Source organism: Passer domesticus, chromosome 3 (assembly GCF_036417665.1).
Source record: "Passer domesticus isolate bPasDom1 chromosome 3, bPasDom1.hap1, whole genome shotgun sequence".
Taxonomy (NCBI): Eukaryota; Metazoa; Chordata; class Aves; order Passeriformes; family Passeridae; genus Passer; species Passer domesticus.
This window is the reverse complement of record NC_087476.1, coordinates 56,439,073-56,583,251: the sequence shown is the minus strand read 5'-3', so window position 1 is coordinate 56,583,251 and position 144,179 is coordinate 56,439,073. Positions and strand designations below refer to the sequence as shown.

At 41.3% G+C, this 144,179-nt stretch overlaps 1 protein-coding gene and 1 long non-coding RNA gene across 4 annotated transcripts; both read left to right on the top strand.

Moving 5' to 3' along the window:
- Positions 1–31,698: 31,698 nt before the first annotated feature.
- On the top strand, positions 31,699–33,132 carry LOC135298105 (uncharacterized). Its single transcript, XR_010360079.1, has 2 exons — positions 31,699–31,975; positions 32,195–33,132. It is a non-coding gene; the product is annotated as an uncharacterized LOC135298105 (long non-coding RNA).
- Positions 33,133–50,261: 17,129 nt separating this feature from the next.
- On the top strand, positions 50,262–120,376 carry SGK1 (serum/glucocorticoid regulated kinase 1). Of its 3 annotated transcripts, XM_064413244.1 has the most exons (14): positions 50,262–50,801; positions 73,293–73,508; positions 95,590–95,665; positions 114,903–114,978; positions 115,413–115,488; positions 115,904–116,008; positions 116,452–116,535; positions 116,643–116,774; positions 117,060–117,172; positions 117,368–117,491; positions 117,863–117,958; positions 118,072–118,227; positions 118,337–118,426; positions 119,150–120,376. In XM_064413244.1, exons 1-14 carry the CDS (start codon positions 50,733–50,735, stop codon positions 119,315–119,317), a joined length of 1,581 nt encoding a protein of 526 aa, XP_064269314.1. In that variant the 5' UTR covers positions 50,262–50,732; the 3' UTR covers positions 119,318–120,376. The 3 variants fall into 3 exon arrangements, with proteins under 3 accessions (XP_064269314.1, XP_064269315.1, XP_064269316.1); XM_064413245.1 differs by lacking the exons at positions 50,262–50,801; positions 73,293–73,508; positions 95,590–95,665 and adding an exon at positions 112,018–112,336; XM_064413246.1 differs by lacking the exons at positions 50,262–50,801; positions 73,293–73,508; positions 95,590–95,665 and adding an exon at positions 114,643–114,802.
- Positions 120,377–144,179: the final 23,803 nt, after the last annotated feature.

Genomic DNA, 144,179 nt, shown 5'->3' with positions numbered 1-144,179 from the left:
ACCCCTTTCCCTTTCCTTTCCTTTCCTTTCTCCTCTTCCTTTCCTTTCCTTTCCTTTCCTTTCCTTTCCTTTCCTTTCCTTTCCTTTCCTTTCCTTTCCTTTCCTTTCCTTTCCTTTCCTTTCTTCCTTCCTTTCCCTTTCCTTCCTTTCCCTTCCTTTCCTTTCCTTTCCTTTCCTTTCCTTTCCTTTCCTTTCCTTTCCTTTCCTTTCCTTTCCTTTCCTTTCCTTTCCTTTCCTTTCCTTTCCTTTCCTTTCCTTTCCTTTCCTTTCCTTTCTTTCCTTCCTTTCCTTTCCTTTCCTTTCCTTTCCTTTCCTTTCCTTTCCTTTCCTTTCCTTCCTTTCCCTTCTTCCCTTCCTTTCCCTTCCTTTCCCTTTCCTTTCCTTCCTTTCCTTTCCTTTCCTTTCCTTTCCTTTCCTTTTCCTTTCTTTCCTTTTCCTTTCCTTTCCTTTCCTTTCCTTTCCTTTCCTTTCTTTCCTTTCCTTTCCTTTCCTCTTCCTTTCCTTTCCTTTCTTTCCTTTCCTTTCCTCCTTTCCTTTCCTTTTCCTTTCCTTTCCTTTTCCTTTCCTTTCCTTTCCTTTCCTTTCCTTTCCTTTCCTTTCCTTTTCCTTTCCTTTCCTTTCTTTCCTTTCCTTTCCTTTCCTTTTCCTTTCCTTTCCTTTCCTTTCCTTTCCTTTCCTTTCCTTTCCTTTCCTTTCCTTTTCCTTTCCTTTCCTTTCCTTTCCTTTCCTTTCCTTTCCTTTCCTTTCCTTTCCTTTCCTTTCCTTTCCTTTCCTTTCCTTTCCTTTCCTTTTCCTTTCCTTTCCTTTCCTTTCCTTTCCTTTCCTTTCCTTTCCTTATCTGCCTCCCTGGCGTCACTGCCGTTCCTTCAGCATCCAACATGCTTTATATCTGAGGTCACACAGCAGGAGAGGAGATTTCCCCTGCTGCAATTTAACACCAAAAGCACCCCTCAACCATGCCTTGATTTGTGACTGGGATTCACCTGACCTTTGACCAGGTGGACACTCATTCCTGCTTTGTGTTCAGAGGGACACTGCTGGGAATTCAAGGGATATCCCTGTACTCCCATTCTTGCCTCTGTCTCCTGAGGGAGTCATCCTGACCTGCTTGCTCAGAGAACATTGAATACAGCACAGACCTGACCGTTTGCTGACCTCCACCCAGGTGGAGATTAATCCTCTCTGAACCAAAAGATACATAATCAGAGCATAGCTCATAATCTTCAGTTAGCTCCTTTAAAAAAGCAGTTCAGAGGAAGGTCCTGCCCTGCCTGTTGAAAGCAGGATGCTGTGCAGCCACAGCACTCTGGAGGCAGCCACCTTCAGCCCCCAGCTGCACCTCAAAGAGGCAGGGGGTGAAAATTCTCCTTCTGGCATGATGCAGACCCCACCATTCTCTGGTCTGGCAAAAAGGGAATGAGATGGAAGGGCAGTCAGGGAAAGAAGTTGGGAACATTGAGATACACCCTGACTTCCATAGTCCCAAATTCCCACCTTGCATCCCTTCCCTTCTGCACCTTTTTTCCTGAGTTACTTGACCTTCTCCATACAGAGAGTCTGAGTACCTAAACAAGGACTTCGAACCCCTGCTAAACACTTTGGTGCTTGTGATACCAAAATCTTGTTGAGTAACTGGCATCAATTTTGGTGCACTTTTCTGCCAATGACAGCCATTACCAGGCTCCTGCACAACCTAGTCACACCACCTTGCTGTCCACTGGCAGAAGGATGAAGTGCAAAATTCATCATGGACAGTAAGACAGCAAGTGCTTGAGTATGCTTGGATATCTCCCTGTCCCAGCAATGAGAATTTTCTTAAAGCCTTGCACTGATCTGGTCTTCAAACCCACTGATCTGGTCTCCAAATCATGGACATCTCGTTGCTTTTTATTTCTTCCTGCTGTGTAGTCCATCCAGAAGCAGCATTTACTAATGATACTGCAATGAATACAACATGGAAGTAGACAAGCATGAAACTCAGAGGCAGAAATAAAGAGGAGAGATTTTTTTTCCTGCCACAACTGGAGCAGATGCTTTTTTGTTTTCCAAAAGATTTTGGTCTTCAAGACCCTAAATGAGTCTTTATTGACATATTATACAGCTGAAAGAAGACTGCTAGGTAATAACAGGTAAATTTAAAACCTGTATACAAAACCTGAATTTCTCTTTTAAAAAACATCATTGAAAGATAAAAAAGGACTTTGTTTGTATACCAGTCAAAAGTGCTTTATCTCATTAACTCCATTATCAACCTTGCTTTCTTCTCCTGGCTGGACTCCTCCAGGATGCTCAGATTCCTCCAGGCAACATCCATAGTGACACATTTTCCCCAACAGCTGCCTCACTTCGGTGATCTGACCACACTAGGGCTTACAGACCCCATGAAACACCTAAAAGCACCTGCCAGGAACAGCAGGATCATGGGGTGAGGCCTCTCCTCTGCAGTTTAATAAGGGAGGAAATTAGCAAGTCACAGCTTATTTACAGATGAACTGGAAAGTGTGAGTATGAGGTGCAATTGTCTTCCCCTCATGAGCTGCTGAGGTTCCCAGAGTGTAGTTATGATAGAATAACTTTGTGTACATATGCTGTTGAGTAGGGCTTGGATACACAGCTAGCTACTTAGGCATGCTATGTCAGATGCAAAATTTAAGTCACATTCTTGCCAAAAGCAGCACTTTTACTTAATAATTTGTAAACAGGGAGTTGTAGCCATCCAAATCTTACTGTATCTGAAGAAAGTGCCTTACACAGCTCACAAGCTGTGTGACATGGCCTGCACTGCTCCTGCTTCTGAAACTGGTGGATTGGAATGGCAGTCTGCCATGTCTCAGTGCTCAGCAATCAAAAGAGTACATAAAACTTCCCCAGATGTCTGACACTAGACTGCTTTCAAGAGAGTAGACAAACAATTGATTTTGTGATGTTACTCCATCTCAGATTCTGATGTTCTAAAAAATTACACCATGTCTAGCTTCAGAACAATTTTTAAAAATCTTACATAGTATTCAGGCGCTGCTCCTATCACCTTCCATGAAATTTAGGATTTTGCCCTTCTCTTGCATGTCTTGTATTCCAAGAGGAAAGATACATTTCTGGACAGTTATCTTCAATACCCTATCTGTGGTGTAGGAGAATGTTTTTATTTTTGTAAGAGAAAGAAATAGAAGGAAAGGTAGAAAGGAGAGCATTAATCTAGGATTTACTGTCACAACAAGTAAGCAGTGTTATTTTAGGAAGCTCTTCAGAAACAGGATTCCCTTAGCCTGTTAAGTCATCGAAAATAAAGCATTAGCCAAGTCTTCTCTCGGTGTGGTGGTCACACTGGGCAATCCTCTTTTCTGCACACACATGGGAGCAGTGACCCTGACCTGCAATGAAAGCCATCCCAATGTTTGGGGGCATAACTGGGTATAAATGACTCACTAATCCTTTAATATTTCCGTTCACAATGAGGATCAAGTCTAAATGACAATGACATGATCCTTTTTCGAAATAAAAGGGATGAGTCTTTCTTGTCTGTGCCTCACTGACCTTGTTACTGGTCTTATATTCTAAATAAGATCGTGACTGTGGTTAAGCACAGCAGGGAATAGTAACTCTTCAATTTGTTCCAGATGTGTCTGATGAGACAAGTCGTCTCACCACATGATCCTGCATCTGTAATAACTAATGTCGGCATATTGATCAGCTGAGGTGGCTGAAGTAAAATCATATTTCCACCACACATGGAAAATGTGACCATGAGGTTTACAGAGGAACGGGGCTGGGCCCTGCAGGGCATAGTCAGAGCTGAGTTATCTCTGGAAAAGCAGCACTGTCCCCTCATCCCAAGCAGGGGGTGTGTGGCTGACATCCGCTGGCTGTGGGAGAATGGAAACATGCTAGCTTGGCTGCATTGCTGAGAAAAATAAAACAGATGAAGCTGTGGCATAGGTCCTGTCAATAACAATGCTGTGAGAGTCTTAGTCTGCCGGAGCTTCCTGACCTCAGTCCCACATAAATAACAGATGAGTGTGAGGGGAAAAGAGACCCTGGTCATCTAATAAAGATGACCACACAGATGAAATCAAACAGACCCAGACTGGGATTTAACCACGTTACCAAAGCAACCTGCAGCCTGTAAACAAATATACACAGGGTTCATGCTGACTTCTGCCAATCTGTCAAGAAACCCTGGAGGAGAGCCTGCCTGGAGGAGACCTGCAGGGTGGCAGGCACCATCTTCCCTGGCAACAATCCACAGGGCAGGGCTCTTTCAGGACTGCCAAAGGATGTGCTGATTCAGGGACACCCCTCAGCCCCACCATCCCGCCCATTGGTGGGGTGCTGTGGGGCAGAAGTCTCAGAAAAGATCTAACAAAACCATGGTACTATTTCTGTAAGCAGGGACTATGCCTTGACTGCATGAAGGTGAGATTAGCTCTATCTCTCTGCCCTGCTATTAGTGTCTGAAGCATTCTGTAGCAATGTGTTAAGACTCCATAAGTACTTCACTGAGTGACTCAAACATAGCTGGTGTATATTCAGCGCATTTGAGAAGAGGGGCTCATCCCTTTGGAGGTTTATCAGTTGCCATTTTTAGTTTATGGTGTAGTAATTCAAGGGCAGTCTGTCATCAGATCATGAAGACAATCTCCTTACACTTTATAGGTAAAGAGAGGCTGAGGTTTTTCTTTTTAAATGTAATTGGTTTTATTACCAATTAGCATGTTCCTGTTTGTCAGACTTTTGATTGAAGTTCTAGGATATGTTTACACAAAGTCATGCTACCACCCCTAATTTAATGGCCTATTATATACTACTAATAATACTATTATTTTGCCAATACAATATGACTCTACAGGGCTTAGTACTTGGAAGTACTTCAGCAGTTCTACCTTTAGTCATGTCAACACTGCTTGAAAGATCTGAAATACTTAGATTTAGATCAAAGCTCACAGTTGAGATCTTGCTGGATATCACTGAGTTTAGTTAGTGTTCAGAGCCAGAATTAAGAGATATTTTACATTACAAAATATTTCAAAGTACACATTCCTAATAGGAGTAATTAAACATATAATAATAAAGTCAAAAAAGGATAATACATTTCCATTGAAATCTATATTTATACAGCAACATTTAATCTAAAGACTAGCCCTAGAATGCAGAGTGCTATGACTTAACAATTAGGAATTGCTCTTCCCACAACCTCAGCATAATCACCTGTGCAGTGGAGAAACATAATTTTAACAGCATGCTAGAGTGCTCTGTTTGAATGCAAACTACAGTGTCTCTAAAAATATGGAGGAATACAAAGACAAAAGGAAACTAATAACAAATAGAGTTGGGCCAGGAAATTATGCTGACTCGCTCATCCAAAAATTATAGTCTTCTTCTACCTTTTCCTGCAAAAGATTAAAATCTAGTATCTTAGAAGATATTGTCTACTTTTAATTGTCGTGATATGCCTTTATTGATCAGGGACGTTGACATTTGAAAGGACTGTCCAACACAGGGCAAAATAAAAAAATCAAAACCAATCCCTGACATATCCATTTCTGTTGTGTCCATGCCTTCTGTTTCAAGATTCTACTCCCATTTGATGCAATGGCAAAACCAACTCTGATGACAATCCTGTGATGTTGTGCACCAAGGTTTCACTTCCCATAGTATTCTGCTGTTGGGAGAAGGTGCTGCTGGAGTACATCAGGGATGTGCACAAACTACAGGTGACAAAGGCAAAGACCAAGGTAACAGCGTCACAATTCTTCTTTCAAAAGCCATGAACTGCCTGGAAATATACCTTATACAAATTTCAAAGCTGTTTTCAATACAGCACTCTGTTTCCGTGCACCTGTGCACTTTGGCTTAAATCTTCTGAGCACTGTCATTGCAAGGTGATCTTTATGAACAGTAATTCAATAGCTGGATGGCTAATACAGCATTTTGATCTCTGACAGAGTCCATGCCAATCCTGAAAATAGCAACCTGAAAACACTTTGTCTTGATGCCTGTCTCTGAATCAATGAAGTGATCCAATTCATTCGTTTCAAGCAGCTTGGCCACTGAGCTGTGAAGCTCTGGCTCTAACATCTGACACATATGAGATGTTTTAAAGGGAAATCCTTTTAATGTGCCAGCCCTTATGCAAGAGAATTCACCTTGCAATATATTAATTTTTAATTTGAAATAATTGTGTGCAAGTAGAAGGAATTGTTTCATTGAACAAATGAAGAAATCCTAGCAGTTTATACAGTGTTTCCTTTAAGATGATGAACAGAATAATTGAAATTCAATTATTTGGATTTGTATTCTCAGGTAGATTCTTATTTTAACATAGAAGATTTTATAGACAGAGACAGTAAGATCATTTAAGGCAGGAAGACTGCTAATCTTAGATTTAGTACCCCATTTAGATTACCAGAGAGGAAATGGCTCATCCTTGTTTGTGAGGCTCTAGAAATAGCCCAGATCTGATGTAACTGGTGCTTAAAAATAAAGGTGTTTGCATTGAGAGCAGACAAATCAAGGTATTGCAAAGAAAGTGGGAACCCCCGAGGCACATGCTGTAGCTGGCATGACAGAGGCATTCCCTACACACAGGCTGAAAAGGAGACCTATGGGGTGCAGCTTGACTGCTGAAAAACAGCAAGCAATTTAAGAGTAAGAACTAGCTAAATAAAAGTTGCATCAACAATAGGAGACTAGTTCTGTGAAGGATTTTAGGGGGAAATTATATTGAAATAGATGAGTTCTTTGCACACTCACTGCAGAGAGGCTGTTTGCTATTACACACCTCTCTCCCAAGACATCTTCCCCATTACCAGAAAAGTCAGGTATTCACATCATGTCCTCTCACGTCATTTTTAATCTATGATTTAGTTAAGCCAAATATTTAATTAGAGATTTCAATATAAAAGCAATTAGCAAGCTTCCTATGTATAAACCATAATTATGATGCAGCTTAGTAATAGAAGAATGACTAATAAACAACATTTTGTTGAAATTCTGTTTAGATAATTTTGTGATATGTTTTAAACTGCTGATTTATTTTTGACTCACCAGTCAGTCTTGGCTAAAAACAAATTAAATCCTCCCATATCTCTTTTTTTTTTGTGGTAATTTTTATTGCTTTGCAAATGCCAGTGTGTCACTTTGCTACGCTGTGACATCACAAGAGAGCAGCTTGTGGCAATGGCATTACATGCCTACACCATAACAATGCAAATAAAAGTCTTGTTAACAAGAAAAGAGTTTCCAGAGTATTAAAATATAATTGTAGGTTTCAGGACATGGACCCACCCCAGTAAAATCAGGCTGATCCTACGAAAGCTTATGTTTCAGCCAAGGCACTTATTTGTAGCAGGATCCTTCATAAACCAGAACAAGATAAACAGGAAACACTCTCTATGTCATCTAAATAATAAGCATCTTCACCAGACTTCTATTCATGTAGGGGTCATCTTGCAACTATTGATTTATGATTACGGGGTTCAGGTGAGAGGTAAGAACCACTTTGTTGACAACTGAGAGGTAAGAGTTTATGAAGTAAAATGAGGCAGGAGGGATTGAGCAGCCGGGGGATGGGAGAGAAGGAGGAAGAAGCAGGCGAGTGCCGAGGGAGTGGCAGCTGAGGTGCAGGACCGATGAGCTGTGCATGCCTGTGGCTTCTTGTGTCACCAAGATGGTGCAGTGAAGAAGCAGGCAAGGAATTCAGCTCTGCGTCATTTACTTAGTATCTGGTAACATCTCAGAAAACTCTCCCCTTGGAAGCAATTTCAAAAAATGCTTACAGCAATATCTTAAGGCAGTTACAAATACCAGCTTATGAAGGAGTTAGCATGCACACAATAATATTTCAAAAATCAGAGATAAGGAAACACTGGCTATCTTAATTTCTGCCTCCAGAAATCAGTTTCTCCAACCACTGCACATCTGTCCAGTCTGCTGCGTCCTACCCCCATTTCCATATTCACTTTTGCAAGGGATAGGAAAGACATGGATCAGCCATTTTGTTCCCTTCCCTTCCTAACAAACGAAAGTTTCACTTGATTCAGGAATTACTCAATGGCATCCATGTAAGCAGAAAGACTGGAAACTAATGGAAGCCAGATATTCCAAGCTTCTCACATGCTTCTGTCCTTCCACCCCTACCTCCCCCTCTCCCAAAACTCAGGCATCCCCAGCAGTGGGAGAAATGCTCTCCAACATGGTAATGAAGTACACAAGACCATCACTCTGCCTTTATCTTCACAGACTTCACCACCTATGGATATGTAGCCTGGTTAGGGTAGACCACGGTCATCTCTTCACGCCTAGTTTTCCACACGTAATACTCAGTCTTCTAGCTGCCATTATAATGTGGATTTTTAGAGGAGCTATGGACTAAGCCTGGCCTTATGTCTGGTACTGATGATGCAAAATAAGAAACTACCAGCTTCTTTCCTTCTCAGACGCATTTTTTATCACCTTCACAGAAGGGAGCTATTCAAAACTGGAGGTAAAATTAAGCAGGTGTGGTCAGAAGAGTCATTTGTACACCAAATGCCCTTGCATGTAAGGCTTCCTGCATTTGCATGGTGTTCTTGGATGGAGGCTCTGTCTGCTGCAGCAGAAAGCAGCCATTTATTTGGAAAAGGTATGCTTGAACAGAGCACTGAGTCATTTTATTGCCACAACATTATTTTCACTTCACTGCTTTGAATAATCTGTAAAACTGCTAGGAATTAAAAATAAATAACAAAAATTACCCTGCACAGAACTGGATACCTGGTAGTAGACTCAAATTAGCTTCATTTTGTTCGGAGGCAAGACCAAATATCCTGGAAAAGACAACCCATATTTGCTTTGTAGAACAGGGCTCCTTTCACAGTTTGAGCCAAATCTCACTGAAACCCCAGGAACTCTCACACTTGGTTTAATTAGGCTCTGTGTCAGGGAAAATGGGCATAATTTTCTAATAAAAGACATAGCTTGCTTAGGAATCCCTCCTAAGTTTACTGGGGAGAGGATAAGTCATAGAGTCTGGATGTGTCCTATAGAACAAATCAGCCTTTCCACCTTCAAAGCTGAATACAAGGTTGACTTCTCTCGATTTGCTGTTTCATAAAGAGTTCTAGAAATACAAACTAGAAACAAAGACTCCAAATAAGAAAAATAGGATTTGTTTTTGAAAACTCTTAGCTTGTATGAAAGCTAAATAAACTAGTGTATTAAGCAGTGGCAGACTGTTAGATAGCCAGGTAATCTGACAGGAAACATTTCCACTTTGGAAGTGTGTATCCAAATTCAAGTGAACGGGATATATGGGGACTAAGACTGAGTACTGTCAGCTGAGAGAGCACACTCAATTGAAAACTCCAGCAACTAGGAGAAGCTGCACACCTCAATGTTGTGTTTAATGAAGAGTGATCTACTTCTAACCACTAATTTTGGGAAAGCCCACAACCTCTTCAGGTAAACAAGAGTACTGATGTGTGGCCGCACACTGCTTCCACTGATATTAATGACAATATATTTAATTATTTCAGCATAAAATTAATCATTTCAGAGGAAAGGATCAGGCCCTTAGATGAAGGCGTGAAAATGTATCTACATGCAAATGAAGCAGCAGGAGAGAAGCCCTGTAGTGTGGAAACAGCTAATTGTCAATGCAAGTCCATAAGAGATTCCACATTTATGTTTGCAAGAAGACAGACAAGACATGAAAAACAAGCCTTTCAGCCAAGGAAAATGGATATTAATTCAGCTCCTCAGCTAGGGCACCTGTGCAAACAATACCATCCCCAGGCAATTACAACAGAGAACTCCACAGTTAATAGGGTAATGCTGATTAACACCTGACCACTTCACAGGGATAGAAGAATAGGTTTGGCAGATCTGTAAAATGAAATGATGTCACCTAAAAAGCCATTATTTCACCCTCAGTGCTTCTACAAGAACATTCCTGATTTGAATAACTTTGCTCAGAGAAAAGTGGAATATGTAACTATTTTTGTGAGGTTTGAAAAAAGTTTTGATTTGGTAAATCTAAATATTCCATGAATGCAATTTTTAAACAAACTTTATTTCTAACCATTTTATAAAGACCAAATATTTTTGTTGTAAACCAAGTTAATTTTTTAAACCAGAAAAATATTTTCACACTTGAGTAGTTTAAAAACATTCTTCTAATGCTTTTCCAAAGTAGAAGTTTAATTAAATCAACTGACACTCATGAGTAATTTTGATATCTACTTTTTTTAATGTTCAGTAAAAGATTTCTCATCAGAACATCCCTGCTCTAACAAATCCTATGACACTAAGTTTTGACACAGTTTTGAGAAAATCAGTTATATCACAGTCCTCACTGAGGCAGTTTACATCACCCAAAATCTTGCAGGTGGTTTTTGGCTCTTCTGTAAAAGTGGACCTTAGAAACATGTAGGAAAGACAGACAATGTTCTTTTCTCCCCTTCTCTCCTTCCTTTTTCTTTTTTTTTTTTCCTGTAAGGGCAGAAAATTTCCTTGTCCAGGAGTTTTCAATCTACAGCAAAATGCTTCATTTATGTTTGCATTCAGCTATGGTTGTTCCACTTTAGGAGGGAAAAGAACACCATGTGTTGATCACCAATACTAAAAAAAAAAAAAAAAAAAAAAAAAAAATCCAGGATCTAAAAAAATAGCCAAGAGGCCTATTCTTATCCTATTGCTCCTATTGCTAGGAAGACTAGAGATTTGTGGGACCAGAATACTTTCTATCTTATATTAAGGTCTGTAACTAGACTGACAGGAGTTAAAGTAATCAGAACCCTTTAGATACTTTTAGCATGAGGCGCATATATAATACCCACCTATCCTCAGACTAGACCTCAGTTTAAGGTGAACTTGAATTTTCTGACAAGTTGATTTAAAAGAAGAAACCAAACCCAAACCTACCCTGAGGTAGCTGCCAACAGCTGAGCAGGGCAGCAGCCTGCCACAGCCAGCCAGCTCAGGGCATTCCTCAAAGCAGCCTATTCACAGTCAGGCAAAACACAGACGGGTTTTATTTACAGCTTCCCAGCACCATCCAGACCAGCAACTAATTGAGAATGTACTATTTTCATGCTTGATCTTTGCTGAGCTATAAATGATGAGCACTGAAGAAGTATTTTCCCTCACACGCTTAAGCAGTGCGACTTGCACTCATGAAATTTCCGAGCAGTCACTGACAACTGCCAAAAGCTCATTAAAGATTACGGAGTCATCGTGAAATGATTTTTGAGTGACCTAAGAAAACATTTTATGTAAGAGACTTTGTGGATTGAGGAGGAAGGATGTAAGCAATCCTTTTAAGTGGAGGTTTGGAACTAGGTGTGGGATATTAGGCCTAAAGTTTGGAAACTGTCCTCCCTTCATTTTGTTCCAATCCCAGCTTTGCTGGCTGCGTCAGAGAAAGTCTGGCAAGCAGCTGCGTGAGAAACTACCTCACAGGAGATAAGGGAACACTGAATACCTCCATTACCTTGGTTTCCTCACTACTTAGAATGAAATTGCAGTGCAGGAGGCTACCCCAGCTTTTCCATGTGCTGACTACTTGCAGGACTCAGCTGCTAATTAGGTTTGCAGAGCAGGATAGAATAGAGAATTTATAGAAGGCTCTGGATATGGAGATTGAGGAATTTAAATCTGGTCTGCAGGAGAAAGGGGAGAAAAATATGAGTGAGAAATTATTTTGCTAGAAAGATTGCTATGCAGAGGCACGTAAGACTGACAGCTGAAGATAAAAAGACAAAACACACAAAGTAAAGTTGGCATGTAAGCAAATCAGTATAGGAAGAGAGAATTATTTTGCTTCATAATATGAGATTTTTTGGGGCAAGGATCATGGTTTTTACTGTTTCTATCCAGGTAGGTAAAATTCTGTTGTCGGCTGTATTTACATTGTAATTTTTCATGCTGTTAAGATTAAACTGGAAGTGGAGGTCTGCTGTCCTAGACATCATGTAGGTGAGGAGAAAAGGACAGTCTCACCCTGAATTGCTTACAGTCAAAACAGACAAGACAAACAGAAACTAGAACATGGTGACAAAACAGAGATCCACACCAGCAAACACAATGGTACCCGAGGTTTCACTGGGGCAGGGACAGGAGTGTGATAAGTGGAAGAAGACAAAGCATAGGAAGAAGAGAGAGCAGAACAGGCAGGACAGACAGTGGAATCATCAGAGGCAGGTCCAGGGGAGACTGGAGGTGAAGAGCCTTGGATAAGGCTTGTGCATCTCAGCAAGCAGCTGCTTGGCACCAGACAAGTCAAAGCTGTAGCAAATATTATCAGCGTCTGTGAGGCTCATCTCATGTTTTCTGTGGCTCTTGGCACAAATGACCAGCCATGTCCCTGAAGGCCACACTACTGGAAAGACAAGACTTCCCAGACCTACTGACAGATATAATTTTTCACTTGCGTGTTTCTAAATATGGAAAGAACTGGAAACATTTCAGTTTGTGTATCTTATTCTGCAAAAAAGGGGATGTTGGATCAGGAAAAACTGCATGGAAATCCCTAGCAAGTTCCTGAAATTGTTTCAGCGAGGGAAAAAAGTAAATGAATATGCTTATTTAAGTTTAATGTTTTACTTAGAAAATTTTCAACAAATATGACATGGATTTGTTTTGAAATTAGTTGGATTAAACTGTACCTTCATTTTATTGGGCTTTAAATGTGTTTTTTTAAATACTGACTAATCCAGAAAAGTCACTAAATAGTGTCTTAAATGCAACAGAGGCCTAGTGTTATTTGATATCAAATACTTTTTAGAATGCAATGCCAAGTTTGTGGCTGTACTAAGTAAAGCAGTCAGAATTTATCATTAATGCTATCATTAAAAAATGTTTTATATACTACACTGGTCTTCTCTTTCTTTCTTTTTTAGGGCAATCTAGATAAATGTACACCTGATTAGTTGATCCAGAAAATTCTGCTTGCTCTCTAATCAATCACCCTGCTCTCTAAACAAAACAGAGCTTACTTTCAGCTTTTCAGACACTAGACCTTTCCACTCAAACACTGGAGAAAACAGAACTGGCTACATGTTATTCTGCAGGTTAGCAGAAGGTGAAAGGAAAAGCTGCTCTGAGGTTCATCTCCATTTGTGGAAATTAACTTTCCAGAACAGTTTTTGCATAGAAAATGAGAGGTGCCTATGAAACTTCTCAGAGTCCTCCACTTCCATGGTCTCCCACAAGCAAGGAGCAGCCTTGAAGGAGCCATTTCCAGATTTGGTGTAAGTTTAATGCTGAAAGACAGCACCCTAATTTGCACCCAGGAATGAAATGGAAGCAGAGCTTAGCACAGAGTGCATCCTTTAAAAAAGCCTGGACAACAAGCCAGCAACAGCATGCCACCCCAGCTGTAAGCCATCCCAATCCACAGCCAAACTATGCAGGGCCTAAACTGTGCTCTGCACTTGGCACAGCAAATAAGCAATCTAACGGGCAAAGAATTTGCACACTAAATTTAGATGTGTTGCCACTGTGAGAACAACCATCATGGTCGTGATGGACTGAGAGAATATGAAAATCACAGCCTTCACCTCAAAAGGTGATTGCTTGGGTATGATGCAAGTAATGTTTTGTTGATGCTCCCATTCATTTTAAAGGTATTGTTGAATAAACTTGGGCTTCGTCACAATAGAAGCAAACCTTACTGACACGTGGAAAAGAGGGCACAACACCTCTGTGAGTAAGTCTTCAGGAGCCCTTCCATGACAGACAGCTTAGGGTAGAAGAAGTCACGCAGGCCCAGGTGAAGAATGTGACATAACATTGAACAAGCACAAGAGGCACTCACGGTTGCAGTCTGGAGAGCTACAGGAAGTCTTTCATGCCAGCAGAAAGAGTGTGAGTGTGATATGTAGTTCATTAGGAAACCAATGAAGGGTTTAAAGGGAAGAGAGGTTTGAATAAAAAATGGCTTTTTTTTTTTCTTTTTCTTTTTTTTGGCAAACCAAGAAGGAACAATGAAGAAGATCATAGTGGAAACCACTGCAGTAGTCATCCAACCACCCGTACATTCCTGAAGCACATCCAGCACGGGTTCCTTGCACAGTCTAATCAGGGAGGCTCCATGGCAAATGCTTCTTTTCAAATATGGGCCTGGAGAAGAGGCTTGGCTCTGGCTGTGCTTGCCACAGAAAGACGGCAAACAGAACTAAAAACTATTTTGATTTCTGCAGGAATTTTAACTCATTTTTTCCAATAATCTTTGCATGAGAGGAGTCCAATAAAGTGACAAAAAGAGATTGATGCTGCCCAAGCTCCACACTTCCCTCATGACCTTTCAGAATTGCTGCTTGAGGTGTATATATAACACTCTAACTTATCAGAGGTATGCACACACTTCTGCCCATCCACTTTCAGAATACTGAAGTTTTTAGTACAAAATGCACATGAAGGTGAAAAAGAGTTGGAGAAAATGAACAAATTATGTACAGATTCATTCAAGGTATCTACAAATGCTGTCTTCTGCATCTGGTTCTGCTGTTTTAACTGTACTTGGAACAATGGTGAGGAATAGGCAATGCCAAGACCTTCATCCATACCCAGATTTCTAAAAGAAGCCAGAAGCTTGTCCTTGAGAACATGAAAGGAAAGGGCTCCTGTCCTGCACTGACTGAAAAGGCAAAGACAGGGAGACCAGTCAAGAAACAAGAGAGGACACAATAGCTAAGACATTAGACACTTAAATTTTAAATAGAAGAGAGAGGCATGGTGTCTTGAAAAAAACCAGTTTCCTTCCATGTTTCAGAAGCAGTAATATTTTATCCCTGACACCGTGCTGCTTTTCTTTTTTCTCTTTTTTTTTTTTCTCTGTTGTATCTCTACAGTGTTAAAAATTAGGCTTCTTCCTTTTTCTCCAGGAGAAAAACTTTTAGTTTTTCAAAATAGAGATGAAAAGGTATTCAAAATGAAAAAATCTGGAATAAACAGAAGTTCTAATAATGTAACTGGGCTCATTAGAGGAATAACATGATCTAAAGAACATCTAATGACACTCAAAACCACATCTGCAGCTTTTTATTCAGATATCTGCTAGGCTGAGAGAGGAAACACAATTAGTGCAGAATCTGAGCCTCATGAAAAACAAAAGGAATTTTTTTCATTGTCTTTTGTGGAAATTGGATTAGATTCTTTGCGCTCATAACAAAACATCCAGTTTGTTAGAATATCAGCTAGGCAAAAACCCTGCTGTAGGAAGATATGTACATTTGCTAAAACTGAAAGGCCCTTCCCATTTCATTTCAGCCTTGGGGCCTTCACTATAAATAAACTTATCAACAAGGAATTATAATCCTCCAGGCAACCACCATGTTGCAAGCATTGGCCATGAACTAAAAGTCTTAGAGGACAGGAGAGAGGGGAAAAAAAGACAATCTGAGTGAATGACAGACATTCATTTATCAGGAATCAGAGGAAACATTTCTTGGAGCATCTACAGGTTGGACTTTGTGTCTGAGTAACCAATTATCTTAGTTCAGTTACTGTGTACAAGGTCATGACATTATTAAATAAGAAGTGCTATGGTACCACACCCAGGTGATATCCCTGGCATCTAAAGGTCTGGAAATAATCTGTTGCTTATCAGAGCTTTGAGCAGAGCAGGACACTGACCTGAAGGAGGGGGTGAGGACCTGCATGAAGTCTCCTCTGACCCCATGAGAGACACATTTGTTGCCCCAGGCAGTGCCACTTGGAGATGAGCCACCATTTCTGTTGTCTCTAAACCTTCCTGGTAAATCTACAATTTTTTTGCCATTCTAGTCAGGATAAAAATGATATTCTATTTTGATTTTCTCAAACCTGAGCTTTGCTACCCAGTGACAATGAGCATTTTTGCAAAACTCAGTTTGCAGACAAATAGGTTAGGCAGTATCATGACAATATGCATTTTCCCAGGTTATCTCAGCAAAGTATGAGGATGGTATCCCAAGGTATGGTATGCACTTCTTCAAAGCTAGAAATGTCTGGGTTGAACTTACAAAGTCTCTAAATCTGGAAGAGCATCTCTGTGATACACTGAAGTGCAACCCAAAAATCTGCAGTGTGATGGTGGTGATATGATACTTTCTAAACATTATTGAATGCAGTAATATTCTAGTAAAGTTCTCATTTCATATCTGAATTTTAAGATTTTGGAAAGGAATGTCCTACTCTATGGTTGCAGGCCTTTCCAAAAGGACATCTGCTTCCACTTATTCACAGTCTCTGCTTCCAACCTGAGTATTACAGAACAGTTATGGAAAGAGGGGAATCTCAGATCACAGTTCTTATCTGAATCCCTTTCAGGATATCATACAGAATTCTATATTAATTAAGACTGAATCAGGATTAATTTATATAGTGTTTTGTATGGCTTTGTGGCATTCATATGGATCATTTATTCTTATTTCCAGTCTGATAAGAAAAGTAGTTTTGTGAGATCGTGTCCTCAGATGGACCAAGTGTAGTCATGTACCTTTCATGGTTTGAATAATACATACCACTAAAGACATGGGGACAAGTTCTTAGTGTAATAATGATTTATATTGCTGAGCACTATTGCCTTGGCATGCTGAGATCTACAGCACAAAAAAATGTGAAGGCTCTGTCTTTCACATACTGATTATTAGTTAAAAACTCTGCAAGATAAGCAAGTGTGAGAAATCATAAGACTACTTTTTTGTCAGGTGAAAGACTTCCTTTTTTTTTCTAATTTGTTTTCCTGTATCTATCTCTGGAGCAGTATCTCTGCGAGTAAACACTTGATGGAGAAGTGAGGATTGTTTGAGAGAGTTCCAGAAGTTTTGGAGATTGTCTGCATATTTTTGCTGTTGAGAAGACTCAAATCTGCAGTTCTGAAGCACGTCAGGTTTACAGGAAGTTTGAAAGTCCATTTGTAGTAAATGTACTGTTTTCTGTCATGTATTTTCCCTTCCACTACTCTAAGAGGAGACACTGAATGCTTTGTGAGAATTTTCCTGAATTTCTGATACTCATATCCTTTATGATTTTTCCAGATTAAATAAAACTAGTGCTCATTTTGACCTTATGAGTGGATTTCCCAACACTGACAGAGTTGAATGTGCTCATCTCAATGCATCTCATTATGCAGAAATCACTGAAGTAATTTTAGTGGTACTCCTGTATGATGAGCAGATACTCTATTTGCAAGTGCACTTTCCAAGTTCATGCTGAAGCCCAGACCCCAAGAGCAATGATGCTTACCATCATGAAACTGAGGATTAGGGTCTAGGGGCTTATCCTGGCAAGCGTTTTAGCCATAAGCCAGAGAAGTGGATGAAAACAGAGAGCGACTTTCTTTTCCATGTTTAGAAATAAAATATAATAAACAAAATATTTGAGTTGAGGAGAGAAGCACACTGGAAGCTTCTAAGACATTCCTCTGCATAACTTAAGGATTTATTTCACTTTCATGCACTTCATTACGTTCTCAAGAAAGCATGACATTGGTTCTTGCCTTGTGCTCCTTGGGAGCCAATGGCTTCATTTTTTTCAAGCCCAGTGATCTGTCTATTTCTACCTGAGGCTTGTGATGTGCTTCTGATAAGCTACAATTACAGATGAACCAGTAAAACACGAATTCAAGGGCATTGTTGAAATGCTGGGCTCAGCATCCCTTATTATCACTACCTTTGTTTTTCTACATTAAGAACACAACAGCGGAGAAATAAAATTCACAGACCCATGCTATTCTCTGTCTACTTATCTGGAACTCATAAGCAAACCTGACATGTATATGAGAAAATAAATCCTGTCCACTCTCACATTCAATTTCTTGTTACCACATTTGTTCTCTTTTACTGCACCTGCCTGCATGCAGCATGCACTAAACCAGGTCCCACAGGTGATATGGACTAAAGCTTACTTGCAGAATCAGATAGGGAACCAATCTCCCCCTCCCCACTCCATCTTTCTATCTAGTTGGACATGGATCCATAGGGGTTTTCCTGGCATATAATGGGAGCTAGTAGTATGCAATCAAAGGGCAGAGGTGGATAGACAGGGAAGAATGATTCTTCAAGCTATCTGCCAATGTCAGGATCCTGGGAGGGTCCAGTCACAACTCCCACACCATGGGGCCTTGTTCCTGCTCACCAAACCTCTGCAATTCTTTTTCTCACAAAACCGAAACACTGCTTGGTTTCTGGATGTAGCTGTGTGTATATGCCTATGAATTGAATAAGCACTTATAAGAGACCCAGTATTTCAACAAGAAGACAAACATTTGTGACCTCTACCTGGTGAGAAGTTAATTCCAGTAGCTCAACAGGGTTGTTTGAAATACATTGCTGGAAAATGAGGGTCACTGCCAACTGCTTTGAAGGAGGGGCTTTCCCCAAGAAAGCTGGGGTCATTGTGATGCCGAACAGTACAGTGATGCAGATCTGTAACACAAACATGAGGGCTCTTGCCCTTTCCTGCCACCGCCCTCCCTGCTCCGCACACACATTCCCTGTCATATGATGCTGCAGTCTTGTGACTGCAGAGCCTTTCTTCTCCCCCACATCCACACTCAGGTTTCACCCGTCCCTGTAACCTCTATGAAGGCTGAAAAAAATGCAAGCGGAGCTACAGTGGTGGTCACAAACCAGCTCAATTATACAATAATATAAAACGGGAGCCCTGCAGAGCTCAGGTCAGTCTGTCTCTCAAGAGAATAGGGAGATCATCTGTCATTGTCAGCTTCAGTGACTTTTCATACAAGCTCGGGGTTTAGCTGATTTCTGCTAACTCCAGCTATAGTCCATGGGCAGGCAGTTCCTTCTGGGGATAGATACCAACATGATTGTGAAGGTCTGCCCGATGAACCTGGCTTCTCACAGCCTGAAAGCAAAGTGCACCTGCATGCAACAACAGGACTGAAAAAGTTCAGATGATGCTGGCTGATTGCTTTCAGCTAAGTGATCCCAAGCAGGTGTCCTGGCAGCACTTACTCTTGCCCTTCTAAGTCAGCAAAAGAAGACAGAAAGAGCCTGAAGTACTTAGACCTCTGAAATGTGTTTCTGCTACAGGCAGGAATTAGCAAGAGATCAAGTGTGCCCAAAGATACTAGTTCAGTGACATGAAATTCATGCAATATTCTTGCTGCTACTTTCTGGATAGGCTGACACACCACATGAACAGGCACACACCTCTTCAGACCTTATTGTTGATATACACACACATATGTATGTACATCTATCTAAACATCTATCTAAGGTCTGCAAACAGAGCACAGCAAATCACTTGCACTAAGTGCTTTTCAGTGAGTTTTATTGTCATCTTCTGTACACTGCTTACCTATTAATGCCTTTGCCATGTTTCCCAGATTCTTCAGTATTTCAACAAATGATGTGTAATCAACAACGAAATTGTGCTACTACCTTGGAGCTGCTTGGACAAGCTTTCCAATCATCCTCTGAATCAAAAAAAGAGGCAGACAAATTGCCAAGACTCCAGACAGTAAGGTTGCCTGCAGAAGGAGAAAATGCTTGAATGGGGAAGGCAGAGAATGGTTTAAACTGATGCTCATTGAAGCCATTTTCCTATGCAATCTTCTGTTTGCTTTCTCAAATCCAGAATTAGACAACAAAGACATCCTCTACCTTGAAACATGAGGAATCAAATAGCGACTCTCATTCCTTGTTGCCAGGTGGGCTGGAGGAAAACTGAAGTATGAGAAACTGACAATTGTAAGAAAGAGGAAATGTCATTTATTAATTTATAAAAAATCAAGCAATGACTACTTAAGAAAAAATGTGTATTGGTTCCTTAGGTCTGTTTTCAAGTGCAGTTTCTCCGACAGACTTGTTTACAGCACAAGCCGCTCCCTGTACCCTTTAAGAGCATTTAGGTCATTGCCTCATCTCAAGTGTAAGAGTTCCTTGAAGCACTTTCCACAACAATCTCATTCTCTGATCACTATGTCAGCTACATTTACAAAACTCAAAAGGCTGTAGAAACTACCTGCATGTACAGTGGGATTATGCATTATTAATCCATGCTACCGAAATGACCTAGGTCAGTTTGTAATATGTGCAGAATCTCACCTTGCAGAGAACAGAAAGAAAAATTTGCAGTGTTTATGGAAAGAGAAACAATACCCAGATGTTTGTCTACAGCTATCAGTGATAGCTGGGGAATTTTCTATACAGTCCTCAGTTTACTTCCCCAAAGCTTGCCATGGACTTTCATATTTGAGTAGCTCCACAGACTTTCATGCAACCTTACACCACCTTTCTCCCAACACCAGGCATAGTCCACAGCCCACCTCTGATGAATTCATCCCTTTTCCACACAGATCTGCAGCCCGTTTTGTCCCAGTTCCATGAACAATCCTACAGGTCAAGTCTCTTACCCATGGAATTCATCCTCAGCATATTTTCCCTTCAATGTGTGCTCAACTCTCTACAGAGCTCTGCTCCCCAAGTCCCACCTCCTACATAGCCCGCTTGCCAGTGGTGTCATTGCTGGAACAACAGCTAGGTGCTGGGTTCTTGGGATCTGTATACTGATGGCACATTTTTGAAAATCATGATTCCTAGGTGTTTGGTTTGTGTGTTGCCAATTAAACACATCTCCAGTGAGTGTTCTGGGGCTGCATGAACAAAGGATTGAGGAACTTGCCTGAGTTAGGAGAAGTGATGGCATTAAAGGCAACAGAGCTATTCACACTGTCATAAATAAACATTTGTGCCACTGCTTGGCCAGAATGGGGCTGATTTCATTCAAAAATCAGCCTTACAGATTAAGCCCTTGGTGTCTGAACTTTTCTCCTGCTGTTTTTAATAGAAAATGTCCTCATTTAGAAACAGATCTTTCCCATGCACACCACAGGGGAGAGTAATTATATGTGATAGAAGTCATGACATCTAAGAGGAGATATAAGGTATCTGAATTCCCTGCCTTCCTTATAGACTTATTCTTAGATAATTGCTGGTTTAATTAACTTTTAAAGTTTAATCATCCTGTGGACTATAGGTCTGATTAAATGATCTGATGAACAAAAACTAGCCTTTAGGTCAGCACAGAAAAACTATTTTTAATAAAAGAGGGAGAAATTGTTCAATTTAGCTACACATTTCTAAATCCCTGTAGTCTGCTTTCACCACCTGATTTCATTAAATGCCAAAGCTACTCCCAGTAAAACAGGCCACATACACAGGGTGAAGGGAGATTCATGACTCTTGATTCTTACTGCAGTACCTCTGTCATCATACTCAGTCCCTACATAGTCATGCTGGCAACAGCAACCAGGCTGACCATAAGACTTGGGAAGTAGATGACAGATGTCTTGCTTTTTCTCCCCCTTCCCCTCTCTTCCCTTCTCCCAAATGTCCAGTATCACAAACACCTGCAGAGCCACACCCTGCTGCTGAGATCTCTATCGCCAGTTGCAGCTGCTCAGTGGGGCACAGATCAGGTTGACCAGCTGCCTAAAGTTTAGGGAGCTGGGATGTGTAGGAGAGGCTTGAACACCTGGGAATTTGACATTGGTGTGACTGGCTTCAAATTTGGTATGCAGGGGGGCGTGCAAACCAGGACAGCTTGTGCCGTCATGGGCAGAGGGGTCAAGGAAAAAGAATATGGCAGGACAGAAAAGCAGGCTGCTCCATGCCCTTGAGCCTTCTGTTTGCCCTGTCCATCGTTCCTGATGACAGCTTCACAGATTAAGCATACACAAAGGGGTGGTGCTGTGTACTGTAAAGCCTGGCCCAGGGCCATGGCCATCATGCCCACCCAGAGCAGCTGTGCCTGTGGAGGTGACCTACACACAGGACAGTGTTTCCTGACACGATGCTGACAGTCAGGCAACTTCTTACAAGCCACCTGTTTCCAGGAGTGTTGCCCTTGGTCAAGACTTGATGAGTTAATTGGGAGCTGGGAGTGTTCCATACTAAAGCAAATCATTCCACTTTGGGAGTACCAGTTTTAAGGTTCTATAAATAATTTTTCTGGGAAGACTCAGCTAAGTGAACAGAGATGAAAATTAGAGCCTGGATCCCTGCAGCTTTGCTCTCTGGTCTTGCATGCTTCTGCATCCAAGATAGCCCTTCAGAGTTGTTGTAACTCATCTGTAAGGCCAAGAAAGAGGTGCTTCCAGGACGTGACCTCACTTGGCCCCAAGCAAAAGGCTGTAGTGGGATGAGGAGTTGACAGCAGCTGCTCAGGTATCCTATCCCACCCTTGCAGAGGCCCTGGCAGGGCAGCAGGAGCACATGAGTTCAGCCCCTTGAAATATTCTAGCCACTAACTGTATAATAGTAGCAGCAGAGACCAGGTTTTTAAGATGGGCACCAGTTCCCAAGCTGGTTCATGGGGCACAGCTCATTTGCCTCCCTGTTCTCTTCCCACCACCACCCATCACTGGCAGATCCCATACTCCCCCCTGTCCCTGCCATGGGGATACTGGGGGCACCAGAATGCTATCACCAGGGCAGCTGGCACTGGCACCGGAACAGACCTGACACCCAGCTGGGCTTCCCATGTGGAACGCAGCCCTGTGGCCTTTCTGAGAGCTCAGCAGAGCATCCCAGACCCCTTGGGAGGCAGGGGGCCCTAGCAGCCACAAGCCACTGCTCACGTCCCTCACCCAAACACTTCGTTTTAATAGCTGGTGAAGTGGGATTCTAGCTAAAATCGCAGTGGCCAGAGGCAGGGGCAAACTCAGGAGCAAGTGACCAAGTGACTGAGACCAGAAACACAGCTGGAGTGGCAGCACTCCAGGACAAGTCACCAGCAGCCCTACAAGGAGCTCTTTGTGCTTGGCCAGGCAGCACCGCCAACAGCCTTGCCATGTGCCACACTCTCTGAAAAACAAACCTCTGTCCAGGTGTCACAGCTTGGGGTTTTATTGGAGCATGCTGGTGCTGCCGTGGGGGTTTCCCTTCCTTTTCCCCTCCCATTTCTCTGGGTCCATCCCTCTCCAGCACCACAAACACCCGATCAGCACAGCAGCCCCAGGAGCCCCACCAGCCAGTCCAGCAGGAACCCACTGACTTCCCAGGCTGTTTGCAGCTGATCAGCAGCATGGCTCCTCACTTTTGATAATTTCCAGCCTTTCAGCATTGCAACATTATAAGCTGAGTCTGCCAGAGAGGCTGGTGATCAGTAAAAGGGACAGCTTTTATTGCATTTCTTTGTCCTTTACTCATAAAAACACTGCCTTTTCATCTTCTTGATGCACTGCTTGTCAAGTTGCTGGTCAGGGAGCAAAGGAAATGCCTGCTTAGATGTCAGAGAAGGTGACATGGCTGTCAAACATGCAGTCAATTCAACATCGCTGGGAACGCAGGCTGGTTGCAAAGACAGAGGGAAGTGTGGATACATTGTGCCAAAGGTAATATTTCATCAGTTTGGAGGGAAATATTAAATTTATTTAAATTATATTGAATTGTGAAGGTGCCGTACTGCCACTTATACTACCTTTCCTCATACTTGGTCCCAGTCCTTACCTCTTACTGCAGCACTGGGTGAGGTCAGTGACTTCCCAGAGAGGAATACAGCTTTGCAAAGCCTCTGTGCAGAGCCTGATCCATCTGCTGGGTTTGCTTACTTGCTCTGTATAGAATCATAGAATGGTTTGGGTTGGAAGGGAACTTAAAGATCACCTAGTCCCAACCCCCTTCCACTAGACCTGGTTGCTTTGAGGTCCATTTCTCCAGCCTGGCCTTCAACATTTCCAGGGATGGGCCTGCAACTTTGCTGGGAAACCGGTTCTGGTGCCACATCACCTTAACTGTAAAGTATTATTTCCTAATATCTAATGTAAACCTACTCTCTTTTAGTTTGAATCCACTTGCCCTCATCCTGTAACTACATGCTGCTCTTGTGAAAAGGTCCCTGCATCCTCCTTCATATCCAGATCAGCAGGTTATAATAATCACATAGCCCATGAAGTATGAAGGGATGCAGGGGAGAAATATGAGAAAACTGTACGTGGTTTAAGGCTCCTTTTCTCTTCTTTCACAGTGTATAAAGTCATTAGTGTGAACACAAACCAGGGCAGCAGAAATTTCCTCAGCAGAAGTCTAATAGAACACTTCAATCAGACACAGAGCTACTCCTGAGCAATGGCTTCATGCCTTAGCTGACATGTGGCACTGAGCTAATGCAAGGCATGCAATTACCCTCCAAATGATTGTCACTGAACTGAGGGATTGTACAGTGGTAGCTTTCATGGCTAATAACTGAAAATAGAATCAAACCTCACATGAGCTGTGTAAATGTGCACTGTTTAAAATTAACTTCTATTACATGGTGGGATGGGTTATATTTACACCAGAGAAGCAGACACCAAACATAATTATTCCTATAATTATTTAGATTTCATTGCCTAGAAAATGATGTTTTAATTCTTTCTTCTTCTATGTCTTTTTGAAATACATAAGGGCACAGAAAAAAATGCATAAAAAGAAGAATTTTGCGTTTTTAAATGAATGCACATTGACCATCATGAATGCTCAGTAAGATTCTTACCCTGTAATGTTGGACATGAAAGTTAGTTATCAATTTGCAGCCTCTTAAATATGTCTGTAATATTGAGACAGCCAGGATACAGTGATGTGTATGTATGACAGCACAGTGCAGATGATCCTCTCCCATGTCTTTCCACGTGTTAATCAAATGATCTTTGCTGTCCTGGAACTAGATTTCATCCACATCTTCCCTCCATCCTTACCCACTCCCTCCAAGAAAATCAACAGAGAGCTCTGCATGGCTATATTAACAGTGAGAAAGTGATGACTGGTTCCATGAGTCTGGACTTGCTCTGGCTCACAGCTGGCCAAACAAACCTCCCTGCATGCTGCAGCCCGCTCTTCTATTGATGAATCACAAGCAGAAGTTGAAGCACTTAAAACCAATAAACCAGTTTCTACTAGCCTGCATTTCAACCTGCAGTTTTAAGGGGAATATGTAGGAGTGGGTAAAGTAGCTTGAGCCCTCCTTCTCCTTTCATTTACCCTGGCTGGTATCAGGTGGTTTGTTCATGGCTTCAGGGCTGACAAGCTTTTCTATTTCTGCCTGAACTGCACCCTGAATATATTTTCCCCTTCAGTAGTCACAGAACTTGTTGGCTGATTTGAATGAAATTTGACAGCCTTTGGGTATATTGTTGCTGCGAAGTTCCTGCAAGGGTCACAAAACCAGACAGCCAGTGGAGGGGCCTATGAGTGAGGCTCAGACCTTCAAAAACTCTGAGTATTACCTGCAGAAGGAAGAGAAAGTCAGATAAAAGCAACGAGTACAGAACATAAAGTCAGTCTTCTTATAGAGATTATTCTCTTGGTTGATTTGACAGAATAATATTAAGATTTTCTGTCCCCTCTCCTTGTACTTTTTCACCTTTCAGTTCCCCTCTAGAATAATGTTCTACCAGTAAAAACCTTTGAGGGTTTCAGTCATATCTTGAATTCACTTCCAATCAAAGAGTAGGTTCAAAGGTAAGGAGAAACAGAGTATATGCATACAGCACAGATGTAAAAAAGCTAAAAATGTGATGGACAGAAACACGCCAGTAATTCTTTGATAACTCGCAAGGGTTTGGGTTGGCTTTTTTTCTTCTCACTGAATAATTTCATTTGCAATTTTGTCAGAACCTAGATATTTTTTCATGGGCAGCTTGTAGAAGTGACCATATACCAAACATAATTTTAGGTTTCTTCTTCTGGCATGTCCTTTCTGTTTCTGTCTTATCCAGCTGTAAATTTTTGAAAACTTTTGTGCAGGGCTACCGTGCACAAACTCATAGTTTGCTAGTCCTGGCATAGGCCCCTCACAGGGTGCAGTGGGGGGCCCTGCAAGCAGCAGTGGACAACAGCAGAAGGGAAGAGAAACGGATGGAGCGCTATCACAGCCAGGTCAGAACTCCTGTATTCCAAATCTACTTACAGACAGGTATCTGAGTACTTTCACTCAGTGTTCCCGGGCTTTAATTTACACTAGAAAGGCTGTGTCAGTGCTCTTCCTTCAAACACACTGAGTGGACATTAAACTTTTCTTTAGTTCCATGACTGATGTTGGCATTTATCTGGTTGTAAAATCTTCTTTTAACTAGTGCTCAGAGGAGTGCCTGAAGCAAAGATTTCTTCCTCTGAGGTTTAAATTCCCCCGGGCAAAGAAAGGACAGTTGAACCTGTGTCAACTGACCACAACTCAGTTGGTCATTTCAACCCTTTACAAGAAACATAAATATGTTTTTCTCATCCAGCTACGTTTTAAATTACATTTTGAATGCAGTGTGGTCACATTGGGATATTCTTGGAATTCCAGCTGGATTAAGTTGTTAAAGGGAGATGAGCAGAAAGAGTTCCATTTTCTTGATTCTGATAGGGAAGAGAAATGAGATGGGCTTCAAGTTGTTAATCTCTGCCAGGCGGCTAGCATGAGGAGTCTGGGCATTGTCAGGGTGGACTAATGGCTGAGAAGGACTTTGTATGTCTTTGTTTTAAAAGTTTACTTGGGTAGTGATGTTCCCTTAATAGCCAAAAGAATTGTTTGAATTCCTGCATGACCCAAAGATGTCACTTATACTAAGTGTTGGTTATAATAAGTGTTTCAGATTTTTGGAGAAAAAGCTCTGTACCAGGTACAAAAAAAACCCCCACCAAGTACTGAACCCTGAAGATCCCTGACAATGAGGAATTCCAACCTGCAAACTCCAATCTTTGCTGAAGATAAAGGAAAAAACAAAAAAAAAAAAAAAAAAAAAAAAAAAAACAAAAACAAAAAAAAAAAACCCCAAAAAACCCCAAACAAACAAACAAAAAAAACCAACAAAAAAAAAACCCACAAACAAACAAACAAAAAAACCACCTCAAGATCCTGTTTGACTGTCTTTAGGAGAAAAACTTTTCCCACCCCAAATCTGGTTATTGCTGTGATCCTGAGCGCCAGGGGAAGATACACAAAGCAGATTGCTGAGAGTGTTTAGCACCTTCTGCCAGTGGTCTACCCTGTCATTGTCCTGCTTCTAACTGGTGACTAGGTTCTGACACTTCAGAAAGTGGTAGATTGATAGGGAAATAATCAAAATATATCTTGGAGGCAGGGAGAAGGACCGCTTTCATAGCCTGAAGGCAATCATGAAGGTACTCACTACTGATTGCAGGCTGTGATTTGGAGTTTCTTCCACCAAAGGACATTTATCAGTGATTGGATCTTGTCACGTCTTTGTCAGTATAAGTTTAAAAGCTCTCTACTCTCAGATATTCATCCTGTGTGCTAACACTTGTACAAAACACCCAAACCACTTCACGTTTCTTTTTTTGGAATAAATTGCGGTCTTTATGTCTCCCCTCCTTACAGTCTGCTTGGCAGCCCACAATCCAGCTTTGTGGCTCCCCTTTGAAACCTCTGCCTCAGTCTTTCCTCAGCCTCCCATGGCAGCAGAGACCAGAAGGGCAACCCAGCACACAGCGGTGGCTAACTAATGCCATACTCCCCTGCTTCTGCTTCCTAAATAGCTGTTAAACACTTTTGACAGAGCACTTAAAGCACTTACTAAAGGTAGCAGCAATAGTGTTCCTGAAGGTAAAACTCCACTGCACTCCCAGTTACTCACTCAGAATTCAGGAGGGCTGAAACATTGTGTTTGGCACAGGCCCTTTGGGCAACCTTAAGAAATTAATTTGACCTTCCTGCGCTGCCGTCATTGTTACCTCATTCCCATTTCTGTAGGACATGTACAATTCTTGCAGTGCACCTTTCCCACGTGGCGTATCTGCAGGCACATCTGCTCAGGTAGCTCTGCCCTCCCTCTGAGTCAGACGAGTGAAAGCCTTCCCCAGGCTGGAAGCTGCTAGGACGTGTTACTGAGGGCTCTGCCCATGCTAGTTTTTCCTGCTTCCCCATGGAGAAAAGAGGCATGTCAAGGAATTGAATTGACTGCTGTAAATACAGAGTCCTGGTGCTGAAGCACTCTCAAGTCTCACATTTCTCCTGCCCAGCATCTGATTTTGTCCCAGCCACAGTGAAACACCAAAACTCTCATATGCCATCCCCTGCCCTGCAGTTGCAAGCTTTTAGCTTGCAGTGAGTTTAATCTGAAGTACTGTATAGACTGAGACTTTAAACTTACTGTTAATTGTATGATCCATTGGTAGTGTTGTGGATTCTTTAGAGGTGGGTAATAAAATTATTATCGCCAGATGGAAAATCCTAAAGCCTTTTTCTTTAATAAAAATAATAAATAATTTTATAGTGAGCTACAAGTCTCCTTTTTTCTTATCACCATTAATGGTGGAGCAGTGCTAAATTTATGTCTCCAACTTCACAAATGTTAAAATGAGAGCTAGCCCTCTTGACACATGTGATATAAATTAGCCATATGAGATTCACAATATTCTTTCAAAGTATGGGGCATAGCCAGGCACTTTTACTGCACAGAAACAGGAATCATGTAATGCTTCCTATGGCTTGCTGTGACTTCCCTACACTCTTGCTGTGTAGGTTTCTGTGGCAGCATTATAGCAGGGTTGCATCCCTACAGCAGAGGGGATGATAATTAAAATGGTAAACTGGTGAAGGAGTGTGTAAACTATTAAAATTCTAGGGTGAAGGTTTAGGTATTGTTCTTGAAGCAGGATCTAAGCTTGTTTATTCCTTTGTTTATCAATTTAGCTGTTTATTTTTTAAGGTTTAAGCCTGTGATTTTCTTGTTAAATTCCTCTGAACAGTCAGCCACCAAACAGTCTCTGTGATGCTTGTTCTTGCAAATATATGTCTAGACATAATTTAGATTAATTCTCCATAATGAAGCTGTCAGTTTGAATATATTACAATGCAAGTGCATAATGTGCAGTTGAAATGAGAACTCCAAACAAGCTTTGCTCTGGCTTACCTGGTGTGTCTTAATATACTGCAATTATTCTAGTATGACAAAAAACAGGGAACATGTCTCTTCCTTAGTTAAAAGGGGAAGTTTTACAAAGTTGTGTGGAATTTAATGAATTCAGATTACATATATTTAGAGTCTGATCCTACAGTGTTCCTACAGGCTTCCTCTTTAATGGCTACCCATCCTGTTTGAGCCTTCTTTTTGAAAGGGTTATGGAAATTTTAATGGATTTTTGATGCTTGCATCAAGCTTATTGTTACAGAACACGACAAGGTATTATAGTCTATTAAGTATGGGCAAGTTCCCCTCTGAAGACAATTTCTTTGCCATACAACTAGAGACTGTGTTCCTCCCTGCCACATGTGCAAGACACATTTATGGAAGAGACAATGACAGCCCTTTGTAGGAAGAGAAAATGGGACTGTCTAGAACTTCCTGCCCCAGGCAATTTATCACATGGCAAACACTGTCCACAACAAAGGTGTTGCACCTCTTGAAAGCTGTGAAAGAAGTAAAGAGATAGTAAGAAAAGCACAGTCACCTTCAACTGGGGTGGAAAGTCAGACCTTCTTATTGCAAGAGCTCTGGAAAAGCTATCCTGGAAATGGAGGGCAGGGGAAGGGCTGGCTGCTTTTTACTCCTGCTGTACTTAAGAGGATAAACTCCATATACCTTCTCTGACAGTGGCTGGGGTTGCAAAGGGAAACGGCTGATTTATATATCTGTTTGAACTCATAGCTAAAACATTCTGCCCTGATTTTATTTTGTAGAATCACAGAATGATTTGGGTTTATCAGGCTAATTGACTGATATCTGTGCATAGATATGTATATATGTATGTGTGCATGTGCATCTACACCGACTCTGCTCTATAGTATGATTTAATTCTCTGGGCTTTCATGGGAGATTTTCAGCTCTCTCTACTGGCACCTCAGTTACTGGAATATGTGGCTTGGCAGCTCCCAGGGCTGTGTCCATCTCAACTTACACCTTAGGTGCTGATAATTTGAAAGTGTGATAGAAGCAGAGATGAAGTGAAACTCCCAGCTACCTCTTGTCCATACTATATGTCATGTCCTAGAGTAAAAATAAGTTTTAATATCAGCTACATATTTGGGAGATGGACAAATTTCACAATTTCAGAGAAAATTAATTTAAGGCACATAAAAAACGAGATTATAAGCTCCAGGCCCCACAGGATGTCTGTACTGTTTACAAAGAATCTAGGACTTAGGAATCTGGTCTTTGACCAAAGTCCTTCAATGTCCTTATATCATCCTCCTCAGAGGCATACGGTTCAAAAGGTGTGAAGGTCAAAGAAAGAACAAGTCTAACCTGCACCAGGAGGGCTTCTCAAAAGTGATCTCTCTTGCAATAAGCAATGAATTCTGTTCCAAACTCATTCTGATGGCATGAGATCACTACCGGCTTTGCAGGTATGAATGTGAATAAGCAGTGCATGCCAGCCCTGCAGTACTGCAGACTTCTCACGTGCCTGCCTACCTAAAACCCTGCAGGTGCAAGAGCTACATTACCCAGAACATTTTGTAAACCATTAATCTAATTTATCCTTGCAAGAGAGGTTAGTCTTACAAATGCTCAACTTCCCCTCAACTTCCAACAATGAATAAATCGCCCTATTAAGTAGCTGCTTTCAGGTTTTCACAGACCCCTTAAACGCTTTAATTGAACATCTCAAAAATACTGCCTAGTGCTTGATCAGTTGTCTTCAACTTTTTGCTCCAACTATTCCAGCAGTTGTGGAACCACAGTAGCATGAGTGCATTAGGAATTCTACAGGAAATTAAAGAGCTGTGTAATATTACACATAAAGAGAAGGTCTAATCAGATTACCACAGAGACATTTAGTTACAAATTTTTTGCTCTGTTTTCTTTTTTTTGAGACATAGAGCATTATCACTGTCTAAATCATACAGAATACTCCCAAGCAGTCTAAATTCTAATCCTGTAGATCACCTCTGAAAAATTATTTTAGCTAAATACATTTTAACATTACATGTCATAAAAGCCTTCTCTGGTTCAAAATGAGAAATAGGGAATTTTTTAGGTGTGCTTACTGACATGAGGAGGTACAGGGATCCGTGGGGTCCAGGGATGGATCTGCAATCAACTAATGCATTATGTAAATGTGCAACCCCCTCTTATTAAATTCAAGTTTACAGAGTAAAAAAAAAAAAAAAAAGACATTAAGAGTTTTGGGATTTTTTTTTTTACTCTATTCTTTTTAAGTTCTCAGATACCTGGCAAACAGTATCAGAAATAAAATTTTTGCACATTTTTTTTCTAGTCATTTCCTTCACCAGGCCAGTTTTACACTCAAAATGAAATATGTCATATCAACTCTGGTCCTTTCTACAGCTCTGCAATTACTGAACAACAAGCTCACGATATTTGCAAGAACAACAGTCCTTGCCTGCTTTTCCACAGCTGTTTCTGCTCTTGCCTCCCATAAGACACTTGACAGAATAATTACCAAGCATGACAGTATATCAGCTTGATATTCAGACGTGACTTTTACATCTCTTGCATGCCAATCCAACAGAAGATGCAGTGGCAGCCAGAGCAGGAGCTCCCATGACAGAGTTTGTCCCAGGACACTCAAAGAGTTAAAAACCACACGGTGGTATTTCCATGCTATCGCAGGCAGTTAATCTCACTTGAAGGAACACATTTTGCCTGTAGACATCATAGCCCCGGGGTGTGAGCAGGAGAGGGGTGAGGGGGCAGAACAGGAGTGGCCGAAGGGCACAAGGGAAATGGCTGGGAGAGAGCTGCCAGCTGCTCCCCAGGGACCCAGCCCACGTGTGACCTCCTTATCCAGGTGAGGAAAGGAGCACCTGACTCTGATTTACCTCTCCCCCACCCCTGCACAATGCAAATGAAGCCATTCCCCGAGCTGGATTGCTGCGGGAGCAGCTGTCAGAATGCCCAGCGGCTTCAGTGAGACCTGCATTCACTAGTATTTCTCCAAGAGGAGAGATGTCATCTCTCCTGTTGATGCCTCCTGGCAACGTTCTAAAGCCCCCTCCCCCGGTTCTGCCCTGCAACCTTTCTTCTGCTGATACAAGAACCATGTATGCTTCGACGCCTTCAAAGCGCACAGGAGTGTCACAGAGAGATTTAATTCTCTAGAAGGTGATTGTGAAGTACTCGCTAATTATAGGAACTGCATTAACGTGTTCCCAAAGAATATATCAGCCTAAGGGCAGAAAGAACTATTCCCAAGAAATAACATATTAGGCTACTGGGCTTTTTTTTCTGCTTGCTGAACATTCTCCAGCAATATGCATTTACTTTAAAATTATTTATCCAAAGGCATTTGAATTGATTATTGTCACTATCCTTCTATTGCAGGGAATTATGCTGCATAATTGTAACTGAAGCTGTGCTGTCTGGTTGGAAGTGGTCACACAGGATGTAGATTTTATTCCCTAAGTGAAGAATGCAAGTATTTCCATAGCAAAGTATTCATGTTTAAAGTGAAGTCTCCTTGAGTGTGGGTGTTTATAATTCCAGATTCCTTCAGAGCAAATATTTGCGTCTATAAAATTCATTTGCAAAAGATTTGACAGGATGTGTGGATGTGTACAGAAAATAAAGGTCAAAACCATAAAAGTGTACTGAAAAGGATAAAAGTAAAGTCCTTAAAGTATGGTGTGTGAGTGTTGGTATGCATGTCCTACAGGTAAAAGCCATTTTAAACAAAATATCCATACCTGTGTAGATGTAAATGTGCAGTTAAAAAAATACATGCATTGTAGGTTGCTGTTTCTGTACCCCACAGAGAGAGATTGTGTGTGTGTGTGTGTGTGTGGACGTGTGCGTGTGCATGAAGGAAAGGGAGAAAGAAAATGAGGGGGAGAGTGGGAGGAAGATCTGTACAGAGCCAGAATTCTTTTTTTTTTCTCCCATCAAGATGATTATAGTGTCCTTAGAAATGAGAGGCTCTACCAAAGATTTTCAACTTCAAAGAAAAGTTCTCAGTGAAAGCTCATCCTCTCTGTCTCTCATTAGTAGGCAGAAAAGCCTTTAACGTATTCTAGCATAGAAGAGCAGAAGAGTGTACTTCCCTCCCAAGTCAAACAAAATATTTCACAGTCATGTGATGGTCTGAAGCTAAAGAAGAAAAAGAAGCAATAAGACTTTTAGAGGACTATGAATACAAATTTGAAAATATTAATGTACCTTGGGGCTATTTAGGGGTAACCTTTGATATAAACTCCTGTGGTAGCTTCATTTCTTGTGTCAGTGTCCTATTTTTTCTATCAAATTTGGGTTGGATTTTTTTTTAAGTGCATTTTATTTCGCCAAATAGACTGTGTGTGTGTGTGTGTGAGAGAGAGAGAAAAATCTCTCTTGCTTGCCTGTGTCTAGATGTGGACAATGGCTCCATGTGTTCTGTGGTGCCTAGAAGCTCCCAGCCATCTGCTGAACATGCCTGCAGCTTTGGCACAGAGTCGGCAGTTGCAGGTGTGCACTGAGGCAGATCTCCTGGCTGCCCACTGTTATCTGTGCAATCTGGCTTGAATCTATCCTGCACACCCAGGGTGAACGTCTGAGCAGATGAAAAGAAACACAAAAATCACTGAGCTCCAGCTTATCAAATCACATCCAGCAGCTCTCACTTCACAGTGCTTATGAATGGGTTCTGTTTCAAATTAAATTAATCATGTTGAATAATATTATCATAATTTTAAAAATCCTATGCATTTAGGGCTAAACCGTAACTTAAGAACTTTACTTTGTTCAGTACATCTGATCCTAGAGAATTTCCATGGCATCTTGAATCATAGAACACCTTGGGTTGGTAGAGACTTTTAAAGGTTACCTAGTTCCAGGTAAGTTACCCCCCTGCAATGTGCAGGGACATCTTCAGCTGGATCAGGTTGTTCCATGCCCCATCCAGTCTGGCTTTGAACCAGGGGTGAGTCATCCACATCTTCTCTGGGCAACATGTTCCAGTGTACCACTGCCCTCTCCTAGTGAAAAATTTGTTCCTACTCTCTAACCTAAACTTACTATCTTGGAGTTTAAAGCCATTTCCCCTAGCTCTTCACATGTCCTTGTCCTTGTGAAAAGTCCCTCTCAAGCCTTCTTGTAGGCTCTCTTTAGGTACCAGAAGGACACAATGAGGTCTTGTTCGAGCCTTCTCCTCTCCAGGCTGAACAAACTCATCTCTCTCCTTTCCTCAAAGGAGAGCTACTCCATCCCCCAGTGATCTTCAGGGCCCTCCTTTGGTCTGGCTTCAACAAATCTGTGTTCTTCTTATATTGGTGGCTCCAGTGCTGTACAGAGCACTCCGTGTGGAGTCTCACCATTGTGGAGCAGAGGTGCAGAATCCCCTTCCTCACACTGCTGGCCATGCTGATTTCAAAACAGCCCAGGACAGGGCTGCCCTTCTGGACTGCAAGTGCACATTGCCAGTTCATATATAGCTTTTCAACTACCAGTACCTCTAATCCTTTTCATCAGGGCCGCTCTCATCTCTTCACCCCTCACCTGTGCTGATACTGGAGGTTGTCCTGATCCCTTTTCAGGGCCCTTACTTGGCTTTGTTGAGCCTCATGAGGTCCATGTGCACCCACTTCTCAAGAGTCTTCTCAGAGATTCCAGTGGTCAAGTTTTATTAATTCCTCCAGTTGTACTTTTTTGTTTTCTTTCCATATGCTGTGCAAATGGATTTTGTGGCAGCTTTCTTTTCAGCACTGAATATTTTACAATCCTTTGATTTAATTACCTGCATTTCCATGTTATTATCTGGTGGTAGAAGCTACTATTTAATGACAACAAAAATAAAGACTAAAGGAAGTAAGAAAAAAAAAAAACTCCTTCCATTTTCTTCTCTTCGTTCGAGGAAGACTCATCCAGCACAAATGGGAGTTGCACGTCCATTTGCTGCCAGATCCAAAAGCACAAAACAGACACTGATTCTGACATAATGAGCAATTCTGTATGCCTGGGAAACTATCATCCAGCTAGTTTGCATTGCAAAAGATTCAAAGATATTTAATGGACAAATATGGGTCTAGAGATGCTAGGACTAAGGCACTACTAATCTGTGTCAAGTATGAAATCAAATGTCTAATATTAGATGGCAAGTTTCCTGGCTTAAAGCAGTGTGCATATGAAAAGATACTTTCCCCTGTTTTTCAATATCATCCCTGTGATTGCCAAAATATATAGGAACTGTAGAAATTTTATGTGCCAGCAAAAAAGAATGAGGAGTGTCAGGCTGATATATTGTTTGTAGTAAGTTAGCAGATCTATAGAATAAATATTTATGGAATATAACTAGAAAATACATGACATAATTTTTACAAAGACATGTGCCTTGTAAACATGCTGGGACTCCCAGCCTATACTGCCCCAGCTTTTGCAGCACTTTTGCCAATCACCTCACAAATACAAGCTGCATAATTGCTTGGTTTTAGTAGCTAGTATCTGAAACACAATGAGAGCAGAACAGTAGCAATTTACATCTCTATTAGCTCAAATACAAAGCCATAAGGACCAAACCCCCCCCCCCCCCCCCAACAAACCCTGTGAACTGAACACCTTAAATACTATCTAAGACCTTTACTACATTTACAGTTTATATAAAAACTCAACTTTATGTTGTAAGACCATAAAGAAACAATAATTTCTTTGATTTCTCTGTGGTACATGAGAACCCCTCAGTGTCAGTGATACCCAGAGTGAGCCTGTCCATAGGCAAACTGTTGAGTATTCTGTCACTTACCATTAGCAATTATCTCAGTATGTTTACAGTATAGTAATACAGCAATTCTGCTGTAGGCTAGAAGAGATAAATGATACCTCTGCTCACTCTTCAACAGCTCTTTCTTGTAATAAATTACTGGCACTTAACAGTTCCCAAAATATTCCTTAAAGAGTTGTGAAATAAAATTTTAAAAAATATAAGTAATCCTAATTCTTCAGAAGTCACTCAGGACTGATAGAACACTATACATCTATTTAATTTCAAGGTCTACAAATTGAATAGTGAGGCTGGCAGAATGAAAAAGGATTTATTTGAAAAACATTCCATCACAAAAGTATTCATTTGAAATGAATCAATTACTGCAGCACTGCAATATCCTGTTTCACTTGTTATCATTAGGCAACTTTTCAAACAACAGTGGAAAAATTAAACTTATGGTGTAGAAAGCCAAAAAGAAAATGCAATAAAATACAAACAAGCTTTTTTTTTTAATCTGTACTTTTTTATTTCACTTGGTGTTAAATATAGATAACATAAAATAGAAGGAAGAGAGGCATGAAGTTCTTTCCTGACAAAATAATTCATCATGACATAAACACTGAAAATAGGATTTTTTAAAATTGCAACCAAAGATCCCTCAGAAAAGGTAACCCTGCCCCAAACCTTTCAAAAGCTCAGCAGTGGTGAGGGGAGGGGATCCTGGAGATAAGGGGATGGTTGGTTGGTGTGTTGGTTTGTTGGTATCAGGCCAGCGGACACCACAGAGCAGCGAGCACTCTGAGCACACCTACACTTAATTTTGGCTGTGCTGCTCAGTGCTCTGAGCAGTCATTCTCACTAAGCTCCTTCATTCACTCTTGTAAGTGTGACCTTCTCAACGTTCAGCTCACGACTGCTTGCATTGAATTTCCATAAAGCTGAGCAATGATGAAGAACTTTATTTTTCATGTAGCTCCAGGGGGAGTGCCTAAAATTGACATTGAAGCTAAGTACACTAGATTAAAAGAAACAGCTGTACTTAATAAGTCCCGAGTCACATTGTTGTATCATCAGAAGAACATTCTGAAAACAAGAAATCTCTTCTGAACTCTGAGGAGGTTTATGGCTCAGTATTTATCATCACTAAGTGTAATCTCTATGCATAATGACAGGAAGCAGTCAAACTTCAGCACATATCACCCAGTCACAGATAGATTTTGGATTCTATTAAATATAACACAGCATAACATAATATCTGTTCTGGATGAAGCCTGAAGAGACGCTGATATTTTCTGCTATTGCTTTTGTGATCTATGGTTTCTGCTTTTCCTCACATCTAGATCTATATCAGGTGGAAAACTCCTTTTTAATTTCAGAGTTGATCTGGCTTTAATTGATCCAAAATTTGCATGCATGGTGCTGAGGCTGGTGTGATAACATTTCACCTTTTAACAGTGAGCACTGTCTAATGCTAGAAGGTCATACAGCTTTAACCCCAAATACACCAAACATTCTTACCTCTTGACTCTGTATCTCAGAGGAGGCAGTACTGAGAAAAGGCCAGACCAGCTGTGCCAAAATTCAGGGCTAGAAGGTGGATGATGACTTCCAATCAGAATTCACTGTCTCTGCTTCAACGTTTCAAATGGACAGTCTTGGTCACGGATGTGCATGCTGAGCCTCTAACATGCTACGCTGCCTGTTATGCTACATGGTTGATACAATTTTCTCATATTTAACATAACCTCAAGGGCATGGCAAAACCTGTGTAAGAGAGACATCTGTGCTGAGTGTAAGGGTGCAAAATCTCATCTCCTGTAATGGCAGGGTGGCTGGCTGGAGGTGAGCCACGGTATACACTAAAGCTACAAAGCTGAAGACACATCTGCCTTTGGATTTGGCTGCTAATGTGTTGCTGCTGACTGAGCTGCTAAATTACTGTTGTCTTTAACTCTGTCATGAAGATGCCTTTGTGACTGTGTGTTCTTGTTTGTGTGTAGTTCCATACCATTAAGATGTTCCAATAAGGTAAATATCAATGTATTTTGATTTTATTTTTTGCCTGATTTCCCAGCTGGTCAGACAGGGAATATTAAAAGCAGCAATTGTGAAGATGAGGAAGGCATTAGAATGTTTTTAGCCACAGACTGGATGCATGCAGTCTGAAGGAGGCTGTTTGGTGCCCCTCTCTAGGAAACATTAGACTGAAAATATGAGTCTTTTAGAGACAGCCATTCCTTTTCTGAGAAATTAAGTTAAGAATATGGTGAATTAGGAGTCCAGGTGGTATTCAGGACACTTCAGGGTCCCTCTACAGGCTATCAGATAATAAAGTGGATAGTTGTTCTTTTAATGACAGGTTAAGCAACTTCAATTTCCTTTTTGCACATGCTGCACAATATATGGGTTGTAGCTGACTTATTTCTAGTTTATTTCTCAGAAAAGTGAAGCAAGATAGGAACTGACTGGGTTTTGGTTTATCCTGTGTGCTGGCTGCCAGAGTCTGAACACCTACATTAACTTGGACATGAACATCCCCCACAATTGCACCTCATCCCATGTCCTCCCTGCCCTTCACTTGTCCGTCCACACTCAGAAGACATGAAGGTCACCACTAACTGATTTTGCTAATAGTTCTCATCAGCTCTCACAGTGCCAAGAGAGCATTTCTCTCCCTCAGAAGAGCCTTGCAGGGAGATTTGAAAGGTTATTTAGTATAGGGGAGTATTTCCTATGTAGCCCCGACTCAAGCCTGCCCAGATCCTGCAGGAAACTTTGTCAATTTGCTTACTTCGATATAAAGTCCGAGGTTTCCTATATGGGTCACAGACATGGAGACCTTGGCCCAAGTCAAAGTTAGATTAATTCAGGTAAGTGTAGAAATCATCAGAATCTGTCAGCAACTGACAAGGTGATCCTAACTGGTTCTTTGATGATTTGAAGCTATTGTTCCTTTCCTTGCTAGATGCCTAAGAGGATCAGAGTCTGCCTTGAAAGCATTATAGTGGGGCAGTGTGACCTCTTAAGTGTCCTGTTGAACATGCATAAGACCCTTGCTCGTTAATTAGTGATAGATATGCATCAGTATGGTAATGAATCCTGGCTCCGCATGTCCATCTGCTCTGAGTCTTGCCACACACCAAAACGAGTGACACGGTGCCTGCACAGATTCAGTGACTGTCCTGCCAGCAGTAATTAGCTGACAAACAGATAAAGAATGAGTTACTTTACTATTGTCAAGAGTTTCACTGTGCCACTGGCCCAGAGGCACCAGCCATTTGGTTCTCTTATAATTGTGAGGACCTTTCCATCTGCAGCTGGCGAAAGAGTCACAAGCCTTCCTCGCAGTCACTTTGGATAGGTCTGCATGGCATACCAGGAGATTGCTTTGTCAAGCTTTGAGTAAAACAAATGCAGAACAGCCACCACTCATGAAGCTCAAAGCCAAGATGTAGCACTGGATAAAGTGATGGTTCAGGGCCTCCAGGCACCTGCCAGCCAGGAACCCTGGCCATGGATGTGTCTTGCCTCTACACAGCACAGGTGTTCCCTCACTCTTGACCAAAAGTCTCAGTCACTTTGGAAACAGACAGCTCTCCTGCTCATGACAAAATCCTGCAAAACTGAAGCTGATACAGCAGATGGCTGCCTCTGATTCAAGTCTCAGTTGTGCACTGTGCTTTTATGCTTAGGTTTGGTTCATGATAAGGATCTGTGTGAAGGTCAAAGTTTTGCTTTCATCATGTAGTTCCTGCACTGATTTCAGAGCTGTTACTGAAGAGGCAGTTTCTTTTTGGCCATGGCAACATGTTAGTCTGAACTAAAAACGTCCAGTTAAGCAGTGAGAAGTAGAGAAGCCGGGATTTGCTATTCTGCTAAACGTGATATGAATTTTAACATTCTTCTTAGCATGTGAGAGAGAAGAGGTCAAAAAGTAATAAATTAAATGCTTTTTTTTGTAGGAAAATCAGTCAATTACTTGTGGTTCCAAATTAATTTATTTAAGATCAAAGGAATGACATCTAAAAAAATCATGGAACCAGCAACGTCATTGTATAACAGAAAATCAAAGGATTTGCACATGAAATACACACTGGTGGATCAACTGTCTATTGCTGGATGATAGAGAAAGGCCTAGCATCACATAATGACTGTGTTTGTAAAGTAAAAAGGTCTAGTCAGAACAAAAAGGGCAAAATGTTAACCATTTTAAACTCACATCTGTCTGAAAAGAAATGCTAAAAAATATGCCCTCAAATAAAGAATTTTTAAGTTTGGATAGGTTTCACAACACGGACATTGTCTCACCACTCTTAACTAAAACCAATGATACAGTATGCTGAGATAATGAAATGCTGACATCTGTACAACAGCTGAATGCAAAGCAGATCTATAGGAATTTTTGAGATTTCAAAGCTCACTCAGGACAAAAGGAAAAGAAATTCTGTGTGATGTTATAATAATAAAAAAGACTGTTTTAGTCAAAATATTACTTCTTTTTTTCCTGATAATTGACTTTTATTTTTTAAACTTTTTCATGATACAGTAATAAAAGTTGCTGCAGAAAAAAAAAAAAACCAAAACAACAAAAAAAAAACCAAACAACCAAACATCTTATGTCAGAAAAGAAGACTTGCTTTAAAGAACCAAAAAGAGGTATTTTGACAATTTCAAATTTAAATTATCCTGGGACTTTCTAAAACCAACTGCCTTCTATGAATAGCTTCAGTTTTGACATATGGAACTTTGTAACGAAAAGTGCTTTTTACTGGAAATGCTCTAATTAGTTTTACCTTCCTTTCTTTTCAAGGCAATGTCTGACATACGACATTGTAATAAAATAAGAATTCTCTTTAGATTCCTACAGTATTATCTGAATAATTTTCCATATGTTAATTTTGTTTATGATATATTAAAATCAAATTTGCTAATTATATTTTTCCAGCATCATCAGATGTCTCCATGTTTGATCAAGAATACAATTGGACATAATCCATTATGGTATGTATCTCGGCACTAATGTTATTTGTTAATGGATATTTTCAACATTATCTGAACCAAGACATTTATTAAAACTGATCAAAGGATTTCTTTAACCTACCTAGTACTTCGAGACATACTGAAAAATGCAGATGTATTTACTCGAAATTCAGCCTCTGCATATGCTGAATTACTGAAATTTCAAGGAAATAAATATAAGACTAATGAAGAACCTTCAGAATAAAACACAAATCACAAGAAGAAATTTGAAGACAGATTTTTAATGGCATCGGAGAGATTTTAATTGAGATTTTCAGAAGACTGCAAGTCCTATGTAGGGATGAACAGACTTTTAGAAATACCAGTTTCTCTAGTTGAGTCCACTGAAATCTAAAATAGTGACATATTTTGTTCAGTACAGAACTCAAATGTTTAGAAGTAAATGTCTGTGTCACATAGACAATTTATAACATGAGTAGTACAACATGTCATTAGTATCTATAAAATGGAAGCATAGGAAAAGCCTTTACATTATCCAGGTTAAAATGATTCCACTTTTCAATGGTTCTTATAATAGCCTTCCTACCCATAGGTATGTCACATAAAAATTCATTAGTAATGCCAGCTAAATGCTAAAGGATATTACTTCTGAGGCCCACAACTGTTACTCAAAAGAATTCAAGTCTTATTGTGGAAGAGTGTTTAATATGAAAAGGCTGAAGTCATCTGGCAAAACAGCTTTATCTAGGGTGTTAATTTTCTCATATCTTCAAAACCTGTTTCATTTTCAGAAAAGGATGCCCAGAAAGTGGCCTGACACATTTTCTTCACACTTGCAGACTACAGAGAGTTTATCTTGAGGAAATTGAATACTTCTCACTCCAGTGATGTGAATATCCACTTCACAGTTCAGTCCTGATATCAGTGACATGGAAACAACACCCTTGGTCTCAGCTGCAAGTCCCCCTGCTTTGGGCCACAATTGCACATTGTTGTCAGTCACTTTATGCTCATAGCTATTGACATCAATTACAAAGACTTCTTCCTTCACTGTAAAATGTGTAATTACCCTAGCCTTTCTAAGAAACTAAAGGGGTTCCCCTCCTATGCCACCTGATAGCTACAACATTCATTTGTAATAGGAGAGCTGTAAAGGAAGCAGAAGTGATAAACATCAGCTTATTACTATGTATTATTCTATGAAGCTCTCAGGCCTGTAGGCACTGGACATAGAAATCCAAGAAAACTGGATGCCTTCTGCAAACAGTTCAGAGTCCTAAACCACTCTTTCACCAGTACAAACATATAGGAGAAATATCAACAACTGTAACATTCAAAGTTATGCCAATAACCACCTGGAGGTGATCTTCATGGATGAGCGTAAAGCAAAACATATTACAGTAGGGGGAAGGTCACGAGGAATGTCATTCATGCATTTAATTACCTTGGGAACAAGTTTGTGAAAGTCTTTTCAATGACGTCTTCTCATTCCAGATGTTCAGTGCAGGCGTGCTCACATTTTGTAGGCAATTAGTAAATAAACTCTGGTAGGAAGTCACAGAAGCACCTTCTGGAAGGGAAGAGCGGCTTTCTGTTACAGGAAAAGCACTAGAGGACATGTCAAGTGCAGAATACTTTCAAGTAAAGTAAAAAGCATGAGCTGGTATTTCCCCTGGGATTCTGCACAGGGGTCCTGGTCAGGCTATCCAAAACACCGCATTTCCGTTAGTTTTTCCCACTAAAGAAGAGTGTTTCCATTGCATTTGTCCAGAATTTTAAAATCAGGCAATATGAACCACAGTTCTGGGGAAGTCTAAAGACGTGTGATTACACAATGCTAGTCGAGAAGTATAAAAATTACTGCAGATACAGAGTCTGAAAACACAGCAGAAGCCTCAGAAAATGGAAAAAAATTTCTGCTAGAACAATTACAGTGTAATCAAAGTTTCATTATAAATGAAACTGCAATTCCCACATTGAACATATGAAACAATTAGTGACTTTAATTTGCCTTGCTCTAAAGGGAGTTTTGCTACAGCAGAGTTTACTGTGAAAATAAAATAGAGTAATTCAGTCGTAACATTACCTGACTGTTTTCAAATGGCCTGTACACAAATATTTTCTGATAAAAGCCTCTTTTGTCTTCAAACCACCAAAAGCACAGTCTTCTGGACAGGCAACTTATTCCCCTCTCCTCCTGAGAATGTGTCATATGCTCTTTTGGACCCCAGCACTGCTTTGCCCAGGTCTTACAAGCAGGCAGAGCTGGCTGGCAGCTCTGGAGCTATAATGCAGAAATCAGCTATCCTCAGTCGCCCTTTTGCAGGGATGGATGATGATGTGGCGTATCAGAATGTGTCAGTGTTACACTGCCTTGGAGAAATACCACTTGCAAACACTCCTACACAGACAGCTCATACCTTGGGTCTGACTGTGACGGGAAATGGTGGAGCTGCAAGTTTGGGAGAGAAGCAATGGAGACTGAGTGGATCTTGGCTCTGTCTCCCCTGCATGACAGCTACTGTAACTGTACCGCACGTGGGTTGTTGAAATTGTTAGATATTATGAGCCAGCATTAACAAGCTATTTCTCTGAGTCCCTCTCCCCAACCAACTGAAGGAGAGAATGAGTAATTGTGACTCATCTGATACTTTTGAGAGATCAGGTTTCTTCAGAATATTTCTAAGTTGATGTTGGTAATATCAGAATCTTTTTCTCATCCCTGTGCCAGAGACTCATAAGCCAGTCCATTTTAGATGGACTATATACTATTGAATACAAAATGTTGATTTGGTACCATCATTTCTTTCTTCTGCTACTACATGGCAAGGCAGAGTGAAACAAAGGAATTTCAGGTGCCAAATTAAATGCAGTTATTTACTTGACTCAAGTAGCTGGAAAACTTCCATTCTACTGAATTGTTTTTTTAAAGAAGCAGAGGGAATTTGCCATAGTTTAGGGAGTGTGGAGAGCCTGACCTAGAATCGATGAAGAGGACTCAAAAAAGGGATATCTAGAGGTACTCCCACAAGGGCCAGCTGGCTAGGGAGAGGGAGCAAAAGCTGAGGGTGGCAGTCACTGAGTTTGGTTAGGCAATCCAGTACAATTTGTTTCTAATGGCTCTATGATATGACTGGAAAAGGCAGCTGAGATAAAACAACACCCTGGAAATTAAGTAGATTGTAATAGTAGCTGATCTGCAGACAAAAAGAATTCCTCCAAAAGTGAAGGACAATTCAGGAGAGCTCACACCTAACTGCTGTGACAACCAATAGATTTTTTTTTTTTTTTTGCCTGGAGGGATGGTAGCTGTAATTCATTTCCCCACCTGCTAGTCAGAGTGAGCAGATTTCCACAGCATGAGAACTCAAGCATGCATGCTGAGCCTGCTGAGGAAAATGAACAGTATCTCCACCCTGACAGCAGTGGCAAATGTCCTAGAGAAGTGTGTGTCCTAGATGTGATTGTTTTTTCTTTTTTAAACAAAATGCACACATTTGAATGAACCTGCAGTAGGAAGCTTAGACTACCAAATCCTTACAAAATGACCAAAAAAAAGTATATACAAAGCATGCTTATTTGTAATGTCGTCTAAACCCAGTAATGATTCTACATTTCAGTTGTCAGTGGTGGAGGACTGAGTCAAAGTCTTCTGTAGGTAGCTAGGAAGATTAGTGATTTTCAGTCCTGGATTTTGGTCCAGGGCAGCTGCTAACCCACTCTCAAAACACTATGGATTTGTTTAAATCTGTCCCAGCTTGGACCTTTACCAATTTCTGTCTGTTCAGAAGCTGTATGGTTCATAAATCCCCATCCCTGTAAATGTTATGACACAGCCCTATCCTGGTGGATAGCAAGAGCAGTAAGTGCAAGTGAAATATTCTCATGATAAGACCTTTATTTCAGTTTTAATAGTTTTTTTTTTATTTGTCATTTGTGAAGGTATTTTGCAGGGGCTTTACTTCCCTGCAGGCTTCCTTCTACCTGACAAGCTCTATCTGTTGCCTGGGATAACACACCCAGCAGCAGCCTGCAGGCAGCTGGGAAAATCCCAGGGCTGTGGCACAGGAGTGCTGTGCCGAGGCCAGCAGTGACCTGGGTGCCCTGCGTGAAGCAGGGAGAGCTCAGGGGGCACACAGAGCTCATTCAGCCCTGGCTCCACCTCTGGCAGGCACTGCTGTGAAGGCACTGCTGGGCTTGGAAGGAGGTTTTGCTTTGTGAATGGCTTCAAGGAGTGAGAAAAGAAGCCAGGGAAGATTATTGACTCAGTAAGGTTTCCATGAAATTCAGTTTTTTCCCCTAATGTTTTTTGGCTCCCTGTCTCTAAAAACCTTACAGATCGATCAAGATACAGTTAGGAAATCTAATTTAGGGCCTACAGTAATAATGATGACCTTCTTCTATCCTGTTTTCTTTTTTTTTTTTCCTATATTGGACTTCTCTGGGAAAAACAGAGTCCTGGCACAAACAAAGCATCTCTGTCTATTCCAGTGAAATTTTGCTTGCTTTGGAACCAGATCTCCTCTCTCTCTCTTTTGTGAATGTCAGTTTTATTTCATTTCATGGTTTCATGTATCATTTTATTTTCATTCCTCCTCTAAGCAATACTCGAGGAAATGAGATGCCTGAAATAATCAAACAGTGAAAGTCAAGTATGCAAAAATTAAACTCACTTAGGCACTTTAGCTAAGCTGACTGATCTTGGACATGGAAATTTTCACAGTTTGAATTCTGCTCAGGTCAGCAGCAAGCAAAGTTCATTATTTTCTCGTGATTGTTTTGCAGCCTATAGGATATAGATTGATGTTTTCTTCCTGTGGAATAGGTTTTCTATCCCCTGCTCTCTGTAGGCTAGAAATGGGAACTACATACAGCTGGACAGAAGGGGATTTCAGCTCCCCTATGAAATATTGCTTCCAGGCCTGGAAGGATTTCAGACTATCAGATCTTCAAATTGCTTCTGATATTGTGTATGAATAGAAAGTGTTGTAAGCCATTTTTAAAAAGTTGTAGTGCTAGGAATGAGCTAGATTTCCTTTTCTATTCAACCAGTACAAGCTGTGAAAGACTGGGTATAATCAACTGGGTCAGGTGAAGGAAAGACTGGCGAGCTCTGGCAGGGCCCAGCTCAGGACCTCTACCTGTGCCAAATTATTTCTGGGCAGCACCGTACAGAAGGATCCTCATCCTTCTTTTCTCCCAGCTAAGGAAATACCCCTACCCACTTTCTTCTGTCTTCCTAGAATACTGTGAGTGTTATCCTACTGCAGGAAGTACCATAACTTCCCTAGGATCCTAACCTTAGTTTTTCCCTTAAAAAAATAGTGCTAGTTTTGAGCAATCTTCCAAAGTGCTAAAATGCTTTTCTTTCTTCCCGACAATTTCATTAATGTTAGTCTTTTACTGCTAGGCCTTGTAACTCCACCTTTAACTTCTGCTGTGTGAATGTGGTGGCTGTTTTTTGGAGTTGTTGCTGTGACACTCAGTGCCCCATTCCTCACAGGACTGGGAGAGCACAGAGCAAGCACAGAGGAAGAACTGTGGGGAAATTTGGTTGACAAGCTGCACCATGCAGTCCATGAGGTCTTGAGCTGCATATGGTCAGGGGCAGGGTTGGCAAATACAAGTAGAAACTGGGGAGCAGGTGATGCTTGTGAGCAATACAAGATGAAGAGCACTTGAGAGCTGGCCTGAGGGTAGTGTCCACACAACAGGATTCCAAGGTAGATGGTGACAAGGCCAAAGCTAGAGGAGCAACCACAGAAGCGTCAAGAACTGCTCTAAGGCAGAGCTGAGATGAAAGCCAAATGGACATTCAACTAGACATTTCTGGACACAGAAAATATTCAAACACCCATTCTACTCCCTTCAGTTATTGTTGTTACTTTCTGAGTTGGTCTCTGGGTACTCTGGTAAACGAGCTGTACCTTTCATCATACCAGGGTAAAATATCAGTCACGCATGCTGGAAGCTATCCACCTTTCCCTGCCCACAAAGGAAGTGAGGGAAGCAGTACTCACAGACTGAACAGCTGTGTAAGAACCCATACTAGAAATGATTTGCCACATGTGGTTTTGGTCCCTGCCAGAGATGTAAGTGACTTTGAAAGCACAGCAAAGGGAACTACAAAAAAGGGCTGTGATGCTAAAAACTGTGAGTTCATACTGAGCATTCTTATTAGTCAGTGGGAGAAAAAGATTTAGTCTGTTAAGGTTGCAGCTAATTAAACTCGTCAATGTAATCTACTTGTTCCATGATAAACCCTGGATTGATTTACCACCTGTTATCTGTGACATTACACTTGTAAGCATTTAAAAGCAAGGCAAATTATTAGTATGCTGTGTTCATAAGAGTCACAACAACAGAATGAGAATTCTGGTCCAGGCTTAGTGCCCTTTGCATACTATGTCAGTCAAACGTTATATTATTTCTTCAAGAAGATCTTCAAGAAAAGCACCTTCATGCTCTCCCTGCAGGGCAGCCTCACAGGGATTCAAATGCTACCATGTGTTTTGCAGATCTCCAAAATTCTGTAGCTTGAATATATGTGTATTTGTCTCCTGACTGCCCTAATAAAAAACTTATTTTATCATTGGGGGAGTATATGACAATTTAATGGGAACAGCTAAAGGCTGTTAAAGCATGAAGTACCTGTAGGACTTGTTTAGTGTTTGGTATATCTGGCAGTCCACCAAGCTGATGAAAACCCTTGATGTTTCGTGACAATCACAGTAAAGCATAGCTGAGTGGGTTGTCTTGGCTGAAATTCTTATTTTCCTACTCAATTTTTATGCCTTTTTATTGAAGTTAAATGCAGTGAACATGGAGTTTTATGCTCATTTAAGGTTTAATTATGAAGCCATGCTTTTGGCATCATAAAAAAGTCAAACACTATTTTCTTGTAAAAATATCTTTGGCTTTAAATCTTTGGCTTCTGGTGTAAAAACAAATGTGCGGTATTCCCTTCTCCCTCCTCTTTTAGATTTTTGATTCCTATGCTAGATACAAGCTCTGCAGGCACTGAGCTGGACTCTGATGCCTGTAGTAAAAAAAAAAAAAAAAATGTTTGCAAATAAACTCCTTGGGAGGACACAGAGCCAGTGGGAGTTCAACTAAGAAATCTAATCAAAATATGGATATCCTGAAGAGGCAAGGAGGGCTCTCTGTGATTCAGGGATAGTGTCCTAGGTCATTCCCCTTGCAGCAATGCACCTGCATTGAAAAATAACTCCTACACTACTTTAAAAGCAGATGGAATTTTTTCTCTCTAATGGAAATTAACTTAAGTGCATAGTTTGTTCAGCTGAAAGGAGGCAAACACCCAAACCAAACAAACAGCAAAAAAGGTCTGGAGGTCAAAGCCCTGGCACCAGGACTCATGAGATATTTTCACAGGGGCAGTCACCACCCCCAGCAGCCTGCAGGGTGCCGGGTTTAGGAGGCTGGAAGGAGAATGGCGTTTCAGTCAGCAGTCTGGAAATCTTATGGAGGAGGTAGAGACAACACAAATGCTTTTGTGAAAGAGAAGGCAGTGCCTGCAGGAGAAATATCTGAGGCTGAGAGACAGATCAAAGCTGTGGCTGAATAGATCAAAGATCTCAAAAATAAACGTACATGCATAGCAAGCTTCCTGGTTTGCCTGAGTGAAAGTCATTCTTTTGACAATCATTTTCTTGCATTTCAGATTAGCCAACAAAGCACATGGTGCTCAGAATAGTGAGAGACACCACCAGTAGAAATTGGGCACTCGCCATTGTCTACATCTCTAAGCACCAGAATATAGTTCTGACAGCTCTAAAGCACAGCAGAGGATTAATGAGAGATCAGTGAGACTGAGGGATTGGCTGCAAGGTGGAGGAGGGTGGTGCTCACTTCAGGGAAGCCTGACAGAGGCATACTGAGAATTCCATATTTTCTAAAAATCTCCTCAATGTCCCTCTAGCTGGGCACTCTGAATTGCTGATCAGTTTTCAAGGGCTGGGCTGAATTGCTCCTTGGCAGAATCCATTAGCCCCAGACAGAGGAGCAGAGTGGAAAATTCCCTCTGTCCTTGCTCCAGTGACAATTAATTATATAAAGTGAAACAATTCTGATGAGATATTGGCTTTTCAGTCCCTTGCTTCAGACAGTCCTATAAGAACATCCAAAATCAAGATTATGTCTTTTATGCTGCTTGGACCTTGAACTGTAGCTTCCCAATGAGTGTTCTCATTTGTGACCTGGGATCAGGCTGTACCTTCCCCTCCCCAATTTTGACCAGAATTTTTAACCTGAGCCCAAGAAATATTTCTCAGAGTATTATTGTGACCACTGTGACTACTGCAATTAAAGACATGAAAAGGGCAGGAAAGGACAGGAAAAGGATGGGAAAGGAAAAGGGAAAAATGGGGAAATAGGTATGAGGAAAAGAGGTTTTGAATGAATGCTGTGGTACTATGTCCTTAAGAAATTCCAAGTCTAAGATGAGTGCAGCCAAATTGTTTATAAACAGTTATGGAGAGCTAAAGGTACAAAGCTGGGAAATATATGTTGTTGACTTGTAAAAAGGTCATAGGCTACTAGCTGCTTAGCCTGGGGTCTCCAGCGAGTTGCACAGGTCCAAAGACCTGTGGGATTTTCTGGGGAACAGCAGTGGTAGTAGATGTATGTTCATCGTTTCACCTCTCTACATGCAATAAGGGGAACCTTGCACTGGGATAAGATATACAGCTCTTATTATTAAAGGATCTTCAAAAGAGGGGATGAAAGGGACAGGGAAGAGTGACACAATATCTTCAAAGACTACTGAAAATGATTTCCATTGAAAAATGTGAAATGCTAAATGCTATTTACCTAAACATAGAGATGATTTACATTAGAGCAATATCCTCATATATATATATAAATAGAAAACATTCTTTAGGGCTGACCAATCTTGGAAGTTATGGGTCGAACGAGAAGCCAGATCAATATTAGAAATTAGGTCCATTTCTTGAAACTGATTTTTATTAACTTAGAACATAGGCTGATAGGAGGTCATGAAAACTCTATTTTTTTTCCAAATCTTTCTGGGAAATATAGCTTAATTAAAATATACTTTACAGTTCAGTTAAACACATATTATTGGATTCACTGGACTTGGTGACATTTAACTCAATTGAATTTAATAAAAAGGAAGTTTAAAAAGGTGCCTTTTCAAGATTCTTTCAGTCCTATTTCTAATGAAAAAACCCTTTGTGTTTTAAAAGCTATATACCTATGTTTCTACGGAAATATCTGGACAAATGTGTCAGTGTCTGCTTGGTTCACATTTATCTGCACCACATATAAAAAATGTACTTTATAGGAACTGTGGGTTTCCTTTAAGCTCATTGAACTCTCTACAGCATGTCCTGTCACATAACCCAGTGTGGCATTGATCACTGGATGGGCTTTTTTCCAAAGTACCACTGTTTAAATCAGAACAACATAGGAAAACATTTTTTTAATTGACCCATGTTTCTTTTCGTCTTACTCAAACACTGTTCACATATAAAATGACAGCTACCCCTGTCACTCTCCCAGGGGAAAGATATTGCCTTTCAGCACTTCTTTCCCAGAGCCTTCCTACTATCCTTTGTATGGTTATTTGTGTTCAGCTGCTCTGCCTGTGCATCTCTCCCTCCCTCTCTCTCTCTCTCCTTCCCCCCTTCCCCTCCCTCCCTCCCTCTCTCTCTCTCTGCTGTTGCTGAACTGCGGCTCCCACTGAAATTTGCACAATCAAAACCAGCTCTCATCTCAAGCAGCAGCGAATCGCACCACCTGAAGAAGGAGAATAGCAAATCAAGCACGGTATCCTCTGTGCTTATACAGCATGTGGTACCAGTAACTCTCACAGGATGGATGGACCTGGGTTTATGTGAGCCCCACTTAGCCTGAGGTCTGCTGCCTCTCATCTGAGAGCTGTCACGGGATTTTACAGGAGTATATGTATTTAGGGGATGGTTTTAAAAAGCTAATAGAGAGCTGCATCTGAAAGCTGGAAAAGGCTGCTGCTTCTACTGCTGCTGCTGCTGCTGCAGTAGCTGGTGCAGCAGGATGGATGTGTAAAGGACAGCTGCCTGAGCCGTGCCGGTGAGCCTCCTGCCCTGCTCTGTCTTCATTAGCTGAAAGAACACAGAGGAAAACAGATGCACTAAGCAAGTGCCACACTGGCACACTGGATCTATCACTGTGTACCCTTCACTGTGGAAAATGGTCAACAAAGACATGAATGGATTTCCAGTCAAGAAGTGCTCAGCCTTTCAGTTTTTTAAAAAGAGGGTAAGATTTTCCTTTAATACCTTTTTTTTTAAATTTTTATTATTATCGCTGCATTTCTTACTTAGCCAGAGCAGAAAGTATTGAAGAAGTAAAGTGCATTGGTCTCCTACTTTACGGAGCCCATGGCATGGGGGGTCTGATGAACACCAAGGGCAATAGCAGTGTAGGTGAAGAGGAGCAGGGTAGGGGGACGAGGCTGGGGGCTCCAAAGGCATTACATCAGCACTCTTTGCTGTGGAATGTGTATCTCTGTCACAGCTGACCCCAGGGCTTGACGCAATACAGGCAGCTATTCAGGCTGGGATAATGCACTCCAAAGCAGAGTGCAGGGATGTTGCAGCTTGTCTCTGACTCGCTCCTCCACATCCACCTAGGGTGTTGATTCCCTCCACACCTTCCATTTACTTTCCTGAAGTATAGCATTACCCTCATCCATACATAATCTCACAAAGTAGGGGAAAAAAGAGAACAAAGAAGCATTTGTGAGCTCAGGAAAATACTTCACAGCTTGTAATTTGCCTGTAATCATAATTCATGCAGGAGAAAAGAGTAAGACTGAGCTACACCTGGATTTTATTTTCTTTTATATTCGTTAACTTAGACATATCAGGATTTAGAAAATGTTTTCTATGCATTTTATTTGATGCTGTCCACAAAGAAATACAGGTGTAACTCTATCTCATCACTAGCTAAGTCCTTTCTGTTTCTTTGACTCTTTTCTAGTGACAATACTGCACACTCTTTATTTAACCTGAGAAACAAAGTCATTTCCATGTGGCAGCAGGACAGGTATTCTGGATAAGTCTGGGTAGACCCAGACAGCAGAAGCAAATCATCAGAAAGAGATTGTTAGCAGGGACTACACTACGGAAAGGATTTCCTGAGTGATTAAAACGACAACCCTCTCTTTAAACAGACTGGAGTAGGAGCAGATAAGCTGCTCCATTCACTCATTAGTTCATTCATTCATTCATCCCCATTCATTCTCTCTCTCTCCATTATGCCAAGAATATGGTCAGTCCTTTTAACCCTTCAGGCAAAAAAAATTAAGCCTACACCAGCAACTAATTTGTAAGCTGGGGTCAAACCCTTTCAGGCACCAAGATGCCACATTCAAGGGCAGATGTAGAAAATACTAGCTGGGTCACTCAGAAGAAAAAAGTGCAGTGTTAGCCAACAATTGTTGTTTCCAGGGTGGTTTGTAGAAGCCTCAGACTGATAACTCAAACAACACATAAATTCAGCCTGTAAAAATGGTTGTTATCCCAACATGCTTCTCATTTAAGTACATTACTATTGGCACATGTATGTCTGATACTCAGCTTATCAGCAAGGTCATCTGTTGTTTGTTTTTTTTTTTTTTAAAACTGCTTGAAAGTTTTAATATAATTGTATTATTAAAGAGGAAAGTAACTGGCTTACAGTTCCTGTATAAGGTTCCTGTATTGGCAACTGTCTTCTATCTGTTTAAACCACTGAGAAGTTATCACCTGAAACCTCTACCCAATTTTGTTCTAGAAGAAGAGAAAATTGTGATTTGTGGGGGTTTTCTTCAGACCTACACTGATAATCAGTGAATTTTCTGTTGAAAGAGATTGTTAATTGTAGTCATAATTGAAGAAACTGGCATACTGATACAGTCCTGGACAGTGGAACAGGACAAATAGCTGTCTTTGGTTTGTGAAGGTTTTCATTTTAACAGATGTTGCCTTTTTGCTATTGTGATGAACATAGATAAAATCAGTAAAACCAATTTAGAGACACAAAGAAGGGAATTCTCTCCCTATACTTTTCTATCTTAATAGACACATGTGTTCATTGATGTTTCTCTTACCTTCCTCGCAGAAAATCCCCATTGTCCAATGTCAGTGTTTGAAACACACACAAAGAAAAAAAAGCTACATGCTCATAATGTGTTTCTGGCTTCCAGAAATATATCTTCCATTTGCTGGACTGGTGATACATTGCATGTTAACTACTGGGAGAACAGGAAGAGATGGTTCAAGAGTTGATTTGGTCCACTGAACAACCATCAGAATCCTGTGTGTACAGAAGCACACTTGCAAGGTTTCTTGGTCTGAGTGTAGTGTGTGGTAGAGCTGTTTTACAGCTTGCATCCCCACAGCACCAGAGCTCCATAACCAGCAACCCAGTGGATGCATCCTCCATCCATCCAGAGTGGGAGGCAGATCTGGCACTGCAGAGCCCGGCAGTCCTGGCTGCTGGGTGAGGTACTGCTCTCCCTCTTTACTGACAGATGCCTGAAACCCAGAGATTTGTTATCTGGGTACTGCGCAGGCTGCTCCCAGATCTCCACCAGGGTCTATGGTCAAACAAGGGATGGGGCTCTGATCCTTCCAGCTTGAAATCACTGTGTCTGTCTCCTCAAAAGCACACATTTCTAGTAAAGGTGCTTTCCAAGTCTAATTCTAGAAAATCCAAATCAATGTAGAGTAAAACACACTAAATTTTGGGAAATGCTGCTATTTTTTGAACTCAGATTTTTTTTTTGGAAGAAAGTACCAGATGTAGCTTCATAGTTGTCATTTCCCCATTGAGCCTTATGCTCTCATTAAATTGCAGTCCTGTTTGTTGCTGTGTACAAGAGTGCAGAAAGGACTGACAGAGGTCTGTGGATTTAGATTAGACTGAAAGTGCATTCAAACATTGACTTGAATTTGAGGAACAGATTTTTTTTTTTAAGCCTGGCTTATTCTCTGATGACGAAGTACTGCCCCTCTGGGATGCTGCCTGCTGTGTCAGATGATTCAGGGTATGGGCTAATAATCATGTCCAGAGGTCAGAGAACAGGAAGGAAAGGCTGAAATTAAAGGGCAGCATGCTTAATTAAAATAAAAGTGGAAATAGAAACTATTTGTTTTGCAGAATAGCCTGTAGCACTCACTTCTGGTGGGGTTGGAACAACAAAATAGGGAATTCATCCACTTAAAATGGGTGCAGCTTGGAGAAAACCAATGGATTTACAATGGCAGTCTTTTTTTCATTGTGAGAAACGTAACAAGTAATTGTCCCTAGAATTAGAAGTTTTAATGGTTAAATATTGGGTTAAATATGGTACCATACATAGGTACAAGGGGGAAATCTGAAGTTAATCTAATGAAGACAAATTATAAACACCATTGTTCAAAAAATATTGGGCCATGGCATCAAGGATTACCTCCTGACAAGGTTGGGAGGTTTAAAGACTTTGTCATCTGATGGCACAAAATTACCTTCATTTTTACTACTATTCTTTTCCTTGTCCACTGACATTGCATACTGGATACTGATATAAATAGCCCATTAAACAGCTATGACTATAAATGGCTGGGAAATCCTCTTTTTTTTTCATATACTAGCAGCAGTTTGACTTTCCCAAAGTTAAATAAACATGGTTTGTTAATTGTCAGAAGTCACATCCTTCTGTTGTGAGGAGCTTGCAGGTCTCATCCTTCAGAGCTGTGCAGGATTGCCCACACAGCAGGAAGCTCCCAATTCAAAAGATCATTGAATGTGATAAACCTACAAATATGATATTCCTCTTTGGCCAATGGATATCCCAGGGCAGAGGGGCCTTTCATTTTCTCCTACTGCCATCCCTGCCAGACGTTTTTTGTCAGGTGGGTGTTTGTGGTATTTGCACTGTCTCTCCTGTTGCATTGGCCTACCTTAGGAAGATGTTGGATAGTATTTTACAATATATGACCTCCTTCATATCAAAATAACATGCCATGCCATATATCACAACACAAACCAACATGGTAAACCAGGGTGAGTGATGATGAACTGTCCCTGCCACTTAAATACTGTGTTCATGATATGGTAGCCTCAGTGAATATGGAAATTCATTATCCTCTTATGTCTGGACCAAGACCAAATACAAATTTATTCAGAATGTGAAGAAGATAAATGACTGATAAATGGGAAATGAAATAGCTGTCTTCCATAAAAGGAAAAAAAAAGAAGAAACAGGGCATGTCTTAGAAAAGAAGTTTATTGCAGGGATTAAGGATTTGCTAGTCTGAAACCTGATAAGGGAAAGAATATCCATAATCCTTTTTCACTGAGAAAATTTACATTAATTAGCAATTTAGGTCAAGCCAAAGTGAACGTGCAAGAATGAAGAGAAAATAGCAACCTTTGTTTCTATGCAGTTTTTTCAAACAAACAGTTTGTGGAAGCCATGTCCTTCTCCTTTCTATATTGATATTTTATGGCACTACATACCAGCAGCTTTCTCCATATACAAGCTGAAAAGACTAACCCATAAACATCATAATGCGTGAAAATGACAGCCCAGGCTGCATTAGAGCCCAAGGCAATACATGGCTGAGGGACTGCAGAATTACCTGAATGTCATTTTTAGGACTACAGTAATTTAGTGATACAGAAAGCCCTTGAATGCAGTACTTCCAGCTGAGTTCCTACGGATTACAGTCCCTCTGGTAGACTGTGCTGTGGAGGGATTGCTCTCTGATCTGCCACTTTTACAAATCTAGAAATTCATTTAAGGGCTGGAGATACTTTTTATTTAGGGTAATTGGGAGCATACCTAGAAGAAAATGAGAGATAAGATGTCTATACCATGGGAAAAGCTCAGCTTTATATGGGATGACTGATTATACTGCTGCTTTTCTTACCTGCTTGGGCCAATGTCACAAAAGTACATAAATTTTAAAGCTGATTTCCAGAGACAAGGATCCTGGGTGACTGCAAGTAAGGCAAAGACTTGCAGCAGAGAATTTTTTCCCATCTCACTTGTTCTGTTTAAAGAGGTGCTGAGCATCCATAGCTTTTCTCAGCATCAGCCAAAACTGTAAGCTCCCAGTTTTGCTCAACACAGCTCCAAAAGCCTTCATCAGTCTAAAACCTGGGCGTTGCAGACCACAATTACCATGGGGCTTTAAGGTGACTGAGATGAAGGTGGCCTTATATCTCTCTCAGGCTTCAAACATGCTGCAAGCAATCACTGAGCTGGCCAATAGTTTTCTCATCTTCTGCCTATTGACTGTTTCCTGATAAAGCCATTAAGTAAACACATAGGATGAAATATGAGCATGGGTGAGAAACGGTGTACAGCCCCAGTACTGGTTTTTCATTTAAAAAAGAATTGTTTTGTTCTGTCTTCCCATTAAACCAAGATGAGCTTTGGGTTGGGATCACTGCTAATATTTTGGTTTTCAGCTAGCATACAGGAAAATATTTATGAGACAAAACTGGTAACATCTAGACAAGAAAGTATCTGTGAGTCCCTTGTTCAAAACTAAAATATGAAAGTGCTGTTAAAACTAAAGTATAATAGCTTGGAATAAAATTAATAGAAGGAAAAAAGAAATAGGGAAGAATAGAGGAAGGACAGCAGAATGAGAGAAAAGGAAAGAAAAAAGATCAAGAGAGAGGAAAGTCTTCTTATTTCTTATTCCTTTCTCCTTCCTCTAACCTCTAAAAATTCTCTTTCATAAAATATGTAATACTAGAAAGCACATCCACATTCTTTAAACTTAATCTTGATCTTCTTTCCTAAACAAATCTCATAATTCCTACCACAAATTTGTCAAGCTAATGCTTGAAGCTGCCCAGTTCTCTTCCAGTTTTGGAAAAAATCCCTCTGCTTGAAAATTTAGAAATCCTCCTTTCTTTTTCAGCCTAGTTTTACACATGACCAATTTATTCCCATTTGCTCTTTTACTAACACAAAGCAATAACCTCTAAATATCATGCCCTTCCCTCATATATACAACCACTGGTGTATTTATAGAGAGCAGTCATTTCTTCTTTCAGTTGTATTTGTCTAGGCTAAAGAAGACAACTTCCTTTAGACACTTCCTTTAGGGTAGACTTTCCATTGCCCAGTAACTCTAAAAGACAGAGTCAGCTGTCATATTTGCTGGCCAAGAGATCTCTTTGGGGTTTCCAAAGCATCCATATAGTCCTCTTTCAAAGTTCTTTCTCATGGAGTCTGCTACACACTTCTAACCTCCACCCCACTCTTCTCCCCCACTCTATCGTCTTTTGCTAAGCAGATCTGTGTGTCACTGGCAAATTCTCTGAGCACAAGCCTAGGTTCTGTATCAAACACATCTCCAGTAGTAATGTTCCTCTTGACAATACACTTTTTGTGTGCTCCTATATCTCATTATTATATTTTTAAGACTATTCTTATTCTCCATTTTAACTTATTTCCCCTGTGTTATCGCTGTGTTACTGAGTTACCAAAGACCATATAGATTAGATTATCCACATTTGCCTCATCAAAGGAAGACATCAGGCAAGTCTGGCATACTGGTAAATGCATGTTGCATACTATCTCATTTTCTACTGACCTCTTTAAAATTTGCTCTCCCTTCAGATGAGATAGTTTTGTTTCTGTTCACGTAGTCCCATAAGATTTTTTCTTCTATGCTGTACATCATTGTCCTCCTGGAAAACTCAGAGCACAGAATTAATTTAAAGATTTACTTTTATCTCACCTCACTCTTTCTGAGAAAGGACTTCTCTATTTTTTTTTTTAATTTCAGATTCTGATGGGATTTTTCCAAACATGCTCTCAGCTCTTTTACCACTTTCAGGTCCTCATTACCCACCATCACTAAAATCAAATAGCAATGGGGGGAGGTTCCTTTGAGAGCCTGCTCTGGCTCATTCCTTTCAAGATCAGATTAGATACTGCTTGAGCCTGAAGAGTGCTTTGGTCTGCCTTCATTACATGCCTTCAGAGCTGAGCATGGCTTCTGTTTGGGGAAGGGCCAGCTGTGAGATCTCCCAGTCTTCTACCAAGCGCATATTAACAGTGTTTTAAATACCACAGAGTGTGCAGTCAAATTCTTAAAGCAATTCTACCCCAGACACAATGTTGTCACTGCTCTCATAACTCAGCTCAGCAGCCTCAGTATCATTTACCCTTAGTCTAAACATCCAACTTGTCTGAAAAACATTGTGATGCAAGAAAATGTCAGCAAGAAGAACAGCAGAGAAGGTTTTGGACACCCTTAGCTATGTGGTAGCTGGTGATGCAAACTGAGATACTAAGAAAGGAGACAGCTGTGTCTGCTGAAAAATCAATGTGATCCCTCTGCCAAATGGGGAGATTGATAAATATGACCTGCAGGGACTGGGAAGGACTATGAGTTTGGAGCAACTCTGTGTATATGCTACCCTAGCTGCTAATTAAAGACATGGCTTTGATGAGGGTTACAAGCTCAAGGGAGGTCAAGGGTTGTGTCCATAGAGAAAGTAATCAGAGAATTGAAAGCAAGGGGAAAGCTTATATCTTTCTAACAAATTGGCTGATGTAAAGAAGAAGAAAACAGGAGGACAGGAACCATCTCTGCAGAAAAACATATAAATGGAGATGCTAAAGCAGTGGAAAGCCAAGCAAAACCTAAAACAACAAAACTGTGTTGCAAAATCAAATCAATAACAAAGAATGAGGTTTTTTTCTAAATAGCACATTATCACAAAATAATTGCTAGTGGTTGTTATTTACAACAGTTGCTTTTATAGCAAGACTATTAAATATAGGGAGTAAGAAAACAATAGCTCCAAAAGCAATAAATCTTAATGTTTATTGAAGACTGTACTGAGAGATTTCCAGATCAGCTCACAAGCAATTAGCCAAGATTCAAAATATCCTTACAAGGTAGAATAATCATAGCAATTTCACAGATAAATGCACAAAGTGAAAATAGGTAACTCAGTCAGTTAGACAAACTCATATACAAGACAACAGTTATATACAAGACAACAGTTATTCTTTCTTTCCTGACCTTTACTCTAAGTTTCCACCACTAAAATAAAATTTTCCTTTCCTTGAAAGAGCAGCAGCAAGCATCTGCTTGGGTTTGTGTAGCTGAAATTTATGCTGGCATTTTAAGCAGCTTAACAGCAGCAGCACCAAAATAATTTTTTTCAAGTGGTCAGAAGTGTTTAATACAGTCTGCTGACATGGCAGTGGCATCAGAAGATGCTAGATACTGTGTTAAGTTGAAAAGCTATTATTTCCAGTCTACTCAGCTCATTAAAAGATTGCAAAAGGAAAAAGCATCATAAATTGAGATTCTGCCTGCCCTGCAAAGTCAAGAGTGCCAAGGGTCATGTTTGTCTTTAAGTGTCTTCCAGCACGACCAAGCCTGTTCTCATATTGTGGCCCATCAGGAAATGGCTGAAGAGGGGACAGCCTGAGACTGGAGCCTGCTGTGCTCCATAATCCAGCACTTATTTCACTGCTTTTGTGTCTCCCACAAGAAAAGCCCAATAACCAAGTTTCTGCATAACATCAGAAGCATGGATGATGAGCTGTGCAAGGCACAGGACAGCCTCTTTTTGCTGTAGGTGTGCACAAACATTGGTTCGGCGTCCACCACCAGCAGCAGTAAACTGTTTAATGTCCCAGTTGCAGTGAAGGAGGAGCTGTGTGTATAGCCAGATGCTGCAGCTCAGTAGTCAAGGGGTTGCTTTTTCAGATGCCAACAACCTGTCTGCTTGTGCTTTTCAGGGCTACACATATATTTGTACACTGTGCAAACCATGCCATGGGCATACAGTTGATTTCTGAAAAGTTCCAGAAGACTACAGATGGTAAAAATCCCTGTCAGTCAGGCAGTACACTTTAGGACTTTTCTTAAAACACTCAGTATTCAAAAGGAGGAAGGGGAACCTTGCATCCACTGCCCCACTGCCAGCTGATTACAGGTGTGATACGGGGATGGAACATGACCCTGGAGTTCCTGTTCTGGAAAGGCTCAATTCACAGTTGCCCACATCAGCACTCTTTCAGCATCCCTGTGGGCTGGGACCTTTTCAGGAGGTTTGGAGGTTTTTTTGGGTGCTAAAAGAGAAAACAAACTCATAGCAACTCAGATTCCTGTGTAACATTTGACCCTGGGAATCCACCTCAACTATCGTAAGAAGCATCACTTGGCCAGCTGTCTAGATTGCAAACTCTTCAGAGTAGAGAAAAAGACACTGACAGCACCTAAATATTTCAAATTCAAATCTCAATTGAGACTTCATGGACACAAATAAGATAGTCAAAATCACTCGCTACTGTTGCCATCAAAATTATTTTAATATGAATGACTGGGGAAGAGTTGGGGGCTTATAGGTGAGAAAGTTATCTTTTATTTTGTTCTGTGCTCTGTTTCATTAGATATTTGTCTTGCTTCAGCCAGTTCATATGTATGCTTTTTACTGGGGCTGTTAAAAGTTTTCAACTGTGTAGCAGAAATAAATGAAAAAGGTTATTAAGAAAAATGCTTGAACTGCAGGTCAACAATACAAATTTAGATGTATTGCAAAAATTTACGCAAGAATAGGTTCATAAAATGGCTTGAAATTTCTTCCATGCTAATTAATTAAGATTAGTGAAAAAATATAGAGTAATTTCAGTATCTTCTGTTTTCTGAAAAGACCCCTGCATTATTCTAATGAAAGACTGTTAAGCTTTAATGGCCTAAACTGTAGGTAGGTTGGAATTTGAATAATGATAATTTATTTCTAGCTTTAAAATTAATGACATTTTGAAGCATATTGACATTGTTTGACACACTCTGATTCATGCAAAACTTTGGATACCACATTCCTTAAGGGTCAACTCAAAGGAGGGCTCCTTGTAGGGACAGCTGTTGTAACATCAACTTTTCTGGATGGAGTGTTGGACTAAACTTCTATGTTATGGGAACAAAGTGACTGTGGGAATCCTCTGTGTAAAACCTTTCTGACTGTTAGGCTATGATATAAAGAATAACTGTAAGAAAATTCATGTGAAGAGAAGATAATGGAAGGTAATGTTGGAGGAGGACAGCCTGTGAAATACAAACCAAAGCAACCTTTATTTCTGTAGTGTGACCTTTTCTTCTTATGCCAGCAGACTAGAGGTGTGATTAAAACTACAGCTGCTGTGCCTCCATGTTTTGTGTTCAGTTTGCATTCTGGCTCCATGTCATCTTCTCCCCTGCTCCATGCACACCCTGTCCCTTTATACAGCAATATCACGGCCTTCAGACTGATTTCTTGTTCATCTCAGAAACTGGTAGAAAAAGTTAATTAATAACCAAGCCTTTTTATTTAGCACTACTAGTCAGGGATGGTCCTGAACTCCCAAAAAAAAAGATGAACATAAATGCTGCTTAATGCTTAGCAGCTCTGTAGATGGGCATCCTAAAGGTGCAGCCATCATCCAGAGGTATCTTTAACACTACCAAGACCTTAGAGAGGTGGAGACACAAGAAGAAACACAGTCATCAGGATGGAATTTGGAGTCTCTCTTCATTATCTTTACCCTGACACTTCTCTTTTACCTCCTGCATTTTAATTTGACAGTGTCTCCCCAATGAGTAACATCAGGAGCTACGATGCACGTGGTGGAGATGGGAGATGTATATTTTTGATACGGAGATTGTGAGATTTGATTCACCCTGTCAGAAAGAAGCATTCATTAGTGTCCATTCTTTCCTAAGCCTATGGTGTCCATGCATGCACCTTCCATCAGCTCCCTGTGAGAGGAAGAGGTCACATTTCAGATTAAAAAGTTCCTTTATTTTTTATGTCTCTTCTTCTGTGCTGCATTTTTTTCTTTTTGTACAGTGATAAGAGAGCAAAGGTGACTGCTTTGGGATATCTTGCTTAGACTAAATAAATTATTTCCTTCTCTATTTAAGATTAATTAAGAAATGTTGAAGTGAAAAAAGGTCAGAGCTACTCTGAGATTGTTCATTCCATTCCCCAATTATTCTGTATATACTAAGCTTGAAAGAGCCGTAATTAGATATGAGACAAGCCTCATGAGGTTCTCTTTCTGTGCAGTTCCAAGCACACTGGCAGTCATCCAGAAGTTAAATATGTAAATAAATCATCTTCTTCTCAACAAAATTCTTCTGTTCATCATACTTTTCCCTTTTTTCTCTCCAAGGGCTAACCAGCCTGGACCTTTCCCATATAGTATCCTGCATACTGAATAGGCCCATACAGAGCTGAAGGCAGAGATTGCTGCTTCTCCATTGCAAGCTGCTAGAGAGCCCAACCTAGCAATGTGCTTTACAAAGCTCTTGGAGTAACTTGTGTGAGCCTTGGAAAACTCCAGCAGCTTCTGCACCTAAGTATCTTTGCACATTTGTGTGTTTATATGGGATCCAGACAACCACACTGGGTTTCTCCAGTGTACGCATGCCACCTAAAATTGGTTCACTTGCCCTACCAGGTGAATCAAGAGCAGGTATGCCACACGTCCAGGTGCTCTGCCAATGAGAGAAATGATTTGCAAGGATGGAGATGAGCTGAGTTTGGTGCATTTGCTGCTTTTCCAAAAGTTGTCTTTAGTAAAGATGTTACCGGCCAAGTCCACAATGCTAGGCTGTCATCTGATTTCCTTTATTTCGTGGTCACAATACTAGGAAAACTATTCAGTCCATTTAAAAACCTATCCGTGTCAGGTATTATCTCCTTCTACTTGCCTTCTTCAATTTCTGTTTGCTTTCTCCATTTCACTTATCCTCTGACACAGTAATTTACATTGGTGACTAGCAGTCCTGTAAAAGGATTTGCACACCAAATTGAAACCATGTAAATTATCCTACCTGCAGGGTATTTTTAATATTTTCTCTGATGTCATAATTCTTATTTAACCTGTTTTGGCATTGAAGCCTCAAAAATGTTGGCATTCTCAGAGGAAAAATGTGTTAGCTTTCAGTAGCTTTTGCCCAAAATGACTTCAGAATATTTATTTTTTATTTGCAAGAGTTAAGCAAAAGAAAATCTACACATAACAAAGCAGATGGAATAAGAGACTAAAAAACAAGCTGCTTCAGTCACAGTCTTCCCAAAACAAATAACCTACACATGTGGAAGACCAACCCACAAGCTGACAAGTCAGCCTTGGTGACTTACACTTCAGCTTGTGTTTCTAAACCAAAGCTCTTTATTGCTGTCATCTTGTAAATAAAGTGAAGACCACAAGGAATAAATGCTGGCTAATATGTTTCTTGCATGTGTGAGTGTGCCCCTGGAAAAATACTAAGCTAAGAAAGGAAATAATGTAAAGGGCAGAAATAAAGCCTCCCTTGTTTCGTACTTCTTGAGTGTGTCTGGTTTGCATCTGTTACTGTGTTTTTCACTTAAGAACACTTATTTCTTTAATACATATGAATGACTGGTTTTGACTGGCAGTTTGAAAATGTGGTTTTACTCTGATTAACTGTACTTTTTGTCTGTACTTAGCCCTTCTTAAAACCATATTTCTCAAGCTATTTTTAAGCAGGAGCAAAAACAACACATGGAGCAATTTATTGAAATGCCAGGCAGGTTTGACAGGTGCAGGAGAAACTGCTTAGTTTCACAAATTGAAACAGCTGCAGTTTTATAGGTGATGAAATTGCATTGGGATGGGGTTTCAGATTTGTTAGTTCATCTTGTGTTTGCTGTTTTGTTTTTGAAGCACTGAGTCATTTCCCCCTCTCCAAGGAGGACTCGACTCGTAAGACCTATTTCTCAAATGGAGGAGGCATATAGTCATCACAGAGTGATGGGGAGCTTGGTGAAATTCAAGCAGATTTCCAAGTAGATTGAAATGTAACTAGAAAATAATAGTTTCCTCCTCATGGGATTATAAATAAATGTTGCTGGCAGCTTTTGAAGCAGGATATGCTATAAACATTTGGTCCATCTTTAAGATAGCCTGAGCTAAGATTTTACTACATATCTCTAAAGAATATCATGCACAGAAAATTTTGAATCATTAACCAATAAATTTTAACTTCAAAAGAGTCTCTTGTATCAAGGAGGTTTACTTTCAGCCTGTGCAATTGCTAGACAACGATGTATATTTTATTTTCAAATTATTCAGGACCATATGTCCTCCTACAGTGACAGAGTATGTATCAAGTGGTCTGCTTTCCATAAGTTCACTTTATCATCCTAGTGGGGAAAAAATCAGTGATGAAAATCAGTAAATGATCTTATGAGAATTGGTCACATTTGGCAATGAATCAATTTGTCAAAACACTTGAACTAGAAATCCTCCTCTTAGCTTAAATCCCTGCTGATGATGGTCTTTAAGTCATAAGTTCTTGTACGGTTTGGAATAAAACAATCTTTTAGATTGTGATGGAAATTTATTGGTGTTTTGCACACTGCATCTCATCTGGGATGCCATTTAGAAATGGCTAATTTGAGTGGCATGGGACTTTAAGTAACCTAGTCAAGTGGAAGGTGTCCCTGCCCATAGCAGAGGGCTGAGACCTAGAGGATCTTTAAGATTTGTTCCAACCCAAACCTATTCTATGATTCTATTACTCAATATCTCCTTTGACTTGGAACAGAAAAGCAAAGACCTTTGCCTTGTGTGTGTTACCCAGTCTGACAGGTGACAGGACCACCCTAGAGTGCTCAAGTGGGGCTTGCCTAAGGCTGTGGCAGCCTCCCCCATGGCACTGCCACGCCACACTACACATGGGCCTGCACAGGCTGCTGAAATCCCAGCTGATGCCAGCTCCCAGCCCAGCCTTTCCTGTCAAAGGAGCTGATCTGTAAAAAATTACTGTCATCTTTCACCAGGAGCCCCTCTGGGAATAGTGCAGCTTTTTAAGGTGTATGGTGCGCCTCACAGCTCTGTGAATATTTTGCTATGTCTCTCTCACAGGCCAGAAGGACCAGGCATCCTAAATCAGCTTGCTAGTGGTCCTGGTTGCTTTAAAGAGTGACAAAAAATTAGGATGCCGTGCAAAGTTATATAACAAATTAAAAGGGTCACCTTCTGCCAAATCTAAAGGAGATTAGTGAAGTGCAGAGTTAAGCTCAAATTTGAAATAGAGAAGTTATTAATTTCAGGACGCACAAAATATGCTTCCCTGCTCTGACAGTATGAAGCTTTTGAATAGTTAAGAATGACAACTGAATGGGACTTGGAGCTGTAACCAGTCATACATAATGTTCTGCCACTGCAGTCATTATTCTTGCACTGCAGTTAAACTTTATAATACTGGGCTATTTCAGCCCAGATTACTGAACAATACAAAATAACCATTGCATCAGGAAACTGAGGTGTAGAAAATGTACACTGAAGTATCTTTGTTTTGCCTGGAATTTTTTCATTCACCTACCTTTGCTGCCATTCACATCCAAGCATGCATTCCCTAGCTCCTGTGCCCGGATCAGATGCTCACAGTACCCTGCAGACTGATTTGAGGCTTTGACTAATAGATGTGGGATGTGGTGTTTATCAAAGCAGGAGTTAAAATAAATGTTGCCTAGGCTTACTGACAATTGGCATTCCTCACATAAAACATAGAATAGAGAAGAGAAGGTACCAGCGAGCAGCCTCAGACTATTTGGATAGGATTTCGGGTTGTATTGTTCATGTTGTTTTTATTTGATCTAGATGAAAAGCACTTTTAACTTGGTAGCCTGGAAAGATTACACTTGCACATGCACAATAAACCCCATTTTGTTTTGTTTTGCTCTTTGACATAATACGCAGAGGGTGTTTATACACCAGAATGGACAATGAATCTATTGTCTCATCTTGTGTAGTAACAAGTGCCATCAGTGCTTGCAATTGATCCAAGAGCTCTTACCTGATTCCAACACATCAGTTATTTATTTATTCACAGAGAAAAGAATCCCATGACACTAACAATTGTTGTCAAGGACAACATGGGAGGAAGCAAAAGAGGAAAATCCTATGTGGTGCCTATTCAGCTGTTTAGAATTTTTTGGTGCCACATTACAAAAAAATCAGTGTGAGGGCACAGCAAAAGTTAATTTAGGCATTACTGTGAGATGTAGGTTTTACAAACTTTCTCCTGCACTATTGGAGCTGGCAAGAGCTTTCCCATTTACTGGAACAGTAAAATCAACCAGGCAGTTTGCTGTGTGCCCATTAACAGTAGTTATTTGCAATACTGGTGTGCCTACACTTTCTGCTCCTCTTCATGCCTTGACTTACATTATTTACAACTTGTTCAGCAGAAATATTTAAACCCATATTTAGAGGATTCCAGATTCCGTGAGTCATTTTGGTACCCATCAACTTTTGGGATTAGTGCCTGAATGCAGTCACATGTTGACATATTTTTTTTTAAGAATCTTGCCTTTGCTGACTTTCTTCTGGGGCCTGGAGACATGTCATTCACACTTAAGATCATAAAAATCTGCCTTATTTACTTGATGTGTTAACATTGCAAGCGATGACAACAAGTACTGAAATATTTGCTGTGCCTTCCCTTGGATAGATCTGATTTCTGCCAGATGCTCTATATTCCCCTGCAATAGCAAAGTGTGCTGGGGCTCCAGTGAAGAATATTCTCCACCGTAAGCTGTGGCAAATGTGTCCTTCCCCAGATCCCTCTCCCATGTGGGTAACCTTTTTCCTGGCGCAGCTGGAGGACTAAACTCTCCTTGAATCCAGGGCATGTACATCCAGACTTGGACAGAAACAAAGTGCTGTGCTATTTGGCCTCTGTTTTTTAGCGAGTGGCTTCTCGGCTTTGCAGGGAAAGCAGCAAATGATGACTATGCAGCGAGTTGCCCTTCACTTTCCTTTTTAAAATAAAATGTGATTATTAATCAACAAAGTGCTGTGTTTCAGAGATCTGCAGGGAAAAAAAATAGCTCGAGGTGATTTGATGAACTGATTCTTTTGCTGTGCCGCATTTCCCATGGGACATGACAAATTAAATGTCAGAGTCAGCTAGAGAGTAGTGCTAGATCTCAGTCGGGGCATTAATCAGCCTGCCTCTCGTTTACCACTTTCCACTTAAGTAGATGACTGTATACAGTTTGAACAACGGAGCTTTTCATTCCCTAATCTACCTAATTGTAATTTAAATAGATTTCCTGACAGTCGCCCTCGAGACTTCGGGGGAGATGATTCCAAGAGCTCTCTGTCCGCCTCGGGTTTACATAATGGATGAAAATTCAAATCCTTGTCCAGGGTGCAATTAGATAGGAAAAGGAAAAGGAAAGAAGGGATCAGATGAACAGCAACTAGAGAAGGAGGAATGTACATTTGATATCAGAGGGAGGCACAACTCAAACACAGGCACATACACTGACCTAGATCACACTCGAGGCGTTCGGTATTGGCCGGTAGGGAAAAGCATATCCAGAGACTTGGAAATTCAACATGCAGAGTAAAGGAGCTGACTTAGAGCCAAAATAACCCATAACTGATGCAAACAAACTTTCATGAAGAATGGCATTTAAGTACAGAAAAATTCAAGGGCACAGAGTGGTTTATTCCAATTTCCCACAAAAAATATTTAAAAAGCCCGTCCAAAGATTCAGAGGGAGAAAATGCTGCTGTGCAGAGCACAGAGTTGCACAGGCTGTCAGATTACATTCGATACTATTGTGTTGATGGGTGTGATGTTTCATTGAGAACTGCCTGATAATATTGGACCTCTAAGCAGTTTTTTCCACAGTTTTCCTCAAGCCATTCCATCATCCAGTTTGTGCTCAATCTTCAGCAAATGTTTTCAATTTTAAACATCTAATGGTCTATCAAATTTGTCTACAATCTTATGCCATTTTTCTTTCACACAAATATTACTCCAGAATGTGTATCTTCCCACCTTATTGCATATTCCTACTAAAATCCATGGTCCATGGTCCATATCACTCACTGGGGCTTAGTGCAGTGAAGTGACTGCCACATCTACAAAGGGCCTAATCTTGCAAGACATTATGTCCCTGCATAACCTGCCTTTTCTCTTCTTGTGTATTCATCAGTTCTGAAGGTCAAGTGTTCAGCTGTGAAGCCAGCAAAGAAGCTCATCTAGTCCTGTGAAGCACCAGGTTTTTCAGAGCCTCCAGTGACAGGGAGGATGCTCCAAGATGGTCACTGGTGCCACTGGCAAATTTTTTCCTCTGAGCAAGAGCCACATCTGCATTGGTAGAGGCCCAGAGAACAGGCTGGTGTTTCTCTCATGGAAAATATTCCTCATGATTGCAGTGCTGGGGACTGGCTTATGGATAGCCGATTAAAGTGTGAAATGTGCTGAGTCGACTGATGCCATTGACAACTGAGCCATATTAAATGAAAAGCTTTATCTGTTTGCTATTACATAACAGGAAAAATCAGGAGTGAAAAAAACCCTGGAACTTGGCAAATCTCATTTAATCACATCTGGCAATTTTCAAGTCTAAGATTATCACTGTTGGATATCATGTTTTCAGAAAGTAAAGCAAACAAAGAAACTTGAGAAAACAAGGCTCAGAAAATAAAGAGCCTTTTAAAAAATACTTGTGCACCTTTCAGCAATGCTACAGGCCATACTTGGGAAAAGGGTATTTAGAGCTGTTCTCTAACAACAGTCACATTTCAGTTTAGTTTGGGATTAGTGAAACATGGCTACAGATTAAAAAGGTGCAGAACACTACTTTGAACACACTTCTCTTGAAAGAACTCACTTTTCTTGAAAATTTTCATCAATTTTGTTTGTTGTCATTGCAAGAAATGCAAGAAATACCAAACAACTTTGACTAGTTCCAGAGCTCCTTTGGTGGTCCAACAAAACCACCAATAGAAAAAAAAAAAAAGTGGCAGGGTGGAGAAGTGTTTACTCACAGTCATGAAAGTCTGAGAGTGTGAAGTTGTCTGCATTTGTTCCAAATAATTTTTTCTATCTCAATAATAAACAATAATAAAAAGAAAGAAAAAATGTCATTTGACTTGAAAATGTGAAATTTTTGATTTTGGAAAAGTTGAAATTATTTGCTTTGACAACCTCAAAACTCTTAATTTTAAGAAATTATTCATATGAGCAGTTACATTAAAGCTGATTATCTCAGACACATTTAGTCTGCTGCTTATACTCTATAATGGTGGATTAAATTTCCGGTCAAAATTAGGAGCTTTGCCTTGGAAACAAAAGTACAGAAGTTGTCAGAGGAAGTTCAGAGGATGATTGCTTCCCCCATTTAGGAGCAGGCTCTAGTTTATTTAGTGGTAATGGATATCTTGATAAGAATAAAAAAAACAATGTATTTGAATAATAAAATATTCCTTACAGCACCACAAAGAATTATGCACCTAGCACGTTGGTATTTGAGCTCTGGGGAGACCTTACAGCATCTTAAGTACCTGAAGGGGCCTTACAGGAAGTCTAAAGAAAGACTTTTTACAAGGGCATGTAGTGACAGGAGAAGGCGTTAATTCGAACAGAAAGAGGTTTAAATTAGGTATTAGCAAGAAAATTTTCAGTATGACAGTGATGAAGCTCTGGAACAGATTGCCCAGAGAAGTTATGAATGCCCCATCCCTGGAAGTGTTCAAGGCCAGGCTGAATGGGGCCTGGAGCAACCTTGTTTTCTGGAAGATGTCCCTGCTCACAGCAGGGCAATTGGAACTAGATGATCTTTAAGGTCCCTTCCAACCCAAATAATTCCATGATTCTATGATCACCTAATGTCCTAAATAGCAAACTATCATCTGCTAGTCATTAATCTTAATTTGTCGAATCAGGGAAGAAACTCTGAGAAATTCCTTTAAAATTCCTTTTAGTTTTGTGCAATCCAGTGTAGGATTGTTTTTAGTGGAAATGAATTAAAAAGAAATGAACCTTTGCACTTTGAATCCCTTAGTGACATTTAAGATAGCCCTAGTCAAACAGAGCTATAGATCTAAGGCACTTGTCTAATGTAAATGTAAATATTAAAACCTAAAAAAAATCTTTGAAGTCTATTAAGGTTAAAGCTAGACAAAAGCCTATAGTGTTGACTTACAATTCGGTGACTAATACATATACATAACATTTCAATAAACTTAACTGAGGCCCTCTGAAAAGTAATATATAATCTACAAGCATCAATAGAAAGCCAAGACCTGCATAGCAATGGTCAGGGAAATTGGTTTTCTTCCAAAGTCTGATCTTGACCTTGCTGCTATGAAGTTGCTGCCAGTTCCTACTTTCAAATCAGTATTTTCAATGACTTTGGACATGGATATATGTTAAAAGTCAGTGGTGAATCATTGAACTTTCTACACTCTTCTGTGCATTTTACTCAGTGTTATCTATGAATTTCAAAATCAAATGCAGGGTTGTCTGCAAAGGGATACCGAGGGGCATTAGTCTGAATTAGCTGAAGAAGTGAAATTAGAGGAGTTGAATGTCATTAAAGTCCTCCTCAACCTCCCAATTCAGAATAAAATCTGAAATTTCAACTCAGACAAATGGAGTAAATGTCTGCAGAACTACTTAAACCCGCCGTAACTCTGAACCAAGCTGCCCACACAAGGGCTGCATGCGCATTTACGTAACCTGTGACTGGAGAGCAGACTTTAGCACCTCCATGCAGGCAAGCCCAGGAAGCAGCCCGGCATGGCAGGCGTTGGCAGAGCTCCTTGGCAGGCGCTGCATTCCAGCCCCAGCGCAGCTCCCACGCCCCTGCTCGGCACCTCACGCAGGGGCAAAGGCTGCCCAGGAAAGGAAAACAACTTCCCTGGGCTCAGCTGTGCAGGCCTTGGGTTTCTGTTGAAGTTTGTTGATTATATATTACTTTTCAGAGTGACTCAGTTGAGTTTATTGAAATGTTACGTGTGTCTTGCTGAGTCAGCACGGTGTCCTGGGCTGGATGTACATGAACCTGGACTTTGTCCGACCTCATGAAGAAAAACTACTTTTAAAGCTCTCCTCTGACAGTGCATTTGTGGGTGTGCTAACCTATTGGAACTTTTCCCAACCATGAAAAGAAAAAACAACCCAATCATGCTGGTTCGTTCAATCTCAAAGCTTGATTCTCCTGAATTTTTTTCGTCTTAGTTTCCCCAAAACTCTGCTTCATTCAACAGAACAACAATATGACCCGAGCAGTGTTCATGATCATGCTTATTTTTCATCTCTCAGTACAGGCCATAATACATAAATAATATGTACCTATCATGTGAAAACTTTGGTTTAGCCCAACATTTTTAAACAGAAATGAGTAATCCATAAAAAAAGATGTGTATCTGGCTTAAAATCAGGAGTCAGCTTTGAGTAAATAATAAATAAAGAAAAACTCTTCAGAATTCAGCATGAACTCAGGAACCACTTCCTGATGCTAGAGAGAGAAATGCCATCTACATTCTGGGGTGTGCACCTTCATAAAATGCACTCTGTGCTACTTTCATTCATCATTAAAACACCAGTGGTTAATTTTTAATTCATGACCATTATACTGCAGAATGTATATTTCATTGCCATTAAAAGGTACAGCTACAAGATCATTCAATACCAACAGATTTTCATATATCAGAAGCACCCAGGTCATATTTGGAATGTTTTTTCATACACAGGAAGGTTAGAAATATGTAAATGGAAACACAAGAAAGTGAAAAAACAGGTGAAGTTACAATAGAAATTATTGTTTAACTCTATCACTGCAAATGTCATGAATTTGATATCACAAAACCAAACATCACAGGGTCTTAATGAAATCTTAGATCCACATTTACATGTGAATTCCATATGCAACTGAGAAGTCTCAAGAAAAAGACAAGCCTATATTTCCTGAATTTTTAAGGAAGACTGAACCTGGGGCTCATTGCAGCCAAGGTCCTTTTCTGCTGTCAGTTTGGTTCTTTATTCATGCACATTTCTGCACACTGTGTGCATCCATAGTGAAATGACTGAAGCTGCAGGATGTTGAGGAAGAAAGCCAGAACCAGGTCAGAAAATACTTAAGTGACCACCAGGTATATCTTAAAAAGAAAAAATTCAACAGACATTTGCTTCTTCCAGAATCACATTATTGAATGTTTCCTGTAATAAAACTACACTGGGAAATCAAGCATGGGTTTTTTTTTCCCATGAATATAATTATTATTTTCAACACACCAAAATTTGAAATTAGATCAAGACACAATGTATTTATTTGAGACAATAATGTATTTAAAGGTGTGCTTAACAATCATAGAATCAATTATGCTTGACAAAAATATATATTTTAAAAAAATCTGCCTGAGTTAAAAGATCAGTTTCAATATACATTTGTTGAAATTAAATCTGAAAAAAATAATCCCTCCCCCTACAACTTAAATCCATCAACCTGAAGCTAAAGCAGTCTGGATATTTTGTGGGGATGCTGCAGAACATGGATGTAGAGGGTAATATTATCCACATGAACTGACACAAAAAAATGCAAATGGGGAATGCACTGGAAAGTGGCTCATTTGCCCACAGAAGGAAATATATTTGCTTGGTTTCCATAGAGAGGAAAGAGAAATTTTCCTAATCTTGAGATTTCCGGCAGGTCAGCAGAGCAGGCGCTTTGCTCATGGAGGAGTCACCAGCAGAAGGCCAGTTATAGATGTCTCATTCTGTTTGTTTATCATACATGATCCTGGTTACCAGTTGCTGTGATATACATTTCCACTGTTAATCAAGCACTTGCTATCCTGCTCATGACTAATGTAAGATAAAATGGTTTTTTTCCTGATGTAAAGCATCCTCTAATGGCAAATACCATCTTTTAATGAAGAATGGAGCTGCTGAGGCCAGGGACACCAAGATCACAGAGGAAAGAGATTGTATCCTGTCAATAGCAGGACAGTTGGGCTGTCAGCCGTGGCGGTCTCAGCCGCCCCCCTCCAGGCTGGGAGAGCGTGTCCTGAGACATCCCTATCCATGATTTGCATTCAAAGGACAGAGTTCTGATCAGATTCAGTGCAAGTATACCACAGCTCACATAGTGGTCTTTTTGCTTTCACAGTGCAAAATAACTTGGAAAAAGAGTTCAGAAAGGTCTCTTGCTCCTCACTTAATGTCTCAGAAAATCCAATACTGTTGATTCACATCAAAGAGACAGTCACAGAAGTGAAAGGATGAGCAAACAAAGTGCACAAGGCTGACACAGTGCCTTGCCAGCACAGTGTACTGTGCTCATAACCAGTGTCCTTCCTACTGCAGTGCGCTGGGTCCTAGCTGGGAAGCTGCAGAGATGAGGAGAATGCAGGGGAAGGCAGGTTAGAGGAGTCAGGTTCAAAATTTGGGGCAGGTCAGCAAGAGAAACTGACTCTTGAATGGAGTGATAGGAGGCACAGAAAAGGCTGAGGTAGTTTATGAAGTCCAAGATGATACAGGAGATATTGCTGTTGAAAGAAAGGACTGCAGAAAGCAAGTCTTACAATTCTATTCCTGCAAAACCAGTCTCCTTTTCTCATGGGGAAATTGAGCTGTTTAGGCTGGAAGTACTTGTTTTGGGTAGTTATTGCTCTTTTCTTAGAAGTCTACTGTCTACTTCTACTGTAAAAATATATTTACAAAGCCTTTATTTTGTAGATAAACTTATGGCAGACTTGCACAAAGCAGCAAAGAATTCTCAGCATTAAGAGCCTGGCTATGATGATGTGTGTTTTCCCTGACTTCGCCTGGTACTTTTTCCTACAGAAAATTGATCCTGATCCTCGTATCTGATTATTTACCCCAATCTGTGCTACTGTCCTCATTGGAAACCCTTTTGTGCCATCCAAACAGCTGTAGAGCAAAGAGAGTCCATAATCTGCTTCTGTGTTGGCAGGTACGAAGGTGGATTAAGAGCCCAATGGTCAACGTTGAGAAGCATCCACATGCCAGCCTCAAATACCCGGGGTCCACTGTGATGAATTTACCTGCGGGGGATTCAGAGATCGAGCCTCCCTTCTGCCAGACCTGCCTGAGTGACCACCCTTTCCAGCGAGGGATTGCTCCTCAGGAGGCCGGGTCCTGCTCCTGGGAGAGCCAGAGAAACAGCAAAGTAAGCCACTCTTTCCTCCCCATGAACTTTCTTTATGTGTTTTGTACTGAAAACAGGTAAGAGATTGTGTGCCCCTGGAAGAGATGTTCCAAAACCTGAAACTCTACTGACCAAGGCTGTTGCGCACATCTGAGCTCTGCTTTCTACCTTGAAATTTGGTGCCCATGGAAAACAAAAGAATCTTCACTAAAGTGCTGTGAAGTACTCTCACAGCATCAGAACAGATTAGCAGTAATAAAAAAAATATTATTTCCCTGTTTTGCAGAAGCTGGGGTGAGAATAGGTGATATCATCTTTCCAAGATAATGAAAAGGACCCAGACCTGCAAATTTTTTCCCTTCTCTCCAACAAGTACAAGCCCACCCTTCATCCCCTCTACCCTCCAAACCTTGTCTAGCTTTCTTTTTAGAAATCAGAATTTGGTTCACAGAGTGTTCCCAAACAGGAGTGAACTATTCAGGGGTCTTCTAGCAGAAGGGAAACCCTGTTTTGCCTCAAGTCATGTTAGTATGTAATAGGTGACACCATTCCTCATCTAGTGCTGGGCAGTTACACACAGACGTGAAGATGGCAAAATTGTGAGGGCTGAGATGAAATATCAAGAAGGGGCTTTTCTGAGGCAGACTTTGGACCTTTTTTTTGTTTGTTCAGCTCCACATAATCCCTGTGGAGAAAAGCCAAATGCAGAACAGAAAGTTTTCCACAGAGTCTGTCATCCCTGACAGAATTATCCCTTGCCTGAAAATGGTGTGCAAAAAAAAAGAAGAGAGTTGTAGAAACATAAAAGCAAACAAATAAGAATCTTTCCAAGTACAAAGCAGAGCAAATGTGACAAGGCATTTATCAGAGCCTTAGCATACAGCTCACAGCAGAAACATTTTTTTCAAGCTACATTTGCTGCATTTTTAAACAGGGAAATCCAAGCAGCAGGTAAAAATGGAAGTCCTGTGCACTTCTAAAACCCAGCAAAGGCATTGTGGTTAAACATGTGCAAGTGAAGGAGCTAATTACTCCTCCATTTTACTTCATTAAGAAGATTAATTTTGCTCGGGCTGAAGCATTTATAAATGAAAGCACCAAAGACGCAGGATTCTGCAAATCCTTTGCCCTGCTGTAAATCACATGTACTCCTGTAGAGCTGTAGGGCCTCACAACTGATTTCCATTAGGTTTCACATGCATGCGGGGTAGATTTGGCTGAATGCAGATTCCCCTGGACCTCTCTCGCTGTCTCCTTTCTGCAGGCAGTGGAGAGGCTGCTGACTCAGCAGCTGGAGTCTGCAGCAAGAGAGATATTTTGCACGCTGCTTTAAAAACATCATTATCTGGCAAAAGACTTCTTGGATAAAGCTATCCTGCATAAGGAGTCTTTTAAGTAAGTTAAAGCACAGAATCCTTGATGTGATTAAATGTAAGGTCACTGCCTTTTTCTCTACAGTAGAACCAGGCAGGAAGCTTTTAATAATAAAGGCTGAAGGAGTTCTGTGTGTGACCTTTTCAAGGTTTAAAGAGAGTTTCTGGGTGAGATTCTGTTTGAGGGTTACATGTGGCACAAGCTGCATTAAGTGTGGAATAACTCCCCTCAGTTTAAACCAATGAACTTGAATAGACAGTTCTGTATTTCAAGGAGAAGAGAACGTGATCTCTGTTAAATCAGCAGGGAGCTTGCATTGTGACAGTCATCTCTCCTGGATAACTCTTGTTTCTTTTTCTCCACTGCTCTTCCTTCCCTGTTTTTCAGTACTGCAACCAGGTACTGTTATCATGATTTTAGTTCCTTTGTGCTGTGCTCAACACCAACCCATACAAGGGGCCTCCTGACCCTGTTCTTTTGCTCAAGGGCAAATTAACTCACAAACAAATCAGCTGTGAAATATTATTAAAGGCTTATTCTAGGCAACATGTTTTTTTTCTGACAGGCTTCAGGCTATTCTGATCAGTTTGAAAAAGGCCTTATAAAACCCAACCTGATTAAAACACATCACCCAAGGGGACACGTGTCTGTGTTCCTATTCTTATTTCCAGTACAGAACAAGGGAAAAAAAATCATTACTGCTTGTTTACTGTGATTGTAATTATGTAGTGGAGTCTTTAAAAATTGACTTAGCGTAAATAAGATTATTTTGAAATTGAAAGTATTTTAAATAATGATGCTTTTTTCTTAATATATGCCCTCATTTCCACTTCCCCAGGCTTTTCTATTAAGGCATGTGCCAGCTGGAATTTATAAAAATTATTAATGATGTAACCTCTATTAAGTCTCCTCTGTTATTTGTATGATAGTGTATGATCTCTGCATTTTTATGCCCTTTTTTTTTCTGCTTTGCTTATAGTGGACTAGATAATTATCAAGCATTGCCAGAAAATCATGGTAATTTTCACATGACTGGCTTACATAGGAATATTATTGTTTTTTGTAACTGAGGTGGATTAGTTATATGGGAGCTTATATGTGCTCTACTAGTGTAACAGCTGAAGCCCTAAGAGCTTGGACCACTGCCAGGGTAGTGATTTACAATAACCAAACCTTGCTTTTCCATGTCTATCTGCATAGTTCAGGTTGCACATAACTCAGTGGCTTGATGAGGAAGGTAAATTTGCTTTCAAAATAAATTACCATGCTGTGTAATGAATGCCTCGTGTGAGTAAGCTGGTTTTGAAAGAGCGGGCAACCCATCTCTTAGAGTTGCATTGCAGTCTGCTAAATAGGGAGAGGCAAACATGGTGAAAATTGGGTGTGATTTAAATCTCTCAGGTGAGGGTTTACCAAACTGGGTTATAAGAAGCAAATCATACTCACATGCACACACAGACACTTATACAATCCTTTTATGCTCTGCATGACCTGTGTATTCTACTTGCACTGTATTGTTATGCCCTTGTTTCAAACTTTTCTCTAAATAAGCAAAAGATAGGACCTTGTTAGTGAGCTCAAAATATCTTTCTTCTTTTTCTTATTTTTTTCCTCAGAGCCAAGAGCTAGGTTCAAGGCTTGTTCTGTTCTTTCCTCTTTGTCTAAAAAAACTCCTGCTGCCCTATCCATCAGCTGGCGTCTGTCCTGAAGCACCACAGACACATCTCTATTTAGCAGACCAAAGCCTTGAATGTCTAGAGCTGTCTTTCCTTTCCACAGCTAAACAAAAGCCCTGTGCAGCCCCTAGCTAAAGGGTGGGAGGAGGGAAAGGGTGTAAAGAATGGAGAAATGGAGTAAAGCCTTTACTCCATTTAGGCAACGTGACTTCAGCTGGCCAGGGGCGTTTCCAGCACAGCCACGGCTGTGTGATGGGGCACTCGGGGGTGCTGAGTGGGGTGTTCGGCCCCACAGCCCCAGGAGGGGCCCTCTCGTATCACATCTGTGGGGCAGGTGATGGGAAAGAGAGGGAGGATCCTGAGGCAGTTGTCTTGTCTTCTTCCATGGCAGTCCATCCATGCCCACTGTCTTCTGTAAAGGAGCACCAGGAAAATCTTAATTAGGGCTGCAGGGAATTCAGTGCTGCCAACGTTTTGGATAAGTCCTTTGCAGCTTAGTGGAAGTTAATTACTCTCATGGACACTTTTGGATCATGTTATAAGATCCATAGCAGGAATTTATTTTGCTATTGAAAGCCTTTCAAGGCTCCTGTGTACAGAAGAACTCTTGAATTCAGTCAGATTTCAGCACTTTACCATATTTCAAGTCTTGCTTCAGAGATGAGGAATGCTGAAAGAAATGTACCCAAGCCAAAGGCTGGACAATTATTTGAGATAGTTCTAATTACAAATCTCTCCCATAAATAACATACAGTTTCTAGAAACTTGCATTTTAGATGGGGTAAGAATATATTTCAGATGAAACATTTTGCATAAAGGGGCATCATAAAAATTAATGCCTTTTAATGGACTAGGAAAATGTGGAGATGAAAAAAATCTGACTAGCTCTCCATAAAGAAAGAGTTTGGTGACAGATCTGAGTGAGATTTTTAGGGAAATATGGTTTTCTCACACATTTTAGATAAATAACCCTCCTACATTTAATGATCCGCCTTGGTAATGAGGCACCCTGTGATTTACACCCTGGTAAGTGCTAGTTAATACACTAACATATGCACATACACAACAGAGGAAATTAAAATTCTGAAAGCCCAGTATGGGACAAAAATACTCCTGGCACCAATATATGTGAAAAGTGCTGCAATAAAAGACAATTTGGAAAAGAAAAGTAGATTTTAAAAAGTTTGGGTAACAGAATTACAGAATTGTTCAGTGAAATCAAGTCTGGAGAGAACTGTGAGAGGCTCTAGCAAACCTAGGCAAATTAATAACCGGATGGCAGATTACACCTGATAGAGGCAGAAACACAATAATGCACTTTGATGGACTAATTATAACTACTCAGTACACCCTGTAGGGTCTTGAGTTAAGTGTGATTATTCTAGAAGGCAGCCTGGATGCCACAGAAAGTAGCTTGGTTTAGGTCAGTCTCACACTCAGTAAAGCAGATGCTCTATGCTTACATTTAGGAGTACAGCCCTCCATCCAGTGAGTCTACTTCTGTCCCATATGGAGTGACATGGGGAAGGATGTGAAATAGATATATCTACTGTGGGTGAAAGCAGCAGTACCAGGGCAACACATGCCTCTGAAAGGCCTTGCAGAGCAAGTTATCTATTTTTTTCTTCATTTATATAATGAAATCCACTTTGGAGTGAATGTCAGAGACCCTGGTAAGTAGGATCCTTTGTCAAGGAGCAAAGGACAGACAAGGAAGAAATGGTCCCTGAGCCTATAGCTCAGAATGACATTGGTGTGAGCTTTGTTGTCTTGATGGCATGACTCATGCAGTGGTCTAGGAAGACTTATGAAGATTGTCTCCATGAGTTTTGGTTTCTCTTTTGTCCCTTCTTGTTCTTCTTCCAGGAAAAGCAGCTGGCAGAAAAAAAAAAAAATTGTTAACTTCATTCCAGAAAAATTATGGTGCTTTTCAGCTCCATGGTAATATTGAAAAGCAGAAATAGGTCTGGAAAGAGAAAATTAAAAACAACTGAAAAATTCCCATTTAAGCAGAGAAACAACAAGAAAATCTTATATAAAAGATTTGTGGTATAAAAGACTTAACGTTACAAGCAGACTTTAAATATAAGAGCTACAGGGATATGCACCTGTTTTCCAAAACAGAAGAGTCAAACTTAGTGACATCTGGCTGAAGTTTGATATATTCATGCATAGATTATTCCTGCTCTTACAGTGGGTTACTCCAGATTCCAGGGTATGTTTTGCTATGGGCCCTAAGACTAGAAGATGGTGGCTTATCTCACAGAGCTGGGAAACTGCCCCTTGTGTTCATAAAAGTGACCTACAGAGAGATAATCTATCAGCTAACCCTTTTGCAATGCTCCATGTTATACTGAGAGGGATACTTGCACATAATCCTAAGGAAGAAAATGTTAAAACCAGTAAAGGAAATAGTTCTATAGTACATGTAATTTAACTTCAGAATCCACAGCCACTGGAACTCCACAGATTCTGTCACCATTTTGTCATTTACAAGTAAATCCAGACATGATACACTGCTCCAGTAATGTATTCTAGCACTGTCTGAAGATTAAAGAGAGTTTTAGAGAAGAAAGTGGTTCAAGATGAACAATTAGAACAGTAAAGAAGGTATTTTGCACTTCTCCTCATTCTGCAGTTTCTGTTTGTAGAAAGTCTGTCTTTTCTGGATGACCAAAACTCAAAGTTGTAGCTTAATCCTGTGAATTGACAGTCTCTAATGAAAAAGCCATTTTTCACCAGCAGAGCTCATACTTATTTCCTAAATGGTTGTTTCTAGCTGACTACACTAAAGCTCTTTCAGCTAATGATATAAATGTGTCACTAATGAGGTTTTGATGGAATTTGGAATTGAGTTCGTTTGAATACTTCCCTCCACCCATAAGTACAGGCTTATTTACCTGCCAATAGGTCTCTGCGCTTTTGGAATTTGATCGTCTATATATATGAAGACCAGACACTCAAACATTATTTTATTGCAGATCCTATAGCTTTAGCAAAATGAAACAGATTTCTCTGTTGCTCAGATTTCTCTGCAGCTGTGAGTATCAGCTGTGAAAGCAACACATGAGTGAGGTGGGAACAGGCTTTGTTTCGGGGATTAAATCTAAATGCAGTACGTAGTTACATGGGTTTGTAATGGATTGATATAGGGTTATTATGGATAATATTTATTTAGACAAGTCAAAAATGTTTAACACAAAGGCATTTTCAAATGGAAATGGCAAAGCATAGTTTAGAAATGCACAGGCTAAAATTATGTGTAATTTCAGTGAATGAGAAAGACTGAATAGCAGACAATTGCCTGTGGGGGGTTTTACAGTCCCAACTGACAAAGAGAATGTCTATACAGCACAGAGCATATAAATCAGCTCCATGGCTCAAAGAAATTATGGGATACATCAATCATCTTCTTTACAAATACGCAGTGAGGCACTCAGTCATTTGTACATCCATCACAGGTCTGTTCAAGTGCCACAGACTTAGCAAATTAATTGGACAAGTCAATATCAAAATCTAAAAACATGTTCTCCTTCTTTTTGAATGCTGGTTCAACACAACTGAAGATAATTAAAGTATTTCTTATTTTAAAGAAACTGTCAAGTGTTTTCCCTGAGGATAGCTACAGCTGGAAAATGATTTATTATTCTCTCCATGGAGTTTCCATAATACCTGAACTGGAAATGACATCCTTTTCTCTCACTTTCTTAAGTCATTTTTTCTTTTAATATGGTTTTTATCTAGCACCTTTTTGAGTCAGAGATTCAAATAACTTTGCTGACAGTCAACGAGATGAGAGAAAAGTATTCCTTCCTCCATTGGTGGTAGTAACCCAAAAATACACAGCAGAGTGGGTATGAGGAATCTGGGCCAAACATAGTCGACCAAATTTCTGTTTAATTTTGTTCTGTCATGCAAGACAGACAGACATTTCTGATTATCAATTGGTCAGACACATGAGACCAAGAGATTTTCTCACTAAAATTGAAGAATGTTCTGCATTTCTCCAGAATCCAGCTTCTGGTAATATTAAGTATCTGATATCAAAGAATAGAGTGAACAAGACCAGTAAAAAAAGCAGTTAGTTTGACAGATTTTTTTTCCCTCAGTCAGTCAAATGCTGTGCTAGATTCCTTTGGTCTACAAAGGTTCCATTTAGCAGGAGCAACTGGATTTTCTCTCCTCAGCTAGAGTTTGATTTTAATCTGTTTATTGCCTATCTTGTAATCATTGCTTCAGCTCATCTTGAAGATAATTCCATGCTTCACAGTAGATAAACAAAGGAGTCTGTTGAGTTGTTTGACAAGGTCATAAAAACAATCTGACAGGCAATTGATACTTCTCTCTTAAAGAGTAACAGCACTACAGATAAACCAAACTCTTTCATATATGTGTTGTTAGGACCACATACAGAGAGCTAAAGATTAGATCTGCAAAGTAGCTGAGTGCATCCCTGGGCAGTTTGTGTCCACCCCTCCCTACCAAGAGACATTGCATGGCCTGCTTGGACTGTGCTTTTGAGTATTGACAAGGGCTGCTCTTGTATGCCCTTTCCCTCCAAAGAAATTAATCCCTGACCCCGAAACAGGTTTCTTAAAGAAAACTTAGTTTCTTCCTCTGGCCACTCTGTGTGCCCTGGTGTGTCTACCCCGGGAAGTCTCAGACCAGACGAGATGCCCAAAGTGCCTTGGTCAGTGCTAGTAACACAGTGAACAATTTTTCTTCTCATCTTAACACTGGAGATGTTGTATTTCTTTGCAGTTTATAAATAGGTATCACTATATTTCTGTCTAGAAGTTCCAGATAACCTCTTATGTACAATTTTCCTCTTCACACAAAGAGGTTATAATTGGCAAATAATTCCATTGTAAACTCAGGTATTCCGTAAATCCTATTATATTAGTCAATACAGTGCCTGCTGCTCATTTAAGGTAATTTAATGGAGTCCACAGCCCAGGACTCCTCAGTCTCTCTTCTCTTAATACAGTGTACTTTCTCTATGTCTAATTATAGAGTTTCCATTTTGTGAAGTCTTTTCATCCTTCTGAATACTTAGTTCAGGATGTTCTAAAAGAGTTTCTGTAATGCATTCTCTAGATTTGACAGATGCATGATAAATCAACTTTTTTGACCATTTGCATTAATGGAAATACAATTATTTCCAAAGCAGCAGTGTAGCTGCACAAAGACTTTGTTTGGCCTAGACTGTATGACATCATATTAACATTTACGTTTAAAACAAATAGAAAGTCTGCTCAGGCTCAAAACAGTCACACTCTCTCAAAATTATTTTGCAGCTTTACTATAAAAGACATTATTGTTTTTAAAATCCCGTGGTAGTTTTGCATAAGTTGGAGCATTAATTTCATAGGGAAAAAAAAAAATTTCCTGAGAGTTTAGGGGAGTTGTGGGGTGGGTGTCATCTCATCTGATGTCTACAAAAGTCATATGAGTCTGGCCCATGGAAATTCCATAGATTAGAAATGCCAGTTTAAAGAAACTTAAAATGAATCTAACCCTTTTAATTAAGAAATCCCTAAGTGTCAACTGTCATGTGAAACCATGTGGGTTTGCTTTCCCGTGAAATTAAGAATTTTTTTGCAGATAAGTGGATTTACAGACAGAAGTAAAACCAAAACAACATACAAATGTGTTAATTCCAATAAACATTTGACATGAGGTGTGGTAGCACTTGATAACATCTGCCTTCTGGAGCAGAGTCTATTGCCTATAGTTACATGATTAAATTTTGCACACACCTAAGTGCTTCAGAATAGTGCTAAGCAAGCAAATAGAAAAGACAAAAAGAAGTTAGATTTATTTCTCTAAGACATGAAGAAGGATTAAGAATGGTCTTGAAGAGGATGTGATAGGATCCACTCTTGCCCTTGAAAGATAAGACAAGCTGATGGAGAGGGGGTACCTCCCACATATTATTACTGGAAGTGTGAAGTGGAAATCTGAGGACTACGATTTAGATAACTGTCAAATCTGTTAGGTGGGGAAGACAAACACCTTTTCTACTCCCAAAGCATCTTCTAACTACTAGTCGGTAATAAGCTTGTCCACGTGAAAACGGAGGATGCTGTGAATGCCACCTTTTGCAGCTGCATCACTGTTAGAGCACACACAAAACCTTGTACCTTGCTTGAACCCTGGGCAGCCTTCCTGAAACCCCTTATTTGAGTATTAAGGGGTTGTGGGATGAAGTGTAGGTGGGAAGGAAAGCTACAATTCCTGCCTGCTTCCTTAAGGTCCCATCCTTGAGAGTGGCCAAGTTTTACCATCAGCGATTCAGCTCTACTCCAAGCAGGCTCATGAAAGGGAGGAGAAACAGATCTGATTTCTATAAGCTAGAAGGACCTTTCAAAACTGGAGCATTTGTTGACAGGCTTGGTCTATTAGATAGAAACAAGGATTGATGCTCTTGAGAAGCTTTTCAAAGGCCACTCTTAAAAGGCAGGAGTTAGATAGCTGATGCTAATATTTCTCCCTCAATTGTTAAGACACTGGCTGTTGTTACTGTGAAGCACTAGTGCTGCTGAAGAGGTACCTGCAGAGGATCCTATACACCTAGAGTTACAGATTATACCCTAGAAGGGTGATGTCTAAAAGCTAGCTTTCATTAAGATGATGATGTTTGGTTTCTTAAGGATTTTTTTTTTAATCTAGCCCTCAGGAATTTAAGCTCTTTGTGAGATAAAGATATTTTGGCTTAAAAAGCTGTCCTTTCATCAAAACAATTCCCCAAGCCCCAAGATACACTTACTGAAAGAAAAATATAGCTACATGGAAAGCCAAATGCACACAGAAATGCAACACAATCCTTTTTTCTACATAATAAATGACAGCTACTGAGGGAATGGCTACAGATGAAAAGAACAAACTAGCTTTCTTTTCAAAGCACCAAAGGGAAACACACAGAACAATGAAACTGTTGAGTAAATTCTGTCAAGATAAATATCATATATCTGAAAAGAAAAGTACCTTTAAAATCCGATTACTATAACTGGAAGATTTTCAGACATCTGTGTACTTCAATCACCAGGGGTTTTTTGGTCAAAATTGGAAGTCCAGGGTTTTTCTGTTTAGTTTTGCTTTCACATGCATCACTGAAATGTTATAAGGTTTTAGTTCCAGCTGTCTCTGAGGGTGGCTTTTGTTTTTCAAATTCAGCATGTCAGCTAACTATGCTTATTATATTCCTAATGTGTTAAAACAGTATTTAATATCAATATTTGGATTGATTCTGTACATTGATACTGCCGAGGTTCCATCCTGATAAAGCACTGCTTAATACTTCTTACACCCTATAGTTTTGGGGTGGACGCTGAAGATCTGGATCTGGGAATTCATCCCTAGAAGGCTTAGATACACCATAAAAGATTTTTATGCTCAGGTAGTTCCTCCATCAAAATGTGCCTCTTTTAGGGTCCTGTGGCATTATAGGCACAACTGGAAGACAAAACTCACCTGCAAATCTGTCATTTCCTGCGCTAGCTACAGCCACTGCCACCGTTTCAGTCCGAGGCTTTGTCTGCATTTGGTGGAGCATTTCGCACCCAATTGAGAAGACAATCTAATCACAGATCTGGCTCCTCATTGTCCTCTTAGGCTTGCCTGTGGTGGCAATGTTTGCAATCTTTGGCCCCTTTGTCCTCTTACAGCTATGGAATTGCTGCAGTAGTCAGTGAATCTGTGTCACTGTAGTTTGTGAATCTGTGTTTTTACCACATTAGCACATGCTGAAATCTGTACTGAACCTACGCTTGCCCCAGTCTGTAACTGCAGGAGCACAGGAAAAAGGCAATTTGGACACTCTCCAAGCCTGTTACTGCAAAACTCAGATTGTATCACTGCCATGGATGCCATTAGCAGCCTGATTCTTCCTTACATTTCATTCCAGCAGTATTGAGAAGAGTGGAAATAAGACCTGTAGGAATATTTGTGGATGTACAAGCCTATACGGCTTTCTTTATGAACTGTCAGCAGATCTTCAGAGGACTTTGTTCCTTTACGTTTTGCAAAGAGGTTTTTTTTGGGGGGGGGGGCGAAAGGTCTGGTGCCTTCAAAGAACATTAGTCAATATTATTTTTCTTTCGGTGAAACTGCTGTGTATGCTTAGTTTTGAATTTTCAGTGTCTTGGCAGCAGTCTTGTGGTGAGGCTGATAGTGACAAACTTGCTCAATTCTGTCACAAGCCCAGAATCTGTTTGGCTCTAACATGATTGTTGCCAGTTTTGGGGGGGTTGGGATCATATGCTATCATTTCACTAAGAATGTTGCTTCAATTTCTTTGAGGGAGAACCACAGGCTGGCTCTTCTTGGACCAAAGCCACAATTCATAAGTCAATTAATCCTGCTGATGGCCTTATTGATAAGGATGGACCACTGCTTATGTTACATCTGCTTTAAAATTTTGTAGACAGCTGGAAAGGAAAAGACCTACATGCTTAATAAATCTTTTGGAGGAATGGAAAAACTGAATCTCTGACGCTAACCACAAGTGGGAACTTTCTTCAGAGAGATCTGTAGCTATGAAGCAGCATTCCCACATCTGATTAGGTAACTGAATGCAAGAAAATACTTGTACTTTGAAAGCAGGGAGCAACTGTTTTTCAGAGTTGCTGTGATTGTTGACACTTATAGGTGTGTTAAATATTTTCCTATTTAACAAATCCCATTTTTCTTGATGCTATGACTAGAGCTAAAGTGAATTGGAAGAGAAAGTATTAACATATACAGAAGTCCTGTTTTGGTGCTTTTATGATTTGAAATAAGCAATGAAATATACCTTATTCTTTCCTTACTCCTCAAAACACATGGCTAGAGACAGTTCACAGCAGCAGGGGCTAAGAATCAACAACATGCTCAGTGGACATGCAAGCAGTTGGATGTTTCACACAGAAATTTTGGGCAACCCTTTTGCGCAAGACCAAGTCTTGTTAATGACGACAGCATCAAACATCGAACTGTCAAATGTTCAGAACTAACACTGTTTGCAATTGCAAAGCCAGACTGCAAGGACCATGCAGGCCCCATCCATTCCTTCCTGAGACCCTGCATTGTAGATTGCAAAATTTGGTTTAAATGTGATTTAAATTAGGTTTCGGCCTAACTGGATATTGCTGCATGGCTGAGCAGTGTAAAAAAACATCCATCCAGATAAGAATGAGGTTCATACAGAACTTTATGGCTTAAGTCCCTCCATTTATTTTTTGGATAGAAAGAAGTTTTAGAGCTGCATTCTACCCAATGACCTGCATGAGTGATCCAGCCACTTTTGTCTCCTGTCAGGAGAGCCAGAAGAAACCCACTGACAAGAGCTAAGCACACCTCTGACATAGCAGTAGCCTATTCATTTAAATAATTTCAGTGTCTATACCTGTTTCTAAATGGTGAATAACAATCACGGCTCTCATTATCAGGCCAGCATCACTCCACCTCCACCACCTCTTGCAAAATATGGGTGTAGAATAACATGGGCTTGTCCTAGTTGCATTTCAAGTTTTGAACTCACAAGGATTCCATTTCAAGTTTTGAACTCACACAGCATACAACAGTGGCATTATTTAGACATCCATTTACATCTCCTATACAGCTTTACTTCATGTCTTCCTCTGAGCATTTATGCAACAACCATTACAACCATAAATGAACCTACGTAAAAAGGTACAGTTTTTGCTAATTTACTTTCTTTCCCTGCAAATATTTGTAACAGAGGTCTCACTCCTGAAGGTAGAGTGAGACTTTTCATTGTTTTAAATAGAGAACAAGACTATTTCTTCACTATGTCACTGAGTTGTCAGAAATTAATGGAAATATGATTTCAAGTATAGCACAGGTAGACAATGACTCTCCAAAACCATTTTGCTTCTAACCAGCCTCATTTCCTTTCCATTTTCAGATCAAATGATTCCTTAGCAGGGAATCAGAAAGGGAGAATGATCAGGCACTTTAAAAAGAAAGGGTCAAACCAAAGTACAGTAGACAACGTTTTCTGGTAATAATATGTTCTTGACCCTGGTGTCACAGGACTGAACTGCAGCATTATGAAAATATCAACACTTCCCAGTCAGTAAGACATTGAAGCTGTCCCTAGAGCAAGTGACATTTGGCTTCCTCAGGATATGTACATCTGAGGCAATGGAAATGCAGCAGGGCAGTTAGTGAGTGCACCATGCACTTGCTGCTGGTGGGTCCAGGTACATTTCAGCTCCTCCTGCTGCCTCATCTTCTATTCTTCAGCCGAGCAGACCTGCCCTGTATGAATAAGTTTGTGTTCCAGACAACATTAAAGGATGTGCCAGCCAGCATCCTTGTACACAGGGACAGAGATGACTGTAGGGACCTCCCCACCACTGCCAGCATGGACACTGCACAGGGCCAGGGACATAAGAGAGCTTAGGCTATGGTGGCATTTGGGGTGGAAAGAGAAACCTGGTGAATACCAGAAAGATTTATAGGTCTCACAGAATCCCTCAGGGAAATTGCTTCTGATTTTCTCAATGGCTGTAAATCTCAGCTGACTCAGTGTGGACCCTGCACTCATCAGAGCCATTATCCTTTACCTCCTCTCACCAAGCTGCCAAGACCTGGAGCTGTGCTACAACAAAACTAATTATCCAGGAAGAAATTCAGCCCTTTTCCTGAGTAATTCACCCCTGTTCTGAGCAAATCTATATATATGAAGTTTTGAGGGCTTGTTAATCCTATTGGCAGGATTTCAGATCCACTGTCTCACTTAACCAAGTTTCAGTCCCTGTGTATCTGAATACATGGCAGAACTACAAGCCTTGGAGAAAGGAACCCTGAGTGCTTGATGAGCACCAAGAAAATACACAGAAAAAAAAGGCTTCTCTGTTGGTATAAACCCCACTGTTTATAAACTGATTGTCATACTTATGTAAGGAGGTATTAGGGGATATCACTTCATCAAGAAAATGAATTGGAGGATTGGAAAATAAAGCCTATTCCACATTCTTTGAACTGAGATTTGAGTTTGAACAAATCTTCAAACTCTTTGTTATTTAGATTTTCCATCTGTAAAATTGAGATAATTATCCAATTAATCCTTAGGCTCAGTACTTCAAGATGCTACATATTATCAATTTTCCCTGCCTCGTGGAAGACATACATCACTGCATGAATGGTCTCTGGTTTTATTTCTTCCCACATACTGAAAAATACAGAACAAAACAATACTGCAACCAGTTTTCTATACTAGTGCCTAGGACAGGTGAGGATATAGTCTAGAAGGTCTGCAAACTGCCTACACAATAAGCACTCTTAGCATCTGAAGCAAAATCCAGTCATATCTTCTCCCTGGCAATAGGTGCTATGTGGCTGAACAGCCAGAGAACAATTATCACTGTGGGCAGATGTGATTGCTGCTGAGACATCTCACTTGCTCATCCATGGAGAAATGCTCTTTGCTCAGGCCAGAAGCAGTTGAAAGCAAGCTGGGAGCATGCAAGGTTCATTGATTATTTGAGGGTTTACAACCCATGGCAGAGAATTAGTTCAGGCAGAGTGGGAACTGACTTCAACATTTGCCCAAATCTCTAACCAAACCTGCAGTGAATTCAGTTAACATTCACTTTCCTGCATTAAGTGTTTGTAAATGAGAGTGGAATAATGTGCAGGTGAATGACTTTGCTCAGGTTAGATATGGGAAGGACCAGAAATACAGTCCTATGACACTTTCAGTCTGATTCCTGGGAAAAAAGAAAGTATAGCCTTGGAAGTATCCACAGCTCTGAGAGACACATGAACATCTGGGAGCTCTGCCCACTCAACACACCTTGTTCATTGTGTTGTGTCAGCTCCACATACAGATACATTTTTATGCCACTGTTTACTTTAAAGTTAAATTCCATGCTCAAAATTATTTCAGACACGTTTCATAATTTTTATTATAGGGTACAAAGCATTAGTTTCTTTGTGATAGTTAAATTGTAGTCTTTAGTTTGACCTCCTTAAGTCTACATAAAAAGAGAAAAATGGCAATAAGTCTCATTTTTGGATAGTCTAGACACGATCTCTGTTTCTATTACACCTTGTCTTATTTTGGAAAATACAACCAATATTAATTAAATGGGAGGGTTTTTTTTTCTGAACTTGATTTAGGATATAGGTACATATTATTGTGAGTCAGCTGGAAGGGCTCAAATTTATAGCTCTGTTTGCTACTTTGTAGGAACTGTGTGTGTTTCTCCCTTGTGTCAAACAAAACACTGTTTAACCCTGGATGAGAGGGCCATGATGACTTAATCAAAAATAAATTTGAGAGGCAACTTGACTGTGGCCTACAAATATCTTCCTGGTGGAGCAGCTACTTGTAACACAAAGCTCTTCAAAGAAAAGATATAAAAGCATCCTGTGACTGGAAGATCAAGCAAAAGCAATCAATAAGAAAAAAAGTGGGGAAAAAAAAAGGTTCAGCAAATAACTCATATAAGGAAAAGTGGATTTTACATCACTGGAAATCTTGAAGTCCAAACCAGGCATAAAATACCAGAGGTGAGGGGGTGAGGTAGCAATAAACCTGACAAGATTCTGTAGCCACATTATGCAGAATATTGGACAAGATCGCTGTACCATCTACTTCTGACTCTACAATTAGGTACCTGAATTTCCACTCCATTCAGCATTGTCTGGTCTCAAGATTCCTATTCAGTCCCATGGAACAAAACACAGATACAAATCTGAACTTAAACTCTTTCAAAATCTGAGGCTAGAAAGCTTGGATCTCATATCTCAGCTTTAAAGAATTTTTAAACTAAGAGAGATAAATGTCTCTTTTAAAAAATGCTCTATCCAATGCTTTTATTTCCACCATCTAACATAAATAAAGATGTTAGCTGTTTTATAATGATCAGTCCAAATAACATTTATAAGTATTATTTGGACTAGTGTAGTTCTACTGCAGAAAAAGCACTGGTGAAATTTCATGTAAGTATCGGTAAGAAAAGTGCTGATTTTCACTGCTGCTTGTCCCTTGACTTTGTTTTCTCAAGAGGAAGGATTCTTTCACTGACTGAACAGGTGATATAGTTGCAGCATGCTGTACATTCATAATGAATTGCTGGCTGATGCAGCATTTACACTGCACTGCAGGTTTGCAGTTTCATTGTTCCCAGGACCCTGTCCTGTGAGCCACAACACAGTCCTTCCTCCTGTTACATCAACCAGTCCCATTCAAACTGATCTGGCTCCCAACATCATCAAACTCAGCTCTGGTTTGCACTGGTGAAGGCAATGAATCACAAAAGCTCTGATTCACAGAATGTTGTTCAGTTATGACCCTGAGCTTGGCTTTAGGCTGGGGAAAGGTCTTTGATTCAAAAACACAGTTAACCCAGTGCCAAATTCTGTTAGCCCAGTCTGTTCTTCTGCAGAAAAATGCATCTTCTGTCCCCTGGCAACGATCAAGGAACCTCTGGAAGAGGGTTATATGTTTTTGCTGGTTTGATGTGAGCTAGTCCAAATAGCTCACAGATTAACTGTGAGTTTTACAATATCTTATGCATCTACTAATGCCATTAGATCTTTGTACTCTGCTTTAACTGAGTTTTTAGTCCACCAATATCTGTTTCTCCCTTCCCTGACAATCTTAATTGAACAAAACATTGCCACAAATAATAAGGTTTCTCACAATTTTCTCAAGGCAAAAGCATGATATTTATTGAAAATAAAAGTTGGAGTCTGAATAAAATATTGCTTTAATTAAGTGAGGACACTTTCCCCAATAACTAACAGCAACGCTCAATGCTTTTTTGTTATACAGCAAAGATATGATAGGATTTTATTTGAATAAATCAGTAACAAGTTGAAGAACATTATTGTTTTCAGTCTTGGTGATTCTTCATGGAAGACCATCCTTCATATACCACTGAGGTATCTATACTGAAGCTGTCCCACAAAAAAAAGAAAGTATTTTGCACAAATAGAAAATGAGAGATAAATAAAGATACCTCCTGCCTTTGCTGCTCTGTGTTGTGTGTTTATGGTGGCAATAGCCCAGGGAGCTGTGCTGGCAGCTAAGGGCACCTGCAGCTCGCTGTTCCCAGGACTGGCACCCTTTGCAGAGATGCTGTGCAAGGAGGCATCAGAGTGTGGAGAAAGACAGAGCTTGGAGAAACATCACTGCAGCACATGAAATGGCTTTCTCTCAACTTTGCAGCTCACTTAATTATGGCCCTGTGACATGGCACTATCAAACCCAGTCCAAGTCATGGCTGTTTTATGGAAATCTGCATCACTGCTTTCTCCACCCAGGGGAAGAACTTAAACTTCTCACATTTTTTCAAACAGCTATGAAAACCTCTGAATATTCTTTCATAGGCAGGCTGGGAGAACCTGCCAGTAAGAAGCAGCACCTGCATCCATGTTCTGGGCTAGGCAACTTCAGAGTCCAGACTCACCGTGGGTTCTTGCTTTGGACACCAACATGGGGACATCTGGTCTATTCTCATTCAGAAGCTGCAGATGACTGTGGTCACCAGCAGTGGTGACAGCCCTTCCTAGGCACTAGGCCCAGTGGTGGTGGCCTTGGAAGATGTTTTGGACTTTCACTCAGACAACACCACTGAGACTTCAGCAGCTCTGAAGCAGCCATGCCAAGAGAAGTGTGGATGGTTCCCATTCACTTCAATGGATAACTGGCTGTTATGACTAACTGCAGAAGTTTTAGCCACCAACTTTATGACTCTTTTAAGTTTAGGTGCGCATTTCACAAACACAATCCACAGAGCTAATGCATGGTTGGCCCTATCACGTTCTGATGTTGTCCTCATTGGAAGAGATTGTCTACAGGAACGAAGATGTAAATCCAGACACATTAACTGTCATAATGAATTCAGTGACTTATTTGTATAATTGGGAACCTCAAGCAAAACCAGGATATTCATTGTCATCCCAGCAGTAAAAGTATGCTGGATCCTGAGGCTGTGTCATGCTGAATAAGGTAGATTCTCTACAGGACTCCAGAAAACAGCAGTGAAAGCAGACAGTTTAATAAATGAGTATCATTTTGTATCAATGAGCAACATCTTTTCTTTCTAATACAAAGTGGTTGTTGCATTTAGTCTAGATAATATATTCTGCTTCCACTGTTGGTATTGATGTCCTTTCAAGTGAACAGAATATGCAGCCAATAATGAGCTCTTGATGTTAAGATGTTCAGCAATGAAATAATTAACAATGTTGATGTGTAAATTAGGCTTCAGAGTTTCAATTGCTTTTGCAAACCACAATTCTCTGGCTCTTGGTTCAGCAGAGCAGGTGAGGACTGGCTGAAAGCTAAACAGCCGCAATCCCTCTACAAGCACATGCATTACAGTCTCAGGTCACTTCTAGACCAAAAGTGCTACCTGCCATACTAATACTGTTATTCAAAGAGTAACATGTCTTCTTTAAACCATCTTCTTTCTTCCTTTTTTGGTGTTCTCCACCCCTGGCACCTCACTGTATGCAGTGAAGAAATGCTCATATCACAGCAAAGGAAGAAGCAATTTCCCCGTCTCAGCTCCTTTGGGGCTCCCACAATCACAGAATCATAGGATGTTTTGGGCTTGAATGGACCTGAAAAGATTATTTCATTCCAACTGCCTTGGGCAGGGACACTTTCCACTAGACCAGGTTGCTTGATCAACCTGGCCTTGAACTCTTCCAGGCATGGGGCACCCTCAGCTTCTCCAGGCAACTTGCTCCATTGTCTCAACAGCCCCACAGTAAAGAATTTCTTGATAATATCCAATTGAATCTATCCTCTTTCAGTAGAAAGCCATTCCCCCTTGTCTTGTTACTATATGCCCTTGCAAAAAGTCCCTCTCCAGCCTTCCTCTTGGGCCCTTTTATGCACCAGAAAGCTGATGCAAGGTTTCCTCAGAGCTTTCTCTTCTCCAGAATGAGCAACTATGTCTACTCACAGAGATTCTTGTATGAATGTCTGGATGCCCTCAGCCTTTCCCATACTGGCTGCCATGAGAAAGATGAGAATTTTTAGAGTATCTCATGAAGCATTTGAATTTCAACAGCCTTTCCCATTCCTTCTCCTACATGAAGAATGGGTAGCCAGTCTGCCTACGCTGTCTCTTTCCCAGCCTTTATTTTAGGGGTGGTCTCCAAGCTGAGGACACACCAACAGGCATCACAGCTGAAAAGAACTGTGTGCCTAGGTCAAAAGGAGCAGGGAAGGAAGTGATGCAGTTGCTATTTTATTAAGCATTTATAAAGATTGTTATTTACTTCCTAAAACAAGAAAAAGCAGAATCATGCAATTAATGGCATGTTTGCCCAAAATATATAAAACACTGAGTGTTAGCCAAAATCTAGTTGTGTTGCTTGCACTGACATATGAACTTCTGACTTCTACTTCCCTTTATCTTCTTGCAATGACAATGAGATTGGGAAAAACTCAAAACATAGTCTAGTATTGTTAAACTCTGCTTCAGAGAAAGAGCTTCCAACATAGTTTACCTCTTGCAAACCAAAGGATGTAGTTTTCCACAGCTGATTCCAAGGACAAGGCTTAGTGGGAGCAGTCCCTCTCACCTGGACAGTTGGTCTTTCAAGGTCACACTGTTGGAGTACAAGAAATGAGGGAAAGGAGAAGTTGTGCTTTGCGGTATGAAAAAACTTGCTGGTTTATATAATGTATTGTATGGATATTGTTTTATAGAATAGAATTACTGAATTGGTAGCATGTGAACATAATCCAGGGAAGCATACAAAAGAAACATTCTGCATACAATAACAAAGGGGCTCTTCTCAAGGCAGCCACAGTTTTTAAAAACCTCAACTGAAATGGAAGCGTGGACATAAAAATGGAAGGTGTGATTAAAGTGTCCCTGTACAAACAGATAATTCTGAGGAAATTAAAGGAGAAAAAAAGTAAATTAACAAAATTATTGAAATGGATGCATTTGTTAGCAATATCATACACAATTCAAGTGGGCACACTTAGTACTAAAGGAGTTCCACAAGCTATTTCAAACTATGGGTACATTTGTGTCACTTATGTACCTGGTGTTCTCTGTGTTTCACAAGATGTAATACTCTTACCTTCCATCCCTGCCATGGAAATGTTTCTGGCTCTGGCCCTGGCCCTGCAGACTGGCACACTCTGGAGTGCAATCAGGTTGTTGCCAGCTCTGTGACTTCCTGGCATTAGCCCATGATGACCACACAAGGGTGATGCTGCTGCAGTGTCAGCGTCTGCTGTGAACCCTCCTTCTGTCAGCACGAACAGATTTCACTCCCACCCAGAGCTGTTCCTGGTTGATGGTTGATTCAGGTCCCCTGATAAAAGCCCCAGTAGCCTCTGCTTGCACATGCAGGACACTGTGTGTTGCATGAGGTGAGGGAGAGACCTGTGTGATGCTCCAGGGGGTCATTGCTTTTAGTGCACTGCTCCCTTCTGCTCTGCTCCTCTTTAGTATCAGGTTAGCTTGAGTTTGCTTGCACGGCAGTCTTTCCATGTGCCCATCTGTACAACTTTACTCAGTTTTACTTTTGCAAACTTTGACAGTGATGCCTCATGTCTCATGGCAGGGTAGCCAAGTGTTTCCACTTTTATTGGACTCCATTAAGTAACAGAGCTCAGGGTTTGCAGCTTTCAGCATCCAAAGTCTGAATAGTACTGCTCATGGACATTGTGGACACAACACTTCTATCTTTGACATGGTGGATCTGCCCATATGTACTGGTCTGTACATACAAAAAGATGTGCTTTTCTGTTAGGGTAGATCCAGGTCTAGAGTTTGCTTTTTCTTAAATGCTTTTCCCTATGTTTTCTGAGCTTATTTTAATGAGAAATATGCAATCAGAAGAGCAAGTCACCTTTTCAATGTTTTGCAATCCTGTGCATCCTCCAGACAGTTTCACGCCTGGTTAGAGTGTGTGTAATGGGGCTGAAGTGCCATTTGAGTTGGGATTCTTTTAAATGAAAGTATTTCTAAAACTAACAACACAAACAGCACAACTGAAAACTCTACATAAGCAACCCATCAGAGCTCCAGACCCATGCTGACAAACTACTCAATCTGTCAGGACTGCAGACTTTGAGAAAAGTGTGTTTATATGAAGTATTTGAGTTTTGATGCTACCAAGAAAACTACTGTCTTTGGACACCAGAACTCTTTACCAAAAGCCAAAATTCCAGTGGGAATTCTATACCTTGTTCTTCTGCAGCACCTTATTTGCTGTTTGACTGCTGCTTCCCATGCTAATGCTGGATGCAGCATTTCAGTAGGATGGAGAGCCTGGGAAGTACTTTGGGACAAATAGGGCTAGCAGTGGTGTAATCTTGCTGACTGACTTCACCCTCACACTCAGGTTATCACCCAGAAACAGCACCACTGAGCTCAGAGTTTTTATCAAAGTGGTGACAGAGGATAGTCACACTCCCACTTCTCAGAATTCTTCCACAGCTCTGATTGAAATCTCATGTGTAAGAGAGGTCTAGAGGACAAGGCGCTTAGAGGCACTGCAATAGCAGGGATGAGGATGAAGTGTTAATCAGGAAGGGGAACAGGTGTCTGCAGCTCCCACACTGGCAATATCCCAAGGATATGTGAAGGGATTGCACCTGTGCATCCCCTACACCAAATCCCACCCCCTTTAAGGTTGTCCTGCTGTGAAACAAACTGGGCAATGTAACTCTCTGCAAACAGTTCCATGCTAGGAGACAGACCCTCTGGGACCCTGCTCACCATTTCCTTTCCCTTCCTCTACCTCTGCAGGGCCAAGGCAGGAGAATGGGGCTGGGCCATCTGGTCCACAGTGTAAAATCAACACACACACTTTGAACGGAAAAATGCAATTCAAAATACAGTGACTCAGAGGGCCCTTTTCTTTTCTGAAAGATCACAGTACCTCACACTTCATAACTTTACCCCTGATTATAGAAACAGCTGGAGAGGGGCCTTGCACTGTCACCTGAAATATGCACTTTAGACAGAAAACAATTTGGTCTTAAGTGTTGTAAAGCAAAACCCACCTCAACAGAAAGCTCTCATGACCTGATGTATTCCCTCTGTGTTTTTCAGATGAAGGAGCCCCAGAGCAAAGGAGATTTGGTGCCCAAGCCGGAGCCCAGGACCCTGTGGGGTGGTGAGGACACAGGTAGGGGTGGTGTGCCGCAGGGCGGGCAGCTCTGCTTCTGATGCACCTTGATTCTGGGCTGAAGGGCTCTGTCTCCAGGCCAAGCTTAACTGAAGGATGCTTGTCACGGCAAAATGAGACCGAGCGTTTGCTGGGTGAAAACAACAAGTACCTCACTTGTGTGCATGGCCACAGTGCACAATGTGCAGCACACAGGCTCCAGAGGAATTATGCCCTAACACAGTGGGGAGAAACAAGAGAATTCCAGCAGATCTGTTTAATGAGCTGTCAGACACGTTTCAGCATTGACCCGTGGTGCGAGCAGAGCTCTCGTTAGCTACAGCAAGAGTCCTGTGAATGCATCTGAGGACAAAAGTGGCCACTCAGTGACCCCTGGTCTGTATGCAGGAGAACTGAGCTGTGCACAAAGAGAAGCCTCAGTAGTTTTGTCATAGATAGAATAAATTATGTTGAGCTCACATGCATTCTTCTTACTCTGTCTCCTTTATGTCTTGGAGTTTTGCTTTTTTGGAGGGATGGGGAATTTTTTTAGTGTATTTTGTTTGTCTTTATTTCCCTTTGCCTAATCATAAGCTTAGATATTATTTACAAACGGAAAGTATACCAGATTAACTTGGATTGTTGGTGCTGTGGTTAGCTGACATGTCAGAACTGCATTTAAGCCAAGAAAAAAATTACCCCTAAAAATGCTGTGACTACACAGTGCAAATGTCCCAGTAAACATAAACTGCTCCTAACATGACAGTAGATGTCTGATCCTAGGGCAGATTTCACTTGGACTTTTAGGGATTTTCATCCTGCTTCCTTTGCCATTTTTGCAACTGTCCCCTGGGAAAAATCCCAGAAGCCTCTGTCCCCATTAGGAGGAAATCTTTCACTTCCTTGCTTTGATTCTGAATGCTTAATGCTCTTGGTTAATTCCCCTGACCTATAACCAGTCTTGGCTTCTATGCACAGACATTAAATCCTGATCTAGATGATAAACTTTTATGAAACAAGTTTAGAAATACATTTAATTAGCTAAACATGCTCAGTCAGCCAGGAGATCTCATGGTAGTGTGTGAATGTTGCAAATTACACTGAATCCTAAGCAGTGTAAGGCTATAGCTATAATAATTTTCTTTTCAAAAATATAGGAGTCCACACAGGGAAGCTGATTTAACTAATTTGAGTGGTGTTTTCTTCTGCCTGAAGTGCACTAAAACAGTGATTACCCCACTATGAGCTATGTGTGCAGTGGGAGAGCTCTTAATGTCCTTTTTCTCGTTCCTGCTCTCTTCACTACCCAGTTATTGTCTTCGCAGTTAAGTCCACAGCTGGCTACACGTGAAACCACATCTGGGGAATGACCCAGTTAAAAATGCAATATTTAGGCACCACTTCTTGGCAGTGGTGATGAGATGGGGATGCTGGCTGCTCTTTTTCTTACCCATGTTAATTGGGTACTCAGGCTAATTTCAATTAAAGCAGAAAAAGTGCTCACGGCTTACTAATCTGGGACCTCGTCCCAGAGCATTTGAAGTTTAAGGGCTCTTCTGCCAGGACACAACTGCCAGTTGTAAAGATTACGATTTCATGCCCATGGCATTTCTCAGTTTAATGAAACATCAGCTTTTTTTCTACTTTTCCCTCATCTTTTCCAATAAAGCCCTATTTCCTGACACAAAAGCTAGCTCAATTAAAAATGTGATGAAAGTGCTCTAAAGGCACAGCTTGAAATTCAGCATTGCAACTTAGAGGAGAGAATTATTTTACATTTGATTTTTCTTTTAATGCATTAATTTATACACTACAACATGGTAGCAGATCAAAGGTCTAATAAAGCTTAATTGCAGTTAATATACCTGTCTCTCTATGTGTCATACTGAACTTGCACTAAAAAAGAATTGTAACAGTCTGGATTGAAGACATGGGAAGTCCTTCCAGATTTACCTGCAGGACAACTTTGAGCTGATCCTTCAGCCACTGGTGTCAGGCAGGAAGCAGAAATCCATGGCGACTCAGAATTAGTCCCTATCTGTGTCCTTTTCTCTCCTTTGACTATGAAGGAAGGCTGGATGAGCTGGGTTTAACTTATTCTTGGAGATACTCAGTAGTGGGGAATCCTCAACGTCCATTTTCTTGGACAGCCCAAGCCCTTGCAGATATAACACGGAACTAAGTATTTGTGTTTAACATATATAAGTGTTTAACACTTTATTTGTTTTTAATTTGTATCTTTTCTCATTGATTTATAAATCTGACACTTGACCTACCATGCCACATGGTAAAGGAGGTCAGCACCAAACTGGCCAAACCAGAGCCCTGGATGATTTCTTCCAGAGTGCAGCATTAGGTGAGGTTTCTAGAGGATCTGCTACATTGCTGCAGTTGTGGGGGATGAAGGCAAGGGAAGGCAAGAGGATGAAAAAGACATCACTGGAGAAAATAGCAGGGTGATGAGGAGATACCACATCCAGATCTGACCTTTTCTCTTGCCCTAACGTTTCTTTCACAGTATTCCTTCCAGACAGTATGCAAACTGTGTCTTTATTGTGTTTGAGGTCCTGTTTCCCCAGCAGGAATCTACATTTTGACTAAATGAAAAGACCTTCAGGCTGTATAGGAGACTATCTTATGTTTGAAAAGCAGTACAGGGACCACCATCTACAAGCTTTTTGTGTGATATGGACACAGCTAAACAATGAATCACACAAATGTTGTTGCAAGATTAATAGGGTAAAGCTCTAGGAAAATATGGCACAGAACAGAAGCTGAGTGTCAGGGGTATCCTGGTTGTTCATTCTATTGATTGGCTCCTACCCAAGGAGAACTATTGCTTTGAATTTTACAGACATTGAAATAAGCTAATTTAAAAGGTCATACTGAATGAAGATGCCACAGAAAAGATGTTATAATTTTCTGTATTTTCTTATGTTGCTTGTAGAAGTGACCTTGACAGTGGGCATATGCTTATGTTGCTTCCTTACAGGGATAAAAATACAAATTTTTTCTTCAGTAGTGGTAGCCCAAAGTTTCTCTGTATTATATTTTTCTGCAATACATTTTGCAAGAGAAATCAGTGTGTCTGCACTTCTCAAAGGGTGAGTGAGGTTTGTCCAGGAAAGGTTTGTCCCTAACCAAGGCAGAATACAACGTAGCAGCATGCTGGAATCCATCAGCTCTTGGCAGCACACTGCACAATTGGATCAAGTAACAGAGCAGCCTGACTGAGGCGGCTTTTCATCCTTTTCACACCAGTGCAAACGCTCTGAGGTAAATGAGTTTCAGAAGAGAGAAGGGCTAACTAAGGCTTGTTAAGCACTAGTCCCTGATTCCCTGTCAAGGCTCTAGGCAGAGAGCAGGCTGTCCCCAGATTGCCTCAGGAAGGAGCTGAAAGCCTCTTCAAGGACAACTTCTGCTTCTTCAGCTCCTGCACAGGAGATGAGAGACTTCTGTTCATGTGGAGAAGAAACTATGTTTTAAATTTTTCCATGTAAACTTTGGCAATGACTGATGTCTTAGACTGTTGGAAAACCTCAGAATTCTTCCCGCTTCTCAGGAATTTGTGGACTAAGGGACGTGATCTCAGTCACTGGCATACATTCATTTTAAATTGTGTCAGCAATCACAATGCTCTGATACCCTCTGTAATCTCAAGCAGATACTTTTATATGCTTCGTCACTGTACTTCTCAGAAGGTGATTTGTAAATCTGCTCAGTGGTGAGGGAAATGAATTAAAAACCTTTTATTGTAATCAGAATTTAATATGGCCTAGCAAAATTGCTTAGTTTACCTGAGATATGCTATCATTTTCATTTAGTCTATCACATCATTCCAACAGCATTGTCTTGAAATAATTACTGAAGAAGACAAGCTCTCATCTGTGTAAAACACAGCAGCAGAAACTCATTTACTGCAAATTAAAACAGATGGAAAATTGCTGGTGCTTTTAATATGGCTGGACAAAAAATAAGATTGCAAATCTGTTAAAAGAAAATGCAAACCTGTGGCTTACAACCTGTCCTAAACAAAGTATTTACAGCACCCCAGTAAAAATAAGTGAATTTATTCATACCAAGGAATTAGAAACTTTAAAAGAAACACCTCTCCATAAAAAACCATTGGATGCCTGTAGACAGCCCTAGGAGAAAAAAATAATTAAACAAAGATTTCATTAGAATAATTCAGAGAAAAGTCACAAATCTTGAAACAACAAATAATGAAGGTTCATTCTAGAAGCACACCTATGCATCACTATATGGATGTGAATCATCCCACTAAAACTAAGAAGGCTACTAAAAATAAAAACCAGTGTCTGCACCAGTTTGCAGAACTGAGAGCATCCATTCTAATGCAGAGTGACCTGCCATGGCCTGGGCTCTATAAATACCCTTTAAGCTCAAGACCAGCCTGGCTGGGGGACAGAGATATTTCTCCATGCACACAAACTTTTTCTTCCTAGGTTTGTTAGTACATAACAGAAGTATCAGAATTCCAACACAGTTTTAACAACAGAAAGTACAGGTTCTGCTCTGCTGGGCACATTTCCTGGGCTCTCAGCATTGTGCTCTGCCTGCACATCTTCCAGCACTTGCACAAATGTAGTTTTGAAAGGAGTAAAAATTGAAGGCACAATATTTGCATAAAATGTATTTCATTTAAAGAAAGAGTTAGAGGAATTCTCCTTATTAACATAATTACCTTAGCTGTTCTATTTGGTTTATATGATCCTTCACTTAAAAAAAAGAAAAAAATATATTCTTTCTCTTCCCATTAGGAATTGGCTAAATGAGGGATTGGCTAAATGAGGGACAACATAAAGAACTTTCCATTAAGTGTTTTGAAGGAACAAATACATGGTTTTGGTGTTACAGTGTTGTTTAGAGGGGCCCTGTGGATCACCCATCCCACTCCAAGGCCAGACTATGATCAGTGCTGGAGCAGATCCATCTGGATTTTGTCTGGTCAAGGCTTGGAAACCTCCAGGGATAGGATTTCCTCCAGCTCTCAAAGCAACCTGTACCAGGTGTTGTAGTGTGCTTTTATACTTTGTAATACTTTTTAATAGTTTTGTTTTTGTATCCCCTTATTTTTCCCAAATGGTTTACCCCTGACTGCACCCCCTCCCTCTACCTGTGTATTCCCCCTCCTTTGTTGAGATCATCCCCAAATCCCCTCCCATGGCTCTCTGTCAGTCACTCAGCATTCCATCCTCTCTATCTAAACTTTTGGTCTAAGTGATCGAGTGATTAGTCTGAGCCCAGGGGTCAGTCCCCCGAATAATATACGCTATCCCAAATGTCCATTCCCTAAGGTTGCATCCCTGGAGGGCCTTTATTGGTCACCAAATGTATCTACCTTCGGTTTCTTCCCCCCCTTTAAATGTAACTTTGAGATTCCTTTTGTTTTACTATGAGCAAGATGCAACACTGAGGTGTGGGGCTCCCCTGGGGAGCTCAGAATAAACCTTGGACTGTCCCCCTGCTGAGAGTCGGCCTTTTATCCTTTCCCGATGTCTCCAGTGTCTCTTCTGATGCAAAGGCAACTAGCCTGGCTGCCCTCAGTACCCTTGGGGTATTTGCCATTGCCCCCTCTTGCACATTCTGTCACCACTGGGAAGAGTTTGGTTCTGGTGTGATTGTAGCTCTTAACCATGAAATCATAGGCTACTGTTCAACTGCCTTTGACCTCCTCTTCATCAGATGCTCAGATGCATGCTCAGATGCTCCTCTTCATCAGATGCATCAAGCTCAGCTCTTCAGCCTCTCCTCAGTGGTCCTGAGCACTAGAACCTTGATAGCCCTCCCTCCAGTTTCTTAACATCTTTCATGAAGTGCGTGGCCAAAACTGTCCCACTTTCCACATCCTACTTGACATCACCCTATGAAATAATAACATGAGAAATGATCTCAAATTATTTTGAACATGACTTCGTCTCATGATGTCCCGCTGAAGGTGACTGTAGCTGATGATGCTGCTTTCAGAGAGCTGGCTTCAACTTGAAGCAGCCTGGAAGAAAGAAAGGCCTGAGAGAGAAAAGAAGAACAGATTAAGGCAAAAATATCACTCCAGGGAGTAGTAGAAATGTTGGAAAGAAGACAGAGGACAAAAACAAAGCTGAAAAAGAAGACATGACAAAGACCAAGGGAGCAGTACAGAAAATTGCACCATGACACTTCTGTTACACTGTGATCCAGACAAATGCAGACTATATGATCAACTTAGCAAATTGGGATGGGCCAAGTTTGAAATAATTTAAGAAGTTTCATTCTCCAGAGAGGGGAAAGCCAATGGCAAAAAGAGTCCTCCAAACAATTGTCTTGCTCTACATCATTGAGCCTGCTGCTCAGGAGCTTTAAGATGACAGCCCTTGAAATATATCTTTCATTTATTTCAGTCCCTTTATAAGTCTGCAGGAGAATTGCATTCCTGTTTTGGAGTTGAAGGTCCAAAATATCCTGTTAGGGATTTTGTTCAAGCTTTCTGTGCTGCTCACTTGTACCAGCATACCCAAACTAGCCTCTGCCAGTTGACTGAGGAATGACTTAATAAGGGGAATCAAATCTGGAATTTGAATTGGCCCTCCTGGAAATGCTATTTGAAGTCTTCTAAAACAATGAACAAATTGTCCATACAAGGACTTCCTCTAAAAATTACTTCATTGCATTGAGGACAGTACACTACCCTCCCCACAACTCTGCAAACATCTGACTAACAGCAACTTGCTTAAGAGAAAATGAATAAGCAGAACTTTACACAAGAAGAACTGTCACATTTTTGGACTTTTTCCTGGGTTCTGGAAAAAACCACATGACAAAACCAAAGGAGTGAACAGCCCTGACATCACGAGGGTTGGCAGTGTACTCCGGACTAGATAATGTTTACAGAAAGATGAGGGCTAAATTTCTATCCTGTCAAATCTGTGCATGGTAAAGAAATGCCTTGGCAAGCAGGATCAGAAAGAGCTTTCATCATGTTCTCACCTTGCTGCTGTGCATATTTCCCTGGCGTTTTTGTAGCACAGATGTATCCCAGAGTTTTTGGAGGTAAAAGAGAACAAGATCCTTTCAGAAAATACAGCCTGGATACAGCTTTATCTTTTTATAGAAGTCAGAGCATTGTTTGTTGATTCTTGCAGCCCAGAATGGCTCTGCAGCACTGCTATTTCCGTGGGATGTTGTGTTTGTGCGACCTGCCTTCAGCTGTTGTGCCGTGTTGCTATGTGCAAAGGCTGACAGCTGGTGTGTTTCACTCCAAATTAGTGCCTGCCTTTCACTCCGGAGTGAAGTAATACCTAAACACAGGGCCAGATTCCAGCTCTCTATGGAAATGCCCCCAAAACAAGTGAAAATACTACCAAAACACATGCTTTGTACCCATTTCCTGATCAGTCACACGATACTTCCTCTTTCTATATGGAGTTCCCCACACACTCCCACATTAGTTCCCTTTTTTTTTTTTTTTTCCTTTCTTAGCAGTCTAAACATTTCGTGTTGTGAAAAGAATTCAGCATCTCAGCAGTTCCACATTTCTTGTAAGCTGGCCCCACAGAAGTGTCAGGATGCTGAGCCATGCTCTGGATGATGGCATACAGCCTGGAAGCCTGCATTTCTTCCTCTGGAGCCAATTCAGAGTAAAATGGGATTTTGAAATCTATTTCAAGGTCTCCTGTGAAAAGGATGGTCCCTATGAAACAGGACTTTTTACAAGTCGATAGCTGTAATATATTGATAAAATAGTTTTAAATTAGTTTAGCATTCTTAAATTGCTTAAAGAGCATTTGAATTGCCTCTTTGCTCCAAGCAAAGGTTCTCATGGTCCAGGACCTGATCTCCAGTAATGGCTCATGTTAGGTACTATTCAGAAATGTCTCAGTCTTTGACAGTGCTAGAACATCAGTTGGTGAGCTAAAAGAATAGCTGCAATTTTTTTTTCTAAGTAATCAGTAAAGCAAAAGAAACGTGGAAATAAATATTATTCTCAAAACACTCTTGATAAAGGCAAGTGAGTGAATGCCCAAAGCTTAGCTTCATAATACCTTTTTTTGTGAATTTGAATCTTATAGCTGTGCTGCACAAGGTGATCCAGTGATAGTTTTGCAAAAAACTAAGTACTCCCTGAATTAACAGGACTTGAGAGACACTGTTAAAGGGACAAGACACTGAGAAATGCACAGAGAAGTTTATGCCCTTTCCTGGCAGCCACAAATAGTCTTATACAACAAAGTGAGATCTGATGTATCAGTCTAATAATATATTTCAGTATTTAAAACCACATCTGAGAATAAAAATGTGTATAAAGAGAAAACACTCATTACATTAATGAAATAATGTTGGTTCTTGCAGTTTCTAACCTAATAATAGACTTTCCCCCACTCCGAGAACAAAACACATTTTCTTGTTAAGCTGTTTTTAACAAATATGTTCGCTAGTTCATTAGTCACTACTGTACACACAAGTATGTTTCAGTGAGCACAAATGCATGAATAGGATTCATTTTATATTATTCTATGATTCAACTCACACAGCCAAAGCTTGGAAGTTGGCTTGGAAGTTCACTTGCTGTGGTTGCAGCACGTAAAGACAAACATACTTGAACTAATCAAGGTGAATGCTCTGGGGTTTCAGTACTTACAGACCTTTCATCAGTGTGACCTGAGACTAGATGAAAGAGTTGAAAGTTCTGTGTATGCTGCTCAACAGAGTTAAACAAGATAGAATAAATATGTATTAAATTAAATGCACAGTCACAGCTATATTAAATGCACAATCACAGCTATGTACATAATACTAAATATGAGAAAACTGTAGTCTGTAAAAAGTACTTCACAATGCTATCTCTAGACAAAGCTGAGCATACTTTACTACTCTGTACTATCCATTTTGAAACAGATACAGTGAAATCAAAATAGGATTAGGCAGATATAGAGTTACTACTCAGCTGAATCTGGCATATGCAGATTATTGCGTATTTCATACTTTCACATCTCAAACACTAACACTTTTTCTTCCTTTCTGAGAAATGTCTTTCCTTTCTGTGGCCCTTGTCTGCCATTAAGCACTAAGGAATGCAAAACTGTGGATCAGGTAAAAAACAGAGTTCTACTTTCAAACCTCATGAAACTTGGGAGATGACAGAATTTGACCTTGATCCTGAGTCCAATAGTTGTGATTTAAACCACTCTTTTGAGTCAGCCAGTCTGGGTCAGTCACCAAAGGAGCAAAACTGCTGTCTAGTTTTGCTTTGTAAGAGTGGGCTATATGTCCAATAAATTGAGCATGGGATTGAAAGTCACAAGCCTCACAAACTGTTTATTCTATTTCAAGCTCATCATATGACAGTGACCCAAGTCATCCAACTTCCCCATCTTCTCATTCTTTAAAATGTCACTGTTAATATTTGCCGGTTTGAAGGTTTAAAGGGCTCATGATAAAAGCATGCATAAGTAAAAATCTTTGCTGAGTGAAAATCATGAATAACCACACTGGTCAGAGAGTTCCCTATAACTATAGAGAAATCCACAATGCTATGCTTTGCAAGTGACTAAATGCTGCCATTGGCAGCTAAATTATGCTTAGCCTTTCTGCATTCAAGCTTTACATTTGCCCTCAGTGGTTCATCTGTCTACACTATTGCTGAACACCAAAGGCAGAAAGTCTTGTTTTCAATCTCCTATCTCATTGGACAATACTTTGTTTAATCTCTTTATGTTTTAATTTCTTCACCTGGCACTTTATCTGTTTTTCTAAAGAACTCCCCTGTCAACAAAATACAACCTGCTTAGTAATGTTTCCCGTATTGCAGCAAGCTAAGGCACGTTCACAAGTCAGAGTTCCAGGACTCAATTTTTCTGATGCCCTATTAAAAATACATAGAGTCTGTTTATTCTCTTCTTCATGTTCTTTCTTTTATAAAAGATCCTGAAAATAAAATTCTATAGTGTTATTAAGCCTGTCTTGTGTGAAAGATTGAGGCATTATATTCAGCTAGGCAGAGAGGTGTTGTGGTCATCTCACTGAGGATATAGGGATTAGTGTCACACTGAGAATTATGTACCAGCCACACTGCATTCACCAGCAATCCAATAAGATAGACCTGCTCTTCCCCTTTCCTGCATGCAAGAATTTTCTGAAGGAAATTCATATTATAAGGTTCTGATGGGATCATTACAGAATCACAACTACTTGGAGCATGGCACACTTACAAATGTGTATTCCTTTTTTTTTTTAACAAGTTTAAAGTAAGAATGCAGTGAAGGTGTGTAAGATCAATAACACTATGCCTTGCCCACTAAGTGGGCTGGGACATGCCCAGCTTCAGCTGTGCCAGCTGAAGAGGCTGTGCCCAGCTGCTCATCACCTGTCTGACTAATGCAAGTCAGTGGGAACTCTCACATGGAGATCTGCCAGCTGATCCAAGGGTTGGTAACACCCACCATGTGGGTGCTGATGAGCAGATGCAGATGCACGGGGGTGCAGATGCCTCTGCTGAAGGCTGGAAAGGTCATATACTCACAGCCTGTGGTCCACTGCATGACTGTGCATGGGTGGGTGTCTGCGCTTGTCAAACCTCCTGATTCTTATCCTTGAATTGGATGAAAATTTGGAGATAGTCAAATATGAGTCAAGAGGAAGAGACAAGAAACCTCAGAGGAAAAGTTGTTGGACCTGATATACATAGTCAAATGCAAGAGCTGTTACACAGACAGCCAGGTTATATGTTCCAGCATCTTCTCTTGGTCTTGGAGCCTAGTAAATCTATGGACAAAACACCTGTTCTTTGTGGAGTCACACAAAGCAATTACAAAAAAACTAAAGGCAACTTCTACTAAAGTAAATAAAACCCATATCAAAGGTTTCCAATTCACTTTAGGGCTTAAGTTGTTAAAAAATGGACTAATTGGAACACTAGGAAGACATTCACAGTGCAGTGAATGACTGAAAATGGTCAGGTTTGAAAGTGGCATCTGGAAATGAAAAGAGAAAATAATGCTGGGAATGTTTGTGACTTTTTCTTTCTGTGTCTGACTATGAAACAGCTGTGGGATTTTTTTGTCTTACTGTAATATTCTTTGTGGTGGTCGTAGGCTGTGGGAAAAACACTTTCCTGGCATTTCCAACATGTTGGATGGTGGCGGGTGATGCGACCAGTTGCCAGTTCAGTGTGACTATGGTTATACTTCCTTCCTTCCCCACAAATCTAGATTCAGGTCCTTCCTGGAATAACAGCCTTTAAGGTGCCAGTGTTCCAAGTCCCCCATTTTTCACTGTAATGGGTGGCTCCTGCTGGGAAGGGAGCAGGGCTATAGTAATATCAGATATCTCAGTGGCATTCCTCCAAGGTACAGTAAATGCCTGCAGTGCCTGCTCTGGCTCTTCCCATCCAAAGCTGTGTGTTTACAATGCATGTAAACCTTACAAATAAGGCTGGCAGATATGGAATATATATTGCTGTACAGTATTCTTAATCCAGTTACTAGCATGGGAGAAAGTTAGCTCTGCATTTAATTTTTGGTTCTGCCACAGATCTCCCTCAGATGAGACACATTGTCTACCCTGTGGTTCAATTCCCACCTTTGTAAAATAGAACTAATATTTTCACATCTCTCTGAGATGATATCAAGCACAGTGCAAGGCAAGATAATGTCAATTAATTTCAAGAAAACTGGTATGTCTTGTATATCCACTGCAACACACAACCACACAGGGCTGCTAGCTGGAAGACAATATGTGCAATTCAACCTTGAGGAGAACTATGGAGAGTTATAACAATGTTACAAGTATTCTTTCAGGTCCATAACTAAACTGGACTAAGGTTGGGAATCTCTGGCTCTGGCTAACATACATGGTGTTTGCACTTGCCACAGGATTTTTTCTTTTATGTAAATATATAAAGGTCAGGAATAAAATGACGAGCTCTCTCAGAGTACATTGACAAAATTATTCTCTAAGGTGATTCCATATTTTTTTTACATGTAAATCTTCAGAAATAAGAAAAAAAAATCCGTAATTCAAATCAGCCTCTACTTATCTGTGGGTTTCAAGACCAAACTCCTTCAAATAAAGAGTAGACACTGCCTGGTTTAGGCCACAGATTAACTGAGTTGCCTTCAGGGTGCTTATTTGCTCTTCTGACCAAGGAAGGTACATTTGGTCACGGTGTGCCTAACTTGAGTACCAAAACCTAAGGAAAGTAAATACATTATGAATGAATAGATAAATATTTTTATTCTGTTTTGGACCAGTTACCTAGAGCAAAATTGACACTTCTTCCCTTGCTCTCTATCTTAGACTAATTAATCTACACTCAGAAATACTGTAATAACCCAACATTTATCTAGGTTCTGCAAGGGACCAAATATCTCCTAAAATTATAAATCACTAAAAACGAATCACTATAGATAAAACCTTATTCAGCATGCATATTTTGTATCCCTCTCTCCGGGACACCTTTTAACACTTCTTGAAAGAATAAGTCCTACAAATAATAAGGAATGTTGAAACTCAATGTAATGGCAAGAGACACAATGGTATCACCAAGAGGAAAAACATTGACATGTGGCAGTGTGTGTCTTCCTTTATCAGGCCTGTGTTTTCACATTGGCAAGAATCGAACTTGTTTTGAGTTAGGACCCAGCTGAACTTCTCTCCAGCAAAAATTCCTCTCTTTGACAAATTGTCTCACTATTTACATCATTTAGTACCTTATCTCCAATGTTGCTGGAGGACTTACAGGCTTAAAGAGATCTTTTATTTTAAGATAATGAACTGATGATGACAATCATGATGATAGGGGTTTTATATACACATAAAGGGCATTGAGATATAATGGTAGCCAACACATAGTGGAACACTAGATGAAGAGATATGAGAAAAAGAGATGACCCCATAGCTAGGTTACTTCAACTGACATTTGTATTTCATGCAAGACATGCAAGGAAAGTTGTTCAGACTATGTCCTTGACAGAAAATGCATGAATGCCCTTCTGCTACTATCCTTTAAAAACTAGTTTTGGAAGAAAACTGAGTGCAGGAGTCAGCTGACAGTGTAGGCTTACACTGCTCATTCTGGAGCTCCTCACATAAGGCTTCCTTGTGACCACAGGAAACCAGCAGACTGAACTCATAGCATCACTAAGAATGTTCATTTTTCTCATGATTCGTTTTTCATCACTTTTCCATCATATGTTTTCACCTCCTTTTCCATAACAGTACTATTCAGGTCTGATAAGACCGGATTCTCTGCAGTCACAGCACATTAGATTTCATAATATCAATAATGAATTTAAGTGTCGTCATCCAGTGCGGTTTTATGAGGACTCTAAGCTCGAAAGACTACACAATACTGCAAAGACTTTTACTAACCTTGGGTTGGCACACTCCCAGGAAGACATGCTCAGAGGAAGGCATACAAACACGGTTTTTCTGCAGTCATCCCTCTCTGACTGCTACAGGCTGAAATACCTGCAACATTTACTCATGAAGTCACAGTGACAACAACTGCGTTAGACTCAAATCCATGTGTGGGGACTAAAATGGAGGTCAGGGCATTGTTTATCAGCTATTTTAACTAGAGGTCAGTTTATCTAAAGAATGCTGTAATTTTCCACTGGTTTCTACAAGGATGGGAATTACTTTTTTTTTCTCAGCACAGCCCTGCATCACTCTGTGATCCTGTGAGCATAATCCCTTGGCACTAAAGCCTCTTATTGACAATGCAGTAAACCTGCTCTGTAAGCATCAGAAAAGGGAAGTAAAAGATGTTCCAAATTTGTATTTCACAAAATATGACACTGAAATCAATTAGATGCTTCCAGATCAATAGGTGCTTCAGTCAATAAACCTCTTGTCAACAGTGTCTAGAAGACCTGTTGACAGCATTCAAAAGCTCCAGATTTAAAATCTCTGTTGGAGTTGTTATTAAAGCTGTTACTCAGTTCCTTATCCATTTGCTGCTACTCATAGACACCATTTTTGGGGGAAGCATGAAGGTCTTGACTGAAAGTTTTGGCTGTTGCACATAAAACTTAATTACAAGGCTCTTTTTGTTCAGGATTTACAGGAGGAAAATAAAAGCTTCTGAAATTTTGTTTCAGAAGACAGATGCTGTTAGGGAGTCTTCTGTAGTTGGGGGCTGTGTCATTCCTGCAGTTCAAACTCTGAACTTAATTAACCCAAAGCCAAATACTGCTGAAAGTATTTGCAGAATTTGAAGAAATTTCCTTTCAGAGTCAGCCAAGTAATTCTAGGAACCTGCTGCATCCTAAGGTCTTGATTCAACAAGATAAGTAAGCAGGAATTCATTTATTTAGCACTGAATTCATTGCCAAACTGAAGTTCAGAAGCTATCAGAGAACTGAATTCCTGAAGGATTGAGTTGATGAGGAAGGAGTTCCACATCAGACAATGAGGACCAGTACAGAATCAGAAGGGAGCTCACAAGTTCTAGTTACCATGTGGGCTGCTAAAGCCTCTGACCTTCCTGAAGGGCAAGAGGGAGAAGTTTCCTCTGCCCTGAAAGCAGCATGAGGCAGGACTAACGCCTGCCTGCCCACCACAGATGAATAAGCCCTCCAAACAGCGAGACTTTTCTAGGAAGATGAATTTACACAGCTCAACTACTGCTGAATGTGCTTTGAAGTGCTTTGAGCAATACAGGCCCACGCTAGTGATGAGCTGCTGTTTGTTCTTTCAGATAAATCAATTCCCATCCCTCCTGGCTTTATTTCAGGTATGTCCCAATCTCTGAGTCAGCAGGACCCTGGGGTGCCCCATACCAGTAAGCCAGCATGTTGTGTCTGCTCTGCCCTCTGCCTAAGTGTCCCATGGTTCCAGCAGATGTGTCTTTCTGCATCTCACAGCCCGGATGCGGGGCTGTTCTGAACGTTGTCATGGTGAAGAGCTTGATGAGCATGTTTACCTAGTGCTACTTGTACATGGAATACAAATACTTGGCAGAGCCAAATGCTTCACATTAGGTTACAAAATCAAATCAGTTCTCTTCCTTCTTGCCAGTGAGCAGCAGTTCCTGGAGTTTTGTGGTACAAACAAAACAGTATCATGCCACTCAGAAGTGCAGTACAAGATTGTCAGAAGGTGAGTATGTGCCCAAAGTCCATGCAGGTCAGTCCGGGTTACTGGGTTAGCTGGTCATTTATCATTATCTAATATTGCAATATTACATGAGAAGGAAAAAACAGACAACTATTCAGGGATATGCTTCAACCCATCCCTGGCTTACAGGGATTTGTGGTACGGGAACATTTCAGGTCAGACATGCTGCCTGTGTAGTTAAATCTTGGGTGTTTTTTTCCTACTGATTCCATCCATTCTTGAACTCCCATTCTTTTGGAGTGTGCATATCCTGGGGCAAAGAGTTTTATCAACTTTTAGTATTCTGTTTGTGGAGTTTCTCTTTTATTTTCAGCATCTATCTTCTTTATTATTATTCATTTTGCTTTGAAAGACTCTTAATTTAGAATTTCAGGACAGTTTGTCAATTTTTTTGGGCTGAGGTAGAAGAGTAACATTAGTGTGGAACATCACTGTGATTCTTTGATTCTTTTCTTGTATTTACTTTTTAGCTGTACATTGTCTCTACAAATTTTTGATGCAATTTATTGAGATATTCTGATGCTCTCCTGTACGACTCGGCATCTGAGAAATGGGATCTTTGATTACTTGTTCCTTTCTCGTGTTCTCTCATGCCTTTTAACTCTTGAGGCTTGCTGCCGTCATGGTTAGGAAAAGTTTAAAAACGCAACTTTAGGACACCCCAGGCTTTGGAGAACCCTGTTCATCAGCTTAAAACGCTGAACTAACTTTAACTAATAAAATGATAATAATTCGTCCCTTGGGTGGCATTCCTCCCACGTTAAGGACATCGCTGCTACGAGGGCCCTGCGCGGAAGCCAGCAGGTGTGTGCCGCACGCAGGGACAGCGGCAGGGACAGCGGCAGGGACAGCGGCTTCCCGCGGCGGGGCGCGGCCGGGGTGCGCGGCGCCGGGCCGGGCGGCGGGCGGCGCGGGCGGGGGGCGCCGCCGGGGCGCTGCCGGCGGAAGGCGCAGGGTGCCAGGTCGGAGCGGGGCGCCGGTCCCGCCCCGGCGCTATCCGGCCGCCCGGGAGCCCGGCCGGTAGCCGCAGCCCCGCGCCCCCCGCGGGCAGCAGCCCCCGCCCCGCCCCTGCCCGTGCCGGAGGAGCGGGGAGGGGGCGCAGGGCCGCGCCGCGGGTGCTCGCACCGCGCCCCGGCCGGGGGAGCGTGGGCAGCGCAAGCTTCCGTGGGGCAGGGCCGGCCGCGGCCGGCAGGTCAGGGAGGGCCGGAGCGGCCCCCCCGCCCCGCTCCGCCCGTGCGTGTGTTTGTGTGCGCGCTGATTACAGTAATTTTGAGGGTGATGTTGCAACGGGGCAGAGTGTGCGGGGCGGCCCGTGCTGAACTTTATAACGCTCCCGCATGTCAGCCGCCCTCGATAGTGCGTCCATAAAGGGGTCAGCGGGAGCGCCGGCCGGCCTCGCCGCCCTCGCCGCCTCCCTCCTGCCTGCGGGCCGCCCGGCCAGGAAGGGGAGTTATTCGGGATCGCAGCAGCGGCCGGGAGCGGGAGCCCAGGCACAGCCTCCGCGCCGCCGCGCCGCGCCCGGGGTCCCGGCAGGCAGCAAGATGAGGGGCAAAGAGGAGAAGTCGTCGCTGAAAGGTGGGTTCACCGCTCCGCCCTGCCAGGAGAACTGTTCTCCGCGGGCAAAAGAACCCTCCCAGCAGCGGGGTCCCCGCGCAGCGATGCACCGGGGGATACAGGCGGGTGCGTGCGGGGGACAGCCGAGGCAGCGCTTGGCACGAACAGAGCCCAGGTGACTTGGCGAGAGCAGCGGAGTCCTTGCAAAAAGAGCGACGCAGAGCGGGGGCGAGGGCGCTGGTGTAGCCGGCTGGAGCGGGGGCGCTTGCGGGCGGTGTGTGGGGCCGCGGCTAAGCCCGGAGCACGGCAGTGGGTGTCAGCCTCTGGCAGAACTGCGGGTGGGTTGTGCCGGAGGCTGCCCGGGGGCTGGGAGCCGCTTGCCTCTCTGCAAAGTCGGCAGGAACGTGGCGGGGGGGCATCGTCATGTAGCCTGGAGATGCCAGGGGACAGGGGACGGGGATTCTGGTGACCCTCTAAACTGTGAATCTCGAGTGGTTTTTAACAGCAGTACTCTGAAAACAGTACGAAGGAGCAGAGAGAAAACTGTCTGCATCTTTTTCAGTCTATCAAGCGGGATTTTTTGAGGATAGTTTTAAATCCCAAAGTTTATTATGGGATTTTTTTTTGTTGTTGTTCTCCACTTACATTAAGGAGAGTGGCAATTTCTATGTGCAACAGATGAGGAAAGCCACAAGTGGGAAAACTTAGAGCCCCGCCAGCTGCAGTCGGCATTTCCTTGCTTCTCCCGTCGCCGCTTCCTTCCCTGGCGCCGGCTCCCTTCCACTTCCCCGAGCCGGGACGGCGGGGCCGGGCAAGGGCCCCTTGATCCGGGAAGGCCACCGGAGGCTCGGAGCGGAGCCAGCAATCCTCCCTCTTTGCTTTTTCCCTATGACGCCTTTGCAGCGCTTTTGAAAGACCCGTGCCCAAGTGGCAGGGGTCTCTCTCTCCGGCTGTTCGGCTCACCTTTGCACAGCTCATGCTTCTGTTCAGGGTGCGCTGCTGCCTTTGCCGGCTGCCGTGCTGCCGGGCTCGCCATCCCCCCGAGGCGGAGGGTGCAGCGGCTGCCAAGGGATGCCACCCAGCGGCCGGCAGTGCTTGAGGGGGGAGACAGCAGCAGCGGGCACAGAGAAGAAAATAAAGAGTAAAAAGACGATCTCCGGGCGGGGGGAGGACGGGGGCAGGTTGCAGCTGGAGGCGCTGGCCGCAACCCAGCGCCTTTCGTTCAGACAGCGAGGCGAAACACGCGCATGAATAACACCCCGTCGGGTGGAAACTTCCAGCCGCCTGTAGGGCGCAGGAGCTCGGCAGCCCCGGACGCGCCTGACCCGTGCCAGGGCTGCGGGCGGGGATGTGCCCCGGCGGGGGAGCCTGGCGGGAGGCCGTGCTCCTTCCCGTGTCCCCCGGGAGGAGGGCTCCGGATGCATCCTTTCACCTTGGGCATCGTGCATGCACCAGAGCTCCCGGTGTGCCCCCGGCGCGCCCGTAGGGAAGCGACTGAGGCATTAAACCCCTGGTACACGGTGTTCCCAAATGACCGTGTACAGTAAAAACAAAATCTGCGGAGCGGGACTGTTTCCTTTTCTCACCCCCATCCCCCGGTTACTGCACTTGTCCAGCCCTGGGTCATCTCCCCACCTTTTATAGAAGCAGATTTCTGCTCTCTCTTCCTAATTCAGAGAACGGAGTATTTTTTCCCCGTTGTTTCCCTTTTTGGCATTAAAAAAATACTTTTTTTTCCCCTTTTAGTTATGTCCCAGCCAGGATTAGGGCAGTGCACAGAAGGGACATTTGTTTGTTTTATTGAAAACCGGGCAGGAAATTTTGTTCTTCTGAGTCACTGCGGCTCCTTGAGGGAGACGTCAGCGTCCCTTATCGCCGCTCAGCCGGTGCGGCGGGACCGGGAGCGGACGCAGGCTGCGGGGTGGTGGGGGGACACCCACACTTTCGGGAAAAGGTGGTCGTCCTAAAGACAGAGCCAGATTTCAACTTTATATAACCGTAAAATAAGTAGAGCCGGATAAAAAAAGGCGGGGAGGGGGAAGAGAGAAAGTCGGAGTTACGCGAGTTTGCTGTCAAGGGGAAAAAAAAAAGGATTTGATTCGTTTGCCTGTGGATGCTCGGCATCCTGAGGCAAGGTACTGTGTGGGGGCTCCCCTGAGGGTTGCGCCCAAGGTAGGGCGGTGGTAAAGACAGCGACGATTGCCTTCCCCTCCCACCCTCGGCGTCCCCGAGGCGGCCACTGGCCGCCCCCCCAAGGACGTCGAGGGGGGCGCGATCGTCGCCGCCCCGCCCCGGTCCCGCCCATGACCGCCGCCACTTAAACGCCGTCGGGCGCGTCTCCGAGCTAGTGCGGTGCTGGGAGCTGGTGGTGCTGTGCTCTGGCAGTGGATTCCCCCTCTCGCTTCAGAATGACCGTGAAAGCAGCTGAGGCGTCTGGTCCTACCTTAACTTACTCGAAGATGAGGGGCATGGTGGCCATCCTCATCGGTGAGCGGCGTGGGGACTTCTTCGAAGATGCTCAAGGGGCTGTGATTTTTCTGTCAGAGTGGCTTAACGATTTTGTTTCTCCTTTCCTTTTACTTTATAGCTTTCATGAAGCAGAGAAGAATGGGACTAAACGATTTCATTCAGAAGATAGCCACCAACTCCTATGCATGCAAGCAGTAAGTGTCAGAAATCGTAGCAGAGGGTTTCAGTCACAAATATGATTAGATATTGGGAGATCTAGTTTAAAAATAATGTTTGTTTACTGTAATTCCTCCGGCATTACTATTACGGAAGAGTTTATTTGTCTTGTTGAGGTGTTAGTCACTTCGCAACCATCTCCATGAGCTGGGTTTGGAACAAATAAGTCAGAGACTTCTAGTGACTTGTCCCTATTTTGTGCTGTACTTAAGAGTATATAAATTTCTTTGCATGATGGAACTTTTTGTCATTAGAAAAATTTACCCATAGAAAAATCAAATAGATTGTTTTGGTTGCCTTCTGTAGTAGGCTCAACCAGAACTCTTCCGCAATACGTGCTTGCCCTCTGGCGGAAAGATCTGCCTGTGCTGCTCCTGGTAACTCCTAATCATGTGTGCTCTTATCCTTGCAGCCCTGAAGTTCAGTCTATCTTGAAAATCTCTCAGCCTCAAGAGCCTGAACTTATGAATGCTAATCCTTCTCCTCCGGTAAGTAGATTTTACTCAGTATGACGTTTTTAGAACATCAGTTCAGCCACTAATAGAAGTGTAGTGAAATTAGCATCATGAGAATTGCATTAGTGCAATCTTGTAGCACACTAATGTAAACAAGAAAGAGTAATTGGGTTAGACTGAAACTTTCTGTTTCAACATAAAGAAATGTTTAAAAAGTGTTATGAGTTGTTATTATGGCATGTATCTAAGACTTCAAGCATTTTTAAGTAAGCTTTGGTTGTTAGGTTCTTAGTCATTAGTTTAAGATACCTGTTAAAGATCAACTTTTTGTGGCAATAAGAGTGTTAATCTTTATTTTCAAGGTCACTTATCCTTTTTAAAAAGATAAATGTTGAGACTCTCACTGCTGAACTGTTTTAATGAGCATGGTTTCTGTTTATCTTTTTAGCCCAGTCCTTCACAGCAGATCAATCTTGGTCCATCATCCAACCCACATGCCAAACCATCAGACTTTCATTTCTTAAAAGTGATTGGAAAAGGCAGTTTTGGGAAGGTAAGCGTAACTTTTATTTTCATTTAACTTTTTATTTTCATTCATCTACTCTTGAGCTCTTCTGTGAAATACTGGAGAGTGGGGTTTGTACTGCTTTTGGTGAATGGTGGTCACTTAAACCAAACCTGAGCACATCGAGTGCAGGAGCAGGGACGCTGCATTTGAATGAGTCCTAGAAGAGCCAGGGAGTTCAGTCCGCTAGTGCTGGGAAGAATAGATAGACTTTGCTTTTGGAAGAGAAAGAAAGTAGATGTAGTACCTTTGGGCTAGATAATTCTGCCAGAATGGCAACAGTGTCAGGCATTTCCAGCAAGGGGCTTGCACATTGAACCAGAGGGATGTGGCAGTGCTCAGAATCTGACATAAAGGCTTGTTGTTGGTTGTCATTACAAGTTGTTCCATATTTCAGTATTGCTCAGTTCTACAATTTTATGCACTTTCAGGTCCTCCTTGCACGGCATAAGGCAGAAGAGCAGTTCTATGCTGTTAAAGTCCTGCAGAAAAAAGCAATCCTGAAGAAGAAAGAGGTAAATTGCCCTGCACAATGCCGTTGCAATGTTCATCAAAAAACATTTTTACTGTTACCACTAAGCAAGTGTCCTAAATGTTAATGGATTATTTCTGATGCTTTCAGGAGAAGCACATTATGTCAGAGCGCAATGTCTTGCTGAAAAATGTGAAACACCCCTTCCTGGTTGGGCTTCACTTTTCCTTCCAAACTGCAGACAAATTGTATTTTGTCCTGGATTACATCAATGGTGGAGAGGTAAGCAGTAAGAAAATTTTTAGTATTTCCTATCATGTGCACGGTGGTAAGGTAGACATTTTCACCCTTCCTTTTAAATACAAAAAAAAAGTTGCAAGGGGAAAAGTCAAGCAGGAGAAGTTGCTAGATTCAATGTTTCTGCCTGCCAAGTTTTGAATTACCAAAGGATCCTTAGGCCATTTCCTGCTATTGTTCTCCTGTGCTATATATGTTGAGTCTAATTAAGTGCATTGTTAACAGGCTTTGGCGCCGTTTACACAACTTTGTTCTTTCTGTCTCCTGTAGTTGTTCTACCATCTCCAGAGGGAGCGTTGCTTCCTGGAGCCGAGAGCCCGATTTTATGCTGCTGAAATTGCCAGTGCACTGGGCTATCTGCACTCCCTGAACATCGTTTATCGGTGAGCAGCCTTGTTCAGTTTGTGTACAGAAAAAAACATGTTCTTTGTTAAATAAGCATTGAAAAGTTCAGCTCAGTAGGAGTTTGGAATTGCTTTTAATACTTTGTGGTGGCTTAGTGAACTTCTCTAAACAGCTGCACCTAAAACATTCTCACTGCACCTCCTCTAACATTTATCTTTCATCTCTTCCTGCAGAGACTTGAAGCCAGAGAACATCCTGCTTGATTCACAGGGGCATATTGTCTTGACTGACTTTGGACTCTGCAAAGAAAACATAGAGCACAATGGCACGACCTCCACCTTCTGCGGCACACCAGAGGTACGACCAGCCCTCAGCCCCCTGCTCTCAGAGGGACAGCAAGAGCTTTCATTGATAAGACAGTTGTTATCAATGAAAACTGACTTCTCCCATGTGTATGTAAGGCTGGTTACATGAGCAGGGAGCATTACGGGCCTTCTAATAATAGGGCTGCCAGTGAGGACATCTAGGGCGCATGGAGCTTGCTGAGCAGGAGAGACCAGCTCTCAAGCCTCTGCCCATTTGTAAAAATACTGTAGCTTTCCTTTAGCTTAAATATTGCTGGGATTCAGTAAGCTGCTTTTATTCATGGGAATGAATAAAAATGGGAAGGCTTTCTTGATTGTAAAGATCCCTGTGGCTCACATGGCTCTTTCCCTTTTCTTACACAGTATCTTGCTCCTGAAGTTCTCCATAAGCAGCCCTATGACCGGACTGTGGACTGGTGGTGCCTTGGAGCAGTCCTGTATGAGATGCTTTATGGCTTGGTAAGCAACAAATCCTTCATGACAGATCAAACTAGCTTACTTGACCTTTTCCCACAGGAAACCCTATGCCTGCCTGTCAGCCTCAATAACTCCTCCTTTTCTGCTTCCCACAGCCACCCTTCTACAGCAGAAACACTGCAGAAATGTACGACAATATCTTGAACAAACCCTTGCAGCTGAAGCCAAATATAACCAACTCAGCTAGACATCTCCTGGAAGGCCTCTTGCAGAAGGACAGGACAAAGAGACTTGGTGCCAAGGAGGACTTTGTAAGTGCAAACTGGCCAGTGCCCACATGCAGTGCTGGAGGATGACTGGGCTGTACTGTTTACATTAACTTGGGTTTGAATTAATCTATTTTTCTCTGTCTCTTAACAGATGGAGATTAAGAATCACATCTTCTTCTCCCCAATTAACTGGGATGATCTCATTAATAAGAAGATTACACCCCCTTTTAACCCAAATGTGGTACGTATCACTTCTAATTATAGAGTGCATGGAGAGTGTCTTTCTACCCCTTGTCTTTGTGGGGTGCCCAGGAGCCAGGTGCAAGTGCCGGATGGCTGTGTTTAGGGAATGCAACTTTCCTTCCCCCATGTCTGACCACATTAAAGTTAAAATAGGTGGTAATTGACTTTTTGCTGATGATCCATCTGAATTTGGCTGAGTTTTTTTTGTTGTCTCACATGTTTCATTTGCATGGCAATTTTAAAATAATGCCCACCCTCCCCATTTTGCCAAAGGGGAAGTTAAGGTATAGGGAGCAAGCGGCTTCCCTGTGGCAGAGTTACAATTGGCTTGTCAGATACTAACATGTGTTAAGTGAGGGATCAGGTTGTGGAGGTTGTTCTCCATCATTTTCTGAGCATTTTTTAAACTTCATTTAATAACTACGAGATCAAAGTCCTGCTATGCAAACTGCTGTGTGGCAGAGTGGCATGTTTGCATTTAGCTTCTGTTGCATGAGCTTAGTGGGAGGGTAGCCATACTAAATCAAATCATCTTGTTTTTAGTGAGACAAATGTGCAACAGGATACAAAAAAGGCCAAACTAAAACTGTCAAAGGCTGCTAAACAGGGGGCCTGAGGTGATAACACTGTGAGTCTCTGTACAAGGGTGCTTCTCTCCATATTGAATTGAATTGTGCTCTCAGAAAAATGGGTCTAAATTCCTTTTCTGTCCTTTCCACAGAGTGGCCCCAGTGACCTGCGACACTTTGATCCGGAGTTTACAGATGAGCCAGTCCCTAACTCCATTGGCCAGTCCCCAGACAGCATCCTCATCACTGCCAGCGTCAAAGAAGCCGCTGAGGCTTTTTTGGGCTTCTCGTATGCCCCACCCGTGGACTCTTTCTTGTGAACCTTTTTCTTTTATTCTTTTTTAATAATAATAACTATTATTTTTATTTTTTGTTTGGCCTTCTGGTGGAACTGCCAGTTGACCAGTCACCTTGAAAGAGAATTTGCACATTTCCACCATGGCAGCTTTGCAGCCTTAATTTCAACTACACTGTTTGCTGGAAGCTTTTTGAAGAGCACATCACTCTCTAAATGAGCTTTACAGGCTTTTCATTTCCATTTGTTCTTCCCCCAAAGTGGTGCTGTCTCCTTGGGAAAGAAATAACATGACTGCTGCCATAGACTGCTATGGCAGATCGTAGGAGTAAGAACAAGCTGTTTTGTAATCGTGCTCGAAAAGCCTTGCCTGAAGATCTATCTGAACGTGATATGGATTTTATGAAATGTGCCTTTTTTCTGATGAGATCTTGTGAGCTCCAAAGCTTTCCCTGTTGCAGAGTGTGTTTCTCAGTTCATTTATGTGGGTTTACTATGTGAACAAATGGTATGCGTGTGGTCTGCGTACTACAGATGGACTTAGTTTAAAGCATCAGTGTGACACTTGCAGGATACCACAATGTGGGGCATTGTTTGTTTCTTCCATATTTGGAAGATAAATTAAGTGTAATTTTGAAATTTCTTTTGTAAATCTATACTGTCAACTAAAATTATTGAAATGGGCTCACAATTACTTGTATCCAAATGCTTGAAGAAAGCATTGCTGCTATGAAAAAAGATTTCTATTTTTAGAAAGGGTTTTTATGGACCAAAATGCCCCAGCTGCAGTCGGTCAAAGCTGTTGGTTTCTTTTTTTATTTTATTTTTTTCTCTTTTAGTTTAAAATATATCATCTGTAAAATGGGCATTATTTATGGTCTTGGGGTTTGAGGGATTTTCATTCCTGATTGTATGTATTGTAAAAAAGATCTGTACATTCAATTGTAACTCTAGATGTATATTTAAACTTACAGACTTACTTGTAATGTATACCATCATTGTAATGTAATATAATTAACATGGTTATATGTATCATATTTTTTGTGACCAGACCCATAGGTTTGCAGTAAAATCCTGAAAAATACTTCCATGAACTCTGTCTTATTTTAAAACAAAGGTTTTAGTAGGATTTAAAAAAAATTAAGTCCAAGCTGCCAATCAGCTAAGATGATTTTGATTAGGCGTGTGATGGTTATTCCATCAAACTGCACCCATAGAAGTCTTACCATGGATACAACTTGGCAAAGTACACAAATATGACTTGGTCTGCCAACTATGGGTGTTCAGAGGGATTGTGTATCAGTGTGGGTGTTCTTTCCTGGTACATATGCTCCAATTCCCGCAAAATTATTTTCTTTGCCTCAAGCAAAGTGAAGGTACTGCTCTCTGGTGTGGACAAGGCACAGCTACACTTAAATTATGTCCTTAGGTAACAAAGACAGGAGCTGTTTTAGCACAGCATTGCAGACATACACTAGAAACAGACTATTGTGGGACTTTGGAAACAGCTCCTGCGGGGAGTCCATCCACAAGCATCTAACCTTGCTGCTGTGATGCAGGGCAGTGCACTGTACCCTGAGTTTACCAGTGTTCCAAAATCTATTCAGGAGCTGGATTTCACTCTTGTGAAATCATATGATTGCAGCTGGAGTAAAACTGACTGTTTACCTAAAACTATTAAATAGTTTTTTATTACTGAGTACTACTACCAGATGACCTGCAAGATGGTCTTCTGGCCAAGAAGCACGATAACCACTTCTGGGGTGATCCTATTCAGTTTCTTTTGCGTGGTGATAGATGGCTTTTTTTCCTGAGGAACTGAGCATCTGCACCTTCTTTACAGCTCCCATTATCCATAGGGTATTTCAGTTGTTGTTCTTAGTGATTCTGAGAAACCAGAGGAGCAGTTGCTGAGAAAAGTTGGACAGCCAAATGTTGCTCAGGCTGCTGTGATAACAGCAGTGTAAGCAATTCGCTAATAGGGGTGGTATTTCTATTCATTACATTTCTGAGATAAAAGCCTGCAGTAATTTTCCAGCTTTTATTATGCGTTCGATGTAGGAACAGAAAAATGTGTATGGCTTTAGCTATAAACTGTTTCTGGGAGACCACACTCAGAGCTGAAAACGCTAATTTATAGCAGCCAAGAAACCTTTCAGATCCCGTTATTATCTGAAAGAGATGCAGTCACCTCCCCCTCAAACTCCCAACAAACTCTCAAATTCATGCATTCAAAAACTCTTTGAATAGTGCACTGACAGGCTCTGCAAAGTCCTCCACTGCTATAATGCTCCCGAAACATCTTTTGTGCCCATGACTTTGTAGACTAGAGATGTTAAAATATATAGTGCTAATTTGTCTCTACAGAAAATGAAACTGTACTTGCCAAGCAACCAAGCCGTGCATACACATTATCTTTGCCTCACATTTCCCAGTCATGAGCAAGGTGCTGTGTGCAGATACGCGAGCAGAGAGCTGCAGCTCCAGGGTAACAGAACATTAAATACTGCCTATCGTTTTCAGGGGAAAAAACCCGCTGGAGCAATTAATAGTGAAGAACTATAAAACTTCAGTGACTCAAAGGTGTACATCATGTGCTTTTCATCTCTGCCAAGATGTAGGGTATTATTTTAATGGGTTCCTTTTAAAAAACAATGTCTGATTGTAATTCTAAATGTTCTACCATGCGTAGGCTTATTATGCTGCTGCTGTTTTCTGCAAAAGTCTGCAACTGCTAGCAATGAATATTCAACACATGCCACCTCAATTGTTTGGTGTAGGAAAGGGGAAAAAGTTGTCCATGATTTTAATCTCGCTGATCTTGATGTATTACAGTCATGCCTGTAGGAATAATCTGTGGAAGTCACCTGGGTTTTGGGTTTGTTGTTCTGTTTGTTTTATGGAATTCTGTGTCTATAAGATCTGTATTTCCTTAGAAAAAAGTCTCTGCACTGAGAAGCAAAGTACTAGCATTCCTGAAATCACAGGTGACATAGGTGTTATGAGCTGTTTTGACTAAGACCTGAATCTGTAGTTTAATTTCACACATTTGTAAAATGGAAGTAGTCATCCACACTTTTTGCTGGTGGCAGTGCGGTAACCACCACCAGCTTGAATAGTTTTATTTAGCAGAATGGTCAATGCAACTAAACTTCAAACACTTATTATATTGTACTCTGCACAGTGAGCATAGCATGCTTGGGCTTTCATATGCTCCTTGGGTGGAGTGTATTGATAATACATGCAAAAAAATTAAATATCTAAATGCACATATCTCACGTGGTTTAGTATGTGCCACTTATCTCCGTGTACCAAAAGCCATGAACCGTTTCATGAGCCTTAGGGAGATAAGAGAAACTTCTTAGTGACTATTTTTCTTGTGCTCCTTATACTCAGCAGGCTGGAGGACAGACTGGATCATAAGCAAATAAAGCAGGAGATTCCTGTCTCTCCCCCAAAAAAATTCTTAAAAAGTAGTTTATGCCCATCCTCTGTAGACTTATAACAAGCCTGGAGAAATTAATGGAAAAAACCGAGATTTTAGTACAGCCTTGCATCTCTAGTGAAACATTTATACAGATAGGTGCAAAAATGAGGGACCCTGCTCAGAAAAGAGCTTTGGCTAGTGGCCCTAAATCCAGCATCTTACCTGGGGTACCTAAAGGTAGGCGAGATAAATACAGCCCCATCTGGACTCTTCTAAGGAGAGAAATGAAATATTGCACAAAATTATGTTCCTATTTAACCGCAGTACCAGATCTACAGATGTTTATGTGATACCACGTGGCTGTAGTTACCCTGATAGGGCTGGTATGACAGCTTACAGTAAAAATGCTTTCTGATGCTCCCCACAGCTGCAGTTTCAGCTTTGAAGGCCTACATTTCAAGATCGGGATAAAATTTTCCATGCTGGCTAGGCCTGGTTATGGAAAATTTCTGCAAAAATGCTTCCAAAACATTCCAAAAACGGCGGGGCGACGACACGGCCATATCTGAAATAACAAGCTTCAGACAATTAATCCAGATATGTACAATCTGTCCAGCAACTGCCTGAGAGTCAGGCCGGGCTCTGAAAGGTCGGAGTCTTCTTGGAGAGACTGAAATGTGGTGGCTTCTGGCTGTCCCGCACGGGAACGGGGGCACTGCAGTGCCAGCGCAGGGTCCCCAGGCGTGTCCTGCAGCTGTGTGCAGTCACTTTTGTGGCCGGGAGCCCCGGGGAGAGCAGGATCCCGCTGCCTGCCCGGAGCGCCCGCGCTGGCGGCCCGGGCCGAGGGTGACACCCTGTGGTGCCGCCGGACAGCGCCCGGCTCCCGCTGGGAAAGGCTGGGAGCCTGTGGGAGCTCGGGAACAGCAGGGAAGGGAGACGGTGCCTCTGGGAAATGGTGCCCTCGTCCAGCACCTGTATGAGGCATTGGTTCAAGCTGGGGCTGAGAGAGGGGCGGGAGCCATGCCACAGCTCCGGTTCCTCTCGCAGACAGGCATCCACCCCAGATGACAGAGGAGCTGCCTTCCTGGAGCTGTGCAGGCCTTGCTGAGCCCAGGTTTCCTTGTCAGATTCAGTCTTCCCTGTAACATCCCCATCTGGACTCATCCGCCTCTGGAAAGCAGCAGGCTGGCACAAGAGTTCCCTCCTGAGTGTTTTTTTGGTGCCTAGATCGCCAGCTGCGACAACAGGTGCTGCCCCTCTCCTTCTCCTCCAGCAGGAGGGATAAGCAGCACCAGGGGAGAACAGCACTGCGCTGTGTCCATGGCTCCTTCAGCAGGTCCTTGTTTGGAAAGGTTGGACTGTTTAGGGAGTGATCCACAGCTTTGGCCAGTTTATTTCAGGGATCTGTTCACCGAATTATCTCTCCCCCTGAGTGAGGATGTGAAGAACTCCCTACTCTGTGGAGGGTCTCTCGCATGTTGATGAAGAGATATCCCACGGTTCAGACCATCTTTTATGAATGTAGTATATGAAGCACACAAATAAGTGGTTTATAGAATAAGGCCTAAGCCTTCTTAGACTTTTTCTGCTTTCTCAGTTCTTGTAAACATCCTTCCCTCTGCACTTTATAGTTATGATTTGTCTCTTATGGTTTGATATTGAGATTTTCTACCCTGGTACAGAAAATCCATATACTTTTAAAATCTACAGAAATATATCTTTACTTTTGTAAAGAAGTAATATTATTTATAGTCTACCAGAGAGTAGAAATCTAGCACACAGTCCTGTATATATTTTTTCAAAAATATAAGTCAGTCAGTTACCATTTTTTCTTTTCTTAGGGAAATAAATTATTAGTTCAGGTAAATCCACATACTGCTCTGAAGGCAGCTGTACAGCTAATAAAAAATACATAGTATTTTGTATACTATATGTATGCTATACTACTTGGTATACTATACAAAATATATGCTATACAGAGTAGTTTCCTGCTGAGAACTGCTCTGTATCAATTCAATTATAGATGCAAAAAATAGTCTTTGTACGGATTTGAACATATGTAATATATACCATACAACCACAGTTAATGACTGATTGTGCTGAAGTGAACACTGAAATGAAAAAAAAGAACGATGTGTATACCCATACAGGGTCCTAGCTTTTCAGAAGGGACACAATAATCCATATACTTCTTTTAAGTAATACCATGAGACTATGGGACATGCTTAATTGGCTACTGCAAAAGAGGGTCTCAAATGTGACTTATGTTTCCAGATTTGGGTCCAAAGTTTCTCTATATTCCAGGATCAGTTTGGCTTCCCGATGTCTGGTTGGTACTAAGGTTATATTTTACTGATGTGCTGTGAATGATAAATTTTCAGACTTGTAAGAACCATTCCTGCTTAATAAGGGATTATCCAGTTGTTAATTTTTCAACTCTGAATGTGGAACATAATCTCATTAAGAAACACTGGGCCACGTGTCAGTTAACAGTCTATGGCTAAATTAATATAATTTATTAATCATACCTCTTGATCAGTATGAGTCAGACCTGAGCATGCAACATAGTCTCTCCTTACAGCGACTTTCCAGGTACCCAGAGAGAGAAAGTGATCTCACTTGTCTTAAACAGACATGTTGGGTGCTCTGGAGGGGATGGTTTCTTTCCATTGCCTATAAATGGAGTTTTCACTGACTTGTAAATGCACTTGCTTAAAACAGATTCCTCCTCCCTCTCAGATGATCATTCAGCATGTGCATATTTTGCTTACCATCTATGTGTGTTTAGCAGATCACATCCTAGGCACGTGGGATTGCTATCAAAAGACATGGAACTAACTGGAAATGATGCAGCTCACTAGGGAGTTGAAGTATTTTACCTCTGCAGATGCTGATAAGCTCTGCAAGCAATTAAAAACATTTAGCAGAGAAAAACTGTATTTGTTTAAAACATGACTGCAAGCCAGAAGAAGGCTTAACAGATTTGACAACCAGCTTCCAAAGCATGGATTTTTAAATTAAGGTTTACAGATGACTAGTGATATACTGCTCCTTATTTTGTGGCCACTACAAAGAAGTATTTCAGCAACTGACAAGGACATGAGAAGTAGAACAAGCATCCTATAAAATGGAAAGTGCTGGAGAACAAATATAAAAAGAAAAAAAACCGTTTTATTATTTCTAAAATATTTATCACTTTGGATATCTGCCCTGTTATATATTAACAATTATAAATGTGACATTGCATCCCTTGGCACGTTCCCATCATGCACAGTATTATGACAGGTAATGGCAAAGAGCTGAAAATAGATAAGCCACTGAGACACTCCATTAAAAAATCAGGAAAGTAGTTCTTGTGCCAAGATCTACAGGGAGTTGTACTAAATCATGTAAACCTGTAAACCATTTTTTCATGTAACATGAGAGCATCATTAGCATAGCCATTCAGCTGGCATGAGTCAAACAAAACATTTGATGGGGGCCTGTTACCATCTGGGTCAAAAATAATTCACCAACTGTTCACGTTAAAATACTGTGGTTAGTCACTCTGAACTAGATTTTAGAGCCTCACAACAACAAAGCCCATAGCATGTTCACTCCACCGGGACTATTTACATAAATAAAAGTTAATGCTGGTAACTACCTGCTCTACTGCTGCATGTACTATAGCTCTCGCTGATACATTCTGATGTGTATTTGTCATATAATCACAGAATGCTTTGGGTTGGAAGGGAACTTAAAGATCATCTAGTTCCAGCCCTCCTGCCCTGGGCAGGGACACCTTCCACTAGACCAGGTTGCTCTGGGCCCTATCCAACATGGCTGTGAACACTTTCAAGGAAGGGGCATCCACAGCTTTTCTGGGCACCTTCCTTCAGTGCCTTACCACCCTCATAGTAAAGAGTTATGTATTTACTTTTTTCCTTCACTCCAGCTGTGCAGCTTCTGTTGCAGCGGACAGATGTACATGTTTATTGGTTTCCCTGTCACCTTGACTGGAACAGTCTGGTAAGAAAAACTGCTAATAGTGCTCGTGAATTCCCTCCCTTGCCTTATGGAGCCATTGCTGAGGTGGCTTTTGTCCCTGCTGGAGGCTGTAAAATAAAACAGGGTCAAGCTGCTCAGGTGCTGTTTTACTTCACAACTGGCTTAGACCAACAGCGCTGATGTGTTTCCACAGACCACTGGGCCAAAATAGCAGTTTAAATAAACAAAAGAGAAGGGTCCCATAACACCCCTCATTTTCCTTATTATGGCACAGAATAATGGTCCAGCATAGGGGTGGAGTAGTAAAGGGGAGTAGAACAGTAAAGGGGAATAGAACAGCAATATTCTGGTAAAAGTGAAACTTGTCTCAGCATTCTCACATATGCATTAAGGCCACTGATGGTCACCCAGCTGGGCTATAGAAAATCAATCCCTTTGAGTCATATGATTGCAGCTGCAGGTTAGAGATGCTGACCCGAGGCTGCAGGCTTTTGGCTGTTGGCAGCAGGACCTTTGTTGTTGTTTTGTCTGTGTACAGCCCTATGTGTCAGGGCCCGAGGCTATGGACCACAACAGCCATGCTCCAGCATGCACTTGGAATGTTCATGGATTGTGCAACCTTTTGAAATAGTTCCTATGTTTCAACTATAGTGTCCCCATGAAGGCTCTGAGAGAAACATTTATCTTCCACATGAGCATAGATTAAAGATAATCTTCTCCTAAAGATGTTCGTGCATCCAAGCTTTTCTTCTTCTCATTATGTAGTCAGGTCTCCAGTCATTTCAGAAATCCAAGAATGCTCATCTTGACTGTCTGAATGCCCCTCACATCTTTTAACTTGATAAATTTGATAAATATATATTGCTAAAATTATTTTGGAAATGTCACTGATTGTGAAGTAAGAAAAAACAGAGTGAGCTTTATTTTCACCTCTCTTTCTGTCTGTTTGGTTCTGGCACAAGATTGACTTTATGGAAATTAGTCTGAGCTTCCTGTGCAATTAAAAAAATTTGGTCCCACAACCACTTGAAAATTAAAAGCAGGTTTTTATAATGCAAATATTTTTTGACGATATGTACTTACCATTTTCTGTTAAGAGACAGTTTTATGAGACAGTTTTATAAGACAGTTCTAAATTAGACAAACCACAAATATCTACCAAGTGTGAGAAATTGCAAATAGATTACTTGCATCTATCCTCTAGCATTTTATGGATGCACGTGAACGAAGCAGTGATTATTTTTCCCACGTGTAGCCAAGTATGGTCTCTATTCAGTGTTTTCATTTCAGCTAAGCTCTTTCATCTGTTTGCAGCAAATATACCTTAATGTTATGAAATCATCCTGAGAGTCCTCTTCAAGTAAAGAAAAAAAAAAAAGTGCTGCATCAGTTCTAGAATTGCCTTTTTGAATAGACTATTTTTAAAAAGATATCAATATCCTTCCCTGGATGAGAATTTAAGACCTCAGTTTTCAGTGCTCTTGTTCTCCTGTCTCAGTGTTCACTGCTGATGGATGACACTTGGATATACTGTATTAGTCACACAGGCACGTGCAGTACCCAAACCCATGACACGTGGAGATAAGATACACATTGCTTCCAGTTTGGAATCCAGCAGCTACTCGTGTAACCTCATATTAAAAGTAGGATCTATTATACCTCTCTATTTATCCAACACTGAGTAGCAAATTGTGATTAGAATTTGGTTTCACAAGGATGACACCTGAAAACCCATCACCCCAGTTGCCTGTGACCCTCTCTATTTGTCTGCCCTTTGTCACACCCTCATCTCTGAGTCCTTGTCAGATTCAGACACATTTTCTCTGCAACAAAGAAATCTCACACCTTCTCTTTTCCCTCTGTAGATACTATCTTAATGTTCTGTAGTGTACATTTGACAGCTTTCTTTCTGATTCTTTTGATTCAGGCTCTGCCCTGACCATGGCATAGCAAACCTCTCCAATCTGACCCAAATGTTTTAAAGTTATAGACATCGCTTACAATATCCTATCAGATCTAAAAAGTAAGGCCTTGCACATCTCAGCTTTTCCCGGCTCTATTGCCCATTTTTTATTACCAGGAAAACTTTAATTCTAACTGAAATTTTTAATTCATAAACTCACAAACAATTTGTTGCAGAATAATTATATTCCAAATTAGTCCTGGAGGCTCTAAATCCAAATAGAAATTTATTTCTATCCGAAAGACTGAAAATATTTAAATCTTTTTTGAACAGGCCAGTTTTCAAAGAATTTTAAATATTAAAAAAAGAAAAAAGGAGAAAAACCTGCTGTTATTGATGTTAACATAAGTTACAGTAAGGCTGAAGAGTCCTGTGGGTTTTCACAGTTAAAACTGAAAGCAGAATTTGGCCACCATGGTTGTTATCATCACAAAATATGGGAGTCCTGCTTAAGAACTGAAACACCTGACAGTACCCTGTTCCCACAATGCCATTAGCTCTGACTACAATGCTTTCTGTTGCCTTTCCTAAATTTAGGCTGTCAGTCTACAATTTTAGATTCTCCCCCTTATGCTCACCATAAATCAGGAGTCTTTTTCAACCGATCTAAATCAGGTGAAGTGCTAATGCCAAATTACTTGCTGGCTAAAGACAAAAATACACTGATTAAATCTTCAGGATATAAAAAGAATGTTAAGAAGCTTGTGAATTCAATTGTGGTATTTCCAGGAAGCTTAGTCCTCTATAGGCTTTTTTTTTATTGAAATCAACACTTTGAAAAGGCAGCTGGAAAGGCACCATCACTAAAATGAAGAATCAATTCAGAACCTAGCTGATCACATCAAATGCAAAATCTAATCCCCTTCCCTCCTTTGAATATAATGCATTTTGCCAATATGTCTTTCAGAACTAGGATTATAGAACTTTTCTAAACTCTTCATCAAAGAGCATTTTTATTGCATTTATTTTAAATATTCTGTAATGATTTTCCACAAATAAACTTATCAATGACATATCCTTAGGGACTTGTATGACAAGTTGATTTACACTTCAAATATAACAAAATAGAAGGTGTAGAAGCACAAGCACAAACACAAACACTGATAGTAGCTGCATCTTGAAATCAGCAGAGGTGTACCCTGATATTTTCTCACTCCACATACACTACTTCTATCTTAATCCTTTTTACCTCAATAGCATGAAGAGCACAATAGGTCAGGTTTTCTAACTTCCAGGTAAGTGATATAAGAAGCTTTTCCCATTTGGGTTAATCCAAAAGCACATGACAAAAGCACCATTTTGCCATGCTTAGGAGGAGGCATGGTATTGCGTGTCAGCAGTAGGAAATCCTCTTTCCCAAACTGTAGGTAGAACCCTCCCCTGGGAGGGTATACACCCTCTAACCAGAGCATGCCTGCATGAATGCACAGGCAGCCTTGAACTAAATTTAAGGCACCTGTAAGCTGCTGTGCCGAAGGAGATGATGTGAACATCCCCAACCCTAGGCAGGGGGCTGCTAGCAGGGAGCTTGACAGGTCAAGTACTTACTGTGCTTCTTAGCTGCTTTTGACAGCCTGCACTCAGTTCTGCTGCAGGGACATCATTAGCTTGATGGATGTTTACCCTGGTCAGCCCTGACAGCAACAGAGAGCAAGGTGAGACAGCCAGGCTTTCAGTCTCGGCTCTGCAGGCCCACAGGGGACATACGGTCCTCACTTCAGCAGTGAGCTTGTGCAGAAACCACAGAAAATGTTCTTCACTAGTGCTTGTATTCCGGCTTGCCAGATTAAGTTTCAACAAAGTGCAGTTCCCTGTCCTGTCATCGCACCTTCTTGTGGCAACAGATTTCCCACATTTCCTGATATGAGAGAAAAGCGTCCAGTCGAACAGCACAGGTCGTGTCTTGCCTGTCAGTTTCTACTGTGGGAGGACAGCCGTGGTGTTTGACTGTTGTTGTGAACTATCTCTTCTCCCAGATCTCTCTTCTACCTCTTTTTCCCGATGAACTAGAATTACTGTGTTAAGACAACAGTGAATGATCAATCTTTGTTCACCCTGCCCATGCTACTTGTGATTTATAAATGAGCTCAAGGAGAGAATAAGTAAGGGAGGTGAACATCCATGATTAGCCAAAAAAGGCTAATTTTATTCCATCCAGGAGCCTTACTTAAGCTGTGCACATTGGTTCTTTGACCCTGAACAAGAAAGGGCAAAATTGATGTTAGCAATGACCAAGAGGAGAACTAGAGAAGCACCATGCTCTTCCTAAAACCACACAGACTTCATTGCAGTGGCAGTGCTACTGAGAGGCACTAGCTGCCATGAAATAAAGACAACTGATGTTTGTGTAAGTGTGGAATAAAAGTGGTCATGTGTGCAGTGGCCTAGCTGTTCCTTCCAAAATCGTAGTTCACAGCGGAGCTCTGGAAAGGATCTGCTTCAGTTCCTGCTCCAGCCATCCCAAACATGAGTGGCTGAGCTAAGCAGGTGAGGGTTTTGCTGTCTCTGAATCCTCTACTTGCTGAATCTACTCCTTGCTGCCAGAAACACTAGGAGGTTGCAGCTACCTTCTCTATCTCTCTTCCATGTTCCTCCCACAGCTGGGTGTTCAAAGGAGTAACATTTTGGTAAGAACTCAAAAAGCCCAGAAACAATGCAGCCAACACATTTAGTGCTCTGTCATGAATTGCTGCCTACCTGACACCTGCTGCTCTCTCACAAGCAGGAGTTGAACTGCTCCATTGCTGATGGGGATTGTGGGGGCTCTGAGTTTCATGCAGGAGGATGATCCCTTGCCTCCTGACCTCCTTTGGTGGAGCACAGACAAGGTGATGTCCATGGAGGAGTGAGGTTAGGAATGTGGGTAAAAGTGGACGAGAGAACAAGGAGATAACTGGCATAAGGCTTTGAAAATTGTTGGGGACAGAACATAGAAGGGGAAGATTTCTGCAAAGGCAGAAAAGGCATTAAATGGTTCATGTGTAAGCCATTGCTCGTGGAGCTGCACAATGTTTGGCAGCTGTATTTGCCGTTGATGTCTGTTGATTCATGACCAAGGCACAACTTTCTGGGAAGAGACTCTTTTAGTTTCCCGTTGCCTGGCCTCTGACCTGGTCTGTCAGCAAAGGTGAAGTTCCTTTTGGTATGCTATGGGCTGTGCATCATGGACTGGGCTATTGTGCACCCTTATCTCCTGGAGCAGCAGGATGTGTGATGGCCCTGCTCCCCTCTGGAAAAGCATGCTGAGGCCTGTGATTGCACTATCCATGGAAAAATACAACCTGGACCAATACAGATAGGCTGTGGCTCTGCTGTAGGACCCGATCCTTTCTAAAGGATGAGGCCTTAGGGTAACATGCTAAACAGGGCTTCAACTTGACACTGCTGCAATTACATGGAGAGAAAAAACTGCACAGAGCAGCTCAGGGGGAAGAAAAGTGGACGCAACATTGCTGCAGGGAAACAAGAGGGGAGCTGTGAGAAGCCTCAGATTGCTGCAGTTGAAGGCCAGTTTTGGTGCTCCCTTTGGGATACTCCTATCTCCAGATATGTAAGGGACAGAAAACCAGTTTAATAACTGTTGCTGCCACCCTTGGCTCTGATGAGGGTGTTGTATAACTTATCACAACAAATTTGATATTAGTCATCTGTGATTCCACTCACAATGGAGATGTGACAACCACTTGCTGAGCTCAGCTCCAAGCCCCCAGGAAGAGGCAAAGTAGCTGAGAGCACAGCACTGCAGCAAAAGCAGTGCCTGACCTGAGTGTGTCCCTCATGAGTTCAACTGTTGCTGTGACCCCAGATTAGGTCCCCACATGGCTGCAGTGAGGAGGCAGCAGAAGTGTCACAGGTAGGGGTATCAGCCAGCCTAGTCCAAAGTGTTACAGACTCTGGAGTAACCACAGGGCCAGTCTCAAGTCTGGATTAATGTATCTTGACATAAAATATCCTTTCTGGTCCTCATTTACTGAGCTGGTTAAGGAGGAGCACAGAATCTAATTTTAAATCCTTATTTTAATTTACACTTCTGTTAGAGAGTATAGTTGTGGTCTCAGCAGTTTGAAATAACTGCTCAGTGCACTTATTTTGGTATGATCTAACTTTTCTAAGCTATCCTTTATGGTGTGAACAAACTAGTACAAAATTAAAGTGCTGGGGTATTGTTGGTTGGTTGAGGGGTGGTGGGGTGTTTTTTTCTGTGGTTTGATTTCACTTGGTTGGGGTTTTTTTTCCTAGAAAAATTATCAGCTACCAAAGCAGAAATCTGTGTGAGATGGTTCTCAAAAGTAGTTTGGTACAGCTATTCTGGAATGATTAGCTGGTCAATTGTTAAGTTCCAAGTGAAGCTCTTGAAGTGAAATTAGCTTGTTCTTTCCTGTAGTATTCTTTGAAAAATATAGTGCTGGTGACCTCTAGTGGAGTAAAAAAATAGACCTTTTTATTTATTTATATTTTTTATTTTAAGAATGTTCCAAAAAATCCCCATTAAAAGCAGAGGACTTTTCTCCCCTCCAAACTGTACTAAACTGCAACACATAAAACAGAAGCTTATTTTTCTTGTCTATGTTCAAGGAGCTGAATGCAACCATACAAAATCTGCTCCTGTGAGCTCACAGTTCTGATAGATTTACGTAATGCAAAGATTTTGATACGATTCTGATAAAGAAGACACATAACATTTGTGTCATGCATTTAGCTGTGGATTTTGAGAAAAGGCAAAGAACATAATGGATAATTCCCTCCAAACCTCTGATTCTAGGGAAGTTGCTTACATCAGACTTTCCGAGTGAGTTTGTTCATTGGTAGATGCCTTGTTTCTTAAATGTGTGGAAAATAATTGCAGTAGGGATACTACAATTATTTGTTATTAATTCTTAATAAATATGAAGAATTATTAACAAAAAATTGTCAAGTTGGAGAAAAATCTGTGGTTGCTTCTACAGTGGTCTCTCCTGGATTTACTTCTTTTCTCTTTGTTCTCTTCCACCACTCATGTCATTAGCAGTTGTGTGTATTGACTTTGTGTGGGAGACCACAAACAACACCCAGCTGGGAGGGGAGCTGCAGGCACACAGGAGGGCAGAAGACTGACAAATTAGTATACAGAGTTGTAAAAGTGTGAGTAATAACTCAGACCACAAAATTATACATTTAAATAAGAGTAATTTACTACAGAATTATGACATAGGATATTGCAGGCTGACTAATAGTTCTTTAGGAATTGAGGTTATAGCATACCCCATGTTATTAATGTTGACACTGTTGGGCAGAAATGTGAGCATCACATCTGTGACATATAAGCAGAAAAAGCAACACATAAGAGTCATGAAGAAAAGAAAAAAAAAAATTGCCTTACTCATCGGCCCTGAGGCATCCAGTAGTGTTTCATGTCCCATTCTGGGCAGCATTCCCCAAAGAGGGTGTGATTCAGTGAGGAGTCTTGTCAGAGTCCGTGGCAGATATCCAGCTTCTTCAAATAGTAGAGAAATATACAGTTCTTCATGTCCCCTGGGGACGAGGCAAGGAAAGATGGACTAGCACTTGTACAGAGGGTTGAAGATAATCATGAGTCTAACAACGAACATAATTAGGCACTGGAAGAGACCTGCCTCAGAAGACAGTGAGATCTCTGTGTTTAGGCATTTTTAAAGAGCAGGTTAGACAGGAAAAATTTAGCAATAGAGATAACCAGCAAACACTGAGATAGCTGACCTTTTGTTAGAGCAGGAAGATGGGCTATATGGCCTACAGGGGACGCTGTCAGACTTATTTTTCCCCTTGGCATGCTCTGAAATGCTTAAGCTTTATTTTCATCTGTGTTCCAGACTCCCAGGTGTGAACCAAGTGAACATTAACTGTCTTTATATGTTTTAAGGCTTGGTTGGTACTAAATCACAAGGACAGAGTCTAGGTTTCCCAAACTGGGTGTCCAAATATAAAGGATGTTTTGGGCTTTAAAATGACACATCTTGGTTCCTGAACTCCAATGCAGAGTTAATGCTATCCATTCATCTTTTTGTCATGTTGTAAAGGTGGATTAATTCAGTCTTATGAAATTTTTATCTATTACTGTACTATGTAGCATTTTATGGGGAAACTGTTAACTATATTTCCATGACGGATTATCTCCATTTCCAAGGTTAATACCACAGGCTGGAAAAAACAAACATCATAATGCTCACCATCACTGTAGGTTATACAGGAAGCAACAGTGGTTGTAGTTTTGCAGATTGAGTTCTGATGTACCACAGACCTCCACAATATTATTAGCTAATAATTATCTTCTTTGTGTACTGAACAAGGTGAGAGTGTGTGAAAAAACCCGTATGCAGTACAGATTTTAAACAATCTGTTATGCATGTGTACAAAAGTGCAGAGTAACAGAGACATGAATATCCTCTGCTTCTGGGATTTACCAGCTTGCACACAGCTGTCCTTTTAATAGTGTTTCCAGGTGCCCCCATGCCTGAAATCAACCTATGCAGTACTCAAACATGAAGAACAAATTTATAGGATCCCGAGATTGGCTCAGCTGGTCAGAGTATGGTGTTAATAACACCAAAGTGATGGGTTTGATCCCCATACCGGCCTTTTACTTTAGAGTTGGACTCGATGATCCTTGTGGGTTCCTTTCAACTCCGAATATCTGTGATTACCAGGGATATGACTCATTGAGACAAACCTGCGTTGTCTTCAAGAGGAAGCTATTTGGTTCATTTCCTGCTCAGTTAAGCTGGGAGGCACAACACAAGCTGTAGCTGAGATACTTGTGAGCTGCTCCCTAGCTTCCTTTTTCCCAGAGTGGCACAGTCCAGGCAGGAGCCCCATCAACAGGGAACCAAGTGGCCCCTGGCCTGTTGGGCTGCCCAGAAATCTCTCCTGTCTAAACTCACAGCAACCTACAGAGATCAAACCTCAATTTGATCTGGCAGTCACTTGGAAATGAAACTGGAGGGATGGAATGATGGGGGAAGTCTCTGAAAGCTGTCTGAAAGCAGACTTGCCAAATCTGAGAGCAGCTTGTGCAGCTCCAGCAGACTGCAGGATGCATGCAGAAGGTGCAAACCCATCTGTTGGCTGCAAGCACCTGGCCAGCTGCAGTTACCATGCTGAGCAATAACACTTCTGCTTTTTCTCCAAAATGTTCCTTCCAAATCCCACTTGCTCCATGACACTCATTATCTCTGAGGAACTGCATCCAACAAAGAGATGGAGACTTTGATAAGTTGCTCTGCTCCTTCCCCGACCTCCCAACACGTGCAAAAAGACATAGGAAAATAGTGAAGGGGAATTCCACTGCAGCTGTGTTGCCCAGCCCTCACTGCTCTAGCTTGCCACTGGCACAGGTGTTTCCCTTGGCAGGGAGGATTTCAGGTGAATGAAGCATTTGTAAGGTGTGCTCAGGCCCTCCCTTTTAAGTGGCAAATTGAAAACTTGCCTTTTAGGGGTGTTGTGGTTTAACCCCACACAGCAATTACGTACCATGCAGCATCCCATCCACTCCCCTAGCTTGTCCCAGTGTGATGAAGACAAGAATAAGGGAAAAAAGTAAAACTGGTGGGTTGAGATATGAGTAGTTTAATAACTGAAATGAAGTAAATAATAATCATCATCAAATGAGAGAGGAAGAGGTGAAACCTAAAAAGCCCCACATGATGTACAATCTGAGTACTGTCCCTAGGGTACCTGCCCACTGCTGCCCCATCCTTAGCAATGGTGACAGGACTGAACTGTTCCAACTATCCTGCATTCATAAACCTGAAGGATTAAATGTCTTCTACCCATAAAACTGATTATTCTCCTCAATTTTAATGTCTTGTATGTTCAAGCTGAAGATAAACTGTTAAACACATAAATATTATACCTTTCAGAACATAATCAAAATACTGGTTTAGAAAACATGGCTTTTAGAACTAGAAAGTGCTGAGTTATTTCATTCATGTTCTCACTCTCAAGTTTCTTTGAATGAAGCTTAACTAACTCAGGCTTTTAAGTTTTTACAATTAAGAGGGTGGGTTGTGTGTCTTATGTGATAATCATAAGACTCCAGGAATTAGGCACTTTAATATGTTGCCTCTGATTTCCATGGCATGTGTCCAAGAGATTGAGAGCTGGCACAAGTGTATTAGCTTCTAGAATTGGCAAGGGATCCAAACCCCACAGCAGTAAACATGGATATATAGGTCTAAACATGTTAGTCAGGAAAAAATCTCTAAATCACCTAGAAAGCCATTTTGGAGTCAGATGTCTTGCAGTGAACTGGGACCTTTTTCAATAGGGTACTAAAGGCCTGAATTCCTTTTCTTACTGCTTTGCCCCTTTGGGTGGGCTCAGGTAGAGGAGAGGACATGGTCAAAGAGCTTGGAATATGAAAACACTTGGAGTGTGTATGTGGTAGACAGTGTGAGGTCATATTCACTGAGAACAACTGAAATTTCAGAGCTGCTATCTGGAAGGAGCAGGTACACACTGCAAAAAGCCAAGGTGCAGCTCAGGCAAGCCACAGACCAGGAAGGAGAGAGTTTCCTTTGAGAGGTGGAGTGCATTTTGATAACTACCTAGGAAAGGGTAAGATTTGGAAAAGAAGGTGAAGCATGAGAGATGTATTCAAAGCTCCCAGTCTGAAGGGGGAGAAGTTGAAGGCAGTGCCAAAACTCATCACCAGCTCTTCCAAAAAACAGTGCGATGAGACTGGAGAAGGAAAAAGGGTCTTTCACTTTCCCAGAGGAGCCAGAAAGAGACTTGCAAGTTTCCTTGCTCTCGTAAGAGTAGCTGCAAGTAAGCAGCAAGTCTAGTGCTGCTCTGGAGTTTCTGATTACATTTTGTGGTGTGAAATTAGCCTTCAGCCAAGTCAGCAGCTTTCTGCCTATTGATTCCATGTACCCAAAAATTTTCCTCATGCATTATATCCATGGTAGGAAAGTCCTTTCCAAGAGCTAAACTTTATCAGAGCTAACTCCAAAACTATGCTGTGTTCCCTCTTGTTTGACAAGATCCGCTGAAGTTAGAAGCTGTATTGGAAGGCTAAAGCACTGTGTGCACCCTGTTTGCTGTGAACCCAATCTCAGACCCAATTCTTTCCTTGGGGCATTCCTGCTCAGAGGCAGTGCAGTGCTCTTCAGGACACTGTGAGTGCCGCGCACAGCACATGCTGTACCACTGAAAGTCCCTCGGGCTTTGCCAGCACCTATTTCATCAGTGTGAGTTTAAACAACTAACGCTTCAGAGATTAGTCTGCAAGAGAGAGGTTTAAGCCAAGCTGAGCAGCACAGAGTCTGAATCTGAATGAGAAGGGAGAGAGGAGGGTGTCTGCTGAGTGGAGTTGCTCATAGGCTGGCAGCCTCTGCCGTGTAGGAGGCAAATGAGTGCACCAGGACTTCTGTAGTCTTCAGAGAGGCCCGAGTCCTGATGCTAAAGTCTCTTGCACAGAAGTAAGTCAGCCAAGAAGCCGTGTTAGGATGACAGGGACTCTGGTGACAGGTGGCAGCAGCCTTCTTGTGAGGCTGCCTGCCTTTACCAGGGGCGTGGAGGGTGGCAGCAGCAGGCCCTGCAGACTGCAGTTCTCAGCTGCTCAGGGAGCTCCTTCAATACAAATCATGCTGGTAAACTAAACAGAAAATTACAAGAGAGGGTTTTCTTCACAAAATCAGGTTTGCCAGAGATGATATGTATCTTTGTCTTTAAAAACAAACAAACAAACAAATAAAAATGCAAACACCAGAAGAGCAAATGCCAGCCCCTGAATTGCAGCAAGCTGCAATCCCCACCAAATGCTTTTGGAGGATGTGTGTCAGGGATCCTCTCAGAGGCCACAGCCCAGCTAAAGGTTTCTTCCCTGATGAGGTTTCCTGTGGCTCCTGGGTTGCCCACCCAACTGATCTGTGTTGGATAATCAGGCAGCTCCTGCCCACACAGGCACAGCCTGCCTCCAGGAGCTACACCACATGGAGTGAGGGGCCAGAAACCTGGTGCCTAAAGGGCATCCACTCCCTGCTCATGGTGAATAGGAGAAAATGTAATTTAAGTGGGAAGCAAATGAGATGATTTCTCCCTGGCCTCTCTCTGCCAGCAAAATGCCTACCTGTGCTTCCAGGACATACAGAGGAGAAAGGAAACTGTCCCCTCTCTGTCAAAGTGCTGCCAGCATAGCATTTCCCATACCTGTATTTCAAAAGATGGGATTTTGGTGTGTGCAGAGGAAAGGATTCTGGGGCAGAAACCCTCAATTTTTTTTCCAAAGAACCTCTCCTGTATTGTCCTGGGTTCTAACAGATTTGTCACTCCATCTACTGAGTTTTCATTATCTCCAGCTCTGAAGGGGAATGGTAGTCTCAAAATAAATCTGAGACACCTCCAGATGCACAGTGTCCACTGAAGACTGCCTTTGCTACCTGCTAATGGACTCAGGTGACAGAGGTTCTGGGGAACAGGTGACCTGAAGCATTTATGGCATTGAGGGAGTGCCCACGGCTCATTCCTTCAGCACTGCTGGGTGAACACAAACTGACCTGTGCTTTGGAGGCTGGCTTCATTTCCTGCTTGCCTGCAATGACTTGAAAATTTGGATGGACTTTGGAAAGCTTTACCCAGACATTTGGTTTTAATGAGTGCATGTAAAACTGCTTTCAGATTGCCAGCTGTGGTCAAAAACCAGCAAGAAGGCGAAGCACAGCATTAATGACATTTAGTTGTTTATTTTTGCAACAATAAGATTTTCAGGAGAAAACAAAACACTTTGTCAGTGGAAATAATTAAAACCATGAAAATGACTGCATTTCCTGTGTGACTGACAAATTCCATGTGGGAGAAAATGTTTCCCAGCAACAAAAAAAAATACATTTCAGCAACTCAAACTTTTCTTAATAATGTACACCTCTTTCCTTAACTGGAACAGGCAAAGGGAATTTCAGTTTACACATTTTTAACAATTCATCAAAACAGTAAAGAACAAACTCTCCTTTCCACTGTACAATGATCTTAAAGGAGTCCATTTTTGGCACCCTCCTTGGAAATTCCTAGAAACCACCTGATTTCAAGCCGTGGGCAACATTACTAACTGGCTTCTCTGGGCTCAGTCCTTGTGCTGGGAATGTGCACTACCTCCCAGTTTTATTTTAGATGGATAATTTTCTTTCAAATGTGAGGTACAGCGAGGGTTGCTGTTTTAACCTTTTGTTAAAAAAAAACTTAAATATAAAATATCTGAAGCAAACAGAAAAGAACACTGTGTCATGACAAACAGCGGACATGTTATTCAGCAACAAAGTACAAGTGGCCCCTTTGGATTACTCAGAAGCTAAAAGACCTTTCTGTTTGCTTGTTGGAAAGGCTACACAGCCATGAATGTGGAAACCTGAACAAAAATTTATATTTTATTTTGTTTTCTCATCTCAATTCTATTTTTATTGTATTTTCTACAGTCTTCAGTGCTTACCTTCATTTTGATTTCAAGTTTTTGTCAAAACATAACTCTCAGAGTTGCTGACCAAGGCCACACTGTACTTCTAAAGAGTACTTTTAAAGAAGACACTAACAGAAGACCAAAAGATTAAATATTTGTGCCATGAGTCAGTGGGATTCTGGAGGGAGTTGTGAAGTGTGATGAGCTCTGGACTATGTCTATGATTGAGTTTTTTAAAGCCAGATAAAAATATATTGGTATAAATCATTGCCTCTGAGTGTGAGTAAGAACATGACAGAAAGAGTATGACTTAGTAAGAAACCACAGGACTTAGAGTGAAAAAAGCTTGAGTTCTCAGTTGTCATGAATTTTCTATATGACATCAGACTATATTAGTTATTTACTTACTAAGTATTATCCATTTATTGATGCATCTGTACTTTATTCAGTTGCAAAATTACACAAATGGCATAGCCTAAACATTGTGTTAATGAAATATACCTTACAGTCATAAAAGGCATCTTTGCAAAACTGACTGATGAATTGTAATTATTTTGCTGCACAATAGTAATAACAATTATCTTTATATTCAAAGTTCCTGAAGGATGGATCACTTTACTTTCTTGAAGCAGCTCTCATTTTTTTCATCCAGCTCTCATTGCTCAGTAACTGGAATTTTGGCATATTTTGCTCCTTGTGTGTGGTTATCAATGTGTCAACACTAATGGTAAATGCCACTCATGCTTAACTAGATTGGTACTTTTTTTTTCTTTAATAAATAGTATGGTTTTCATTTGGTTTTTCTCCATTTCTTCCTTGTCTCTCCTCTCCATGTCACTTCCATTCTTTCATCTTCCCAGCCTTCCTCCTGTTGTTCCAAGCCAGCTATCTCATGAACATGTTCTGCAAATGGCAAACTATTTGTTCTGAGAACAGATCTCAACAATCAAAGATGAAGGCAAAGTAACTTAAGCTGATATGTCAAGAAAATGCTCTTCATAGTTTGCTGAAATCTTTGTTTCTACGTTTTAAAATAAATTAATTGAGAGACTTCCACTATCTTCTTTTTAAGAATCATGAAATCTACAGAGAAATAAGATGACCTTCTTTACTCCAACTCTCACATAAGTGGTCTATGCAAACTGGTTCAGAAAACTCTTCAACTCTTAATTAATTTCTGTTGGCTTATCACCAACTTCCCTGTCTCTCCACAGTCCCAAACTTGAGTTATTAGATCACCAGAAATACAAATACAATCCATGACCAGAGATTTGAGAAGAAATCCCCCCATCAGCCTCACAGATTTTTCAGACAGATTATTCAGCAGTTTAATGTGACTATCTTATCTTCTTTTTCTAGTCTAATCATGTTTCTAGTACTAAAGTGTTTGGCTGGTTTTGAAATCAAGGAACTGAGAAGATAGCAGAAAAGGTGATTTCTTGCCAACTGCATGTCCATAAAACCAATAGGGGAATCTCATGAATGAGAGTGTTGCACTCATACCCCTTGCCTGCCTCCTGACCCTCTCCTGCTTTGAGCTTTTAAATCTTTCCCACTCTTGTTTCCCACTCCTGCAGGGTGTGACCTCCTGCCCAGCCTCCCAGAGCACAGCTATGAGCCCAGGGCTCCTGCTCTTCACAGCATCATTCCTCTGCTGCCCATCTCAGCATTTGGAATAGGTTTTCTTCTGGCAACATTTCTCCCTGCCCTTTGGTTCCCTTTCCTGGGTAGCCATGAGAAGGGCAGAGCAGGCTCCCTGGCAGGCTCCTGCCCCTGCTCTGAGGGACACCTTGCTCCCGGCACAGAGCCCAGCCCAGCCATTGTTTTGAGCATTGTGCACAGGCGAGGCAGTAACAGGAAAACAATGGAGAACTGAAAAGCATCAAGGCACCCTTCTTTTTCTTCCTCCTCATCCCGGTCATGTGTGCTGTACCAGAGTTGTCCTTGCTGGGTTGGCTGTTTATTTCTGGTAGGGAACAGAGGGTTTGTGGCCCAGTGGCCACCAGCAAGGGCTTCAGTCGCTGCATTTCACACTATCCCTCTACAACTGGCTTGACTGCAGAACCAGCACAGGCTGTTTGTTTTCTCTCTCTGTTTGCTTTCATTGGCTGCAATCAGCTTTTTTACAGTTCCTTCATTTTCTGGGTTCCCAGTTAGCACCAGTAAACACCAATAACATCAATGCCTCAGATTTTTGCCACAGTTGTGATAAGACATCTTCACACTGTGGCTTTTCATATCAGCTGAAACTGATGACACTGCAGCCCATCCCTCATAACAACACCATGCAAACAGCAGATCTCAGGCTAAAATATTTCATATTTCCACTTACTGGGAACATTTTTTTCCAAAGACCATATCACACAGATTCAGTTTTTACAGGCGTAGGGTATACCTGAGGGACAAGGTCAAAGCCCAGGGACCTTCCTGGCACTTCAGCAGCACCCACAGCTCAGCACAGCAAGGGTGCACTGTCCTTTGGGCAGCCCAAATACAAGCCCTCAGAATAAGGATGTGTTCCTTCATATTTTCTCTGGCAATTATAGTTTGTACTGTGTCTACTGGCTGCTTTACCCTCTGTGCAAGCGAGGTACATACCTTCTGAGATTACCCCAGGGGGCAAAGTTAAACCATTGCAGCTGGCATAGATACCATGACATAAAGGCAGAACTAGAAAGGAAAAATGGATTATTTGACTGGATTTCTTAGTAAACAAGGAGGTAAATATTTAAAATAATTGCAGGCTCTGGCTTTTGAGGGGACTGAACACTAGGTGCAAACAGTTAAAATAAATCCTGCTGTTTGTCCAAAATACCTTTTTCTTCCTATTAAGCAAAAAAGAAATTCACTATTGTGTTCACTTAACATTAATTTAGTAAAATCTATTAATCCCAAGATTTGAGAACTCAATGTAATGCAGTGATTTTATTACTTATTCCTGGGGGTAATATTCAGGGGAAGGTGCAGTTCCTAGCAAGTTTTTAAATCCTCCTAAAGCCTGTACGTGCTAGCAGTTGTGTATAGTCAACATATTTAATCAGAGGATGGCATTTAATTTAGGGGGTTTTTGAACAGTTGTGTTACATCTCTTCTTTCCCCCCTGTCAAGTTGCCACCTCTGGCATTCTCTGACACCTCCTCCAGGACCATTACACGTAAAGGCACTTGGGATGTGGGAACAGCTGTGCAACTATGGAGTCAGCTGAAGTTTCCAGAGAGCTTGCACTGACCTGAGCTGTGGGTTATATGAGGTGTGGGTTGTTAGAGGAGGTCGATTACACACCACATTATCACAGAGGAATCTTATCACAGCTGAGTTTGATCTATGAAAACATTTCCTTTCCTTCCCCAGCCTAAACAGCCTCTCTCTTTTTTTTTTTTTCCCAAAACATACAAATAATTTCTTTAAAAGTTAACATTACTTTTTGCACATAAACCATGAAGAAATAACACCTCTGTGGATGTGTTAAGAAATTGTTAATAGTGCTGACAGCATTCTGTAAGATGGACATTTTACAAGGAAAGTATGTAACACGTGAGAACAGAGTTAGGCTGGCTCATGTAACTACATGTAAAAGGCACTGCCAAAGCCCAAACTCCCTAATGGAAGCAATGCCCCTGTGGCATCCCTGGCAGTCCAGTTTCTGAAGCTGACAGTGAGCCAGCTGTCAGATGGAGCAGTTACAATGTCTTTCATCACATTTTTCTTGTTAAGTAAACATCGATAAAGGGCTTATTATGCCTGCTCTACACAAGGAAAAAAATGTTTAGGAATTCTCCTGTCTGGAAATACTGCAAAGCTACCGAGGTTCTATGTCTCTCTTTCCCTCCCATGCTATCTGCAGGCATTAGTGTATTACAACAAAAACAAACAAGCAAGCAAGCAATCAGAGAGCAGAAATAAGAAGCCTGCAGTACTGCCAGATTATACAACAGTGATTCCCACTGCGGGTAACTTGGACAACTTGCCTGATGGAGGCAAGAGGTCTGCTGAGAGCACTTGGAGGCTCTCCCAGGACTGGGACAGAGCAGGGCAAGCAGCCTCTATAGGCAGCTCACCTGCACCCAGAGCAAACTTTCCCTCCCGCTGCCATCCAGCCCCTGGCC

Excerpts from the sequence above, each read along its gene's own strand:
- SGK1 (XM_064413244.1), top strand. The coding sequence starts at position 50,733 with ATGGTCAACAAAGACATGAATGGATTTCCAGTCAAGAAGTGCTCAGCC. Across the intron at positions 73,509-95,589 it reads AGAGCCAGAGAAACAGCAAA|ATGAAGGAGCCCCAGAGCAA; the intron begins GTAAGCCACTCT and ends TGTGTTTTTCAG. Across the intron at positions 117,492-117,862 it reads CCTTCTGCGGCACACCAGAG|TATCTTGCTCCTGAAGTTCT; the intron begins GTACGACCAGCC and ends TTTCTTACACAG.